This window comes from Nymphaea colorata, chromosome 6 (genome assembly GCF_008831285.2).
Source record: "Nymphaea colorata isolate Beijing-Zhang1983 chromosome 6, ASM883128v2, whole genome shotgun sequence".
Classification (NCBI taxonomy): Eukaryota; Viridiplantae; Streptophyta; class Magnoliopsida; order Nymphaeales; family Nymphaeaceae; genus Nymphaea; species Nymphaea colorata.
The window spans coordinates 2,703,570-2,833,595 of NC_045143.1; the positions used below are offsets into that span (position 1 = coordinate 2,703,570).

The 130,026-nt window shown below is 38.4% G+C and overlaps 14 protein-coding genes across 22 annotated transcripts; 6 read left to right on the plus strand and 8 right to left on the minus strand.

Moving 5' to 3' along the window:
- The first annotated feature begins 5,514 nt into the window (after positions 1 to 5,514).
- Positions 5,515 to 14,821, plus strand: LOC116256048 (heat shock 70 kDa protein 14-like). The gene is made up of 10 exons (XM_031632193.2): positions 5,515 to 5,670; positions 8,044 to 9,299; positions 9,971 to 10,198; positions 10,299 to 10,394; positions 10,473 to 10,712; positions 12,429 to 12,623; positions 12,778 to 12,924; positions 13,042 to 13,191; positions 13,868 to 13,998; positions 14,289 to 14,821. Exons 2-10 carry the CDS (start codon positions 8,130 to 8,132, stop codon positions 14,482 to 14,484), a joined length of 2,553 nt encoding a protein of 850 aa, XP_031488053.1. The 5' UTR covers positions 5,515 to 5,670; positions 8,044 to 8,129; the 3' UTR covers positions 14,485 to 14,821.
- A 537-nt stretch (positions 14,822 to 15,358) lies between these two features.
- LOC116256250 (multiprotein-bridging factor 1c) lies at positions 15,359 to 16,380 on the minus strand. The gene has a single exon (XM_031632556.2). It carries the CDS (start codon positions 16,082 to 16,084, stop codon positions 15,641 to 15,643), a length of 444 nt encoding a protein of 147 aa, XP_031488416.1. The 5' UTR covers positions 16,085 to 16,380; the 3' UTR covers positions 15,359 to 15,640.
- A 2,135-nt stretch (positions 16,381 to 18,515) lies between these two features.
- Positions 18,516 to 19,430, minus strand: LOC116256787 (heavy metal-associated isoprenylated plant protein 42-like). The gene is made up of 3 exons (XM_031633272.1): positions 19,389 to 19,430; positions 19,201 to 19,279; positions 18,516 to 19,004 (listed from the first exon to the last, which is right to left on the minus strand). Exons 1-3 carry the CDS (start codon positions 19,389 to 19,391, stop codon positions 18,613 to 18,615), a joined length of 474 nt encoding a protein of 157 aa, XP_031489132.1. The 5' UTR covers positions 19,392 to 19,430; the 3' UTR covers positions 18,516 to 18,612.
- A 15,837-nt stretch (positions 19,431 to 35,267) lies between these two features.
- On the minus strand, positions 35,268 to 36,210 carry LOC116255894 (heavy metal-associated isoprenylated plant protein 6-like). Its single transcript, XM_031631981.2, has 3 exons — positions 36,085 to 36,210; positions 35,865 to 35,943; positions 35,268 to 35,644 (listed from the first exon to the last, which is right to left on the minus strand). Exons 1-3 carry the CDS (start codon positions 36,085 to 36,087, stop codon positions 35,268 to 35,270), a joined length of 459 nt encoding a protein of 152 aa, XP_031487841.1. The 5' UTR covers positions 36,088 to 36,210.
- An 8,293-nt stretch (positions 36,211 to 44,503) lies between these two features.
- Positions 44,504 to 50,582, plus strand: LOC116256333 (protein PHOSPHATE STARVATION RESPONSE 1-like). Of its 3 annotated transcripts, none has more exons than XM_031632675.2 (8): positions 44,504 to 44,687; positions 47,035 to 47,850; positions 47,983 to 48,178; positions 48,257 to 48,333; positions 48,431 to 48,470; positions 48,701 to 48,755; positions 49,332 to 49,401; positions 49,778 to 50,582. In XM_031632675.2, exons 2-8 carry the CDS (start codon positions 47,221 to 47,223, stop codon positions 50,123 to 50,125), a joined length of 1,416 nt encoding a protein of 471 aa, XP_031488535.1. In that variant the 5' UTR covers positions 44,504 to 44,687; positions 47,035 to 47,220; the 3' UTR covers positions 50,126 to 50,582. The 3 variants fall into 3 exon arrangements, with proteins under 3 accessions (XP_031488535.1, XP_031488534.1, XP_031488536.1); XM_031632674.2 differs by having other exon boundaries at positions 47,044 to 47,850; XM_031632676.2 differs by having other exon boundaries at positions 44,505 to 44,687; positions 47,044 to 47,850; positions 47,986 to 48,178.
- Positions 50,583 to 52,635: 2,053 nt separating this feature from the next.
- LOC116256110 (uncharacterized) lies at positions 52,636 to 54,640 on the plus strand. Its single transcript, XM_031632317.2, has one exon. It carries the CDS (start codon positions 52,997 to 52,999, stop codon positions 53,909 to 53,911), a length of 915 nt encoding a protein of 304 aa, XP_031488177.1. The 5' UTR covers positions 52,636 to 52,996; the 3' UTR covers positions 53,912 to 54,640.
- Positions 54,641 to 54,779: 139 nt separating this feature from the next.
- LOC116256108 (trihelix transcription factor ENAP2) lies at positions 54,780 to 58,558 on the minus strand. The gene is made up of 3 exons (XM_031632316.2): positions 58,483 to 58,558; positions 57,065 to 58,270; positions 54,780 to 55,132 (listed from the first exon to the last, which is right to left on the minus strand). Exon 2 carries the CDS (start codon positions 58,261 to 58,263, stop codon positions 57,076 to 57,078), a length of 1,188 nt encoding a protein of 395 aa, XP_031488176.1. The 5' UTR covers positions 58,264 to 58,270; positions 58,483 to 58,558; the 3' UTR covers positions 54,780 to 55,132; positions 57,065 to 57,075.
- A 1,144-nt stretch (positions 58,559 to 59,702) lies between these two features.
- Positions 59,703 to 68,332, minus strand: LOC116256526 (DNA-repair protein XRCC1). Of its 5 annotated transcripts, none has more exons than XM_031632911.2 (9): positions 68,198 to 68,332; positions 66,337 to 66,474; positions 66,087 to 66,229; positions 65,762 to 65,950; positions 64,963 to 65,050; positions 64,441 to 64,526; positions 62,449 to 62,553; positions 61,117 to 61,203; positions 59,703 to 60,381 (listed from the first exon to the last, which is right to left on the minus strand). In XM_031632911.2, exons 2-9 carry the CDS (start codon positions 66,434 to 66,436, stop codon positions 60,025 to 60,027), a joined length of 1,155 nt encoding a protein of 384 aa, XP_031488771.1. In that variant the 5' UTR covers positions 66,437 to 66,474; positions 68,198 to 68,332; the 3' UTR covers positions 59,703 to 60,024. The 5 variants fall into 5 exon arrangements, with proteins under 5 accessions (XP_031488771.1, XP_031488769.1, XP_031488772.1 ...); XM_031632909.2 differs by having other exon boundaries at positions 68,173 to 68,329; XM_031632912.2 differs by having other exon boundaries at positions 68,038 to 68,314.
- Positions 68,333 to 69,929: 1,597 nt separating this feature from the next.
- On the plus strand, positions 69,930 to 73,322 carry LOC116255525 (pentatricopeptide repeat-containing protein At2g13600-like). Of its 2 annotated transcripts, XM_031631380.2 has the most exons (2): positions 69,930 to 70,872; positions 70,987 to 73,322. In XM_031631380.2, the coding sequence occupies exons 1-2, from the start codon at positions 70,281 to 70,283 to the stop codon at positions 72,933 to 72,935; spliced, it is 2,541 nt and encodes an 846-aa protein (XP_031487240.1). In that variant the 5' UTR covers positions 69,930 to 70,280; the 3' UTR covers positions 72,936 to 73,322. The 2 variants fall into 2 exon arrangements, with proteins under 2 accessions (XP_031487240.1, XP_031487239.1); XM_031631379.2 differs by having other exon boundaries at positions 69,930 to 73,322.
- A 594-nt stretch (positions 73,323 to 73,916) lies between these two features.
- On the minus strand, positions 73,917 to 76,567 carry LOC116256488 (uncharacterized). Of its 2 annotated transcripts, none has more exons than XM_031632863.2 (3): positions 76,403 to 76,567; positions 75,150 to 75,672; positions 73,917 to 74,370 (listed from the first exon to the last, which is right to left on the minus strand). In XM_031632863.2, the coding sequence occupies exons 2-3, from the start codon at positions 75,561 to 75,563 to the stop codon at positions 74,344 to 74,346; spliced, it is 441 nt and encodes a 146-aa protein (XP_031488723.1). In that variant the 5' UTR covers positions 75,564 to 75,672; positions 76,403 to 76,567; the 3' UTR covers positions 73,917 to 74,343. The 2 variants fall into 2 exon arrangements, with proteins under 2 accessions (XP_031488723.1, XP_031488724.1); XM_031632864.2 differs by lacking the exon at positions 76,403 to 76,567 and adding an exon at positions 76,049 to 76,379.
- A 2,004-nt stretch (positions 76,568 to 78,571) lies between these two features.
- Positions 78,572 to 108,047, minus strand: LOC116255494 (protein TIC236, chloroplastic). The gene is made up of 23 exons (XM_031631338.2): positions 105,273 to 108,047; positions 104,872 to 105,070; positions 104,711 to 104,770; positions 102,837 to 102,941; positions 101,707 to 101,847; positions 99,235 to 99,297; positions 97,751 to 97,978; positions 97,558 to 97,641; positions 96,333 to 96,490; positions 95,639 to 96,173; positions 94,214 to 94,384; positions 94,012 to 94,071; positions 90,276 to 90,398; positions 89,062 to 89,337; positions 87,208 to 87,273; positions 86,964 to 87,095; positions 84,807 to 85,631; positions 84,234 to 84,514; positions 83,847 to 84,097; positions 83,172 to 83,410; positions 82,881 to 83,072; positions 79,685 to 79,957; positions 78,572 to 78,934 (listed from the first exon to the last, which is right to left on the minus strand). Exons 1-23 carry the CDS (start codon positions 107,447 to 107,449, stop codon positions 78,788 to 78,790), a joined length of 6,786 nt encoding a protein of 2,261 aa, XP_031487198.1. The 5' UTR covers positions 107,450 to 108,047; the 3' UTR covers positions 78,572 to 78,787.
- A 2,677-nt stretch (positions 108,048 to 110,724) lies between these two features.
- LOC116255639 (xylan O-acetyltransferase 1-like) lies at positions 110,725 to 115,014 on the plus strand. The gene is given in 6 exon segments (XM_031631513.2): positions 110,725 to 111,456; positions 111,596 to 111,627; positions 111,630 to 111,766; positions 112,723 to 112,922; positions 113,026 to 113,184; positions 114,439 to 115,014. Coding segments are annotated over 6 exon segments (1,575 nt in total). The 5' UTR covers positions 110,725 to 110,758; the 3' UTR covers positions 114,788 to 115,014.
- Positions 115,015 to 118,804: 3,790 nt separating this feature from the next.
- Positions 118,805 to 122,090, plus strand: LOC116256239 (DNA-directed RNA polymerases II, IV and V subunit 11). The gene is made up of 5 exons (XM_031632538.2): positions 118,805 to 118,964; positions 119,070 to 119,159; positions 119,274 to 119,352; positions 119,484 to 119,579; positions 121,706 to 122,090. Exons 1-5 carry the CDS (start codon positions 118,912 to 118,914, stop codon positions 121,739 to 121,741), a joined length of 354 nt encoding a protein of 117 aa, XP_031488398.1. The 5' UTR covers positions 118,805 to 118,911; the 3' UTR covers positions 121,742 to 122,090.
- A 1,951-nt stretch (positions 122,091 to 124,041) lies between these two features.
- On the minus strand, positions 124,042 to 128,372 carry LOC116256215 (uncharacterized). Its single transcript, XM_031632507.2, has 3 exons — positions 127,113 to 128,372; positions 125,112 to 125,361; positions 124,042 to 124,638 (listed from the first exon to the last, which is right to left on the minus strand). Exons 1-3 carry the CDS (start codon positions 127,416 to 127,418, stop codon positions 124,250 to 124,252), a joined length of 945 nt encoding a protein of 314 aa, XP_031488367.1. The 5' UTR covers positions 127,419 to 128,372; the 3' UTR covers positions 124,042 to 124,249.
- Between the last annotated feature and the right edge of the window lie 1,654 nt (positions 128,373 to 130,026).

Genomic DNA, 130,026 nt, shown 5'->3' on the forward strand with positions numbered 1-130,026 from the left:
AAAATTAAAAAAAAAGCTGTTTTATGGAGATTTTCTGCACGGTGGGTGTTGTCTTTCCTTCCAGATTGACGAAGTCCACTTCCCCCAGTCGACCTCTTTTGTACGTGAACGTAGTCTCTCATGAGTGAAACTAAAGACATGCCATATGAAGTACCCCAAGTTTGCTACTTTGAGTTATGCTTCTCGGGGCTAATTTACTTTAAATTCAGATTCAGACACAAATAAAGCAACAGTCTAATGCAATATTCAAAATCCAATTTCTAAATCTAAACGAGACCAAATTTCATTATATCATCCTAACTAGGGAAAAAGCTTAGAAGAATGACAAAGATGAGAACGGTGGTGGAGAGCAGCTTTATATAAGACTTCTCATTTTTCATAGAACTTGTCTAAATTCACTATTGAAAAATGAATTGGTCCGCAGCCCCTAAAATCATGTATTGTGAACTAAAAAAGACCGATGTTTAGCTAGGTCCATCCACACATGGTGTCTACACCACAGACCTAAGTCGGTGCCCCGCAAGTATTCAACGAGAAATTGGTTAGTGCCCCTCAACCAAAAAGTTGTGGCTTCGCCACTGTGACACAGCCACTACTTTTGACATCATCTTTGCTGCTGAATTAATCTTTCGCTTTATTTGTTTTTCATCTTGCATTTTTGAAAAATTATATCATACTAGTTAACATGAAAAGACTGCCCGGTTTAAGCATCTTTTAGGCTTGAAGATACCGAAAGATGTTTATAGAAAACAAGTAGATTCTAAATAAAATAATGTGGAACCACTTTATTGACATATATTCCAATTTAACTTCAAAAGCAAGTTTTTGCTTCCATGGATATTGAATCAGAAAGGCTTGTTCACATGCTCTTTGAAAGTATGGTTCCTCCACACACTTATTATTTTGACAATAAACCTGAGGAGCTTAACTTGAACTTGGAAATGAGGAAACCAACAATCAATATGAGTTCAGTTCGCACATATTCTCTGATACTCCATTTGCTGCTTCTCACCACAATCGCCGACCGTTGGCACAGACCGACTTTCTAAAGAACTTGTAGGTCCAACTTTTTGCCCCTTTCAATTTAAGCCATGCATTCAGAGTGAAGCATGCATTGCCCGTCAGATTGGAAGAGGGAGAAATTTCATCTTATAAATTTTTACAGAAAAGTTTATCATGGTAAATTTACCACATTAAATTCTTCCATGACATCAAACGGGCCCTTAAGGAATAGTTTTTTAAAAAAACTCTACCTTGAGGGACTATGTTTTGCCATCGCATATTTGGATTAGAGTTTTCTCTTGCGTTGGATCTTATAGCTAAGTCTGAGTTTGAATGTAAAGCATGGAAAATTGATTGGATCGGAATGAACGTGATTAAGATCGGATGATATAGAGTTGGATCTTTTGTCATCTTCGGACCAACCCATAGGAGCATGGTCTGGAGACGGAAGAGTCGGTTCTAAATAGGAAACAGTGTCGTGAAAATTTGATCGTTCGAAATTTCGATCCAAATCAATTTTACTCCACACAGTGTTTGATCTTCTTTTAATTGCTTGACAAGGATGAGTTACACTACTACACATAAATTATTTTTCTGTACAATTATGCCAAGACAAAAATAATTGAAAAAAGAAAATGAGCAATGTGCCTAGCGATGAATTTGATCTGTTTGGCCTTTCGTATAGACAGAATCAAACTTGGTCGCAACACAATATATGCATTATCACAAATCGACAGTCGACACCATGCGTGCATTCTATTCTTATGCACCATACAAATGAAAATACCTTTTTTCTTTTCAAAATTATATAAATACTACTTTATACGTTTATGTTCTATATATACATATATATATATAGATATATATACCTTTTTTCTTTTCAAAATTATATAAATACTACTTTATACGTTTATGTTCTATATATATATATATATATATATATATATATATATATATATATATATATATATATATAGACAGAAACACGCATTCAACTTCAAAAAAAAATAGCAACAATTAAAAAAGAGAGCAGCAATGTGGTTTCCATTTCTTTCATTTACACCCGAATTAGGGACGACAGAGCTAGTAGTAGGAACTGTTTTTTGCATTCAGATGGCCCAAATATGCTAACAAGCAGCTGCCGAAGAAAATTTTGTGCTACGACTGGATTTACCAACATAGTCTTCATAGATAAAGTTTAGTGAAATAGTGCTTTTACCAACAAAAAATATATAACTTAGGCAATTTTATAAAATGCTATAGTGATGTTATATATGACAAGAATTGTTTATGTTTACGGTAAGAAGACCTATCTCGTAACCCAAATGTCTGAGTACTACATGTTACCTTCATATATAACAGAAAAAATACGTTAAACTCTAAACAACAATTGTTTAAAGTATAAAGTTTTTTACTCTTCCAATAGATACAACATGCTAGTTGCCAACAAAAACGTAACTTTGAAGAAAATTCAGAAATATATAGGGGCCATCTGGATTATTGCTAAAAGTTGACCCTTAAAAGGAAGCCTCATTTGTCAAAGCTATTTGGACCCAATGACAACTGTGTGCAAGTTCAGTATTGAAAGAAGTTTATCAATATCATAAAAAGTGATTGATTTGAATGATTGGAATGTCAATGAATGGATTCAAATTAGATATATTACCCTTTTTTTATATTCACATATTTTGATTCAAATCCATATTTTAATAGAAACAAAGAAAAGTCATATTTGAATCTGAATCCAAAATCTGATTTCACCTGAATTCAATATTTACATGTACATTTGGATCTGAATCCAAATTTTAAATCTAATCTGGTCGATTGTGGGTCAAAATGTATGAGCAATGGATATAAGACATCTATTGAAAATTAAATCCGATACGATTCTGACTGGATATTCATATATATTTGAATATAAATCTGATGACATTTCATTTCTTAAATTTGAATCCCATCTGATTTCTTAGCCCAATATTAAACTTTTTTCTATGAATGACTATTTTGGAACGGTTGGTTGAGTAATTTATGTATATCGATATATTGGCCTGCTGATTTTACTTCGTTTTCTTCTCCATGGTCAATAACTCGGACACCCCCATGACCCGAATGGGTCTATAATGGATCGGACCCGCCAAACTGAGAACCGAACTCGGATCTTACAGTGTTATAAACTCGGAGATCTGAATAGTAACCCGGATCAAACTGCAATCGTGAGTGAAATTTAGTAGGGTTGTCTCATCGTGTTTTGATACGGGCCGAAGATGGATCGTAACCGATCCGTTTGCTAACCTTGGCAGAAGTTTCGAGATGGACTGGAGGTGTGGAGAGAAGCCGCCCCGGATCTGGTTGGGCCCATGGCGTAGACCTTTCCACGTCCTACAATTGAAGATTCAATATTAGATAAAATGCGAAACCAGAACCCACACCAACCCTGTTCCACTTGAAGACCACACAAAATGCCCACATTTCAGACTTATATTGCATGTTTATCCTTTCCCTTCTCCTTGAACGGCCAATCGAATCCCACAGAAAGCGCGCCTACACACACACACACGAAGTTATGTATCCAAAATCCAAATATGTCTGCTTCTCACGTTTTCGAAGTCTCTTTTCATACATCTATCTACATAGATGTAAATTGCATGGTCATATACATAAGTATAAAGAATCTTGTAAGTTTGATTCCAAGATCTAATTTCATCAACTGACAAAGGCCAAAATTGCTAATATTTTAAAAGCCTTTGAAATTTAAATGATCCGGTTTGGTCTTTTTGAGTGATGCAAATTTTAAAGATTGACATTTATTTATGCTGTTGATTTTATATATAAAAAAAACAAACATAGAAACGCTTAAAAGTAGAATGCACTAACATACAACATAAATTGAGGGATAAAATAGAATGTTATATGTTATATGACTTAAAGAAAAAAAAAAATCGCTACAAAAAACCACACTTGTTGCCCGTCCAAGGAGTATGGGTGGGCCAAGGCCCTCCCCAGGCTGTTTGATATAACTTATGGTTGACGTCTTACTTTGACACACTCAGACGACTGCCTTTCCAGCCATGACAACGATTTGTTAGGGTTTAATACATATATAATATTAACGACATGCTTTTTAGCATAGTAGCTTCCATATTAGGGTTTTAAACAAGGCAATTTTTTTGACGTGTGATCATGTGGCCCTAAGCAGCTGCTCCCACATTAACTTATTTATTTATTTGGGAAAGATCAGCGAAAGTAGTATGTATGTTTTATTCCAAAACAATGTTTAAATAAATGAAACGACATATAAATGTCTATATTTTTAATAAACATAAGATACTAAAAGATCGGACATCCAACATAAGTGGTTCGAAAAAATTAGATATGGAAAAAAAATTAATACCCAATTTAAAAGTAGAAAATGGTTCAGATTTAAAAATGACATCCAATTAAATTTTTATTATGGTTGGATTTAGTTTTAAACAAATATGTTACTTCCAACGGCCCTTACATTTTGAAAAATAGATCAGATTTGACCGAAAACTTAGATTTGAATTCAAATGTGAATGTAAAAATCAGATACGGATCAGATTCATATTATGAAATTGGGTTTTCGATTGGTATGACTTTTCTTCGTTTGTCTTTGAATCCGAAGTCGAACTTGAACTTGTGAATATCCGAAATAAAGTTGATTAAATAAAGTTTTTACGGGTCGTTTAGCAATGGGAACTGTCGTATGAATCTATTCTCAATCTTTGAGACAGATACATAGATTGCTACGGTTTCCATTGCCAAACAACATCTTACAGTTGTGCTCTTGAGTCACCTAATTTATTAAATTGCATGCTGTAATCAGCAAAAAGATCAATACTACAAATAAATGTGGTTGTTTTTTGTAGCCGAGCCGAGACATGTCAATGCACATCAATGTAAGTATCTTTCTAGTAACTTGGCATTCGAGGTGTTCTTTACTTTGTTAATGGATTCTACAAGTTATTCAACTGAATTTTAGAACAGTTTAGAAACTGTTCGGCAATAGTAATAAGATGTTGATGTTTTATGCATCTGTTTAAACAAATTGAAGCAGATTTATGAAACAATTTTTAAAATGTTTGGTAAATCTGCCCCAAATAAATTGTGCATCCTGTTACTGTTTCCAAACAGTTCCTCTTTTACTTAGATTAAAATTACGATATGCTCCCAGGCAAATCCCAACACTATTTCTTCCGGATCAAATCCAAAGGTCACTACTGTAAATGGTAGTGGCGATGGGTTCCAGATCCAAATCCAAATATTAGGTCTGAATCCAAATATGATGATGGTACCGGACTCGATAATGTCAGGTCTGGTCGGCGGCATGGACGTTGAAGTAATTTTTGTACAACAGAAGACTATTATTGTCATTTCAGAGGAGGTACCGGAAAGTATCATGCCAACACGAAGGCTGCGAAGAAGACTTTTCTAGATCTCTCTTCATTTTTCCATCGCTCCCGCAACTTCCGGATATTTTGATTTCCTGGTTTTTTCTCTTTCCGGTCTTTCCTTTTTAAGGCGTTTTCTCTCTCCAGAATAGAGGGTTCTAGAAGCCAGCTTCCCCTTCATTTCATCAACCCCCCGCCCCCCTCCCCCTCTCGCTTTCTCTCTCTCGAGGATTCGCCAGCGACGGACTCTGCCGCGAAGGTAATGGAACCCTAATTTCCTTCTCCATGGTGCGGGAAGCCCTAGTTCTAACGCTTGTCCTCGATTCCGTTGTTTTCCGATCTCCTGTTATGTTTTTTGGCGAATCTCTGATTGTCCGGCTACATTTTCTCCGGGAAACCGCAAACGTTTGGGGGATTTTTTTCTGCTTGTGAGATTATTATTTGTTTCCGGACTGGCTTTCCTTCATGTCCTTATGTTGGTTCCTTACTGACGCGGAGGCGGCACTTTCGGATTTGAGTGTTCCGGATCTATCATTTGAGAACTTTCGGTCCGTCGGAGGTGTCGTGAGGATGGGAGACCCTGGAGTCCTTAGTTTGGAAGTGTGATTTTTCGATCTGTTTCTGATGTCCTAATCTGGGCCTTGTAATTCAAAGATCCATTCACTCATGTTCTTTTTGTGAATCTCTCTTTTATTGGGTTCTGATGATTAGCTGAGATTGCGTCCTGGGCAACTTCATTTTTCTGCGATTGTGAGTGTGGACATTTTTTGTTGATTCCACCCGAGTGTGGAAGTTTTGGGCTTTTGATGCCCCTCTTTTCATGCATTTATCTGATCATCAGTCCCCTTTCCTCTCCTGGTTCCCGGACATTGTTCGTTTCACTCGTAAAATATTATTTTTGTACGTCAGATTTGTCTATTTTTAACCCTATTTGAGACGTGATCATTTAGCTACTTCCTCGTTCGGGATATTTTCCCGCTTGTCTAAACCTTTAGAGTTTAACGTCGCATTTGAAGAGGCCTCCTATTGGCTCTTCTCTTCATTCTGGCACATCTATTTCTGGACTTATTGTTCGTGGTCCTCTTGTAGGTGTGGTTTATCTTTTTAGTTCTTCTAGATGTAATTTTCCATTTAGACTAATGGAAACGTTATCTTCGGCAAAATGTGTAAAATTTGAAATTCATTTGCACTTCATTGTTTTGCGTCATATATTTTTTAGATTTCAGGCACTTCTAATCAATAATCTAGATTCCTCATGTTAAGTTTTTCCATTTCACGCATGTCGGGTGTTACTCTTTGCTATTTGGATTTTGGCACCAGTTTGAAACTTGGAATTTATCATACGTACCTTTTATGTTGAATTTGGAGTGAAGCTACTTAAGGTTATATATGGTTTATTTGAAATGCTGTTTTGGTGCTCAATATTGAAAATCTCTTCTGCTAGTTCTGTTGTGCTATGGATACCTTTGGATAACTGAATCTTGTCTCAATTACGGTATATCTGTATTTTCATTTCTATATGTAGAAAAATAATATCGCTTTCGCAAGAGCAATTATGCATGTGGGGAATGCTACCATTCTCAATCAAAAACTGTCAAGATCAACTTAGAGAAACCTTGTTTTCTTAGTATTAAACATTACTCTACATCCCATTTCTTTCACCATGTGTAGTTATTCTTTCACACGAATGGAGGTTGGAAATAATAATTGCCTCCTATACTAGGGAACAGATCCAGGTCTGGCCCATTATTGGTGAGCCAGGAACTCAAGCTGATATATCAGTTTGGTTTCATTAGATTTATGCTTGCCTCATGAGTGGCTTGAGCGAGGCAGTGATATGCAGGATTAACATTATTGATTGCACGTGAAATGCCTGTTGTTTGAAGTGCAGTATTCACGTAGCAGAAGGCCAATTAAAAAAAAAAAAAACTTTATGTGGGCATTTTCACCCACAGCAATTTTCTTATCATTTGAAAAATTATTGGCTTGGGGCTTTTACATCTGCTTCATTTTTTTTCCCTTTGATCTCTTTCAAACATATATGACTAGATAGTTTCATCCCATATAGGAATTTCAAATTATGATGATTCTACAAATTGGTCTTTTTTTTTGTTATTTTTTGTCTTACCTTTTTGTTTCGATGTGGAATGCTCCTTAGTTTGCTTCTCCATGCAATTTATTTGCTCGGAAAGGGATTGTTGTGTTTGTGTCAAATTGAGCAGCTTGGTCATCTGAGCAAGATTATCTTCTGTTGAATTGCCCACCACTGTCAAGCGTGACTGTTTCTCTCCTTCTCTTTTCATGTGAATGTGGTGACACTTGGGTTCTGTTCCAAACATTGGGAAATCATGTTTTATGGCTTTTTTTTCTTCTTCCTCATTCTTTGCTGGATGTTCATCACATCTTCTAAGATTTTGGTATTAGTAATTTAGTTGAACAAATAAATGTAGAAAAATATACTGAATTCATTGATTGATTATAATTGTAATTGTCAATTTATCTATAACTCGAACTCGAAACAAGAACTGATTAGTCTCCTGCATTTGACCGTTCTCCGAACAAACAAATAGAGCTATTAATCTGTTACCCTTTTCCTATCTAATTTTTTTTCTTTGCTGCTTTGTTTTTGCAGACACTATAGTTCTGGAAATTGGAAACTCCTTGATCAAATATATAACGGCCTTCTCTTTATCCTGCTGTGTTTGATTTGTGGTAAAAATGAGTGTTGTTGGTTTTGACCTTGGAAATGAGAGTTGTATTGTTGCTGTGGCACGGCAGCGTGGGATTGATGTTGTACTCAATGATGAATCTAAAAGAGAGACGCCTGCTGTCATCTCATTTGGTGAGAAGCAGAGGTTCATTGGTACAGCAGGAGCTGCTTCTTCAACGATGAACCCCAAAAACTCTGTTAGCCAGATCAAGCGTCTTATAGGTCGGAAGTTTTCTGACCCTGAACTCCAGCGTGACATGAAGGCTTTCCCTTTCAATATGACAGAAGGTCCTGATGGTTTCCCACTTGTACATGTACGCTACCTTGGAGAAAATAAGACTTTTACACCTATCCAACTTCTTGCAATGGTCCTTTCAAACCTTAAGGGAATTGCACAGAATAATCTCAATGCAGCTGTTGTTGATTGTTGCATCGGGATTCCAGTCTATTTTACTGACTTGCAGCGTAGAGCAGTTCTTGATGCTGCTACAGTTGCTGGCCTGCACCCTCTGCGGCTTATCCATGAAACAACTGCGACAGCCTTAGCATATGGAATTTACAAGACAGATTTGCCTGAATCTGACCAAGTGAATGTTGCATTTGTTGATATTGGGCATGCAAGCATGCAGGTCTGTATTGCTGGATTTAAAAAGGGCCAGCTAAAAATTCTTGCCCATTCTTTTGATCGGTCACTAGGTGGACGTGATTTTGATGAAGTTTTGTTTCAACATTTTGCATCAAAATTTAAAGATGAGTATAAGATTGATGTCTTCTCAAATGTACGAGCTTGTATGCGGCTCCGGATAGCATGCGAGAAGCTGAAAAAAATGTTAAGTGCCAATGCAGAGGCACCATTGGGCATAGAATGCTTGATGGATGAGAAGGATGTCAGGGGATTCATGAAGAGGGATGAGTTTGAGCAGATAAGCATTCCAATTCTTGAGAGGGTGAAGGGTCCCTTAGAGAGAGCTGTACATGATGCTGGGCTCACAGTTGAAAACATTCATTCTGTTGAAGTTGTTGGTTCAGGTTCACGAGTACCTGCTATTATCCGAATTCTGACCGAGTTTTTTGGGAAGGAGCCTCGGAGGACAATGAATGCTAGTGAGTGTGTTGCGCGTGGGTGTGCTCTTCAATGTGCCATGCTCAGCCCTACTTTTAAAGTGAGAGAGTTTCAGGTAACTCCCTCTCTTGCTCTTTATATACATATAATTGCGTGCATGCAATTTTCTGTAGATATAATCTGGTTCCTTTTCTAGTATTTCTTATCATTCTTTTTAAGTTCAATCCTTCAGATATGATCTACAGATCACCTTAGTGGAGATCAACTTGTGAATTTGCCTGAATCAATACATGAGATTCTTTTGATCATCTGAAAATTAATTGCTGAAAATGCAGCTTAATTGAATTTAGGGTGCTGGACATCTTCACTGTATTGTGTCAGAACAGCTTTGCCAGTACAATACTTATTAGGCATTGCACAGTCCAAGCACTAAAGGGATACTTATTACATCCATATAATGTTTGTTCTGATGTTAATATTGTACTGTGTAAAAATACACTGGTTATATTGATATTGTTGAGGAATGGCTTTCAGTTTTTGTTGATGTGGTTAAAGGAAAGCTTTCAAAACGTTTGTTTGTGCGATTTTTTCTGTCTTTCTTGCATGGCATTGTTCTCAAGATTTACCAAAGTATGACGCGTTCAATTTATGGCAGTCGTGCATCTTTCAGTTTCAGATGACTGTACAAAATGGATTGGATAAAGTTTTGTACCCTGTGAAAAAATGGCAGGAGTTTTGTGATACGCAATGAATCTTCTCAACTTTACATGTTCCTCTGCTCTGCAGGTGAATGAGAGCTTCCCATTTTCCATTGCTTTGTCTTGGAAAGGTGCTGCACCTGATTCGGAAAATGGTGCCATCGAGCAACAGCAATCAACAGTTGTCTTCCCGAAGGGAAATCCTATTCCCAGCGTGAAGGCATTGACGTTTTATAGGCATAGCACATTTGATGTAGATGTTGTTTATGCTGATGTTAGTGAGGTTCAGTCACCAGCAAAGATCAGCACTTACACGGTTTGATATTTTTACTCTTTCATCGTCGTAGGTTTTTCGTTTTTTATGGTGTCTCAGCATGATTCTCATGATGTCTTTACCTTTTTCTTTTAATGCTTAGATTGGTCCTTTCCAATCTGCCAAAGGAGAACGTGCCAAGTTAAAACTGAAAGTTCGTCTGAATTTGCATGGGATAGCATCTGTTGAGTCAGCAACTGTAAGTTTTTTTCTGTCATTTGGCATGCTATTACAGGCTTAGCTTTCAAATGTTGTAACATGAACATGACTGTTACAGATGTTGGAAGAAGAAGAAGTGGAGGTGCCTGTGTCACCTGTGAAAGAACCTCCTAAGGAAATGAAAGAACCTTCTAAGATGGAGATGGATGAAACTCCGAGCGATGCTGCCCCTGCTGCTGGTGGTGATAGTGATGTGAGTATGCAGGATGCAAAAGCCTGCAGTGATGCTTCTGCTGCAGATGTTGATAATGGTGCACCAGAGACTGAAAAACCTGTGCAGATGGAAACAGATGCGAAGGTTTGAAAACTTGGAAACTTGTCGTGCTCTTCAAGCTATGTTTTCTGCTTTTCATTTTGTCCTTTTGGAAAAAGCATCGTGACTTCCATGTGGTTTGGCAAATCAATCCTTTTCTCCTTGTATCTTTGCATATTTAATTTTGTAGTTACTTGGCTGTTGTGTCCTCTTTCTTTGTGAGAAAACATTTTCACACATATTCTGTTTTTGATCCAGTGAAACTGAGCAGTTTGCCTAAAAAAGCTAGCAAGCCGTATCCCTTTTCTGGGGTGCTTTGATTACCTGCTGCTTCATGCTTCTTTGAATTGAGTCACTTTTCATGCTTATATGAAGTTGTATATGTCCAGTAATAGCTTTCTTTGCCTGCCTATACATTCGCTTATCTCTCCATGGTCTTCCAGCTGTTTGACTGCTCTAGATGCCTGGTTATGGAGTCAGATACAAAGCTGGCAAGTTAATTGTGGAAGCTTGACAAAGTTGGTGGTCTTGCTTCTAAACATCATTGCCAAATTTGTTATATTAGTCCCATCATTTGCATTTTTAACTTGATCATCTTTGTTGTGCTTATCTCTCTCCTATAACTTACCTGAGAATATTCATTAATTGATAGTTGATGCTTGTAAATTCAATCTTAGATGTGTGTCCTTGGTCTTCCATAAAGCTTGGTTATCGTCTGCCATCTTAATCTTGGCATTCAATGTGATGTTGTACAGCTGTACAGCTGCCTTATCTCACCTTTGGCTTCCAGCGGATAAATTGCTGAAGATGCCTAGTCATGGAGGCAAACATAAAACTGGCTGTCAAACGTGGAAGCATGATGTTGTTTTGGTGGTCTTGCTTCTAAAGATCTCTGCTACATGCTGGTGTTATATGTTTTTTGCTATTTGTCATATTATTTGCATTTTCAACTTGGTACTCTTTGTCTGGTGCCTTCCACGCTGATACCTCTCCTGTAACTAAGTTAGCTGAGATTCACCACTGGTTTGTAGTTGATACATGTAAATTCCATCTTAAATGTAAGTCATTAGTTTTCCATAAAGCGTGCTTATCATCCTGCCATCTTAATCTTGGCACTCAGTGTGCTTCTGTCCAACTGCCTTATCTCACCTTTGGCTTCCAGCGGATAAATCGCTGCAGATGTCTAGTCATGGAGGCAAACATAAAACTGGCAGTAAAACGTGGAAGCACATGACATTAGTTTGGCTGACTTGCTTCTAAAGATTGCTGCAAAATTTTCTTGTGAAGTAATTAGGTTCTGAGATTCACCACTGGTTGGTTGTTGATACATGTAAATTCCATCTTAAATGTCAGTCATTAGCTTTCCATAAAGCTTGCTTTCTTATCATCCTGCCATCTTAATCTTGGCATTCAGTGTGCTTCTGTGCAACTGCCTTATCTCACCTTTGGCTTCCAGCGGATAAATCGCTGCAGATGTCTAGTCATGGAGGCAAACATAAATCTGACAGTAAAACGTGGAAGCATGACATTATTTTGGTAGTCTTGCTTCCAAAGATTGCTGCTAAATTTTCTTGTGATGTGCATTGTTGATTTCATTTTTTTGGCATCAGTTATGGTGGCTAGATTCATTCATCTGTGGAAATACATATATTGTAAATTCGTAATTGTCTGCTGTTTAAGAGCATTCCACTATTTAAGAGCATGTGCTTGATGTGATGATTTATCTGTGTGATATCATTGACAAATGATTTTTCTGGGCAGGTTGAAACAGTTAAAAAGAAAGTTAAGAAGACTAATGTCCCTGTGTCGGAGGTGGTTTACGGTGCATTGGCAGCAGTAGATGTGCAGAAGGCTGTGGAAAAGGAATTTGAAATGGCTCTGCAAGATAGGGTAATGGAGGAGACTAAAGAGAAGAAGAATGCAGTGGAGGCATATGTGTATGATATGAGAAATAAGGTATGGAATTGCCTTTTCTTGATCTTGGGATGCTATTAATTCTCATCAGACATGTATACGGTGCAGATAACTTTATTGTTGTCATCTACCTTTGGTCATTCTATATTGTGGTGTGGGTTGGTTTTTGTTACTAATTAGAGATTTCTTCTGGCAGCTTCATGATAAGTATCAAGAATTTGTAACTGATTCGGAAAGGGAAGAATTCTCTGTGAAGCTTCAGGAGGTGGAAGATTGGTTGTACGAGGATGGAGAGGATGAAACAAAAGGTGTTTATATTGCTAAACTGGAGGAACTGAAAAAGGTACATTTTAGCTTTTAGACTTGGGTCCTATGATCCATGGCAACTGCCCTGGGTTTCTTATGTTTTAGAGGTTAGCCTTCATTGTCGGGTTGGTAGTAAAACCGAGATTGGTTGCAGCAAGGTGACCCCATCGAGGAACGTCATAAGGAGAGTATGGAGCGAGGGCCTATTATTGACCAGCTTGTTTATTGCGTCAATAGCTACCGTGAAGCTGCACTTTCAAAAGATCCCAAGTTCGACCATATAGACATCAATGATAAGCAGAAGGTATTTGCATTTTTGTTATTGTTGCTTTTGTATGAGATGATCTATTGAGTCTATGGTGGTCTTTCCTTGTGTCAAAGTTTTTCTACTACTTCAATTAAAATGATCCTTTGACTATTTAAATTTCTTCACATAGACATCAACAACGATTAGGAGAGAAGGTGCTTTGCTTTTTGTTGTTACTGTATAAGTATGATATGATTTTCCGAGTCTTGGCTGGTTTTGTTTACTTTGTTTGAAGGACTAAAGTGGTCCTTCTAATTCTTATGGACCTAAATGCTTGTCGGAAGAACCTGATTAAGATGGCAACTTGGCTGTGGTGTCCCTGGTGCTCGGGACAGTTGGAGTTGGATTCAAGTAGGATCTTTCAAAAATTCGTTTCACATCGGGTGTGGATGGATTTATTTTGAAGATACACATGCATTGCAAGAATGCTTGCTACTGGGGAAAGGGGATTTGTAACATTTTTCTTTGTTATATTACTTTTTGGCCCGTTACATCGTTCACTGCAAATTGTCCATTAAGGGCTCAAAATATTTTTCTGCTTGTTTCATAAGTGATGAGATAAAAGCCTAGGGTTTGCTTGGAACTTGCTTCAGTGTCGGTCTTGTTCTAAGGGTTGCTGATAAGCTTTTGTTATGCTGTCTATTTGACGCTTACGTGATGGATATTGTTATAGGTTATCACCGAATGCAGTGAGGCAGAAACGTGGTTGAAAGGGAAAAAAGAGCAGCAGGATGCTTTACCAAAGTATGCCCCTCCTGTACTTTTGTCTGCTGATGTAAAAAGAAAGGCTGAGACGTTGGACAGGTAAGCTGTTAGATGCCCTTGCGTTGTTTCGACATACTTTTGTTTGGTTACGCTTTTAATTTCTCAAAGCTTCGACTTTAAATGCTTGTTAATCAAGTTGTTTGAAACCCATGTTGAGTGTTGCACTGTGAAACACAACCATAGATACATGGGTTGTTATATTCCTTCCAGAGAACAAGAAATTTTCCATTTTGTGGCTGTATAAACACTAGATGCTCATTAGTTTGGATACTGTTGGTGTTCTTCGGGTAATTTGTTTCTAACCGTTTCCATCTCCATTGCTGCAATAGATTCTGTAGGCCGATTATGACGAAGCCTAAGCCAGCACCTCCTAAGCCTCATACTCCTGAGACTCCGCCACCACCACCGCAACCTGAACAGCCGCAGCAGCAGCCTACTGCGTCTTCTGAGACCCAACGGCCAGAGGGAGAAGGGCAGGCGCCACCAGAGCCCATGGAGACAGACAAGGCGGACAACCCTCAGTAATTTGGTCTTCTTTCGGGGGTTCGGATGGAGGAGTGTGTCTACGTGATATGAAATGTCTCCGGCTGTTTGTTTCATCGTGACAACTCTTTAGCTCTTCTCTTTCTTGTTCTGTAATTTTCTTGCTTTCAATATGTCAAATTAGGGCTTGTGTCCTGTCTGTCCCACTCCTTTTTAGTGGTTTCCTTACTGTTGAAGGCTATAAGTTCCAGTTTTGAAGATTAAAAGAGGAAGTACGGAAAAAGTATATATCACAAGAAAACGATTAGGTGGCATCTCCCGTGTTTGGTGCCCCCTCCTGTTCTTATTTGAATGATTTTGGTGAAAGATTTTTGTAGAATGTTTCTGCTTCTTCCTTTGCCTCCTGTTGCGCAGTTCACGTGCGACATTGTGTAGTAAGTGGTGGTTGTATTCTTACATCTTGTCGCCTGGTCCCAAACCATCAAACGTTACCAGGTTGTGGTTAACCCAGATGACCCTGGACGTTGGATTACGAGCTGTTCAGTTCGTTAGACTCGCTTGGCACCTCTATTATCAAAATGGTTCTAACAAGGCATTTGAGAGAGCAATTGTAAGGAGTTCACAACTCAAAACAGTCTTGATGGCCAAGGCAACTTTCGAGGAGGGTCGTCCTTTGACCCAACAAGTTCCCGTTTGCATCTCTTTGACACTCATCGTTTGCCTACTTGCGCCCCAAGAGAATGAAAGCCAGAGCATCAGGTTGCTTGAACCTTCGGCAAAGAAAAGGCAAAGGCGAGGGTCCCAAGAATTCCGTGAATTTCTCGTTCAGTAAGGCCGGATAAAACTCATTCGACGGACCGAGGGGATGAGAACCCAGAAGATGCACCAGAGAAAGAAAAAGAGGGAACCCACAACATGTCCATGCACCCTTTAGTGGATCTTATTATCCGTCAAAGATACAAAGTGTGAGACTACAACAACCTACTAGAGCAAAGCCATCTTGTTAAGTTAAGTCATCACTTTTCATAAGCACGCTAATATAGCCCATAAAACTCATAAACCCCTACAGCAAATTTACATAACCATCAGTAACGATAAGATGGAAGGGGCTCCACTCTTTATCAATTTTAGAGACCACAATCTAGGACCAACAAGAATGAACTTTCTTAAATCGCCGCCATAGCCCACAGGATCGAACTCACTTGTGCTTGCCGCGGAGCTTGACGCCGAGGACTCTCTCCATCTTGGCGAGCACGGCCTGGTTGGGGATGGCCTTGCCGCTCTCGTACTCATTCACCACCTGTGCCCGCTCGTTGATCTGCTTGGCCAGCTCCGCCTGGCTCATCTTCTTCTCCACCCTCGCCTTTTGGATCGCCAGCCGTAAGTCCGCCGGCACCCTCTCGAACGCCGCGGGCTCTTCCGCCTCGTCGAGCTTCCGGGCGTTCACGACCGGCTGCGCGGAGGCCGAACCCTTCTTGTTCGAGCCGCCATCGAACTTCTTCACCGCCTGGACCTGTGCGCCGGCCCGCAGGGCCGCGTTCACCGCCTTCGGGTCGCGCAGGTCGCCGGATTTTGGCTTCGTCTTGTGCAGCACCACCGGCTCCCAGTCCTGGGAGATGTTACCGGCGTACCTGCTCGGCATCGTCACAGACTACAGACGCAAATTCGCTCCGAGCCAAAAATAGAAAAACAGATGGGGAGTTTCTTCAAAATTAAACCAAGAACAAGACAGGAGTCCGGACAGCACGACAAGTAAACGGAAAAAGACGGAACTGAAACGGAAGGCTCTGGGAAGAAAAAGCCGAGAAGAAAGAAAGGTGGTAACTCGGAAATTTCAAGAAAGAAGGCCTGGGGGGTCGCAACTCGCCGGAGGGAAAATTTGATGAGAGAGAGAGAGGGGGGACGAAGAAGAGGAGGTGAGCGCAGGAGTTTTAAAATGAGGCCAAATCGTCCTCAAAAGGGTCAAGGATCTCTAGAACGTTCTCGGTTGCTCTTCATTAAACCAATTTAGGATGTGGTTTTGGAATCCGGGATAAGGGAAATGGGTGGGACGATAATCTGACGGCGCGTCGGATTCGGGTTGCAAAACGAATCCGATTATCGGATCCCCTGTTAATAATTCAATGGCGGTTCAGTTTAGATTTGACGACAGTGATGGAGAGAGTTGGGGCCGGGCTGCGCTCCGACCTTGACGTCCATGTTATCGGAAAGGAAAAAAACTGTGGGCCGAAGAGACCGGCGAATCTCCGATTGAGCAGACTGTGATTAAAGTAAAATATTAATAACTAAAAGAATAGTTCTTCTAAATGCCAATCCAATTCAAATAGTAAATATTGTTAGCTCATTAAAAACCTGGAACCCCCAGGATTTTCAGGCCAAAACCTCGTTCCGGTGGCCATTTATTTTGAAGATCTCTTAACATTTCCTTTTTTTCATGCACTTTTTTTACTTCGCAGTCAATAAGAATGGAAGGCTTGTAATTTTGACCCTTGCTATCAAAGGTATTATTTATATGATCGAAGTTATTATTTTTTGCACTTTGTCACGTAAGTTCAATTAATTATCAGTTGAACCTATTTTTTTACAACCACCTCAAAAACCAGGTTTTTGTCATCCAAACAAAAAATTCAGAAATTCAAAACCAAGTTTGGTCTTGTCATCCAAACAACCAAATCAGGTTTTCCAAAACTCATTAAAAAACCAGGTTTCCGTAAAACTTTAGTTTTTTTTTTTAAACCTGTCATCCAAATAACCCCTTGATTTTGATTAAACTTATAGTTACACCAGGCGCCAAAAGAACACACACAAAAAAAAAAAAACACTTGAATGAACCGTGCTACAACATGAACGCCCAAGGATCAGCATAAATATATATAATATGTCTTAGACGGTACAAGAACGACCTTAGCCGTTCAACTTCTCTGATTTACAAAATCTCGTACGTACATCAAGAAATGACTATTCTAATCTCAATTCTTAGATTTTTAAGCCATAAGAACCTCGCGTGGTTTGAATTATTTTAATGGAAAAAAGAGGAACTCCCTCACATCTCGTTTATTTTCTTAATTAGTGTATCTTGTGCTTGCAGCTCAAGTAAAACCGGTGATGATTAGAACGAAGAAGAAGAATGAAAGTGATCAAAACATTGAAGAAGGAGAAAATGAAAACTAATTTTGAAAGGAGAAAATGTGACAAATGAATATAAAAAGGTGGGTGGTGGGCATTGCCTCTGGATGTACTGCTGCCATCACTGATGACGACGACACAACTCAGTATTTTGAACGCAAGAGGAACTGATGAGAGTATGAAAAGTTGAGAGAATAAGAGGAGCATTTCATTTTACTGTCTAACAAACAGGCTTTGCTTTTCTTTTCATGATAGATAAAAAATGTTCAGAGAAAGAGCTGAAAACAGACCATGTACTTTTAAAGAAACAAAAGGTTGAGTAAAAGCATCCGCATTTTGTTGGGCGTTCAAAACCAGCTGACTGAAAACACTTACTCAATAAAAAAGAGAAACAAGAAAATACACAAGTATGAAATTGAAAAAAACAGAAAAACTAGTCACCATTTCGGAAAGATCAAAATACATTAAAAAAGTTAATTTTCACAGCCACGTGGTGGTCATGGAGAAGCCGACGAGCCATCGACTCGTTATAAAATTCATATACAAGTGGGTCCCGTCACGGGTGGATGACATCTTAGTTACTTTTATTTATCAACATGGAGAAACCTGGGGCCAACCATATCTAGCAAAGGAAAATATTACAATTTAAATAATTGAAATCAAATCTGGTCAAACAGTGTTGGGTTAGTTGTTGATGGATTTCATCAATCTACACCTACTTTTCGTTGCCCCGTTACATATCAATCTTCTTTTTTTTAAGTACAAACAGCGCACAGCGGATTTCAAGGCCAAGATTCCAAAAAATATCTTTATCTTGAGCAATTCAATCAGTGGATTTCTCATTTTCCTCTGGCATGACATGATCATATGAGCTTTGAACAACATGAAGCCTTCAAACAAACCAATTAAACACAATTTTAACCGAAAAATTATATTAATATGGTTGGGTTTATGAAAATACAGGCTAAAACTGGGCTAGCACACATGAGAAGCTGTTTGAGGTGGTACGTCCGATCCATCTTCCATTCCCCTGAACTCTGCGTGTCATTTGTAAATCACATCCTTGCGGTAGCTGATCGCTCCACCGAACCCATACGCGGTGAGATTCAGAACGTAGGTCATCGCCTCCGACGCGATTCCGTCCTTCTCTTCCGCAGATGGAATTTCGGGATAGTAATTTATTGCGGCTTCCTTATATATCGGTTCTTCGTCGACGGGGGCCGCCACTGGTGCTACCTTCTTCTTCGTCTTCCTACTGTGCTTATCGCGCATGCTACCATCTTCGTCATTGACGACCCCAGAGTTGTTCGCAGGCTTCGACAATATTCGGGCTGTGTCTTTCACTTCCTGAACTGCACGGAGCAGGGTGGTGGGCTCGACCTTCCCCGTCACCACCACCACGTTTATTTCTGGGTACATCTCAACGGATTCAACTCCTGCAGTGCAGTAACAAATAACAATTTATCAATTTCATTGGGACGGGAGTTTGATACGTGCATGACCGCATCGACCCCCTCCCTCCCTCCCTCTCTCTCTCTCTCACACAGAAGTTGGACATGGCGAGTTCCATTTCTTATATCAATCTGGAATGCAGAAACTCTGTGTAAGAGTGCGCTAGGTTTTGTTAATTACCTCTGATACGTTCTAAGTTTCTTCTCACTTTTTGCTGGCAGGACTTGCAACAGCCGATGTTAGCTTCAATCTCGCACTTCTGCAACAAAACAAAAGCGGATGGCCGACGTGAGAATCGCAGTACCGGCTTATTAAGAAAACCAATACAGAAATCTAATCTATTAAAGAAGGGAAAGAAGGAGGATTACCATGGTTGGAGCAGATGATGATGTAAGGGAGCAGTAGCAGGAGAGAATTATGAGGTGCAGTTGGGATCTCTGAGTGAGTATTAATAAGCTAAAGGAGTGCTCGAGTACGGAGAAGAAGCGGAAGGTGGTGGTCTGTTGAAGAGAAATCGATAGGAACGTTCTTCTAGCTTCTATCTCACACTTCCGCAACAACTTCCGCAACAACAAAATTAAAAATTAAGAGTGTGTTTGGATGCGATCATGCAAAGTTTTGGAGGCAAAACTCTCTTTTGCCTCCGAAACTCTTTCTTTCTTTAGACTGTTTGGGTGGCATGCAAACAAAGTTTTAAGAAAAAAAAAATTATTTTCTGAAAACGCTGTTTTTTACAAGGGACTGAGGTTATTCATCCAGAGCCAATTTTTGGCTTTTCATCTTCACCCAAGCATGAAAAGCATGTTTTTCAAAAATTCATTGAAAAAACGTTTTTATAAAGCCAAGACCCCTGAAAAATCATTTTTTCAATGGGTCCATCAAATGATACCTCAAGCTTTTCATGGATATATATACATATATATAAGTACATAAAATTTTTGTTGAAGAGGTTGACGAGATCCCTTGGCCTCCAAGAATTCGAACTAGAAAGGCAGTGTAGTTTAGTTTATGTTTGGTGAGAAAAAACTGGTAGAAGCAGTGTGGTACTGCTTCTCCTTATCGTACTGAAAAATTGAGGGAACGGATGGCTAATGCATGCATCAGCCAAGATTATTTTACGTAGCGTTTAGTTGATATATTGGTCGGTACTACGTGGCTGTGTCGCCAACGAAGCAGGTGACGAAACACTGTGGTTTTGTTTGACAGGATCCGATGCAAATTTAAGATCTCCTTAAAAACCGAGTTTGATGGCTTTTTTATTTTCTCTCTCCCCGCCGTGACCTCATGGTTGTCGATCCTTCTCTTTTTTCTAATGAACAGTGACAACGGCAATGACGACGGTGATGGTAAGGCCGACGACCATCCGGCTGAAACCCTCAACGGGCAACGAGGGTTTCCCCGGCAATTTTGTTTTAATATTCTTCCCCCTCTCTCTCTCTCTCTTTCTCTTTGACAATGGCAGTACCTCGACGGCCAGAGAACCCCTCGACAGCCCTCTGGCCCTCTTTCTATCTATGGGGCCTTGACAGCCAGCTGAGGGTCTGAAACCCTCGACGGCCATCGTCGCCGTCTTCTCTCTCCGTAGGAGGTAGCAGCTGGTTCTCTCTCAACATGTTTCCCGTGAATTTTTTCTTGCACGGATCTGTGTGATGGATGGGAAGGGGCCAGATCCCAAAACCATAGATTTCTTCTCTCTCAAGAACTGGAAATCCATCATTTTGAGATCCGAAAATTCAACAAAAATGAATTTCTAACAATTTTGTTTTCACTAGACAACGTAGGACCAAAAAAATGTTTTTAAAAAAACCATTGTTGAAAATCAAGTTTAGTATGGTATTAAAGATTGTAAGAGATTTTTAATGAAAGGTCATAGGTTAAATGATTGATTATACAAGTTCCTATCTTTTTTAAGATTAAACTGGAAGTTGCTAAGAGGCTAATTAGGATCCACCAGCCGATGGTTACAATTGACATATTTATTTGCTATTATTTTTTGAAATCCAGCCTTGGGTCTCAAATCGGAGGCTGGCCTATATGATTATGACAAACATGTGATTGATAATGTCAGCATGATAATCTTGGAATATCTGTTTTGAAAAGATAGGTTAATTTCAAGTTGCAATATTGTTCTTGAGAAATAACCTTTCTTGGAGTATATGTGTGTGCCTTTGTACGGGAACATATGCCATGAAATTATGTATGAATAGCTTGAGGCTGCAAGTAAGAAATGCAGTGGTGGGATTATTAAAGACAAATATATGATAAGAGGCAATTAGTGTAAAGGAATTGTAGAAAATACAGGTGGAAGCATGTAGGAAATAGCATGGGACAACCGATGCATTTAATGGAAGGCATGGTGGTTGGGGTACAAAGGGTTCTTCCATTGCAAGAAATTGCGAGGATATCTACCCAGTGGTAGAGCGGAGTATGAAGTACTTATTCTTCCTATTATTATAATAAATTTTCTAAGTTGTGATGAGGAGGCTCATGGGTTTCATCACTATAGCTGACTAATTTATTTGTGAAAGGACGTTTAGCTGCTCTATTTTGTAGAGCCCCTAATCTCTAAAGAGTGAATCCACTAAAAGGGTTCTCGAGAAGAACAACAAAGGAAAAGGATGAAATTAATGATGTGAAAATACATGGGCAAAATGCTCATAACATCACTAAGCATGCTGCCTCTAAGAGCGTAATACAGCTGCTGGTCTGCTTAAATGGTGTTATGTTAACACCTTAGTAGTTTTAGTAGTTTGACTCCTGCAGTTGCTACTTCTCTGTGCTACCTAGAATGGTGATATGCATAGCATTCAAGTTAAGGAGTGTATTGTAAGACCACTCAAATCTCGAAGCAGCTCTGGACTCCACGGGCAGGGCAGCCTCTGATTTGGGTGGTGGGATTCCCTCCCATCCACCCAAACATATCTCTTTGATGAAACTATGCCAACTTAACTTATGGAGTTGCACAAGCCCATAATTTTCATAAAGATTTGGGATTGGATTTTAATACTGCAAAATTAATTATCATGTATGATACCATCAGTGGCAGACTAAAAAAATACTTGAATGAGAGATACATGATACCACTATATAATATTTTTTTTTCTAATAAAAACGTATTTACATATTTTAAAGATCACAAGGATGGATAGAAGTGAAGAGTCAAGGATGAATGTGCAAGGAACTGCATGAATTAAAAATAGCACAACTACGAACCACGGAAGACGAAATACATGGGGGCTGATGTATGACACGTCACATTGAAAAAATGTTATTGTGATGGTTTAAAAATTACATGGAACAGCCACCACATCAAACTTATGCTAGTGATTATTTATGCTTGTGGCTCGAGTCGCCCTTAATCAAAGTATCCTACATTCGATAGTGCAACAAATGCTCAGGCCGAACATTTAATGGGCTCCGCCCGATGAGTACCAAGCATGCAAAACTCTAGAAAACATATAATTGCATGCTGGGAGGACATTTTATATATATATATATATATATATATATATATATATATATATAAAGAAAAGGTGAACGTCGGATAATATAAAGATCTTGATTCAAAAAAATCTGACTCAGATAACTATGTGGAACCAGAATATGGCCCTGTTTCGTCGTTCCCAAGCAACATTACCAAGTTACCATTGGTTTAAGTAACCATATAAAAATAGGTTAGTTAGGCCCTTATATTGGCCCGGCGCATGGCTTCCACTCTTAATTGTTGTTTATACTAGGCAAAAAAGCTTTCATTGTTTGAAAACTTTACTTTCTTAAGAAGGTTGCTGTTCGAATATGCTATAATCACGCATCCTTCACATTTAAGTGACCCCAAGTCTCTCAGATCCTCAGCTGTTAGAATATATTGTTTTGAAAATGACAGTGATTTTGCTATATGAATAGAAGACCGATGTCGTTCCCAGAGTCTTTTTAAGCCAAGGGATGACGACAGGGCTGCTGGTTCGGCCCCTATTTGGCTACTTCCCTGCAAATGCATTACCTCTATTCGACAATGGAATACAATGGACCTCTTTTCTAAAATTAAGATTAAAAAAATCAGTTTACATTTCGTGAAAATATCTCATTCTCTCTTTGTCCCACTATTGCTTGGGAGTTAAGTTACAACCATGGCTTCAGACTACATATCCACGAAGGAACCATGGAAGAAACTAAGGGGTAGGGGTGGGCACCAGGCCAGGCCACCGGCAGGGGCCTGGTAGCAGGCCCAGATCGGCCCGACGGGGCTGGATCCAGTCCGATTACATTTAAAATATATTTTATTATTATTAATAGTATATTTTATTATTAAAAATATTTTTTATATTCAAAAAAGTTTATTTTATATTTTAAAAAATATTTTCATATAACCTGGGTCGGGCTGGTCCATACCAGAGGCCCAACTTTTCGATATCAGGCCGGGCCGGCCCCATGCCCACCCCTAGGGGACAAGGAACTTGATTTAATTAGTGTAATATAAGAGTAGCTTAAGGTACCCTCTTTGAAACATCCATGTTGAAAATATACTCCATAAAGTATTATAGCCTATCTATAGATTAACCCACTGATCGCCCATGCTTTGATTCAGCCCGATGGCATAAGAGTACGTACTGTACAAATGGTATAGTTTTTAGTTTAAAAAAAAAGTTAAAACAAAGGAAGCTTACGACATGCCTTACGACATTCTATAAGTTAAATGTTTTTCGTTTAATTTTTCATTTGAAAACATGCATTAAGACATTCATGCACACATTAAAAGTTTAGACCCACCTCAAATCTGATCTAATGGAACATCCTTGGCATTAGCTTAATACAAACATGCATTAAGACATTCATGCCAGTATTTTCTTTAACCTAAAGTTGAGAAGGAGTATATCTCAAGTTGTTCTAACTTAACCCATGCATTATTAAATCAAATGATAATTAGGTAAAAGATATGAGACTCTCAAGACCCTGCAACAGACGCTTATCAAAAGTGAACTTTTACTTCTCTTGTCTCTAGTGGCTGTCCTTGACATAACTAGACAATCAACCTTCTCTGTATTTGCATTAATACAGAATAATCAGAAACAAGATGCTTTGCTTTTTGAAAATGTCGCATGAACGGAGGTCACATGATGTATAATACTTAAAGGTGGGCACCAGGCTGGGCTGCGGCGGGGGCCCGGTACAGGCTTGGTCTGGGCTCCAAAAACCTGGCCTGGGCCCCGCCTCGGCCTCGGTCCGCTCGACGGGGCCCGACCCGGGCCATTAATATTAAACAAAAAATATTATTAAAAAAAATAATTTATTATTATTATTAAATATATTTTATATTTAAAAAAATTATTTTATAATTAAAAATTATTATTTTTAATTACAAAGGCCCAGCGAGCCAGCCGGACGCCCACCCCTAATAACACGTATGTTGGAACGAGGCTCTCTCTCTTTCTCACGATATCAAGAGAAAACAAAGAAGAAGAAGAAGATAACATAAAGAAGAAGAAAACATACAAGGATTTTTATATGGTTCGGAAACCAAATTTCTCTTACCATTACCACATAGTGTTTTCACAACTCAGATTCGAGAATACAGGATATATCTGCCCCCTTCAAACATGAGAATTAGGGCAGCAAAACGGTAAAATTATAATAATGCCTTTACAGAGGGCGATAACAGGGAACAGTTGCATACTTTAACAAAAACTGAAGAGCACCGACCAGAAGAACTGCATTACTCACTGCCATCAATATCTAACCAAGGATGCACAAACCTGGAGAGGGAGACCCTACCCTTCACAGCTCAGCTACTTGTTTCTGTAGATCATTCCGCAGCGGTAGAAGAAACCAACACCACCGAGCTCAGCTGCCCAAAGATTCAGGCCATAGTTCTTCGACTCCGCTGTGACCTCGCCCCCGCCATCCTATGCTTTTGGGGGTTTATATACTGTGATTACTTTCTCCGGTTCTTCTTCTTTCAGTGGAATTACTGCATGTCCTGATTGCTTCCTCAACCACCGCATGTTTCCCGTTAATTGCATGGATATGTGAGCTGCCTGATCGATCAGAAGGATGTCTGATCCCATGAGGTTTTGTGTGCCTGAATGATTAATTATCAAAATATCCTTCATTCACATTGAAAAAAAAAATGTTTTTTGTACAAGTAAAAATGAAAATAAAAAAATTTAAAAGATTGGAAATGCATGATTCTGAGATCCGAAAATTAAACAAAATGAATTTCTAACAAAATTTTATTTTCACTAGACAACCGTATTTGACAGAGTACATAAAAATGTTTTTAAAAAACAATTGTTGGTGTGACACTTAGTTTAGTTGGGTACTAAATATTGTAAGGGATTTTTGATAAAAGATAGATTGTAACACCATACTTATATTTTCAGAGCTTAACCAAGTATTGAAGATTGTAAGAGTCCTTCTATTATAAAGGACATTGTTCCAATTTTTTTTTTAAGATTAAAATGAAAAGTTGCTAAGAGGCTAATTAAGATCCACTAGCCAATGGTAACACTTGGTATATTTATTTATTATTATTTTTTTGAAATCCAGCCTCGGCTCTCAAATCTCAGGCTATCAAACACGGCCTATATGATTATATATGATTATGACAAGCATGTGATTGATAATGTGGCGCTATGTTCCTCGAAATACAAACGTGATGGTCACGGAATATATGTTTTGAAAAGATACGTTAATTTCAAGTTGCAATATTGTTCTTGACAAATAACCTTTCTTGCAGGATATCTGTGTGCCTTTGTGCGGGAATATATGTCATGAAATTTTATATGAATAGTATGAGGCTGCAAGTAAGAAATGAAAGGAATATGGAACCATGTCAACTTAACTTATGGAGTTGCACAAGCCCATGATTTTCATAAAGATTTGGGATTGGATTTTAATACTGCAAAGTTAATTATCATGTATGATACCATCAGTGGCAGACTAAAAAATACTTGAAAGAGAGATACATGATACCACTATATAATATTTTTTTTCTAATAAAAACGTATTTACATATTTTAAAGATCACAAGGATGGATAGAAATGAAGAGTCAAGGATGAATGTGCAAGGAATTGCAGGAATTAAAAATAGCACAACTATGAATCAAGGAGGACTAAGTCTTGACTGTCTTTCCCCGAACAGTAGTGAACTGTGAGTGTGAAGGAAGGCCTTTCTGTGTGTCATTTTCCTTCTTAATTTGGCAGTCTCTTCTTTTGGCGGATGCCATTTATCAGTGGCAGAAATATACGGGGGGCCATGTGTGGCCCATCTATATATATATATATATATATATATATATGAACTTCGGATAAAATAAAGATCGAGATTCATAAAAATCTGACTGAAATAACTATGTGTACCCATTTTCGTCGTTCCCAAGCAACCTGACCTTTGGTTTAAGTGACCATATAAAAATAGATTAGGTAGTCCTTTATATTGCCCCGGCGCGTGGCTATCACTCTTGCTTGTTCTTATATTTGAGTTGTCCATATTTAACCAGGCAGCCCACCCAACGGTCAGTTGAAGAAGCAGCATCTTGTCATTGCAAGTCATGACAGTCGATTCGGAGTTGTGTTCGGATGAAGCCACCCCGAATGTCCTGGACCCGGTTAGGAGTGGAGTTAGATTTTTTTTTTTAATTTTTTAAAATTTATATATAATTAAAAAAAAATTGAAGTGAAGCTAAGGCGGCCCATGGAGTGATGATCCATGATGGATTCAACCCAATGAGCGAAAAACCCTGGCTGTTCTGTTTCTTGGTTTTTCTTTTTAAGCAAGTTCAAATTTGAAATGAAGGCTCGGGAATTAGCTTAAGATAATTGGGTGCAATTGAAAAGACTGATCACAAGATCACACGGCCATCGGAACAGGAGAATGAGGGCGACGTTTCACCTTTTCCGTGTACCTCAAGAAACGGATTGGAGAAGAGATGCGTGCAGGAGAAGCAACTTAATCACAAACTTTCTTGACCTTGAAATTTTAGGTCTTCGGTTCAATGTTATTAAAATAAAGGTCAAGAACCCAATCGTGGGCGAGGCTGGCTATTTGCAGTTGTAAATTGGAAAGTAAATGGTAAAATATGTAAAAATTAATTACAACAAAAAAATTCTAAGATATGTTTACCGTGCAAGCACCACCACTGAGTTGGCCCAATCATTTTGCCGTGGATTCTAGACGAATATGCCGATTCAGATGTATTAATTGGACTGATTCTGATATTACTGTTTTGGTTTATCAAATTAGAGATTTAATTAACTTAGTGAGGAATGGATCGTTGGTTGGTACATCTGCAAATATATGCTAATAAGGGTGGGCACTACCGGCCCGGGTTTGGGCTCGAAAAACCCGGCCTGTGCTCGATGGGCGGGCTCGGATCAGTCCGATCAGGGTTTGATCCAGTTCGATAACTTAAAAAAATATTTTTTATTAATAATATATATTTTTTATTAAAAATATATTTTACATTAAAAATTATTTTATATTAAAAAAATTATTATAACTGAGTTGGGGCTGGGCCGAGCTGAGCCCCAGGCCGGGTTTCTGATATTGGGCCCGAGCCCGAGCTGGGCCCAAGCCCGAGCTGGGCCCAAGTTTCAGAACATCGTCCCACCCCTACATGCAAATATCTTTTCCATGGTTTTGACATCTCGGTCTTTTAGGTCGTAGAAAATCCACAAGTTATCTTGGTTGTTCTAAAGCACTCTGACTAATTGATCTTGTTTGGCCAAAAGGTGATCAAATGTTGAAGATATAAATGGATCAAATGAAAAAAAAATACTAAAATTAAGGATTGCGAGAAACAAAAGAAACCAAATTCACCATTTCATGAGGAGGAGTGTGATCTCTTCTCCTTTCTCACATCCAAGTAAAAAAAAAAAAATCATTGTTGTTTATACTAGGCAAAAAAGCTTTCATTGTTTGAAAATTTTGCTTTCTTAAGAAGGTTACTGTTCAAATATGATCTAATCGCGCATCCTTCACATTTAAGTCACCCCAAGTCTCTCATATCCTCAGCAGTTACAATATATTCTTCTGAAAAAGACAGTGATTTCGCTATATGAAAAAAGGCTGAAGTCGTTCGCAGAGTCTTTTTAAGCCAAAGGGATGACGACAGGGCTGCCGGTTAGGCCTCTGCTTGCAGCTTCCCTGCAAAAGCATGGCCTCTATTCGACAAAGGAATACGATAGACCTATGTTTGAAAATTAGATTAAAAAAACTTAGCCTACATTTCGTTGAAACCTCTCTTTCCCTCTTTGTCCCACTATTGCTTGGGAGTTAAGCTACAACCATGGAAGAAACTTAGGGGACAAGGAAAGTGATTTAATTACAGTAATATAAGAGCAGTTTAAGGTACCCTCTTTGAAACATCCATGTTGCAAATATACTCAATAAAGTATTATAGCCTATCTATAGATTAGCCCACTCATGGCCCATGGCATAAGAGTACGTGCTGTACAAATGATCCAGTTTTTAGTTAAAAAGAAGTTAAACAAAGGAAGCTTACGACATTCTTATCAGTTAAATGTCTTTCGTTTAAATTTTTCATTTGAAAACATGCATTAGGACATCCATCCACGCATTATAAGTTTAGACCTACCTCAAATCTGATCTAATGGAACATCCTTGGCATTAGCTCACTCTTCCCCTATTCTCTATCTGATCTTAAGCCAGTATTTTCTTTAACGTAAAGTTGAGAAGGAGTATTTCTTAAGTTGTTCTAACTTAACCCATGCATTATTAAATCAAATGATAATTAGGTAAAAGATATGAGACTCTCAAGATCCTGCACCAGACTCTTATCAGATAAAAGTGAACTTTTACTTCACTTGTTTTTAGTGGCTGTCCTTGGACATAACTAGACAATCAACCTTCTCTAGAAAAACTCAGAATCAAGAATACAAGAGATAGCTGCCACCTTCAAACATGAGAATTAGGGCAGCAAAACGGAAAATTTATAATAAGCCTTTACAGAGGACGATAACAAGGAACCCTTCGATACTTCAACAAAAACTGAACAGCACCAACCAGAAGAACTGCATGACTCCCTTAATTATTAACACCACAAGAAACACATCGCCGCCTTCAATATCTAACCAAGAATGCATAAACCTGGAGAGGGAGGCGCTACCCTTCACAGTTCAGCTACTTGTTTCTGTAGATCTTTCTCCAGCGGTAGAAGAAGCCAACACCACCAAGCCCAGCTGCCCAAAGATTCAGGCCATACTTCTTCGACTCCGCGGCGACCTCGCCCCTGCCATCCGATCGTTTTGGGGGTTTATATACTGTGATTGCTTTCTCCGGTTCTTCTTCTTTCAGTGGAACTACTGCATGTCCTGATTGCTTCTTTTTCTTCTTATTATCTTCTTTGTTGTCGCGATCGTGTTCATCACCCCCGGCGGACAAGTTCTTCGCAGGGAATGACCCGTCCCTCGTCAGGATTCGGGCTTTCTTTTTCACTTTCTGAACTTGACGGAGGAGGACGCCGGGATCTACGTTTCCCGTCACCACCACCTTCCTCATTTCTGGGTACAAATCCAAGGATTCAACACCTGCAATATACAAGTTTATCAATTTGAACGCAACGTCATTCCTCAATCCGATGACATGCTTAATTAGTATAGTATACGAATCTGCCCGGCCGTCCATTTCAATGCAAGAAACAAGATGGGTGCTATCTTTTATTATCATCAACGTCCTTCAAGTACTTTTCCACGTCTTTCGGGCATTGGCCACAGCAGCCGATGTTAGCTTCAATCTCGCACTTCTATGACAAGTTAGAAGAAGAAAATGGTACATGTGAATTGCAGTATACAGGCATAGTAGAAGAACCAACAGAGGAAACTAGCTACCCGGAGATGAAGGAGAAGAACAGGGGAGGAGGGGCGGAAGCACACCATTTTTCAATAAGAAGACGCAGAACGAGGTATGACAGATCGATGCCTGAAACGGTGGGAATTTCTCCCCGACTATCTTCGCCCAAGGAATGTCGACTTGTTGAAGGACAATAGAGAGGGATTTAGTGTTGTCCTGTTACAGCAGGGAACAATTTGCTTTTAAAGGAGAACATGAATTTCCATGGGATTTCACTGAAATTGGCGCTAACTTTACTTAGTTTGTATGATCCTCCGGAGAGAGGACTCATGAAATCTTCAGAGATTTTGGAAAGAACGACGTGTATTTCTTAGAGAATTTCGAAGAAAGTCGCGTATTTCTTGGAGGGTTGCTCTCACTCTCACTCCCACACACTCACACCCACAGAAGGAAGAATCCACACTGTATCTTAATGTCGTTTCTGCACTTCGACTAAGAACACGGCGACCCCGCTTTTCCTTAAATCAATTTCCTTTATAGGAAAAAAAAATTAACAGTATTCAAAAACTTGAGTCTAATCGCATGCAATTCGGAATCGATTACGAAAACCAAAATGAACATTTATAGATTCAATCTAGATATGATCCCCTGCTGGTTAAAGCCTAATTTTCGAAAAGCTTGGTGCCTTTTAAACTTTCAGATCGTCCTTTGAAAAGAGCTGCTAATTCTTATAAAAAGAAGGTTTTAACTGTTTTTCTTGTTAATCCGACTGCAGAGTCTTTAACAGGGGCCAAGAAAAAATGATAAATGGGCTGGTTACTGGTTAGGCCCCAGTTCGGCTTCCACGAAATTGGAATATGTTTGACTCATTTCTAAAAGAAAGATAAAAAAATTAGCATCCACATATTGAAAAGTCATCCATCCCTCTTCCTCCCGCCTATTCCATTTTTGGGAGTTAAAAGCTATAAAACCAGAGCCTGCCGCGTCCGGGTACTCAAGAAGTTTCCTAGTAACAGAGTCGGCCTAATATTATATATAATTATATTTATTTTTTTTTTTTTCTAGCCACAGGCTGGCCTAATAAACTTTCGCGCCCAGTTTGACTCGGCCATTATACTTATTGTATGTATATATTTTTTTGTTATAAATATCATGTTTATATATTAAATTTTTATAATATATGATCTTTTATAAAAATTTTATAAAAATCAAGCTGGGTCGAGCCAGAAGTAGAGGTGGGCGCCGGGCTGGGCCATCGGCAGGGGCCCGATGGGCTGGCCGACCTGACCCGGTTTGTTAATATTTAAATTTTTTATTATTAATAAAATATATTTTATTATTTTTTATTTTATAATTAAAAAACATTTTTTAATTATAACCGAGCCAAACCCGAGCCCAAAAATTTTCAGAAATTTCGGTGAAAACTTCACATAGTTGCTTGGTCGGTGCTATGCTTGACTGTTGTACCATTATCTACCTTGTATATCTTTTCTTGTATACTGTCATTCGATCTAAGCCTACCATAAGAAACGGTCCAACTCCAAAGCCTGCTTCTCAGTTCAAATGCCCAAAAGAAGATCTATTTGTTTCTTCTGTAGGATGGCTACAATTTGCTTGTTTTTGTTCATTTGGTGCCTTCTGTTTTGATGTTATTTTGAAAGAGCAAGGTGGAAAGGTTGGTTGATGCCAAAGGCTCAAGTAAGCCTCTCGTTTGCCCATCTTGCATTACGGCCACAACAGGAAAATGCTTTTCAAAAGCAAGAACATAAAACATATGAATGGTTAAGGCAATAACTATGCATGTGGTGTATGTGCTTTGCACATTGCTTGTTTTTGGGTCTTGATTTACTGTTTTACTATTTTGCCGAGTCAATGTGGCTTGATTTACTATTTTGCTAGATATTTCTGCTCATATTCAAGTCTTTGTGGTTTTCGGTTTTTGTATCAAAACCATGAAGGTATCCAGCTGGTGCTTGTATTGATTTATTTTACTTTTTTCATTCTTCACTCATCAACTTCTATGAGAGATGTGCTTGAAAGTTTAATATGATAAAAATATGCTTTATTCTCCATCGAAAGCTAGCATATAAAACGACTTTCAGTTGGTCTTTTCTTTTATTGTCATCTTAGAATTTCAGGTCAATTATTTTGGTCTAAGACAAACCTTGTGTTTTTATGAACAGGTCTAAGACTGGTTAAGCTCTTTGTAAACAAGAAAAACCTGGGTTTCAGGTTCTAGACTCAATTGTATTGTCTCTAGACAATCTTAAACTAAGATGTCACGCAAGGCTTGGTAGCTTAGTATGGAGATCACTTTCATAATTCACAAATGCATCTTGAAATAGAAAAGATGCATTGAAAATTTGCTGTTTGTGGAATGCGGAAATGAATTTTGTGTCTTAACAAGTTGCATAAGCTAATGCAGAGCAGGCCAGCGAAAACTAGGTATTGGTATTGTGAACGCCCTATGATAGTAACCATCTTAATTTGATGTCGTTAGCATGATATTATCTTTCAAGAAGTTATATAGTATATTATATGGTGTTTCTTGCTTGTATAGGTTGAAAATAGAGAACTTTGATATCATGGTGATGGCTTGAATCCCAGCTTTCACTGATCCTTACTGTCAAAGGAATCAACCATAGAACGTACAGTAGTGCACATGATAACGTTGAGGGTGAATACCTTCAGTTACATGTTTTCAATGTTGATGGATGGCAAATTTCTTGTAGTGCTTGGAGCACAATGCCTCAATTTCTACATGAAAAACTTGATCAATGGAATCATCCCATCTAAATAAGATCCCCAACAGGTTAAAGTTTTTCTCCGTTGTAAAACGTGGTGCTCTTTTAACTTGAAGATTGTTCTTCGAAAGAAGCTGCTCATATTATTGTGATACATTCTTTTTCATAAGACTGCAGAGTTTTATCTAGAGTAAAGTGATAATGATGAGGTTTATCTCGAGTAAAGTGATAATGATGAGGTTACTGGTCAGTGACAGAATAAAAAAAATTGGTTGGAAGAACACTCGTTTAAAAATTTTCATATCTGTTATTATATATATATATATATATATATATATATATATATATATATATATATATATATATATATATATATATATATATATATATATATATATATATATATAATGATAAATGTAGTCTAAAGATGCCCATTTTAAAATAATGAAATTTTAAGAAACCGGTGTGCAGTACTGTGAGTGGCATAACTTGAATTTGGGGTGTGTTATGTCGTCCATCGTTAGCTGGACTAGTGGCTGGCTACGTTTCTATAGTGGGGTCCTACGTGCAAATTGAAGGATGTGGTGATCGGGTCACCTTGTATTCATGTAGCTCTGGTCCCCTGAAGGCAAATGAAAGGAGAGGACCAGAGCTACATGAATACAAGGTGACCCGATCACCATATCCTTCAGTTTCTTGCCGGAGAGTATGACCGATCCTCAAACTCACCGGGATAATGATACGTTTAATGGTCAGGCCCCCATCTTAACAAAAGCATGGTGATATCCAGAAATTGGTATAGGTTAGTTGTGTCATGAAGGTTAGATTTAAAAACTTAGCCGGCAGTTGAAAATTTCTCCGTCCCACTCTGCATTCCGCTAAATGCACATGAACCTTCAGAGGATTTGCAAGGAATTTCCGCTCTCACTCCCACACACACGCAGAAGGAAGAATCAAGGTTGTTTCGTGATTTGGTTTCGGTTTCTGCACGTCTTTCTCTTTACGAAGAACATGGTGGCCCCTTTTTTCCTTACTTTTCAGAAATTTCGATGAAAACTTCGCCGGGATTGCTTAGTCGGTACTTTGCTTTTGGCTGTTGTATAGCCACCTGATGAAGGTGGGAGTGCAGTTTCTGGAGCAGAAGGCCCTTAACTTCTTCTACCGAAAAATCTTAACAATATACAAAAACTTGACTCTGATCACATGCACTTCTGAATCGTTTATGCAAACCAAATTAAACTTTTTCAGACATCTAGATATGATCCCCAGCTGGTTAAAGCCTAATTTCCAGAAGCGTGGTGCCTTTTAAACTTTCAGAGCGTCCTTTGAAAAGAGCTGCTAATTCTTTTAAAAAGAAGTTCTAACTAAGTTCTAACTGTTTTTCTTGTTAATGTGATTGCAGAGTCTCTTACAGAAGCCAAGCGAAAATGATCAATGGGGTGGTTACTGGTTGGGCCCCCATTCGACTTCCAGGAAATTGAAATATGTTTGACTTACTTTTAAATTTAGATTAAAAAATTCACATACAAATATTGTAAAGTTCTCCATCCTCTTCCTCCCGCTATTTCTTAGGGTTTATCACGATACCGCTGGGCATGAAGCCGGGTACTCCAGAAGCTTCCTAAGTACCTGCCCTCGCATGCGCAGGGCCTAAATCTTGGCCCAGCTTGATTCAGCCTAATAATATATACAACTATATTTATTATAGTTTTAGTTATAAATATCTTATATCTCAAATATTTATATTTGGTGATCTTCTATTCAAATCAAAGTTTCACCCAAGTGACGGGTGCAAGCGGCAAGATGAATCAAAGCCAACTTAATTTGGATTCGGCTAGGCCGGCTCGATGCCCAGCCCTAGCAACGCACATTTGTAACCTACATGAGGGTGCATAAGGTGGTGCAACAGCAAGCTGGTCGGTCTAGGTGAGGCTGGAGGCACATTGAATAGGTTGCGCTATTTGAAGCCAGGAGTTTGGTTCAGCGCGCCCCATTCCAAGACCAACTGAGTTGTTGCCTTAGAGTAAATGAAGAAGATAGTGTGAAAGGATAACAGATCGTTGCGCATCATACATGCGAACCAAAATTATAAGCAGTGTATTTCAATTTTTTTTTGCCAAAATGAAATTCTTCAATTTTTTTAATGATTCACAATTGATTTAGCTGTTTTTTAAGATGGATAAAATAGAATGAAGCAAACTCCCCATTTCAAGAATCTGTAATCAGAAAAAACATTTAATGGCATTTCTTTTAAATATAAACAAACATAGCCCTGAGAATCATAACATAATTGATTGAACAGGCGACGCATAGAAGGCATTTGTAAACAATGGGAATACAACACTTTAAATTGCCGAAATAAACTCTTAACAGCAGCCTGAGTGTATTAAGAATGAACTTTTGCTTCAGTGTGGATGAAAAGAATATATTTCACCTTTTGTTTGTTCCCATTAATACCGGAAAACAAGATAAAGCATGTCTGGTCTAGAGCCCCACCTTTACTGATGTTTTTCATGAAACGTGTAAACCTTTCCCTTTATTGACGTCATAAAGATGAATGTTTACTGACTCATAACCTCGCCATCATAAACTTAGATGACATGACATATACACCTGAACACCAGTAGTAACATCTGTTCTCCCCACAAAAAAACTACACAATCTTCCCTTGAAACCATGTGAGCGTGAGAGAGCTACTACTTTTTGTAAGTCTTGTTGCATTTGTAGTAGACGCCTGCACCAAACCCATATGCGTAGAGATTTAAACCATAGGTCTTCGTCTCCGAGGCAACCTTGTCCTTGCCATCCGATGGCTTTGGGGGTTTATATATTACTATGGCTTTCTTAGATGCTGCTTCTTTCATGGGAATTACTGCATCTACTGGTATGATCTTTTTCTTTCTGTTGTCATATGCATCAACCAGGGCTGACAAGTTCTTCGCAGACGCGTCCTTTGTCAGCATTCGGGCTTCCTTTTTCACTTTCTTGACGGCAGCGAGGACGATGGTGGGATCAACGTCTCCAGTCACCACCACCTTGCTTTCTTCAGGGTACAAATCCACAGATTCAACTCCTGCAGTACAAGTTTACCAATTCGAAAATGAGAGTTGAATCAGGATCATTCCTCAAACAATTCCTGCTTTAATTATATTGGTGGTAGCTTTATACGTGCACGAAGCACAATATCCCACTCTTTCACTCTCTCTACGACAGGTTTTGCATCTATATGTATCAATCTGCCCGTCGATTTCCGATGGAAAGAACAGTTTTAAGTGGGTGCCAAATTTTGTTACCTTGAACGCGTTTCAGGTACTTTTCCACTCTTTCCCGGCAGCCGTCGCAGCAGTCGATGTTGGCTTCAATCACCCACTTCTGCGGCAAGTTAAAAGAAGACGACGATATATATATATGAGAATTTCAGCACAGGCGTAGCTAGCTATTAGAAAAACCAACAGAGAATGCTCGCGTCCTGGAGATGAAGAAGAAGAAGAGAGGAAAGGAGAGGATGTGTACCATTTTTTCAGAAGTCGATGTAGTACCAGAGAAGATCGTCCGATGAGGGGGTGACTTGGTGGAGGTTGTCAGTTATTATTATCGCTCCAAGGAACGTCGAATTTTTGAAGGAGAAGATAGAGATCAGGTTCAGCCTGAATAGAACGGTACAGGGATCCTTTTCTTTACTTTAATTTAAACGAGAAGATGAATTTCCATGGCATTTCACTGAAAAATGACGCTTGTTTCCTCTCTAGAGAAAAACTGAGCATTCTATTAAACGCGGTATAACGTGGGACTCACACGGAATATAGATCATTTTCTAATAAAAAAAAACGCCATCTTAAATCATGACCACGGCTTTAGCGGACTGAGAGATTAAGCCATGGAAGAAACTTAGGTGACATGAAAAATAATTTAATTGCTGAGATATAGTAGTGTTGCTGCCCGGCTTTGAAACACCCATGTTGATGAAAATACATTCATTACCTAAACTGTTAAGGCCTATCTCTAGATTAATAATTTTCTTGGCTCACTTCACTGGCAGGAAATTTTAAAAGAAAAACATTGTTACCGAAATCTCAGCTTACTTAAAGTGAATTAGTGTCAAATCGATTGATTTGGTGGTCGATTCTAGAGTCTTATCTTTGTTATTTAAAATGAATTCTTTAGTATTTATTTGGCTCTGATCTCTCTTAACTTCCTCGGTGGCAAGATTCTTTTGGCCGGTCGAATTCCTCAACCATCATCTCTCTTCGATGGGTAGGAAGTTCCTCTCTTTAAGAAAACAAAAACTCACAATGGATCACCCAGAGGTCCTAATATATTAGGAAAGGAAATCCCTATGATTTTTGAATAAGGGAGAATATCAAGCCGGGCATTTAATGGGCATGAAGTTGATGGTTGAACCTACCCAGTAAGTAAGCAGACTCGGCTTGGGCTCGGATTGGGCTGTCAACAAGAATTTTAGGCCCACCTGAATCTAACTTTGTCAAGCCTTGGACCAGCCCTGCCCAGCCTGATCCCTTGACCGTCCATTAATTTGGTTGTCATTAAGCAACATAATTAGCTTTGGTATCTCTGTTTTACTGACCGTATAAACCTAGATACGTTAATTAGGTGTAGACCATGTTGGTCTATGGCATTGAACCCATCGAGTTGAACCGTACGTAAGACGTTGAAATTCATATTGGTCCAGAATATATTTTAACAATCAGGAAATTAATCCACCTAAACTGAGAGGAGATAGGGAACCAGCATCTTGTTTCAAGTCATGGCAGTCACGTTTCCTAAATCGGATTAAGGACTCTTAATCGGATAGATGAAGCAAGATTCGATACATTTAGGGCCCTAATTATTTTATACTATACCAAAAAAAAAAATCAACTGTGATATGAAGGAAAATTGAAGTTCAGGCGTCCCACTCATGTCCCAATATCCGGTTCAGCCGGACGGCGTAAAAATTTATAAGGTTGGTCAGTTTTAGTTTTCTTAAGATGGATGGAGCAAAAGGGAGCAAAGTCCCCATTTCAGGAAAAGTATAATCTCTTCCTTCTCTAATAAAGAAAAAGCATTTCATGATTTTTCTACTAAACATAAAAAAGTATGGTCCAAACATAAAAAAGTATGGTCCAAAGGGGCGTAATATAACAAGTTGGGCAAGTAAGTCATTGTTCCATTTCCATGGGTACTACTCATAATGAGAATATAAAAGATATATTATCTGTTTGATTTCCATGGGTACTACTCATAATGAGTTTTGGGCATTTTTTTGGGCCGTAAATTATCAACCTCTTATTCACTCAAAAACACAAACAGTATTCAACTTGTTTTCAAAACTTTGCATTCTTAAGAGGTTAGTCCATAATGTTTTGTGTGAATTAGTAAGTATACACCCTTGGCCTTGAGGTTACTTTTTTCGCTATCTCTATCTGATCTTAATTAAACCAGATTTTTCATTCATGTAAAGCAATTGAAAAGGTTTAAATTTGCCTGAGGACACTCCTCAACTATCAAAAAATGAACTTTTACTTCAGTTATTTCTACCTTTCTAATGACTGTCTTTGGATGAAACTAGATATTAAACAGTTTCTTTTATTTGCATCAATACGCTACTTTGGAAAAAGTCGCCTGATCTTGCCCAAATCAACTTGCTTACAATCCAAGCTGCGAGATGATTCATGACATATGAACACCAAGGGGACAATAGCAACACTGGTTCCCCGAACATCGAACACCACTGACGATAAAAACTGCAGATTGAATCAGCTTCTCTTCAAACCACATGAATGCATGAACCTAGGGAGACCATGTGAGCGATAGACAGAGAAAGAGTCCCGTCCCTTCTCAGCTACTACTTCTTGTAAGTCTTATCGTTGCTGTAGTAGATGCCTGCAGCAAACCCATATGCGGAGAGATTCGCACCATATGTGTTCCTCTCCGATGCGATATCGGCTCCGCCCTTTGATGGTCCTGTGGATTTATCTACTGTAATGGCTTTATCAGATGCTTCTTCTTTCACGGGAATCACTTCATTTCCTGATTTCTTCGCCTTACTGTTATTGCTGTCGCCGCCGTATTCATCATCGGTGGCCGCCAAGTTCTTGGCGGGCGCGTCCATTAATGCCAGCAGTCGGGCTTTCTTTCTCACCTTCTGAACTTCACGGAGGAGGATGCTAGGATCTACCTTTCCCGTCACCACCACCTTGCTTTCTTCAAGGTACAAATCCACAGATTCAACTCCTGCAGTACGAGTTTTTCTAGTCAGTAAATTCGAAGCTCTTGCTTTCTCTCTCTGTGTGATGACAGGTTTAGTTTTGTATATCAATCCTTTAGTTCATTTCAACGCAAAATCAGTTTAAGAGGCTGCCATATTTGATTACCTTTAATACTCGTCAAGATCCGTTTTACCTTGTCACGGCAGCCGCCACAGCAGTCGATGTTAGCTGCAATCTCACACTTCTGCGCCAAGTAAGAAGAAGAAATTCGCATATAAGAACTGCAGCTACAGGCCTAGTTGCAGAATCAAATGAAAAGTCTAACTAGCTACGCGGATCGATGAAGATGAAGAAGAAGAAGAAGAGAGGAGAGAGGAGAGGGAGGATCTACCTGCACCATTTTCGGTAGAAGAGAGTCCAATTGGAAGGAAAGGAGGGAGATCGGGTTTGGCCTGAAGGGAACTGCAGATCAAGAAGCCTTTTCTTGTAAACAAAAAGCTGACGAATGTCGACGGGATTCGCTGCAAAATGACGCTTATTTTAGATTAATTCATGATCCTCCGGGAACAAAACTAGGCGTTCTGTGTTAAATATTGGAAAAGGAGACGAATTTCAGGGAATTTTTAAATAAGTTTCTCTCTCAAAGAAGAACCAGCATACGCTACAATTACAAATAAATAAATAAATCAGAAATTTGGATTAAAGGTTCACGTCTTCGCTTGATTTGTGTGTTGCTAGCAGCAATTAATTTTTGTATAGCCGAATGTCGTTAATTTCTGGACAACAAGGCCCTTAAATAATTTTTCTTTCTTTTTTTTTTTTCTATTACTTGTGAAAGACCACGCGTCTGAGTGAGTTCTTTGTTAGCCTTAGGCATAAGACAGTATGGATACGTCCTATTTTATAAGGGATTGTTTGGTAATGGAACATCTTAAATCTACCAAAAAATTATTCACATTTTTAAATATCATATAACTAGTATTTCATGAAATTACCTCGATTTTTTAGGCAGATTTATAAAAACCGTATATAGTGAAAAGTAAGTTCTTCGCATGTATAGAAGCCTACGTGTAGAAATGGTGCCTACTTTAGGAATTTGATACAGCACAACCCAAAAGAATAGCATCTACAAAAATCAAACCTAGGAGATGGGCTTTCACCGCACCTCTATGCGACCAATGGTAGAGCCACATGTGGGCACCTGCCCCACAAAAATCCTCTATTTTCATAAAAGTGCTTTAAATGATTTGCTCATTTACATACAACAGTGCCCTTAAAACTATAATAATTTTCAATTAGAGCCACCCAGCCCAAAATCTTTGGCTATGACACTGCCCAATTACACTACGCCCCTTAATCTCTATATGCCAAATTTGACAAACCAAAATAAACAATTAAACTTTTGCAGATATCATATAGTTTTGATCCCTGCTGGTTAAAGTCTAATATATATATGTTTTTAATGTGGTGCATTTAAACTTTCAGATTGTCCTTTGAGAAGAGCTGCACTAATTTTCGTATAAGATAAGCTTGCTGATATATATTCTATTCAGTATGACTGCAGTCTTTAACTCGAGCCAACCGATAATCAACCCCTATGTCATTATTCTCAACAAAAGAATGGTCCCTATCCGAAATATGTTAGACATCTTTCTAATATTAGTTTTAGCCTATAGTTGAAAATTTCAACGTCCCTCTTTGTTCCACTATTGCTTGGGAGTTAAGTCATAGGCAGCGCGTGAGCCAGCTCAAAGATGGGGCCATGGAGGAAACTTGAGAGAAATGGAAAGCAATGTAATTAGTATAATAGTTTGGGTGCTCTTCCTTGAAACATCCAGGTTGAAAATGCATTACGTAAGCCATTGATTGTTATTAGAATCAGCCTATTGCAAACTCATTTGATTCAGCTAAGCTTTAGCAAATGTGGGTACGGGGTATTTTTTTCCGAACAATCTGTATATATACACATACGCACACACATACACACACCATTTGTTTTTTAAGGAACTCGTGAAAATACAAATACTCCCCGGATTGAACTTATTGGAATGGGCCACGTGTCTTGAAGCGGGCCCAGGTATGGGACCTAACAACTAACACTTCCATCAAGCCTTGGAAGATTTTTTTTTAAAATATTTTGTTGTTAATTTCAGAATTTGTACTAATTTCTGAATTTAATGATATTAGAGTAAGTTTTAGTTTACGAAACTTCAGGTCAAATAAAATAAAAATATGATTAGTAGGAAACTCGAACGGCAACACATTCTTCAAGCAACCCACCATTTTGAAAAAAGAGGTTTGAAGATCCCTTCATTCCCTCTGCTTTCTTTCGGGATCTTTAGCTCCACCCAGCAACCCCACTCTTTTGTATCATAGTCCATAAGATTTGAAGTGGAAACGTCCTCCACCACTACCAGCTATGTTGTATCCCTTAAAACAACGCCGCCATTGAAACTTTTCTAAGAAAATTAAAAGATAAAGACAAGAACCCATTTGGCATGTGGGGGGGATAGGTAACTTTTAAATGTTTTCGTCCCCGGGTTCTTAATTGGTGCATCTAATGAGAAGAAAATAAATCTCTGAAAATTGGCTTCCTTATAGAACGAGAAAATGTCTTTTACTGGGGAAAGGAAAACTTTTCATGTTTAAGTGTTGTTAAAATTAAACATATCTTCACTTTTGTCACTCACACTCCCCTCCTCCTTCTTCTTCTTCTTCTCTCTCTCTCTCTCTTTCTACTGTTTATTTTGTTATTCTTCACCAAGACGGAGGGTTGCCTTCATATTACCTTATAAAAACATTTTTCTACAAACAAATTTCCATGCTAAGAGCTGTTGATTTTTTATTGCTGGAAGCAGGGGCGGAGGGAGGTGGGGGCCGCCTTGGCCATGGCCTGGGTGAGTGCACAATTTTTTTCTTTATATTGAAAAAATTAAATTTTTTTAGTTTGGGCCGACCCGTCGTTCCTTTAGGCACTACCCGTCGCTCCTCTTGGCCCGACCACCAGATCGTTTGGCCCGCCCCTGAAAAAAATTCTGGCTTCACCCCTGGCTGAAAGAACACGTATAAACATAAAAAATGACTGATTCTGTGTATAAAGCAAACGTAGCACCATAGTTTGCAAGGTTCTATTATGAAATGAAATGAAATTAACGAAGGTATTCTGAATTTGGATACCCAAAAAAAAAAAAAAGTTCCTGCAAACAAATTCTTTGGTGGTGTTTTTTCTCTCAAATAATACATCCAAACTTGGAAAACGACTAAATTTCTATGTGCTTCTATGCAAATCAACCACAAAATCTCAGTTTACCAATTTATACGTAAATGTGTGTGTTTATGCATGCACGTGAACATCAGTAGGGCGTCCATTTCGATACTATTCTTGTTTAAATACATTTAACTTTGAAATTTTGATAGGATATGATGCATTAGTGCTGGTTTGATTGTATTTAAGAGATACAAAACTATAGGATTTGATAGAATGACGATAAAGGCCTTTGCCTTTTACTACTAACTACTGATGTGCCATGCGATCCAGGTGGACACCACCAATTAAGTCGCGTCCTGCTTTTCCAAAAAAGTTTCAGCGCCCACAGCCCAACGATGGAGACTCGGTGCTCAATGAATCGGATCGGTTTCACATTGATGCACAACGAAGTTTGGGAAGAAATCTTGCCACATGCATTTCTGAGTTGACTGCTAGTTAGGTTGTGAATTGTATTGTTCAAATGTGCAACTTAGCCCCACTACGACATGTAAGTGCAGATAGCCTTAAATAATTTTGGAGCAAAAGTTACATAGTCTGTAAAATAACACGACTCCTTGACTGACTAAAGTAGCCCATATAATCAATATTTATGACGATTATTTGAATATAAAAGGGAAGTTGTTAATCAAATTTTTGAAATTGAATGACAACTTGTTTCGCTAATTTTTTAACTTGAACTTGCATTTCTAACTTGGCTCTAATGGCACAGGTCATGTCTACTTTTGTCTTGTTTAGTTTGTAATAAATTAGGCCTTCAATCTCTCATAAATGGTAAGTGCATTTGAATCACATGAATGAAGAATTTGTATGTATCTCTCTCATTTTCGGATGAGTGAGGAAGACCCACTATCTGGCAGAGAGTTGAAGCTCCAACTTAACTCATTGTCCCTTTGAAGCACATAACCTGCTTTCAATGTCTTGAGATGCGATTCTTGGTGTTTTTCAAGTTACACATCGGTGACTTTTCTTTTATAGCACAAGATGTTGATGCCCTTAACAGTTGAAATAGAGACTATTAGTCCCCGCCCCAAAACCATTTGCACCAACTCATTCAAAGACATTTTTCTCTCATTTAAAACCTCCAATTAAAGAAGGACAATGATTCAATATCCTTGACCTCCAATTAAAGAAAGTCAAGGATTCAATATGCGTGAAGTGATACCTACCAAAGAAAGGACCACACATAAATTAGAACTTATCCCTACTTATCCCACTCTTGTTCTGGCCCATTCTTAAATTAGAACTTTATCCACTGAACTTAAATCTAATATCAGCCTATATCCAAATCCATCTCAACCCGGGTTTGAGGACCCATAGTTGTTGTCTTTGGACCGAGTCGTCCACGGTCTGGATCGTTGTTGAGGAGTCCGAGTCGTTTCAGCTCTGTCCCGACACACTCATGCCGAACCTGGCGCTGCCTCTCCATGTTTTTGAGGTTGGCGGGACCCACTGAGTGAATATAATCCTCTCATATTTAATATATTACGGCCTATCTTTTGCAAATCGACCAACAAAGCGGGTGCATGACATTTAGTTGATGTCATTTAGTTGATGAGTGTCTCCTTTCCCACCTAAGTCTCAAACCATATATAGGCCTTAGAAAGAAAAAAGAGCTTTTGTCTGTTCATACTATCTACCCTCACTCCACTTTAATAAAAGCTCTACTCGTGAAACTATTGCAATCAATGAAGGTTGGTCGTTTCGTTTTCTTCTATCGACATCAAGAATGTAGGTATTCAAGAACTCCTTTCAAGATCAAGCACGTTCACTTGAATGGCCTGTTAAAACTTGTGATTTCCGAATAAAGCTGGATGTAATCCGAGTAACTTAGCTTTTATAGACCAAGATGGTATTCCACTATCATAATGCATCACGATCATGACAGTGGAATGCCATTGTGGTGGTTAACAATATCCCGTAGTGTTTGACATATGTAAAGCAGAAAGTCAAACTTTTTGAATTTTTAATTGTATCCATTGAGTTATCGTTTATTAGTACAAAAAATTGTTTTGTTCAACCATCAAAATGAATCATACTCTTAATCTATAGCTTCAGCCAGATCTGATCTGACGTATCCTTTCCTCAATTATTCTTCAACATTCGCCCTTAAATTTTGTTGGTCTTCAAACTTCCAGTGTCTTCTTTGACAAAATTTGTTAAATTAAAGATCATCTTCGTTGACAAAATTTCTTGAACTAAAGGTAAGCAGAGCAGAGGTACACTAAAAACCCATCTCAAGAGGCTCCACTTACATTTGGACAGTGAAATTTTCTACTAAAAAGATGGAACCGCTATTTGAAAAAAAATTTCATCGTAAGTTCATTTTATAAAGATCGAACCGCTATTTAAAAAATTTTCCAATGTAGGTGCGTTCTATAATTCTGATGTCAAGTGGGTGCATTTGAAAAGTAAGTACACATTGGCATTCATTTGTTTATTTTTTGTATTTCTTTTAATATCTTTTCTGCTTGGCGCTGAGATGGGATTCCGAGTAGACCGTGGCGGAATATTTATCCTTTCCCCCCTTAATATGTTTTATATTTTTTCGCGATCACAAATGTAATCGGGAGAAATCTTCAACGTCGCTTCGTCTTTCTTCTCCTTGATTCAGTTTGGGGCGCGACCCACAATCTATTTCGGTATATCTCGCTATATCTTTTTGCTTCCTCTGGCAGTTGATTACTTATGCATGGTTGCAAAGCGGACTCTTGTCTGTTTCATAGCTTTCTCTTGTTGTATTTGTGATTTTTGTACAGGTGCTTATTAGTTTGGAGTTGTTTCATGATTGGTCTTAGAAGCGTCCAATGGTTGTGCTGCTGATTTCATAAGGGAATCGGCGAACTAAGTTGTTGTTCAGTTAAATTACATAGGGTCTTTTAATTATGTTTTTGTTGGTGGTATGGAAAACGAGTGGAAGTTTGTTGGTTGTTCGCGTTTTCGATCGCTGAGAATCGTCTTCGCTTGAGAAAGGGATATATGCTGTTTTTATGGTGCAAAATTTTTGTATTGAAGATAGTTGGGTCTGATTGATGGACATGTTTCTGCACATTTTGTGCGAAATTTAACTCTTTATCTTTTTTTATTTTGAATCATGTTTCGATCTTTTATATGAGTAATCTAGTGATTTTTCTGTGACTGTATTTGTTAATTTGTAAGTTTTATGATGGTTTTTTACGATGATTGAGTTATCCCTTCTCCTGCAAATTGACTGGTGTTTTCTAGCATATTTAGTTCTCTTGTATATTGATCGGGTTTGATTTTTTGCTTGTTGTATATCTACTATTTATTTGAAGTGCTAGTCCTTGTATTTAGCTGCCTTGTACTGTTGATGTCCATAGTTTGATGACCATGGCTGACTTGTACATCGGTTCTGTAACACCTGCCCTTTCTATTTTGAAGTCTATCTTCCACGGACTGAAGATTGTTCACTTTGTTGTCCTTTGCTCATCTTTTGTGTAATTATGGATTATTGGTACCATTCGCTACTTTCCTAATTGAGAAGATGATTGTATGTTATTTTTTGGATCCTTCTTACATGGTGATGGTCATATGCTACAGCTTGCTTTCTTGCTTCAACTTAGCATCAATTTTTTCCTTTTAGGTATGTCCAGTGCAGTATTTGTTTCAGACTTTTGGTTGTCCATTCTTGTGATAGCTTTTTATTTTGTTATGTTGTGTAATCAAATTAGAGTTCCGATTGGATTATGTCAATGAGATTATTGCCATCATCATTTTTCTTTTGTATGTAGGGTCTAATATAACCTAATTAAGCACATACCCTGTTTGCAAGAGCATATGCCTTGCGTATGGTACATATTTGGCTATATTTTGCAATTTTTCAATCAAGATATGCCATATGCTTCTTTCACAAAATATGATGTTATGTGTGCATGTGTACCACTGTCAATAATACATAACATCTAGTTTAAAGTGCTAAACTACCACAATTTGTGCAATCTCTGTGTTACTTTCTGTAGAGCTGATCCTATGGGCCAACCTGTTCTACATGCTTAGTATAGAGAAAATGGCTGTTGGATCATGAGATTCTGTCGTGGGCGATCAGCATCCCACTATGTGCCAAAATTTAACAATCCAAAAGAGAAGATTGTTTAATACATCAAGCAAAGGTTCTCAAATAGCTATGCTGTTTCAGCATGTCAAAAAGTTCTTGGGAAAATATCCCTTTTGGAGGAATTGTAGAAGGTGCTCTCTTTAGAAAATTTAACAAGTTTCAAGATCAATGTATGCTCATTTTTCTGGTATCCTGTTACTGAGCATGTTAAAAACTTTTCGCAATTTAGTTTTATATATCATGTTGAACTTATTATAGAAAAATATTGTGGAAAATTTGGTTTTTAAGTCTTACCACCAACAAAATGAAAGAAAATAAGGTTTCTTGGTAAAGTGATGTGAGATTAGATGTGAACAAAAGCAGAATAAGATTATGTATGAGTAGAACTGTTGTGAACTTATAATCGCAAGGCATGAGTGCTTAGCAGCTGATTCATTTTTCTAGAATTGCAGCCTTTTCTTAATCGTGGTTCATCATATTTCCAGTGCAAGTGTATGAACCCTTTATTTTCTCTCTTTTTCTTTTGGTTCCTGAAAAATGATGGATTTCCTTTGTGATTATGTTTTTTTATCCTTTGTTCCTCGCTAAATGTGGAGTTTCACACTCTTTATTGCTGAACTTCTATAGGCTCTCAATTCTGATAATAAAGTTCACCAACACTTTTGCCCTATTATGAGATTTTCTCTATATTGAAATTTTGTTTGTCAAGTCGTTCTAATGTATTTGTAGTCCATACGAATGTAAATGTTCCCTTTGCCACACTGTAGATATTAATATATATACTCATTTAAGTTTCTCTAACTATTGTTCTCAACATCCCAAAAATGTGCTTGCTTGTTTTTATGAAGAAATGATGTAATATTTAGCTGAGCTATAATTTCAACATTTAATTTCCATTGAAATTTGAGTGCTAGCTTGTGCAGATTCTGAGGAGATCTAGGTGTTCATGATTTTTTATTTGGAGCCCTTCACACTTTAACAATGGAAAGTTTGGTGATCATATTGGAAAATTATGATATTTGGGAAGGTATTGTGAATGAATGTGATTAAAAGAGTGAAGAACTTTAGACATGACATCTACCCACTTTTAATGGGAACGAATGGAAACTCGGCCAGTTTTTCCTATTCAGAGTTCAGAAGCAAAACAGATGAGTGATATGGCTTCATCTGTAGGAAGATCGTCTGTGTCACTGTTGTCTACACGCCTTGAAGAACAGTATTCAAAATTGGCAGATTTTCAACAAGTTTCATTTGAAAATGAACCTTGGAGGAACCCCATAGCACAGGATGAAGCATCTACCATGTCAAGCAGTGGCATTATTGGAAGTACGTTTTCAACAAAGTCAGGCTTGACTAGTGATGCACAGTATACTGATTCTTCTCCACAATGGCATCCCAGAAGTGATCTACTTTTGCCTCAGGTGTCAAATAATGAAACATCTTTTGGCCAGCCGCTTAGTTCATGCTCCGCATTGTTTCAAAGTGGTTCACCCAGAAATTTTACAAGAGAAAGCAACAATGCAATGTGGCCAGAAGAATCATTCTTTCTTGATTTTTGTGATCCAGTTGGTGGTCAAGATGGACAGGTTCAAGGTGATGTTACAACTGTCCCTCAAGGGCAGGCTGGTCATAGTGAGCTTGCAGAATGGGCCAATCAGTTTATGACGAATGATTCTTTAGGAGTCAATGGTTGGAATCAATTGATTGTTGAACCTGATCCAGAGCCAAAGGTAGGCATCTTCTAATTTGTGATTTTAGAAGATTTTGTTGTGCATTGTTTTGCTACAAACCAAGGCTTGTTCTTTCAAGTTTCATTTATAGTACGATTAATTAAAAACTCATGTTTGATGTTGGCTGTGTAGCAGGAAGGTAAAGCACCTTCCACATTCACAGTTAGCCAACCTAAAATCAATCAACAGGTTCCAAGTCTTTCAGGAGAGGCTCATACAGCAAGCCCATCAATTGCAAATGGGAACCAGAACAAGCCTCGCATGCGCTGGACCCCAGAACTCCATGAACGCTTTATTGATGCTGTGAACTGTCTTGGGGGCAGTGAAAGTGGGTAACTCTTTGAAGACGCTGGACCTAATTGCTTGACGTGAGTCTTTTAGCTGACGATAGATCATATACTTGCAGAGGCAACCCCAAAAGCTGTTTTGAATCATATGAATGTTGAGGGCTTGACCATTTACCATGTTAAAAGTCACTTACAGGTCTTTTCTTGTTGATACCTTTTGTTTGGATAGAAAGATACTGAAATGTTTGCGAAATGTTTGTGTCTTTAACCACATATATCTTATTCAACTGCAGAAATATCGAACAGCTAGGTACAGGCCAGAAACTTCTGAAGGCAAGTTACTGAGGGTGGATTTTTTTTTTTGTCCAGGAACTAGTTTGCTACGTTGGTTATCGTTCATCTTTTTGAAAGCATTGAAATGTCTCTGTTTTTTAAGCATGTGTTATTTGAGCTCAACCCAGCTTGTTTAATCTTTCTGTTCCATCCACTTTTTGTTTTCGATGATATTTTGAAATGCATTTACAGTTGCCTTGACCTTAGTAATCATATGGCAAGTTATGCAGTAAATGTGGAGAAAAGGACAAGACTCGAGGAAGTGTCATCTCTAGACCTGAAAACGTAAGTTCCTTAAGTTGTCTGGAAGGCCTACATGCATACTAGGTTTCTTAGTTTGGCAGTTTATTTAGTTTTGTCTTTTTTTTTTTTTGTATTTTTTGTTGATTGGATTAGGAAACACAAAAATTTGCAACCATGGACTTTTGTTTTCGTATGGGTTTCTAGCTCTAATGTCCATATCCACGCACAATCAGCATTCTGTTTGCACTTGGTCGTTTTGTTCAGAAATACTGACTTTACCACAGAGGTCTGCCTTCTGCATGTTTCTATGAGTCATCTCTCTCTCTCTCTCTCTCTCTCTCTCTCTCTCTCTCTCTCTATATATATATATATATATATATATATATATATATATATATATATATATAAACTCACTGTGAAAACTAGGGCCAGGTTAACTTGAACATGCAAATGTGGACTATAGACTACTAGCTCCAGTAGGGAGGATGACACATCAAGCAAGAAGCATGCAGTTGTTTATAGAGAAAGTACATAATGGGGTGTTGTTGACACATGCAAACTTCTTATATATTAAAAGCTTGTTCTGGTGCTAATTCTTGTAGTGTCATTGTTGGACAGGAGCATTGAGATTACTGAAGCGTTGCGACTACAGATGGAGGTCCAGAAGCGTTTGCATGAACAACTGGAGGTATGAATATAATTAGCAGGATTTAGTCAAAACAAATATAATTATGTTTTCTAGGATGAACATTCTGCGAGAATTGTTTTCCAAAACAGCAAAATTGTATCCAACTTCTAGACATACTTGTAGTCCCTATATCTATATGTTGCCAAAGGTTTTTCTGGATCATTCTTCCCATTTAAAGAAATAATGAACTTCATGAAAGACAAGCATTTGATGTTCTGTATTCATAGAAATCATCACAAAATGGGAAAAATATTTATTCACTATACATTTGAATACTAATATAAATTGATTGGTGGATAGCTAGTAGAATTTCTTCTTTCACATGAAAAGCTACTTTCTATTGCCATATCCATACTTTAATTCAATCCTGCTGCAGATTCAGAGAAACCTACAGTTGCGAATTGAAGAACAGGGCCGGTATCTCCAGTTGATGATTGAAAAACAATGCATGTCTGCGGACAAGTTGAAAATGCATTCTTCGTTGGATGATGAGACCACTGCTGGTCCCTCTGACATAGCCAAGTCTTCCATAAAAAATGTTCCAACGGAAAAAGATCCAACGGGGAAAGAAATACATATTGTTTCTGAAAAGGCAGAAGACGATGCTCAAAATTCTAGCATTAGACAGATGATGCCTGAAATGGGTCTGCCAAATTGCAGTGGGGAAATGACTGATTGGCAGGACCCACCACCCACCAAGCGCTCAAAGGCATCCTTGAACTAATTATGTCGATTTGCACATCAGTTGCTCTGCTGGGGCTCATCCGTGAAATCGAGCATATGCATGCCAAGGCTCGGAAGCTTCCTCAAGTGAGATGGTTGGGCAAACAAGCTTAGTTACAGATTGGTGAAGCAACATCTGGCAATAATAGTTTCTTGATAGCATGTTTTCTTCCAAAAAAAAATAAAAAAATAAAAAGGGAAGAAGCTTACTGACATACAGAAGAATGTTGATCTTGTTCCTGGAACGAGGTTATGTATCCAACACATCTTGTTCATGGTGATTTTATGTATCAATGTGGAATGCTGAGGCTGTGTTGTGGCAGAGAGCCATTAACAGCTCAAATAAGTTGGCAAGGGCTTCCAAGCAGCCAATAATGGTTGGCCATGTTACCTTAGTTTACTGTAGTTCCAGCTATATGTTCCACTCATGTTAAATAAAATCTCTCTCTCTTTCTCTCTCTCTCGCTCGCTCAGATACAGATCACAGTCATGATATTTGCCCAAACAGGTTCATAATATATGTGGGTTTTAGAGAGTTGAAAGGAAACTGATGGATAGGTTTTCTACGGAAGCAAGGGCCGTAAACTAAGTTGTATATAGATGCCATAAGAAATAACCTGCGGTAAGTAATGAAGGCTGCAAGGAGCTGCCTATTAACCTCTCAAGTGGTAAGATTTTTTCACCTACATATTCCAGAACGGTACTTTTCTTTGGTGCACAATAAATAAGATTTCTTTTTTTCTTTATTGAGCAAGCTCAATGTCTAATGGGGCTTTTTGTTTCGTCTCCCTATGGCTAAGGCAGAAAAATAAATAAATAAAGCCGTCTTATCGATGCTATGTAGGCTAATCACCTTTTCTATATCGTCAACACCTGATAGGATAGGCTCATGGTGATAGAAGTTCAAAATTCAATGTCCTTTTGTAGTACATTCGAAAGAAAGGTGGCTCAATTCCAGCAATTTGAATTAGAAAACATAAAAACAATCTTTCATGGAAAACATTTTTAAAATAAAATATAACCCAATGCAGTATTTCATTTTTAGATTATGATGGAAGCCTTCGACCCAGGGGCAGAGAAAAGCGGGAGGGGCTTCGGCCTCCTCTAGATAGTGTCTATCTCAAAATTCACATTGTTAAATAGTTATGTCATTTTCCGTCTTTAGTTTAAAAGTTCACTTCTAATTCTTATGATTCCAACCTGCATGTGTTAATTGGGGCGTCCAATTAACCATTGAATAGGATAATATGAAAGGATTAAATAGATGGCAGTCCAATCAGAATCCAATCAAGTCTGGTACTCCCAAAAATTGGGATAACAAACATTTCTTCTGAAAAATAAGCTTTCCGCCGTCAGACCTTACAAATATAATAATAATCGTTTTATTTAGTGGTAAACATCTTTTAGATGATGTGACAAGAATATGAGTCGTAAGATCTTGAAAAATGAACAGCCCACAATGTGACAATTTTGGAGACTTGAAACAACGTAACGTCAAGCCACGCTAAATGTATAGGTAAGTTTCTCAGTCTCTCTCTCTCTCTCTCTCTCACACACACACACACACATTTGGGTTGACGTTGGCTGGCCTGAGTTAGCTCTCATGACATATGAGCTTGCCAGCCGTTCGCTGGCGGCTGCCCCAACAATTTACTGTCCGTTACTTAGTGCAACAACAAAATGACCTCACTTTGTCTTTTTGCACCCTCGGGCTGAAGGAGTAACGCCCTCACTTTTGTTTTCACAACAAAAACAGGATTAGTCGGGTACTTTATGGATCATTTAGAATCAAAAACACTCTTTGCACTAAGGATTGTACAGATTCATGAAACGATAAAACTAGTGTTACATGAATCTGCTTCAATCAATGAATAGATCCATGAAACACTCACGTAGCATTGAAGGTACGAAACAATTTATAAGGCAATGCTTATTGTTTAAGTATCAAAGCACCACCATACTTAACTAAATGAAATTTCAGTTTTCTTTTCAAGTGGGTTTCCTTCTCACGCTAGAGAGAATGAAGATTTTACACAAAGCATGGTTTTTATTGGTTGTTTCTTTTTTAACTTGTGGAATTAAGAAGTCTGACCTCTATAACTGTAACTTTCAAAATGCGAAGACCTTGAGATCAACTCCAGATGGTCGGTAATCAGGCACGCTCTGAAAGATGTGATCCATCTCGGCCAGTAGAAGGAATAATTTCCATTGTGGCTCACATCATTTGCAGCATCAACGGCATAAAGAACTTAAATTTGATGAGCATAAACTCCAACTCCCTTCGTGCACCCAACACAATGATGAGCTATTTCTCTAGCCAAACTGATAATAGTTTGCCGATGTGACTAGGGGCTCTCTCTCTCTCTCTCTCTCTCTATATATATATATATATATATATATATATATATATATATATATATATATATCACGCGCACAGACATGAAATTTCTGATTTTAGTGAATCAAAGGCTCAGTTTGCTTATAATTTTTCATTTCTTTTTACCAGAAATAATATTTGAAGACTACATCATTGAAAGAGTATTGATACGTCAAAATCTGTGTTACCCCGTTTCAGAATGTTTGTTTGTACTTACAAAATTGCGTGTCCCTGTGACGAACCTTGATGCAGGAAAGTAAGAACTACTTTCCAAAACAATGTAGGACACTAATGTCGCTTCAAAACTGTCCCACAAGCACTCAATACCAAATATTGTTTATTACCAACTCTCCTCCTCTTCTCAACACAAGGAATATGTTAGCCCTACAGGCAATTATGAAAAATAGATCTGAAGCAACCTAAGGACAAGTTACGAACCTATAAGTTGCTAAGACAAATTGCAGATCCTCAAACTTCCACACACCCTGTTGCATAATGACCAGCAGAACCCGCTTTCACGAACCCATTCCTTTCATGAATACGTTTCAAATATTCAGAAAGAGCATCAGATTTTTCCTTCTTCAACCTACCTTGTTCAACTCCGCAGCGGTCTTCCTTTTCTCGCCATATGCCATCCTCTTCTTTGCATCTCGTTTCCTAGATCACTACGTTCAAGCCGTGGTGTCTTTCTCCACTTCTGAAGCAACCCATTACAGCTTACTGCATCGTGATATTTATCTTCCCAAAAAAACGTTCTTGTTGGTCATAAGCTCCATCTTTACAGCAGTCATCTGCCTGCCATCTTCTCTCACTTTCTCCCTCCTAGCAAAGGCTGCCGCCATCAAAGCCGTAGCATCCACTTACAGTGGACCAAACACGCATGCACAGAGGCAAGCAGCAAGTGGAAGATGGACTACCTGGTTTAAACTGCTTCAAATGCATTTGAGGGAGTTGATGACTTACACTGCATTGACATTCGTATTCTGCATCTGCATGGTAATGTTAACAACGTTTTGTTTTGCACCAATGCATTCCAGGACAGGGATCACCTGGCTGATGATAGGAGTCACTGGGGTTCCATATTGCATCACCTTGGCTAATATAACGATCTTGTATAACTTGGCAAACGTGTTCACAGTTCTGGAGGTTGACTGCTCTGGCTATCTGGCCTTTGTTAAGGCCAAGAATCTGCTACAAGGTAGGAGGCACACAGCTCTTATGATGGCTTTGGTCAGTAAAATTATCTTAAAGGTTGTTGAGAGCATATTCGAGTGTAGGCTGCATAGAGGAATAGGGATATGTGAATTTCTCCTGCTAGTATCGATGTATTCTTCAGTTCTTGCCATGGAGACCACAATGAATGCTGTGTTTTATTTTAGCTGTAAACCCCAGCCTTCAGAGCTTATTTGACACGAACATGACTGAAGTCACAGTACAATGCTCTCTCTCTCTCTCTCAAAACAAACAAAGGACAGCATGAAACTCTGTACTAAATTTCTGCATTCTTCACGAGCCAGAAACATGAAAACAGGTAACAGAAAATAAAGGAAACTCCTGCTGTAAGATCATTCAAGCAGAGTTTGCTATCTCAACCATACAGCAGTCCAGTAGAACCACCAGTCTTTCCTTTTCCTTTTTGACTTTCCAATTGTCAGTTTTCTGTGAGTGCGGTCTGCTTGATTCACTAGTCATGGCTTTTAAATCATAACTGATGTATGACAGTTTAAGCACCATTTTTCAGAGATTTCACAGTTTACACTCATACAATGCAGAAATCCAAATGGAAGAATTGATCCTGAAACCTTATGATACCAAATAATTCTACAACGCTAAGATGATCAAGTGGAGCTGACAAAAATGCTTTCCCACTGGTAGCTTTTGTAGTCATGTAGACCAATGCTAATCCTGCTGATTTGTGGAATGGAATTTTCTTTCAGATAAGCCAACAACCTCAACCACAGACCATACATTGGCAGGCCTCTGAACGCTGAAAATACTTTTCCCTCCTGCCCATGTCCCAGCTTCAACCTTATAACTGGGGATGCATCTGTTGATTTCAAAGTAGGAATCTTCCATCAACTTGTATATCATTCCCAATTTGCCCCTACCAGGGGCAAAAACTTCCAAGTACTCTGGACCAGAAAAATGAGAATGAGTTACCAAGGCTTCATCTCGTGTGTGATACTTTTTCAGGACGGAAAGGTAAGAAGCTGCTGAACTATAGACAGCTTCCCATACTGAAGAAAAAGGATTTCCTATCCAGCAAGAAAAACAGCTCTGAGTAACAAGAATAGCTAAGTTACAAGGTGAAATTGCAGGCCCAAGGGGCATAAATCAACCAAAAAAAGTTTGTCGTGACAGAGAAACAACATATGCTATGATAATTCACCAACCACTTAAACAACAGCATGCCACCCAAGCATCACCTCAATATGATGTGAAAGACCAGGCCAATGCCAACAGCATCAAAGTTATACACAATTATGAGTTTTGGGACTTGCATAAGAGGTACTGTAGAACAATGGCAGCTGAATTAATTGAGTCAGCAAATTAAACACTCAGCTTCCCAATTTCCACACCTAGAACTTCAACTTCAGCCTGAGAAATTCTCGATGCCTTAATTCAAACTTCCTGCAAAACAAAATATTATGTTGTCATTTTCCTTCCTTTTTATTTAAAAGCCAATGTCAAGGATGACCCTAGAACAGGTTTTCCATGATTGGTCGTAGTGTCAGAATACAAGTGTAGAAAGAGGAGAAAGCTTTCCACAGTTTGAAGAAAAACTGAATCAAAGCATAGGTACATAGTCAACTTGATTTAAGCTAAGAGGAAGAATTGGTATCTCATCCAGTCCGTAACTATTGGCTTCAAACTAAAAGCTAAAATATATTGCAAAGGGGTCATATTTCTAGTCCCAGCATACACTCTAATGCAACCAGAAATTGGTAATGGCTGACTGAGGGTGAACCAAAATCAGGCCACCGGATGGAAGAAACCTGAGTTGAAAGAACCACTAAATAAATTAATAATGGATGATTGACGAGCTTTGACCTTTCAAGACTGTACTTCATATTTCATCACAATTCATTCATGACATGAGAAATAACGATAGCCTCAAATATTTGTCTCCATCAATAATGCAGCTTGATTTATATAAAGATCATTTTCAAGACGCCAATATATTTGCAGAAGCAAATGGCAGAGAATAAAGTACCAAAGGCAATTGCATGAAGTTGACATTAGTCTATCGTGATTGCTCAATCTTGCATGAGCATTCCTTTTCTTATGTGGAAAAAAATCACTGAACAGGGTCAAGAGAATACCTAAAATACCTAAAACAGCCATATGCATGCAACTTAGTAGATTAAATTTGAAAGTGGGCGTTTGTGCATCATGGTCTGAGAAATATAGTGAAAAGGTATTTAACTTGATATACTATTACAAAAGCTATGCAAAAATCTATACATAGATGCTTTTACGGAACGACACATTTCAATGATTACTTGCAACTTAGAGTATCTTTACAGAGACAGGATTCGCTTTACAGGCATTTAGTTCATCCCATCAATGTTTCATAAATTCAGCCCTTCATCATTAGAAGACCTCCTCAAATGGCACAAGAAAATATCTGCCGTGGGGATGCAGACGCTACCATGGCAGAGAAACTCATGAAATTAAGAGAGACAGATATGCTGTCGACAGTGTAATCATGACATCCAATTTATTGGGCTCCAATGGTCATATTAAGGAACCCTAGAGAAGCTGAGTTTGCATACAAGCAACCTGTTTCTGACATACTTCGGCATAAATCCCTTTGAAAATACTTGAGAAAAAAGGGAAATAGATAACACTAACAGCACAAACCACCAAAGATGATTCTGTCAAATGAACAGACAGTGAAGTACACTTCAACTCTCCAGACTTGGGCATTATCCACCAAGGATTTAGGAAAAGTAAGGCAGTAAAAAAGATATTGCAGTAAAAAAAGATATTGTAAGCACATTCAGGAACATGAAGTTGGTTCAAGCTTCCGCACGCTTTAGGAAAAGGCACTGAGGAGAGGCTTAGGTTGACAAATTGCTATACCAGCTATAGATTAGATAACACAGACTACAGATTGGGTATTTAAAGATTTGGGCTCCTGTGTCATCAGCGGTGCAATTTAAGCACCAGATATGCCAGACACCAGTCCTTACTAAGGAATAGTCAGGCACATTCATATAAACATGTATTTACAAGCAGCCATTAGTTTATTCCAAATAATAACACCAGGAATGTTACGAGAGGAACTCGTAGCATCTGCAAAAGTCACAAAACTGATTAGTGATTAACTAATAGATGCTTAGAACAGCAGCAGTTCTACAGATACATGTCGGAATTCACTACAATTGACAATCTTGATTCAAATCCAATAATCGAACAAAATTCAACGAAACAATTTCTTTCGCTCCACAAACTAATACGGCATGAATGTAAAGATTGAGCACCATCATCACCGATATAGATAAACAAGTGAATTTCTTTGCTTTCAATGATTGCGAGAAAGACATACATAAGACATACATTTCTTAGCTTCACCCACTTGCATGAGTGACAGAGGTGTCAGCATCCTTATCGTTTTTCTGTATCCTCGAAATCTCTGCCTGCGCCCTCTCCAAAATTTGCCTCCTTTGCGTCTCCAGTTCCCTCTGAAACTCCATCCTCATTTTCTCCAACTCGATCATCTGCTGCCTCTTGCTGTTCTCAATCTTCTCGTAGATCTCTCCAAACCTTTGTATAGACTCAGCCAGCATACGGAAGGACATGGCATCGTCGTTCAAGCCGTCTTCTTCCGCCCTTGCTCTGGCAGGGGGTGGCCTCGCCTTCTTTGGCGGCGGGCAATCGGAGTCGTCATCCTCATCCTCTGCGTCGTCATTCTCCGATCCCGACTCTGAGCTATCTCCTAACTCGTCAATTCCGTTTGCCTGATCCATATAACCCCTAGAATTCGCGAAAACATACTCGCCGGAGTCGATCCCGCAAGCGAGAGGCTGTCGCGCTGGCTGCGGAGGAGGCGGAGGCGTGGGCGACGAGCCCATAAGCGAATCCATCCGCTCGAAGTAGACCCACCGGCTGCTACCACCGCCGGACTCGACGAGCTTCGACTTCTCCCTCTTGTACTTCTTCTTCAGCGTATCGAGGCGATTCCGACACTGCCCGTCTGTAAGGCGGATCTTGGCGACCGCCGACACCTTCTCGGCGACGTCATGCCACTCGTCGGAGCGAAGACTCTTCCTGCCGAGCTGCACGAACCGTTCGCCCCAAATGTCAAGCAGAGCGTTGGTTGCTGCCTCGGTCCAATCGGCCGGCCCCGGACGCGGAAACGAAGGGGGCGGTGGCTGCAACCGCTTCGGCCGGGGCGCGAACTCGTAATTGTGCTTCTCCGGCCGCTGGGCGTGCTCCCTACCACCGCGTGGCACCTCTTCCTCGTTTTCCTCATCCTCATCCTCATCCATCCTGGGGTTCTGCTGCCGCTTCCGGTGGCGCTGGGGGTCGTCGTCTTCCTCGCCATCTTCGTCGTCGTCGTCATCTTCGTCATCGTTGTAGCCCGCGCGGTTATTGGCAGTTGGGTTGCGGACAGGGAGCTTGGGGCGGTGCGAGGACGAAGAACGATGGTGGTTGAGGCCAAGCGGGTTAGGTGGGTAGCGAGCATCATCCTCCGTATCATCCATTCCCTCTTGCACTTCCTCCCCCTCCTCCTCCTCCTCTATCCCGTTTCTCATAATGATCCTGTTTCCTTCTCCAGTGAAGATAAAGAAGCAAAAACAGCACAAAGGTAGGAGAACAGAGAAGAATCAGATAAAGAAGAAAAAACAGCACAAAGGTAGGAGAACAGAGAAGAATCCTCTCCCGTCTTCCTCTGCTCTGCGAGTGAAGAAGTGTTGGTTGGATGAAAAGCTTCGCAGATAAAAGGAAGGGGGAAAGGAAGACGAGGGAGTTACCAGAGAACGGGAAGGGAAGCCCTTCGGATCAGCACGTGCGACCAAAGGGATACCTCTTTTCGTGCTAAACGCTGAAAGGGAGCTTGGGGATTGAATGGATATGGCCTCTTGTAAACGGGTCAGACTTCACCCCACCTAATTGGATCTGACCTCCTCGGACCGACGGGATCTGATCGGCTAATCTGGATTTGGATGTCACTTAGCTTTGAAATCACTCCCAAATCTCAGGGGCCATACTTGCTTTCGAACTCAGATAAGAATTGGACCCATATTTTACTAAACAACCACGTTTAATTGGACCAAATCCAATCCGGCCCCTATCGTTCTCCTTAGGAAATGGATCTCCTAAGTCGTCGAACAAAAATGATCGAGTTTTCTTGTTCTATTATTTAATCTTAATTAGTATTCAAGTGGCCTTCCAATGCTAATATGCAGATCTTGAGACTGGCATCGCTTTTATGTGTTTCGGGTTTTGGACGCATTCGAGTGGACCCGATCCCGCAATCATTTCCAGCGCTACAGCGACGGGACCTATGTGCGTTATTGGAGGGTTTATTTTCCGTCACAAAGTTCCGAAGAGAATCTTTTACGCCTGATTTCCAAAATCTCTGAAAACCAATCTTCGAAAACATTAAACGCCATTAATAGTTAGTTGATAGTTAGTTGATCTGTCTTGGTTTTTCCAAGGTATTCAAATTGGATGAAGTCATGATTCTATTGTTGGAGCTTTCCCATGGCATTGTCTTCCTAAAGCTTGACGCTTCCGTTCACCCCTATTAGTAATTTATGGACAAAAGAATAACAAGGACATGCACGATGCAGGTCAGGTTACCTTATATTTTTTCCTAGCATGGCGACGAATTCATAAAAGAAAGGGACAATAAAAGATAACAATAACGAGTTTACGATTTTATCAGCATTATGCCTGACAGGGAAATGCGTAAAATCAATCCTATTTTGAAACTCGATTCTCAAATCCTTTTTCCTCCTTAAGATATACTGATCTAAATATAAACAGGATGATTATGAAACCAAAACGAAAAACAAAAAAGTTAAGAGAAAAAGAAAAGTTGAAAAGGCAGTGGGTTGAACTCATTCCCCTTGCCTATCAATAGAGGAAAAAGAAAAAGCAGTACTACCCATTATCGAGCTTTACAGAACATTTAATACCCCTGAACCTGAAGTATTTTTAGGGGTGTACTGGATAAAGCAAGCTTCACTAGCAGTACAGTACCATTTCAATTCTTAGATTAAATGGGCAAACTTGCAAGAGCAAAGAAGTAGGAGCTCCCAAGCTCCGGCATTTTTACAGAAATATCTCACCTGCCTTATGATTGAGAACATTTTGCTTTAAAAATAAGGCTGTCAAATGCCCCATAAGAAGCATAGATAGATGATTACAAGAGAGAAAAGAACCAAACAAAAGGATTTGTCTAAACTGAAAGAAGCAAAACGCTTGGGAGGTGGAAGACCTCTTTATACCATGATGTCCTCTGCAATTGTAAATCATCAAACGGTTTCATTTCCACGTAGCTTTAGTCCTCATAAGTTTTTTGAGTGCTTAGCAAGGATTTTGTCATGGACTACCTTAAGCTCTTCTTCGTTCAATTCAACTGTTGCATCACTATCGGAGCCTTCATCATCCGTCATAATCTCTGTTTTCTCTGAGTCATAATCCTCATTGCCATCAATCTGGACATCTTTCTTCAGCTTCTTTCTTGCAGGCTCGCTCTTCTCTACCCTCTCAAATTCCTTCTCGTATATGTGCTTACAGGTGAGAGCATGTTCATAAAGCTCTTGCCTTAACACTGCATCAGTTCCAACTTTCTCCTTGCATTTTTGTAGCTCCCGTACAACTCGAGGAACAAATTTCCAATCTCCAACAACATGATCAACCTCCTAGAAAATAGTCAACCAAAAAAGAATATGACACAAAAACCGGGAAAAAGAATAACAAAAAAGTTTGTCCTGAAAGTCAACGGTGGGTATGTTACATTAACAAAGTTGGAGTTTTATAGCGTGAAGTAAGACAGACAGCCTACAGGCAATCAGCTGAATGACATGGCTCTGCATTCAAGTGCCATACAGATTTTGGGGGATAACCAGCCTAAATAACCTTGCTCATGAAACCCCCTTCTCTGCCGGAGGTACACCCAGAATCCGTCTGAAGTCTGAATTGGCTTGAATTCCTCGATTAGTATCAAAAGGCAATTACACAGTTAATTATGAACAGGCCAAAAACAACCCTTTTATATGTAAACCAAATATCCACTGACCTTCTGTCCAGTCCTTGTTTTTTAAATATAATTTTTGGGTATCTCTACCTTTTGTGAAATCCCTTCTCAACTCTTTGGCAGCATTTAACATAGATCAATCAAAACTAATTTTATTATAAACCAATTTAGAATAATCCTTTTTTAAAAAGATTTGGTACCAGCACATAATCCGACAACTCTCCCACAATTCCTCCAGTAAACAATATCAAGCTTCCAATCCAAATCCCACACACACGAAAGAGCAGTCTCATTAGGAGGGACATAAGGTTCCACCTGACCAGAAAATAAATTTTACAGAATTTGACATGGAAACTGGAAAGCAATTTTTTTTTTTATGCAAAAGGACAAAAATGGATACCTGGTTTTCCTTGAAAGCATCTATAACATCCTGAAGACAAGCAATAATTCCACCTGCCGCAATCTTCTCTACTTCACTTGCCTCTGGCTGCAGTTAGGAAAAGGATGAAGGAGAATAAAAACACTTTCTCATAAAACAACATTAGCCAAAAGGAAAGAAGAAGCTGTTGCATGTTAACTAGCAGGATAGAGTCAAAGGTAAAGTGATACTGGCATAAGCCACAGAACCAAGATTGGAAATAAAAGTGCCCAACTGCACATGCCAAGAACAGGAGTGAACCTAGAGGCCAGAGCTGCTTTTGGTAAAAGGGCTACTAAATAGATGAATCAAATATGGTAGCATAAGCAAGCTGGAGGACTTTGTGAATGTATAAAAAGATATTACTTAAGTGCTAACTAATGTAAAGCATCATAATGGCATTTTGCAGTTGGTAGAAGCTAAAAAACTTGAGCTTGTTATGTTGTAACTTCAAACAGTGGCAGAGCGAGTGGCATGTAAATTTTTGTTTTCCAAAAGGCCAGCCATGGCAGCACGCCCCCATACACCACCCCCCCCCTTCCCCCGGCTCTTGCCCCTTACATTTCAACTGAACAGTGGCTGGGCCTGGGAAAAGAAACTAGCTATAAGTTAAAATGCAACAAACCAATGCCCATTTCCCATATTTGACCACAGCATGCAGATACTTGTCATCAACAAACTAAAACCACAAATTTAGGAATGTGAAGCCCATTGGCTTTTTACTCTTTGCAAGGGGAAATAAAATTCAGAACATTGGTTAGTCCTGGAGCTAAATGTAACAAACACAGGTATGAGAACACTAAGCAATACTAACATCTTCTATTATTATTATTATTATTATTATTATTATTATTATCATTATCATTATCAACAATTTTTTAGACAATAAGCCAATAGCCGACCTACAAGTATAGCTTATGTCCATCAACAAGGCTTCATGAGACATATGATGATGTTTCTGAAGAGATAGATTAGAGAAAAGCTCATGAACCATAGTGAGCTTCCTAACCAAAATATCTTGAGTAACAAGAAGAGCTCTGTCCAACTGAATAGGGGCCCAGACCTAAGATCAGAACTTCAAGTTGAAGCTCACAAGTTTAATACTTTGTTGTGGCTCTTGGTATGATGTAGTTAACCCTACCCACACACAGAGAGAGAGAGAGAGAAGAGGGTGGAGAGAGATCTGATTAACTAGAAGACATGGGAGCAGCAAGATCTAGATAGTGACTGAACTGCAGAAGATTTATATAAAACAATAGAAGATAGCAGGGTAGCACACTACTAACAGGCTCTAAATTATGCCCCACAACTCACTGTCTCTTCTTGATTTTGCAGCCATGATATAGTATCCTTCAGATCTTCAAAAGCCAATTCCTTCACTTTTGAGGAAGCAATGAAATCCTTTCTAGAAGTTTCACCCTGCATAATTTCCAGAAAATACAGGAAGACAAATCAAGAGAGGAAAAAAGGAAGAAAAAACTGCATTTGATCTTTAAGTCAAGATGAACCAAAATAAGTGCAAATAAAAAAATCAACCTGGCTGTGTGCATTTGCATGTGTGTGTGAATGTGTATCTATAGGCGACTTGGTGTAGAAAAGTGCATAATTAGTTGAAAGAACCATGTGATAATCCTTTTTGGTGACAAAGAACATTATTAACAGATTCAGAGTCAAGACTTCGTACATATTCTCTTACCAAGGACAATGACAGAATACTGTTCAGAGTTATATGTCTGGAAGTTAGTTAAAAGTGCTAAGTCATAAAAGATTCAGCACGCTGCTCTCCCTAGTAGAAGCTCCATAAGAACCCAAACTTTTAGAATAGCAAAGTACTGAAAGAATGAAAGGGGTTCAGGGTTCAGGCAGGGTCTCATAGTGCCTGATTATTTTAGTTTGAGGGTTTAGGTATTCCTTGCAGAGCGTATTCAATAAGGAAATTCAATTATTGACAAGATTGATACTGCACCACTTATGACCCTTATTTGTTGGCTCGTGTGACGTTGCGCATCGTTTTCTTTTCAGTTATCAATAACATGCATTTGGTCTTCAAAAGTTTGTGGTGAATATTAAGGAGATCTTCAGAATATAGTAAATGTACCAAAAATGATCTTCAGAAATATAAAACATTTGACTAATGGTGATGTTTCTGACCCTTCACCTGCTTCAAAATTTCAAACCTACAATTCCAGTTTACAGCTTACCAAATTATTAGGTACCCGTATGAAGTTTTTTAAAGTTTTCTTCTTTGTTCGGTACTTCCTTTCATTGTTAACCAAATCATTTGTGACAAGAAGAACAGAAAGAAACAGATGAAAGTACTTTCAAGTGCAGGTGGAAAAGGAAACACAAGGAAGTTACAAGTCCCTGACCTGATGACTGACTGCCAACATCACAGGAATAGTTTTGATAGCTTACAGATAGAACAATAAATCTGTTTCATTTAATCCCACACTCTCATAGTATCAGATGCATGTTATCACGAGAGTTCCGTAACCACTGGGCATACGATCAGTAGTATACATATCACTTTCGAGATATGAAAGTCACCTCAAGATCCAATTCTTCGTAATGCAAGGCAAGTAACTTGGGCAGTCAGAGTAGATGTTGACTTAATGGTGCTATAAATCTTGTTTGAGCCCTTCATGAGGAATGCAACCACTAAGTGCATCAACTTAAGAGTTTACGTAAATTAATCCCCATAAATTCATAAATATTGTCTGAGCCTTCTGCAAGTCCTATAGAACTGTCTCAGTCTAACCTAAGTTGACTTACATAGTCATTGAGGAGTTAATCACTCAAGAATTACCTGACACATTTCCCTAAACGAGTCATAATTAAATTAGACACGAAGCTGACATAGGACGTGCCATGTTTTGTATCTTGTATACCAATTTACCATACTATGATGAAAGGTTATTTCTTGAATATAAGGAAAATTGTTACTATATTAAAGCAGCTTTTCCTTATCCTATTAGAAAACTAGCTGGCTATTTGAGATAGCTTTGATTGCTTCATCTATTTCAGATTATGCAAGTACATCATGAATTCTAGCGTTGTCTTCAACAACATTTTGGCAAAAAGACTTGTCCACCACTGCATCACAAATTTCAAGGTTTAGCTGCAGAGGAATCCCTGATTTATCACAAATTCCTTGCACTGAACGTCACATTTGATGATTACCTTCCTGCCCAAACCGTGAAATTTTAAAAGATTCTTCCATAGCCAATAGCTTGTGAAAGCAGATTGATTAAAGGAAAAAGATAACAATATGAAGTCATATGAGTAATTATTAATTAACAAAGTTACCTTAGATATGGGAGAAGCTGCAACTTCTGTTGTAGGTGTCCTTTGCACTGTTTCAGATGCAGCATGAGATGCTGAGTTTTCTAAATCTGGCAAAAGAAATTCCAGATCAAAGATCACTGGCAGAGAATAAATAACTCCCAAGTCCCAACTGATAAAATAACAAAGAAAATAAATTTTTACTGCACAATACGTTGTATATGTTTGTTACAGAAAGCTGAAAGTTGCAATCTTGACAATCAAACCTTTGATTTGTGGAGCACAAAAACACCACCAAAATCCTGAGGCATGAACTAACCAGTTATTGGCTGGGTAAATGACAACTCTCCTATAAACCACATTAAGAACACTGAGTTTTGCCATTGGATAGCTGTTAATACCAAGTCCAGTTGACCAGATGGTGATCTTATATACCAATGTCCACCACATACCATGCATTAGCAAGTAGGACTAGGAGATACCTAATGGAAAAGAAAAGAGAAAACAACAATATTTCCCTAAAATGGAACAAATGCAGCAACTTACAAGTTTTCCTCCAAGGTTTTCCAGCATTCATCAGGTAACTATCAATCTCAACAAGCTTCTTCTGATTGTAGCAATCCACAACCCAATCCTGATAAAGAAATAAAGAAAAAGAGTGTTCAAACAAAACAATTGCATTAGCATGCTAAAAGAAGCATTGATTTCATGAAAATATCGACAGAATTTCTTCAATTATTGACCATGTATATTATGCAATTTTTGGCCGCATTGCATTGCCAAGGAACGCAACTATGAAAAGTAAAAGCCAGCATCAAACGATTCGATGTGCATTATTGTAAGTTGAGCTCCAGGAACAGACAGCTAAGTGCTGTTTGCATGCCCATGGAAAACAAAACTACACAAGCTGCCAGATTGTCAGTTGATGAACCAGGTAGTTATTAGGTGACATTATATACCAAACACTGAGCCATGACATCACTATCATCAGTAAACTACAGCCTACAGGTACTCGACCTTCAATGACCAATGCATGATTGGGATGCAAAGGCAATACTTAACACGGCTACACTACCTCCTATTGAACAGGCAGACCAGAAGAACAGAGTAAATTACCAATCTTGTATATGCATTATTGGTCAGATTTCAACAAGATAAAAGGAAGATTTTAGCTATAAAAATTGAAATGACTCATCACTAGTCCATATTTTTAACCTAACGGAAAGATATAGCTATAAAATTGAAATGAATCAAGACTAGTTTCAAAATGAAATGACTCAGCACTAGTTTTTTATTTGAAAGGAATTAATCATGTAAACAATTAGAAGAACTATAAGATGGAAACCTTTGAGACAATTGTTCCACAATCATTTGCCACTTGTCTGAACTTTGGAGTATTCGGAAATGCACAAACAAGCAGTGTACACGTAGAATCCCAGTCAGGTCTGTATTCAGCACCCATTTCCAGTGCTTGGGAACGTAACATACTGCGTTCTGGATTAACAAATCCAGACAGTACAAAGACTGCACCTTTCTGCCAATTCATACAAAAACTCCTCCTTAGTCAAAGACAATTCCAAAAGTAACTCCATTCCTGAAAAGATACAATCCAAGAAAAGAAAGGTGTAGAGAAAATAATGGAAAAAAACAACTCCCAGTCCTTTGATTACCAAAAGTTTTGAAAAGCATGAAGCATCGATCTTAGTTGCAGTTTCCCCTTGTGCAGCAGATTTCTTGTTGAACTTGGAAACATTAGATGATGACTTACCACCTTTCACTGATGAAATGTTGGTCACCTCATCCTGAGCAGGATCTACAAAATGGATCTTGTTAATCTCTTTTAGCTAGACATAACCAATCGCTTGTGCACCATGCATCTGCGGGTGATCAATTTGTCAACATGTCGTTTTATGGACTTACCGGTCTTATCTTTAGAGCCCATCCATGAAGGAAGGTTCCTCCTTGCATTTCTCTCATTCCCATTTCCATGACCTACTTTCTCATTAGCCATGATCAACATAACAGGCTGTGGAATAACAGGCTGTGGAACAATATTATCTGTAAATGGGAGTGTAGTATTACCATATTAGATTCATAAAGCAGTTAAAGCATAAAAGTATGTCAAGTCCATAACTCCCCTAAAAATAAACTAAGATGCCCATCCGTCAAGAAAAACTGGAAACCCACTAAAATCATAAAATATTTCCTCATGGCTTTTATATGTAAGAACCATGCTACCTGCATAAAGTAAAAGAAGAAGTATAAATGATGACTAACAAAACAAAACAGCTCGAGTCAACCCTAACAATAGAGAATAGGTTCTTCTTTCTAACTTTTGACCAATGGCCGCTTTATATGATTCATTCAACTGAGGAAACTTGTTTTTCTCATACTAACCAAGAAGCTAAGGCTTTTCCTTCTCAATTCTTGATGATTTTAAGTCTATGCACTAAAGATGAGATCCTTCCTGCTTCTACCGCAATATATGATTGGTGGAAGGAAGATGTCGCTGGTTTTCTGTTTTCGGATGTGCAAGAAATTTGGACTTATTATAACTTCTAAAGAGGTTTGTTAATCTCAACTAGCTATTCTTTTTTAAGTTACCATACAGAAACTGTTTGGAAGAGCCATTTTTTGGGGACTTAGCAGTTTCGTAACTTTTAGCTATACTTGATACTTATTTCATATTTGCATCAAAGTGCTTTTAGAAAAGTATTATATACAGCAACCTTTTCAACACCATGGTTAACATACCTGACTATGGAACCATCATAAGTCTTCCACCAATTCGTGATACTGCTTACATGATTTGCAAAGGAGAACTAGGGCCAGATCGGACACCCTTAATGCTAAGAAGTAAGAACTAAGTTATCAACTGGTTAATGCATAAAACAACAAGGTGCCTTGGTAGAAAATGGACGCTCTCATTCATGCGTCAATACTTTGAGACAACAGACGCACTTCCACGAGAAACATTGATCGCCTCACCAGAATGTTTCCAGTTGAAGATTCAACCATTTATGAGACGCACAATCATGCAATAAAATATATTATCATAGCGAGTTGCTCGTCTTTCTTTCTTCTAGTTCAGTTATACAACATTCCAAGAGAAACTAACGCAAGGTATAAGTATCATCATTTGCAGTTAAACAATCATCTCCCTCTACTTTTGGGACTTAGCTAGCACGTTCCACGGGCAGAACCCAATATTATCCTTCCAATGGAGCTCCGAGTAAGACCATCAAGATGCATGAAAGCATTCAAGAAGTAAAGGAGAAGGTGAATGATCAATAGCTATGATTTCCCGGTGTCGGCATGAAAGATAATAGAGATGCTAATGCATAGCTATTGATCATTCACTTTCTCCTTTGCTTATTAAACAACCCCAAATTCATGAAATTGATGAAGATAAAGAGATGATAACAATTCGGGAATCAATGTCTAACCACGAAGCAATAAAGTGAAAGGAAAAAAGTGCATTCGCACCTACACAAAATAAAGAATGCATAACAACAGTGGACAAAACGAGGACTACCCAGCAGCGAAAATCATAATTTTAGTAGAAAAATTATGGAAGCAACAACCGGGCGTGCGACCATGTCCTAAAAGTTCGAGGCACACCGATTGATTGCCTTAACAGAAACCATTTCTTGAGCAGACGCGTGTTGGTATTTTGAACGAGGACACCATCTTTGTCAAGGAGAAGCGATTAACCATCAGACTCAATTAATTTCAGTAGGAACAGCAAAACATCACCAGGATTTGGGCATGCCGCACATACTGTTTCAGCGACGTCGAAGCCCCTACCGTGGACATGGAAACCTGCTCATTTTGATGTCATTACTGGTTCGACGGTCTCAACACGGTTGGGTCGATTATGTTTAAACCAGTAACGGAGGCTGTGCCTGTAGGTTAGCCACTCTTTCATAGTTCTAAAAACTTGAAAAATGTATATATAAATCTAAAAATTTTAGTTTATTAAATATAAACAATTTATTCAAATTTTGAAACTATACTTTAGCCCCAAAAGCTTTTTTCTCATTGATGGCTTGGAAAAGGCATCTGAAAGACTCAAATGGCTTTTTAACGTAAGAAAATATCAGGTTCGTCCAACCCTTTTTCTCTCTCATTTCAAGGCATGGTTATCTGAGTTGCTTGTCTAAGTCTTGTGCTTCAAGGGTATACTTCATCGCAAATGAATAATATCTTGCTCATCGAACACCCCTTTAAAGGAGTCCTCTATTGCAGTTAAAAGGGAGATACAGTTGCTGTTGTTCACTTGTAGAATGCCTCGTCTATCGAGCAATCTAACGGTGCATTTGCCGGAATCAGTTATCCTGGGTAATTATTCATCGAGGCTGACTTGCGTCCAAGACAACTTTATCTTGGGTACAAGGATAATCCATTGTTTGACTGCTTGGAGTAAACCATCCAGGATCTGTATTCAATGCTTGGTTAACAAGTGAAAGTTCTTTGATTGTCTGGTTCAATGGTTCTATGGAGTAGAATTGGATTCTCTGCAGTGGCGGTACCACATATAAGTAGGGGCCGCATGTCTCCTATATCTTCTCAAAACCCATTATATAAACATATAAATTTATTAGTGCTCTTCAGGGCCCATGTGTCATGGCTTAGAAATTACCAAAATGCCCCCTCTTCCTATAAGGATAAAACTGGAAGCCAAAATTTTTTTCCTTCATAAAATGACCAAAATTTCCATCTGGTAAAATGTGAGAACATGTCTTCTCATATTAGCATCATAACATGGAAATTCTCCTCGTTTTCCCATGTTTTAAACTAAAAAATATGAAGAAAAAACTATATTAGCTAATGTTTTTACAAAATAATTGATTTTTAATTGAAGATCTTACACCTGTAGGAACCAGTTGGTCTAAGCCTATCATCTTTGGTAGTAGTTCCGTTCATCCTGCCTTCATGACTTCAAAGTTCAAATGAGCTATTTACAAGCAGGGCAGCTTTGAACGGCGAGGATCTTGACTTGTTTTCCAGCCTCGATCTACTTATATGTTCTCTTGCTTGAAGCATTCTTTTTCCCGTGATATGACGGTAAACTTCACAAAATGGTGGAATTCTCCCCACGTTTTAGATGGCTGTGTGTCACGTATCCCAGTTATATATATGAACTAGTATCGAACTAGTTGTATTTTCATTAATACAACCCAAGTGAACTTACTTAACTAAAAAAGTCTTCAAAAGCAGTCTTATTTTTAATCATTAGAGCCATTTTATAAAATTGTGTCAATTGCAAGCAAATGCTAAACAAAGCTCGTTGTTTTCACTTACTTGAATGCAAATTACGCTAAATACAATTGTCACCATTTTGAGAACGGAGATTTCACTGTTGTGGAATGCCTTTTAACACACAAGTCGCCCTCTTTTGAGAACATAATGATATTTTTCACTAAGTTGACTGCATGATTTACTTCGGTGTTAATTAAGCCTTCATGTGTATAATTTTTTTGCGAGAATATGGTGACAGCAGGCAGTCCAATTTCACGCTCGCATTTTAAGGCAAACTCGTTCTTTCACCCTTTAAGTGAACAAACGGGAACGAAATTTGTGAGTTGCTATAAGGTTGCATATTAATGTTCCATAAGTTGCAGATTACGTAAAAAATCCATTTTGCAGAACTCCGTTTTTGAATTATTGCAGAAGCTACAAAATCTATCTAGTGAAAACGCAGCTCCTGCTGGAAGCAGCAGCATGGTGTTGCCTAAGAAGGATGAAGGAAGCAGAACAGGTCTGGATTGCGTTAGAGGAATGCCTCTTTCCTTCCTTCCCACATATTTTGCTTCATGATATTGTCTTTGTTGTGGGCGGTGCTCTTGCATGGTCGTTGTTAGATGGTGTGGCCTTCGCCGGTGCTACGATGCCTAAATGCTTACATGGTCGCCTCTCAACGTCTCTCCGATGTTATGAAAGCTTGCATCAAGCTCGGAACTGCCTCTCATGGCGAAAGCATCCATGCCCACCTCGTTACGTCCGGATTTCTACCAGGTTCCGTCTTTCTGTCCAACCACCTGATCGATATGTACGGGAAATTTCGGCTTCCAGACAGTGCACGCCGGGTTTTTGAAGAAATCCCTCAAAGGAACGCTTTCTCCTGGAACATTTTGATGATGGGTTTTGCTGACTGCGGAAGGATCACAGATGCACTCCAGCTGTTCGGCGAAATGCCTGAACTGGAGCGAGATGAAGTTTCCTGGAACACCATCATCGCAGGATGCGTTCAGAATGGTCGAGGTGAGGAAGGACTAAAACTATTCATCCGTATGCTTCGTGATTCTGAGCATATTCCTAATTCGTTTACCTTAGTCAGCGTCCTAAATTCTTGTTCGAGTCTGTGTTGGATCGGCCTTGGTTCGCAAATTCATTCTTTTTCCCTTAAACTGGACGCTTTGGTTGATGACCATTCGATCCAGTGTGCGCTTGTAAGTATGTACATAAAACTTTGTGATATTAAGAGTGCGCAAACAGTTTTCGGAAGAATGATTCGTTTTGATATATTAACATGGAACTCCATGATGGTGGGGTTGTCCAAACTGTCAGGTGTGGATCCTGCTCTGCAATTGTTTAATAGAATGCCGGAGAGAGATGTTGTCTCGTGGAATACAATCATTTCCATTATGTCTCAGCATGGTCATGGAATTGAGTGTCTCAATTTGTTCCAGGAGATGTCCAAACAGGGTTGGAGGCCAAATGGCATAACATATGCAAGTGCCCTCAGTGCTTGTGCAAGCTTGTCTGACTTAGATTGGGGCAAGCATTTGCATGCTCGAATTTTACGTGGTGAACTTCACATTGATGTTTATATAGGGAGCGCTCTTGTAGACATGTATTGCAAGTGTGGCTTATTAGACTGTGCAAAACGATTATTTGATTTGTTGCCTGAGCGTAATGAAGTATCGTGGACCTCCATGATGGCAGGCTTGGTGCAACATGAGCTGGAAGAAGAGGCTCTTGTGCTCTTCAAAAATATGATAGCATCGCAAGATTTTTCCGCAGATCATTATGCTCTTGCTACTGTATTGGGGAACTGCTCTAGTAAAAAGAATATGAATCTTGGAGTTCAGGTCCATGCCTATGCAATCAAGAATGGCTTTGGACTTGCTGTTCCTGTTGCTAATGCCCTTGTTAGTCTATACGTGAAATGTGAAAATGTTGAAGCTGCAAATCTTCTTTTTGAAACAATGCCTATAAGGGACATAATATCATGGACAACGATGGTAACAGCATATTCTCAGATGGGTCATATTTCGAGAGCTCGTAATTTGTTTGATGCCATGCGTGAACGGAATATAGTATCCTGGAATTCGATGATGGCTGCATACATACGACATGGGTATGGAGAACAGGGACTGAAACTATATATTGTTATGCTGAGGGAAGAAGAGAGAATAAGGCCAGATTGGATAACCTTTTCCATTTTGCTAAATGCTTGTGCTGATCTCGCCACTCTGAAGCATGGAAGCCAGATTTTTAACCATATTACAAAGCTTGGGCTGGATGCTAATGTTTCAGTAGCCAATGGGCTAATTGCTATGTACTCAAAATGTGGTAGAATTAAAGAAGCCAGTACTGTCTTTGATTTGATCGTTGATAAGGATTTGGTTTCTTGGAATTCCTTGATGACAGGATATGCACAGCATGGACAAGGGAAGAGGGTTATTGAGATCTTTGAGAAGATGTTGCAAGCTGGCATAAAACCTGATCATATCAGTTATGTTGCTGTTCTCTCTGGTTGCAGTCATGCAGGGCTATTATCAGAAGGTCAATTGTATTTCGATTCTATGAGCAAGCTCCACGGACTTTCTCCAATTCCTGAGCATTATACCTGCTTGATAGACATGCTTGGTCGAGCTGGATACCTTGAAGACGCTGAGAAGGTTGTTGATCAAATGGACTTTCAACCTAATGCTGACATATGGGGAGCACTGCTTAGTGCATGCAGGATCTATGGCAATACCGAACTTGCTGAACGTGCAGCAAGTGAACTGTTCAAGTTGGACCCGAAGGACTCTGGGAGCTATGTGTTGCTAGCAAATATGTATCTAGATGGTGACAATCTGGGCGAAGCTTCCAGGGTCAGGAAGTTAATGCATGAAAGAGGAGTGAGAAAGCATCCCGGTTGTAGCTGGATTGAGGTTGATAATAGGATCCATTCATTTACAGTTAGCAACCTGAACCATCCACAAATGGATGGTATATTGAAGACATTGGATGACTTGATTACGAGGATTGAAGTACTGGGCTACGTAAGAAACAATAACTTTAGGTCTCTGAGTCACCACAGTGAGAAGTTGGCAGTTGCTTTTGGACTACTCAGCGTTCCTGCTGGAAGGCCCATAGAGGTAATGAAGAATCTTCGTGTCTGCAGGGATTGTCATCTGGTCATCAAATTAGTATCTGCTGTTACGGGAAGGGAACTGGTTGTTAGAGATGCCAGCCGCTTCCATCACTTCAAAGACGGGATCTGCTCGTGTGATGATTACTGGTAGCAACTGTAAATTGATCTGTAAATAAGTTTTGGACATTCATTAGGTCTCTGAAGCATCGTCTAAACCATTCTTGGTTGGGCCTCCAAGCACAGTTTGCTCCTAGGGATGGCAAAAATAGTCTGCCGTGCGGGCGCGGGTTCCGAAGTTTTGCATGCATATTGAACAGAAAAATAGGATGCTGCTTGGCTTGAAGGACTCACGTGTACTGCATGAGTTGTTGCTTGTCATTCTAATCAGGTGGGTGACTACCCAACCCCAGATGACCATACCAACAAAAGGGTTAAAATCTGTATGCCACGACCGCGAGTTACTGTTTCAATTTGGACATTCAATTCTTTTGTTTTCACTCTTATGAAAAAGGAAATACTGTATTTCAGTTTTGTATCATCCTTCTAACGCCCATTTTTTCACCCCCTTTGTGAAAGATACATTGATAACAGGTAAAGTCAGAAGTTAGAACAATAAAAAAGATGAAGGAATATAATATGGAGCGAAAATAAATGATATAAGAACTGAGTTTTCTCGCTTCAAATGAAATGATCTTCTGACAAATGAAAAATAAGTTTCTCCAGCCCCAAGGGACGTAGCACAATCAGATGGTAAGGTGGTTCACACTGGGGGATCCGAGGTTTGTATCCCCGTGGTCACTGATGTATTACTCTTTTGGGCTGATGATAAGTGTGAGAAACAAATTTCTCTAAAATACCGCCTCCTTGAGAGAAGCATCAAGTTGCCGGTTTTCGAGACATTTTTTTTGGAGAAATTTCCCTTTAATACAAAGTTTTTCGTAACTATGATGCTGTTAGTAGGGTAAGTTGCTTTAATTAATAAAATATCCATTTGCCTTATTAAATTATTCACGTTATCTGCAGATAAGTGACAACAAGAAGGCAATTATGTATGAAATGACGAAGAAAAGTCAAACACTAATTACTTGCTCAATCAACATCAATCGAACAAGCCAAGAAAACAAACGCATAATGTTACACCACCCTCTACCAGCTTCCACTAGCTTCCACTAGGAGTTGACATAAAGCTATGTGAACAACTACCGAAATTCACTAGGAGATCTTACCAATTCAGTTGAGAGATTCATGAGCACACGCGCAAAGCATCTGTTTCCATTCTGATTTTGAAATGTCTCTCACTGAACGGCATCATCAGATTTTCCAACAAGTGGATTTTTTTTCAGCAACATGATTCTTCTAAATGACTACACGAAGCACTTCATACTTCACATGAAGACGAGCTCAACTCCTCGGAGAAACTAGAACAATATGGAAGAATCTCTAGTGTTACATTTTCATCTCATCTCACATTGCCCTTCTGCTACGGCACCAAGACACAACAGCGAATGTCCTGAGGTACCTGGATCTGTCGATGAGCACGGTTTGTTGCCATCCGCAGGTCAAGACATCGACTTGTCACCAACACCCTGAAAGAACAAGTACATGACCAACTAAGTTGGCAATAATAATCAATGCACATTGATTATTAATAACTTGAGATGCATGCATGCGCGAAACATAACATTGTGACAAGCTTCTGCTGACGCTCAAACAAAGATGTCTTCAGGTTGCACGTGCAGGTTTCTCTGTTATCCTGCGACCGACGAGGTCATAAGGGCGCAAAAACAGATACTCTTGCTCTCATGCATCTGTAGCGATTTCTGCCAAAACTATTTGATGCAATCGGTGGTGCCAGAGACAAAAAAGGATACATATCGTGGACATACTATGTGGGATGTGGTCATCCTACACATTTCGAATTTCAGACTAGCGCATTTCAAATTGCAGAGTGGTGGAGGCTAAAAAAAAGCTTGCCACTCCTCAAATTCATGACTTCACCTTTTTACGGTTTGATTTCATTTGGTACCTTGTAGGGGTTAGACAATTTATGCATATACTGTAGAATCGATTCCTCTCTCTTTGTGTGTGTGTATGTGTGTCAATATATATTGTAACATGGAAGGAAAATGTGCAACTTTTCTGCATAGATCAGTTGTTTAGTACGATCAGGCTTTAAACTGGTTACTGATTAGCATATCCATTACAAGATTGGAGCCAGAATAGTCAGATCTATTACTATAGGAGTATCAAAACAAGGAACAATGCTACGGTTTCTATCGGCAGAGGAGATAAATCTTGTGATTTGTGAATGTCATCTTTGAACGTAGCATATATGTGGAAGCAGATTTTTACTTCATTGATTTACCTCTAGGTGTGCCAACATCTCCTTTGCTGCCTCTATGTCTCCATCGTTTGCAGCATAAATATCAAGTACGGATTCTTCCGAGTATCCGGGAAACATGAGTGACAAGGACCTCAAGTCTGAAGCTACAATGTCATTCGGGCTAATCTGAGCCTGTTCATCACTTCCACTTGGAAATGGGTCTCCCATGAACTCTCGAATTTCACCCGTCACCTGTGAGAGATGATCTAATTCAAATGATTCGCTAAACACATTGGCATTGGTGGGAGCATCGCTACACCGGGAACGTGCAACCCCTTTTGCTTCTTGGTCTGCAGGATCACTGTCCAGGTTAATGCTCTTCTCTTGTGAAGGTGTTAAATTACTAGGTACGAAAACTGGAGCATTAGGATTCAGATAGAATTTCTTGGATTCCATTGTAGTGGGTCTGAACTTGGCAGGGCTCAAAAAAAAATATTTAACGACTAGCTCTTGTCATCTGCACCCGTTCTGTCTTAAATAACCACGCCTCCAGCCATCACAAACACTGAATCAAAAGGCCACTTTGTGTCAATCTTGCTATTTGGATAAAAGAAGATAAGAAATAGACAAAAGAACTGATCTAAGGATCTAGCTTTTTAACGTAAACACACCGCAAATAATGAAATTGTTGGTCTTTCCTCAACAAGAGTGAACAGATGTTACGAGCACAAACTAGATAAACATGTCACAGGATGAAACTGGAGCAACCAGATTAATCAACAAAAACACAGGACTGGATCTCCACATAACTATATATGCATCTGACACAGTAAAGCCGTGATAATTGGTACATCTTTATACTAGTCAGCTACCGCACATCCGCAAACTGATAAATGGATATTGACATTATAGTGTGGTAATATCGCAAGAAAAATCGAAACCTCTAGTCGCCGCATGTATATCCGCCAATAAAACTCCCATTGATTGAAATGTGCATACAGTTTGATTGCCCAACCTAGTTGAGGCTCCAAGTAGAAAGAAACATGATAAATTGCAGTTTTTCCGCAATAAATTAGATCCACCTAGCCCTTGAATATGTACTGGTTTCCACAGCAATTAAGAGATGAAGTAAACTATTACTTGAATAATCTAAAGACATTAAGTGTCACCAATCGAAAACTATCGAGAACTCGAAATCAACTCAAAAAAGTAATTGAACACAATAAAGATAGGTAGCACAAATAAGAGAACAATCAAACGTAAAAGGCAACACTCATGTCAGAATCTAAGGCTACCTTCAGAAAGGCAGTACTCGAGTCAGAGAGATCATATCGCCATCAAACCCCCAGAATGACGGTCACTAACAGATAATCAAACTAGATCTTGGCAGTCAAAAGTGGGCCCTGATACCTATCTTTTCCCCACTGAAATTTCCGTAGAAATCGCCTGGAGAGATTTTGGCAAAGGTGAATGAGAGAAAGCAATGAGATGGGCTCCTTCCCTTGTATTATAGAAGGGTTTTTATTTCCCACCGACTTTAATAACTGCCTCCTTTTCATCAGTGGATGGTTAAACTGGTACGAATGAAGTTAATGTCACGTTAAGTTCATGCATATTTTCCCTTTTCCTCCTTTTTGTGTCATAGACTTCTATGGTGAACCAATCAGGAGGAGTTCGAACTCCACAAATATGCATTCTTTGCTATCAGAGCTCAAAACAGAAGACGGTTCGATGGCGCCAGTGATCATGGAATCTCTTTCCATTTTTTCTGTCTTATTTAGTTGCCGACCCTTTTAACCTCGACATTAAAGTTAAGACCATTTTTTTTAATTTCTTTATACATGCTGCAATTCCACTAATGAATGTCAAAATGCAAGTTTATTATCATTGTTGTATGTTGATTGAAGTTCAAACCTCAACGTGAAGTCCACACTTTATCCTAATGCCTTTGCTTAACACTCTGCCAAGCACCATTGCCTTTTTCCTTTCTCCATTCATGAGGAGAGTATGTTTTGCGATACATCAGGGAGAAAGAGGGTGTCAATCAAATGAGGTTCCGTCTTATCACCATTTTCTCCATCTTACGAGGTTAAAACGTTGTCTTGAGATACCAAATGGGAGAGAAAGCCTCGGTAGAAAGAGTTTCAGGATTTTGCATCACGTGATACAGTGGCTAAGATCTAATATCTATTGAATGACAGAACTAGCTTCTCGAATTAAGGTCTATATTCAAAATACTGATCTTTTTGAATTCAATGAGCAGTAAAAACTAAAAAGGAATAGCTTTCACTTTCAATTGATGAACTTAAAACTCACATTCTCGTTTTATACTTGTCCTTTTCCTCAACTGTACCTTTCATTATCGTTCATTTATATGCTGCTTTATTTGGGCAAAAACGTTCCCGAATCACCGGGTTAATAGTTAATCGTCAAAAGATACTTCGAGCTACATAAAATAAAAGGTGCGGTCAAATGGGTCTTACGGGTTTTATGTTCTTAGTTGTTAGTAGACACAATACATTACGCATGTCCAGTGGTTAGAATGTTTTTTGGCGATGTTGCTTTTTTCTTATTATTACATTGATTTTACTATTTCTGTATCAACTGAATCCAAAACATTTACCAAGTCTGAAAATTCCATTCAGTCCTTCAGACAGGGTTGGTAAATGTATTGAACAACTCAATGATCGACATGGTTTGATTGACTAAAAGTAAGTCGCTTTTCTGTTTTTTCTGTATGTTGATTTTCTGTTTTTTTCTGTCAGTAAAGTTGCAAATCGGTACAGCAAGATGTACTAGAAGTCGGGTCAGAAGCAGATTCCATACATTAGAAATTGGCAAAATTCTCAAACCAGATCGGAACCACTTGCAACCTTATATTTTAGCATGAGCTAATTTTGAATCTAAGATGTTTTTTAGCTTGGCTTAGATAACATGTACCGCGTACAGCGTGGTGGCGGTTGGGATTTATCCAGAGTTCATTTAACCACAAGAAGCATGCTCACTAAGTGGTTTAACCCTTGCCTGTTTCTGTTAATAATAACTAGTTACGAAAGAAAAAGTATATAGCGTGCAAAATGTATACTTGGAGAGGAGGAGCTCACAACAAAGTCATTTGCCCAAGGGTAGCAACTCATTCTCAGGGGCAATGGCGTTTAATTGCTTCGTGGCTTGACAATGGAAGCATGGAGAAGGCCAGCTCCACAGATAAGTTGTCATTGCTTGAAGAAACAGCAACGCAATTTTTACTTGTCTGGCCCTAAAATCTCAATGCCTTGAGTTAAATTAAAAACCCAGAGCTTGATCTTCAATAATTGACATTATCTGGGGTTGGGTATTACTGCACCACATTGTCAAGCATCTAATAGTCAGGCTGTTTATGATTCCACGTCTTAGCAGTGAGCAATGCCACCAAAGATAAAAAGATGGGCGTGTTAGAAACCCCATTCAGAAAAGAAAAGATGTTTCCTGTAAAAATGCACTTTCTCTAACCCATTGATTATACCATATTTACAGCAATATAATATATACAGACTCTGCAACATAGATGCAGATAAATAACATCATATACAAAACCAAAATTACAAGAACGCATTTTTTTCACTTTTTATTTCTCTCTCCAGAAAACAATTTTCTTTTGTACAACTGAACTACCTAAAAGAAATCATATTTTTTGCACACTAATCTTGCGATGTGGCCGAATACTCGCACAACAAGCGCCAGGATGGAGATGACTGGAAAAGGATTCGCAACCTACTTGTCAACTGATAAAGAAGAGTCCACTGCATTGCCATTTCTGAGTCCTTCATTTGCCTGACGACTGACGCCTGAAAAACGAAAAAGGGAAGTTATCTGAAAGGTCATCGGGAACCCTGTGAATAGAGAAAACTTAGGTCGCTCAATCTGACATGGCATAAATTAAGAACAGAAGATGCTGTCCAGTTAAATAATAGTGCTAACTTGGGTGCACCGGATGCAGCATCAACTGACAGTACAGGAGAAGTGAAACACCCACAGTGAATGTGTAAAATCGATTTCTGAAAAGGTGCTTCCATGCGGATAAGCAACGATATATTCTTAAAAGCGTGTAAGCTACTGAACTGTGTAACAATGAAAAATAAATAAATAAATAAATAAAGGAACCCTACATGAATTCAGACATTTAAGTAGGTTTTAAACTACAGTCACCCTTAATGCTTCTATCAAGTTCACCAAAGGACTTGACAAATTGGAAAACTATAAACTGGTACTGTGACTAGGACAAAGGCGAATATCAATGCTTCATCAGCTGAAAGTTTAACCAATGAATCACAACAATTGCTTTTCAGAATGCACAGATGCCAATTTGTTCACACATTCTTCCTGAACGGTGGTCACCTTTGACAAGTATGCAGTTCCTGTCTCTTTACAGTCATGTTCTCCAATGTTCAAATGTTGAATGACATTTGTGCAGTAGAAGCCAGGGAGTTTTGTCAATTTACAACCACCAATTTTGTAAATTCACACTTTTTATTTTTTCAGTCAAATCAAGGTTTATTTGCAGAACAAATTCAATCATATTACAAATTATCAGATACCTGAAGGCGTTTGCCAAGCTGAACTTCCACCTCAGTTCCAAATGAAATGCTGTTGGCCAGAGACTTAAGTGGGTCAATTGTAGGATCCAGTGAAAGCAAGCTTGGAATTTGGGGTGCATAAACTAGCCTCCACCTAGCTTGGCCAAATTCACCTTTCCCTTCGATCCTTGGCATTAAGGTTTCTAATGTCGCAGCTGCCAACTTCTTGAAGGCAAGCTGGCCATCACCTTCCAACAATGACTCTGCTAATTGACTCTCAAAGACTCTGGCGGCCTGCAAAAGGTAGTTCAGACTTCAGATACAAAATTTATTCCAAATTTTCTCATCATACAGTGTAAATCTTCGAAGGCAGGAAAAGCAAAAAAAAAAAAAGAAAAAAAAAAGAAACATTGAAATGCAGTTGCATCTTAGATTCATGTCCAATCAGACAGATGACCAGAACAAAAAAACATATTACTTTTCAAACAACAATCAGACCAAGAACAGGTAGAAAACCAAATATTTTTTATCATCAAGCAGAAACAGTTCACACAAATACACAGAGCCACAACAAGGGAGCAAGAGAGATGCTGCCTTGACTTATCCCTCAGATATTCAGCAACCTGAACTTATTGTGCAAGCCAGTCATAAAGTGACAATAGAAATCATTACCATGATAGATAGACAAGTTGAGATGTCCATATCATTTGACATACTTAACATGCAATGTTACTGAGATAGCTTTCAAGCTGCACACCATGTATCAAAAAGCAGTTCAACAAAACTACCAACTTGGATTTGAAACCATCACCAATTTACAGAGCAAAAGCATCAGGTCAACTAGGTAAGGCTTCCCAACTCAAATTCCTCATTAGCTGTGACATCTATGCCAGTAGCACAATAAAATAATCCAGTAGCTACAAAACCAGCATAACAACACCAAGAAGGTAATTGTCATACAATAAAAGCAGACCAGTTAAAACTACAAAACCAGTAAAACTACAAGAAGGTATTTGACGGACTAGCATAGGCACATGTAGGGCTGCCTAAAACAGGTGTCAAAAGTGCCAACTATTTGGAACCTTGAGTCATATTAACATACAATAGTAACAATATTAGCATTTTGAAATGATGTGGCAGAATAGAACAGTATTTTATGAAGTGAAATCCTGTAAGTGGAATACATGTGCTAAGTTGCCAACTATCTTGACACTTGATTAATGGTAAACACCATTAGCATTCTGAAATTTTGTGGCAAAAGTAAGGGAACATGTGACCAATGAATGTATCTGTTTTCAATTATTCAGTTAGAATTTATGCATTTCTCCTGACATTCACCAGTTCAAAAAAAAAAAGCGTGAAACACTTTGCCTTAAAATCCTCAAGCAGCAACCATCTGATTCGTGATATCATGGCAGCATGAAATATGACTAACTTGCCCTTGTTCAACTACATGGCAGGCAAAAAGGATTACTTCAATCATTTTGCCAAAAAATTCACAGCTATACAATGTTGAAGGGCAGGCAAATTAAGTTGTTGAATTAATTGGAGTGCTGGGAGGAAAGAGTAAGAGGTTACCACAGCAGTCCTTTTATATAATAAGAACTTCCAACTCTAGTTGATTATAGAAGTTACTTTTGAATTCAATTAAAATGAATGATTTTTCCAATTGGTCAAGACTTACCGACTGAGACATCGTTAGAGCACTTACGTGTCTTGAACTTATACTGAATGCTGTCAATGTGAATGAAAGGATAGAAAAGAAAACTTTTTTGGTCACGCAAAAACTCCGTGGCGGTGGTCATGAATGGGTTATAAGCTCCGACAGCTGGTATTAACTCACAAATTGAGCATCACACATCATGCTCGAAGTCCATGAGAATGGTCATGAACAGTATAAGGTCTATCAGCTAGCGGTCATCCATGTATGGAGCATCACACGTCTTAAGTGCATGGCTTCGTAGTTCGTTCTAGAGACCTTTAAAAGATCCAAGCCATGGCTATCCAATTGGATTAGATTTAGATTGGATCAATTTGATGTGATTTATTTATTTGATTCCTTATCATTTTCATTTATTAAGTTGAATTTGGACCATCTATCTCAATGTTGGATCCAATACCCAAATAGTTAGGAAATATTATTTAAAGGGGAAAAGTAGTTCTTGAGGAATTGAAGTGAATAGGAATTTGTTTGCCCTAATTTTCCTTGGCCAATTTCCCTTGATAGATTCAATTTGCATGTCATTCGTCTTTCTACAGAGATTAGAGCGACGACCTCTAATCACTGTGTCAAGATCCCACCCACTTCATGAAATAATTGCAAGAAGGAACTTATCTCCCTTCAAATGATTATTTAATTCAACTATCTTAGTCATCAAAACCCCGACTAGTCAAATAGTTAGTCTGACTAGTCGATTGAGTCAATTATCGACCGACCTTTTCTTCAAACCAATGACTAATGGGTCAAACTAGTCAATTGGTCAGCATAGTTGTTGGTCAACTGAGTAATCCCTGGTCTATATCTGCATTCCCTTTTTATACATATATGTTTCTTGATTTATTTCCATATATTTATTTATTTATTTATAGTCAATTGACTTAGGCCAATTCAGACACGACTTCTGATTTTTAAAATTCAGCTGACTATATTGAACACTCGTAATCACAAGCAAAGAAGTCAACATAGAATGTAGATTCACGCATCACATGACTATGGGCAAGTCAAAGGTGGGCCCTAAGAATTTCAATATCACACTGGCCACACATATCAGTCATGAACTTATCTTCAAAGTTGAAAGGATGAAAGGACCACAATGGTCGAAAGAGCTAGGTGACCCTAGGTGGTAGACCTTCAAAGGGACTAGGCAGCACCAAGGCAGGCCAAAGCCAATAAATGTAAAAGCAAAAAGATGAGTAAGAAGAAGAAGAAAATGAATAAAGAAAAGTCAAAGTAGAAGAGAAAAAACAGAGGCGGAAAAAAAAAACCTTACATATGTTATACTTGGGCACCTAGGTGGCAAGCCTAGTCAAAAAGGTGGGCCACCTAGGGCCTAGGCACGCCTAGGTATGCTTTAGAGAGCAAACAAAAGGACTTTGTTAACCAGATCAACAATTATGGATTAAGAGACACACACATTGCAGAGCTGCCAACCTAACAACAAAAGGAAAAAATGGAGAAAAAAAGGAAAGAACACTTTTTTCTAAGTTTAGGTAGTACCTCAGTTGGTGAGAGAACATCCTGTTCCACAGAACGAGTAGAGGTAACAACCAAATTGTCTTGCCAATTGCTGGCCCTGCTTTGGATTCTCAATTGCCATTCGGATCCAACCAATGCAAGATCAAGTGTCGGATCCAATCCTTGGTCAGGCTCAAATTTTGCTATATTTTGATGCTCCCGCTTAAGCCTCACCTGTGAAACCACGCTCATTAACACAACTAGAACAAAAAATGCAAAGACAATCTGGTAAATAAGGAGGAACTTTAACCAAGATCAAGAAACTGTGCTCACCTGGGTAGCAACTAAGTTTACCTCACCATTTTCAAAAGTCAAAACCCCTCTAGGCTTTATCCACTTGGGATCAGCCAAACCATTCAGCTCAAGTTCCCCACTGGCTGCAAAGTTAAGAATCAAAGGGTACACGATCTTTAGTTCTGGTCCAAGATGAACCTTTAAGTCACTTAAGTGAACATTCAGTCTTGGCTTTGTTTTCACAGACTCCTTCTTCTGTCCAACTTCATCTGATTTCTCTGTCCAAAAAGCCAATTAATTTTCTTAATATTATCTACACAAAACATCAAAAACTTGCATAATATTGCAAAGGCATATCAAATTCATTTGATTACTTTCAATAGGTCAATAATTTATTTTCATTTGCTTAGTCTCACCAACCAAGTGGGTGATTCTGCTGCTGTAGTGACCAATAAAAGGGCCATGTTGGCTGGTTTCTTTAATATGGTTGACTTGTTATGCAGTACGTATTTTTTTATCATCTGAAGCACATGCTTGTTAAGCAAGAACAACTATACGTTGTCTAAGAAACAAAAATGCAGTATTGCCTATGTAAAGCTTGACCATTATTTTCCTATGGTATTACATATAATAGGAACTCCAGTCTAAATTCCAAATGTTTACTCTTATCTGTGCACTTTCATGAGAATATACTTGTTGTACCCTAGTTATTACCTGCTGGCTGTGGAACTTTTGAGGGACCAGTTGATAAAGAACCAAAAAAGCGTGAAACATGTCCAGAAGAAGCCAACCGACTGTAAATGCTGCTAGCAAGACTTGAACGATTTGCTGTTAATCTATTGACGGTTGCACCTGCTCCTTTGTCATGGGGCAAATATGCTTCCCCATGACTTAGTTTAATCATGCCAGAAACATCAGGCTGCAGTATGGAACCTGTAACCTGGATCTGACTATCAACCTGGCCACTGTTAATAAAAAAAGACTTATTGTAAGAATAGCAACTATATGAGAAATTAGAAGCAACAGCTAACTGAAGCTACACTAAAGTTTTTTTTTCTACAAGATTGAAGAATATATACACAAGAAAGGAATGCAAGTCACCTGAAAACATTTTTTGCTCGCACTTCCAGGACTTCACATTTCAAATCAATTTTATCACCAGGAAACAATTCACTGGCTTTCAGGGGCAAATTCCCTTTCACCACTAACCTTCCTTTTCTGCCTACCCTGCTCTCCAGAACATTGATGGATAGACGATTAGATTTGAAATTAACTGTACCTCCAAAATTAGACAGTGGCTTAGGTAGGACAGGTGACGATACTGATGCCCTATGAAATGAAGCGGTCCCATCCAATACCGGTTGTTCAATCGTGCCCCTCACCTGAAATAAAAAAAAGGGTACCCATCAGTCAATGTTTACACTTTACACATCCTGAAAGATGGCGATATGGTAGTAAACTTTCAGAAAATGTAGCGCCTCTATATTTTTTAGATTTTTCAGCTCTTGTTTTATGACGAAAACTAACTGTAATAGAACCAAAACAACAGATGAATGTGGCCAAAAATGATATCTAAAGTCATTATTGCCGTGTATCAAATAAAAGAAAAATCTAGAAACATGCATTTAGATATGAAATCAAGATCGAAGTTCTGATGACTCGAGCATTATCTACCTGTAAATCAATGTCAGCACTACCGTGAAGCCAATCCGCATATGGAAATAGAGCTGTAATTAGCATCATGCCACCATCTTTTATATCTGCATCAATTTTTACCTCACTAACATCTGAAATGTTCCAGTTTAGCCCTTTAAAGTGTTCTGTCAAATAAGCCTCTCGCCCTTCTTCATTCCTTTCCCAGGTAACCTTTTTGTCACCAACCGTTTCAGAATTATCCTTTACCTTCTCTTGCATCCAGGTGGGGAACCATTTTGTTCTCATGCTTTCCTTGTCTATTTCATCTTCTATCAGTGAATCATTCTCAAAAAGGGTTATTGGAATACTGCCTTGAACATGCACATGGCCACTTTGGATGACAGGCTCAACATTAGCACTGAAAAGAAAACGGCTAGTTGAGGTCAAAGAAGCAACGACTTCAGCACGTCCAAGATCAATGCCACCAACCGCACCATCTAGGAGTCTTACTTGAATGTCACACTCAGGTTTAGCAAGACTTCCTCTAAGATCTCCTTCCATATGTAGTATGCCCTTAATTGGTGCCAGGATTGCTCTACAAGAATGTATTGCATCTGTTGCTGAAGACTCAATAACCTGAAGCAAAGCAGGAACAAGGCTAACAGGGAAGTTCAAAACAGCAAAATGAAGATTTGTTTTTGGACCCAATATATTCCCATCTGCATGTAGAGTCGCATTATCCTTCTGTATGAATATTTTCTCAAGACGCAGACCATCATTGTTATTATATGCACCAACAGCGAGAACTCGCTGAGTTTTGTAGGCTCCCCATTCCCAATCCTCCCCATGGAAATCAAAGTCTGCCTGTTCAGAAAAATATGCAAGTTGATTAGCAGCAGCTAACAGATAGTGGAAAAAGAAAAAAAGAAGGCATTTTTTTCCTCTGTTTGCCTCAACTGTTGACAGCAGTTTATCATTAGTTGAAAGGTAATAGAAGACACAGCCAAGGCATTTTTCTTTCCACTGCTTGCCTCATCTATTGAACTCCAGGCATCTACTGAAAAAGTGGCTTGGAAGTTTTAATTTTTAATATACTTTGGTGACCAAATAAAAGAAAGGTTCAAGTTCAATGCCCCTTTACATTGTGATTTTCAAGTAATATACCTCTCACAGATCACAGTGGTAATGCATGCAGTACAAAAAAATGAATAAGTATTTGTGACAATAGCTTTTCCTAATTATTCCTTTAAGAGGAAAGGAAAATCTTCTCTAAATTTAAGAGCTCATGCACTCTGAAAGCTCCCAAACTTCAAAAAGCAATGTTCATCAAGAGATTCCTGAAAGCCAAGAGACTTCGATACAAAAGCACATGCACTTCAAAAACAATTCCTGAAGTGCATGCTCATCAAGAGTTTCATGAAAACTAGACACAGACAGACAGACAGACAGACAGAGAAGGTGGGTGAACCAGACTGATGCTGAGTTTTTCGAATGATAGACCTAGATGCTTGAAACTCCAGAAAAGAATTCCCTCTAGCAGTTGCCCCTTCTTTTCTAATGCAAATACATTTCCTGAAATTTCTTCACAATAGGTAACAACGAGTTATCCATGTGAACTACAAGTCCCTTTTTTTCCCAGTATGAAAGTAAGAACCGTGCATCAGCCTAGTTCTTTGATGGCATTATGATGTGGCAACTTTTGTGTACAAAAGATCCAATAATTGAAAATGCATTCCATCATCTTCATGTACAGGAACAATGAAATGCCCTCAACAAGCAAGTAAAAGGGTTCCATTTTAGACCCCAAGAATGCCCCATAACTGAATTAGATGTGTAGCTGTGTCACATGGATGGATGTAGCAAGGCTCTTTATTTTGGCAAAATATCAAAATACTGGAGAGTAGCATCAAAAAACGTAACAGCCACAGCAATGTTGCACCCTTGCTGCAACTGCACCCAGGTCTTGGGTATCTCACAAATTGTCGGTTTCTATTTATATTGCTTGCAGTAAGTTAATACTGAATTGAGATAGAGAAAATTTTGTGTTTAAGGGTTTCAGAATGAACAAAATAAGGAAACATGTGCCAAAATAAGGAAGCACTTGCAGCCAAGTTTGCATAGTGTTCTAGGCTTCTGATGATATCGTAGACATGAACAAACAAGAAAAATGTGCACAAAGGTATCTGAAGTTCGTACCATGGTATCCCCATTGCCTCCACCACTAGCATCAAGTGACCCACGCCAACGTCCTCTGAGTTCAGATAAACCTGGAAGAGAAATATCTTCAAGACTAACATCATCCGAAGAAATATGCCGGAGATGTAAAGCCTGCAGGAAAAGAGAGTTGTTGTCAATAATAAGATGAAACGAGCTTCCACTTTCCTTTTACAGTTAATTGTTGCTTTGCTTATATAATACTTTGCCATGCTAATTGGCATACCTCTAGTTGGTCATTCAGGCTTTCTGCATAGAATCCAGCAGCTTGCAGACTTTGCATAAAAAAATCCTGAGAAAAATTACAGAAAAGATTTGGAATAGTTCATTAGACAACTATTTTGCAGCAAGTCACACAAAAAGGAAAAATCTGGAAGTGGGAGTAAGTTGATTAGACAAAGATAAAGCATCAAAGAATTCCTTCTAATCAACTTTCCATTGCTGTATGGACAATAACCAGATAATAGGAAGATAACTACCACCAAAGAGCAATCCTGACAAGTTCAAGAATTTTTTACTCCATGAAATTTTCACAGACCTCCATAATGGCCCATGAAGATGCATCCTCTTTCAAACCTTTACATTGGGCAGGTATGCAATATTGCTCAACAGATGTATAACCAATATGTCATAAAATTTGAGGTTCAAAACAGCAACTATGGCATACTAGCATCTTTAACACACTTAAGAGTCAACAAAGAGTATGTAATATGCTCCCTGTATTGAAGAGGTCCTTACTTGACCAATATATAGCATCTTTAACACACTTAAGAGTCAACAAAGAGTATGTAATATGCTCCCTGTATTGAAAAGGTCCTTACTTGACCAATATAGTTTAATATCTTGTATCTTTAACTTGTACATCTGTGAGCAAATGTGTGTGGGTGTGCCTAAATATGAAAATCATAGATCTACATTGGTTAAGGTGTGCAGTCACGTGCCCCACCTTTATCCAGTAAACAATGCCTCCCATTTAACATGATTCCACAGATAAGTTCAGAACGAATTGTTGCCTAAAAATTTTTCCATGTAAAATGACAATCACCATCTCATAAATGTTGGTCTTGATCTCATACCGGAAACCCCAAGAAAAATCGCAAAGGCCCGTATCAGGCCATATTGGCCATTAGAAAAATAACTTCTACTCATCTATACATAAAATCTTTTTAGTACCATTTCACTCAAATATTAGCCAATATGAGGCTGAATTCACCATACAGGCCAGTATGGCCCAAGTCAGCCCCATATTGGACAATATTTAGAGGAGGGCCCTCATCATCCCCTACCTCGTTGCTGTGTCAGGGGCCAATACAATGTGTATCACGTGATGTGGGCCGATACACACAAGTACTGCTAAAACTAATCATGTAAACTGAATCAATACTGATAACACTAATTTTAAACTGCATTTGGTATATATTGCAGGATGGCTGGAGCACTTGCAACTTGAAAGTTGTTCAGTTACATAACTAAAACCTGCTTTTACTTAAGAGACCATCTGAATGACATATTAATGGTGGCCATTTTAAACAATCTATCATTTGTCTGATGGAGCACAGTGGTCAGACACACACACACACACACACACAAAACACACATAGAGAGAGAGAAAGGTGGGTGGCAGGGTGGAATGTCAAAGAATACTGTAGGCAAAGATCTTCATTGCACAAGCTGAACCTGAAACTTTGCCAGGGTCTACAGCTTCTGAAGATCCAGTGAAACCCTTGTTTTTACCAAACTGCAGCAAACTTGGTGCAGCTATGTGCTACTAGAATGGATTTCTGACTGAGACTAATAAGGAATCATGAAGTTGCTGAATCTCGATCATTTCTGGTTCAATGTTTCTGAGTTAATTGACAATCCAACATAAATTGCCGAATTGCAATGTTTCTAAGATAATTGACAAATCCAGCATAAATTGCCAAACTGCATGTAAACTAATACCTTGATTGTTGCAGTTGAATTTAGGGCTCAACATTTCCTTAAAATTAAAAATGTCATGTTTGATCAATCATATTGTAATATAAGAAAACCAACACATACTAGTCGCTGTATCTAGCTTATTTGTCATAAAACATACCTTTGATCTTGATCGAACTGCAGGATCACTACTTCGGGAAAGAAGACGAGCAAGAGGAAGAATTTCAGCAACTTCAGCATGAGGAACCTCCAGCCTAATTCGCCACCTCCCCAGCGAAGATATCACTCTACCTAACTGCCCTGCCATGGCACGTTTCATCAAACCATCTGCCTCCCTTTCAGCAGGGTAACGATCACGAGTACCAGGCAAAACATACTCCCCCTGAAGCTCATACTTGCTGCTCAGTTGCTCCAAGACAGTCTTTTCAATAGTTATCTGAATGATGGCACAGAATTTCAACCTTAAAGCTCACACTAAATCATTTTTGACATAATGACAGCTACCATCTAAAAACAGAACCAGTCCCCAAAAAAAAAAAAGTTGAAAGGAAGCCAATTCACTGCATAAAAATGACTTGCCCGTGAAAGCATACAGTGAAAGCTAACAATTTCAACAGCCGCATACCAACTGTGCACAAAGTCTTAGCACACCATTCTTGTCAAAAAACAAAACCCAGGGTTCAAGCTAAAGCTCGAGCTCAATTCTGATGGACTAAGCAGAGCTTGAGTAAGATTCAATTCAAGCTCAAGTCCAGCACAAGCTTGACTTGGCTGAAGTTCACTCGTAAGCATCCAGAGTTTGGAAGCTGAAAGTTATTAAAGATCTTGAAACCCTTAGAGTTTGGGAATTGAAACTATGAACTTCGAATCACGTTGATGGATTACAATATTCTTCTATGCAGTGGGTTGCCGACAACTTGGTATGACATATGAGTTTTGTGGCTAATTTATGCAGTTACGGTGCTTACGCTTATAGCTAGTTTTGATTGTTACCAGTTACATGTTACTTGTTAGTTATTCATTTGTTTCTTAAATTGTTATTTGTTATGCAATTAGCATGCTGCTTGTTTAATTAGCAAATTCTAACTCATTTAGTTGTTTACTTTTACATATTCTATGTATTCATTTTACTTTTCATTTATTTTATTTTATCTATTTTTTAGGTTTCTTCTTTTTGGAGAATACCCAAGAGAAACCTTGCTGATAGAAACCTGAGAAATATATTTGTGACTACACTTCATATTAATAACATGACAGTGCCATAAGATACTTGAGGAATACTCGGCCTACTATTCATAGACACGTGCCCTTTAGTGATTTAGTGTCTACATGATCTACATAAATTATCTATCAGAATAAAGATAAAGTACTTACAACATCACCGCTCCATCTGGCAGACACATCAAGAGCTTCACCTTGTACACCACTAAATTTTGGATGAATTACAGACAAGGACCCATGACCTCTTCTCTTCTGAAAATTTAGTTGAAGCTCAGCCTGAAGCAAACATGACATACGAAACTAGTGATATCTCTATTAATGATGGAACAGAAAGCAGTTCCTTATGAAACTTCTAGAGTAAACAAGAAGAAACAAGCTAAATTCTAATTTAAGCAGATGGAAATTTTCTTATAAAAGTCAAGCATTTTTCCTTTCTTGTTTCCTGGCTAACAAAATATCTGATTTAATTTTGAAGGTAACTGACAACAAACAAGCAACACAGCAGGATTAGGCAAACCACACAATGAGAAATAATAGCTCTTAGTTTCAAACCTTCCACTAGCTATTGCCCAACTTGGGGATCACAAAGATAAATAAGCAAATGGATAAACCAAACTAAATGAGATAGTGAAACATGTAGCTAATAAAATATAAGCTGCACATCAAGCACACACACACACTCTAGATTTCCTTCATCCAGTTAGATTTTAAGTTCTATACATTGCTGTCCATAACCTATTACCTTCACATTAGTATAGTCATCTTTTTTTTCTCCTTTTGCAAAAAAAAATATGTGCCTGGAACATAATCTAACCAATCCATTTCAAAGGCCTTACAGTGCCAATCTCTCATCTGCAAGCAGCCTAGCATTCATTACTTATAAGTTATAACATTTCAAGAGCTGAAGCAACTATCCTGGTGACAAGTTCACTATCTCATTTCATGAACCATAAAACCCAAAAACTAAGATTTCTTTCCTTCTTAATCAATGAAAACTAGTGTAATAACATGATAAATTACCATGACACGGTGGACAATTCGAGCTTTTTTATATGTGAACTCGTGAAGACAGTTACAACTATGGTGACTTAGGATCTTTCTGTTACAGTTATACATACACACAAATTTGCTGTATTAAATCTCTTGTGGTTTCTTTTTCCTTTTTTCATATGGTTCTGTGTGCATTTTCCCCTAGTTGCTGGGTAGCCATATAGCTAGCTTAAGTGACAATTCAAACATATTCCTTCTTGACCAAGGAAAAATGCTGTGATGGTATCAAAAATTGCTGCCTTACCATTGATACACCCAAGTGTTTTACACGTACACAGGGTTACAACTTACAACTATAGGTAATTGTGATCTTTATGTGATGGTTAACATACAAGCACACGCGTATGTATATCTACATTCAATTTTTCTTTCTTTTTATCCAGCTTTGTATGCATTTGCAATGACTCACATTGGATTATCTAGTTGCTCGTGCAACAGCTAGTTTAACCAGTCATTGGAACTTACTCCTTTGCCATGAGAACTGCTAAAATGGCATCACAAGTTACTCTCTTACCATTTATATGTTTGAGTTTTTCACGTGGGAACAATAACTTGGGCCTTATGAATTATGATCTTTATGTTACACAGTGTGTGTGGTGTTTACCAAATCATTTTAGAATTCAGTTTTTCTTGGAAATTTTTTAGAAAAAAAATTACAAAAATGCCTAATTTTGGGCAAATAACACCCGCTCAATTTTAGAAACTAAAAAATAGGCATCTAAAGACAGAGAGATTCCCAAAGAGCTGCCTATCGATAGAAAACATTAATTTGTTAATATAAAATGACAAAAGTACCTCTCATTAAGACAAATTATCTTTTTGTGCCCAAGGGTGAGTGGTTCTTTACAAGAGGTATTTTTGTTATTTTATATAAAAAAACTAGTGTGTTAATTTTTATGTCAGTAGAGGCTCTTTGAGGGTTTCTCTCAAGCCTATCTATCTCATGGTCAGTTTACATTAATCAAGAGATTCAAGACATTGAACCAACAATTAAATAGTCGAACAGCTAGTTTAACTTAATGTTGTAAAAGGCATATCGTAATGTGCACTGGTCAGGCCAACCTATATGTCATGTCGTAAAGTATTGTAAATGTAGCGTAGCTTGTCGTAAAATTAATTTTTTAATTCAAAAGAATTAGAAAAAGAAAAATTCAACAAAAAAAAGGAAAAATGTATTCCGTGTAAAAAACTCATCAACGTTCATGATTCATCATTCATAAGCCATAAAATATCAAAAAAATATTCAAAAATGAGAAATAATTGATTCAGGATAACATAGTAAGCATCCATCACAAGTTCAAAGTGTTTTAGATTATATCACAAGTTCACAAATCACAACATATAATTGTTCACTGCAAAGTCCCAAATATCACGATTACCATCAATCAAGGATAACTGTCTTCATCTTCATCCTCATTTTCTTTGTGATTTGTTTCAATGCCTTCAAATAGAATGTTATCACCAATAGATGGTTGATTTTTCTAGAAAACTAGCAATGTCTCCCCCTCCCACAGTTCTTAAAGATGTTTCAAAAGTGGAAAGAATGAGCTGTTCTAAAAAGAAGCATGAATTGTTTTGTCCTACATGGGTGTATCGCCTCTATCGCACGATAAACCCCCCCCCCCCCCCTATCACACGACACATGCGATACGCCTATGATACACAGGCATATCGTGTATTGCAGGTGTATCAAATATGTTTTTCACATCTATACTATACTGATACGGATAACCCTGGTTTAACTATCCAATAGCCCCCAAGATTGCACCAATAGCTAGCACACGGCATACAGTATGTATATAAATTGGGTATGCTCCCCTTGTTCATGTTAGGTCTCTTCTTGGTAAAAATTTCTATACTTTTTGAGTGATTGCTCTTCTTGCTCTTTTGAAAATATTATATATTCTTTATGAAATTGATTATCAGTGTGAAATTGTATAATTCTCTCGGGCATGCACTTAATTACACGTTCTGAGGACATATATGAAAGCTACTATTTTAGCACAACGAAGACAATAGAACCTTTGCAGAGAAACTACTAGCTAGTTCAAGAACACATGAGATTTCAAGTTTCCCTCTCCTGTCAGATTATTATTGGAGCACTTCCTACACAAGAGGTAATAAGAGACAAGAACACACACACACAAAGACACAATATCCCCGAGTGACTTGAAAAAGCATCCAAATTGTATAAGGTTTGGAGATTCACAAATACGCACACAAAAAGAGACTGAGGGCGTTTTGTAAGCATACTATAATCACCTAAAAAACCCAAACAGGATAAACTTTTCACCAAAAGTACATCTGAAAAGAGGAGTGAAAACCAGTCTTTAGAAGGTCCTACAAAAATCACCTCATAAACCAAAAAAAAAAAATCAAGTGCCAAACTAAATCGTAGAAAATTTCATCGTCACAAGATACTAAGAGTACAAGGAGAAATTATTAAAATGCAACAAAAATAATAATTAATTAAACAAATGTTATTTGAATTAAAGAAATAAACAAATAAAGGATAAGAGAAGTTAGAGAACTAAAAAATATTGCAGAAATCACAACTCATATTTTTAAAAATGTCAACCATTTGCAAGCCTGATAAAATTCTTAGCATATGACAAGGTTTAAAAATGCAGTTAATCTCTTTGACCACATCAATTAGCTAGGAAATTAAGGTTCAAATTTCTTATTCCACGGATGCACCATATATATCCGCTACAAAAATAAGACCAAATAATGGACATAAGAATTTAACAAAAAAATCCCACAGTTCTCTTTAAAAAAAAAAAGAAAAAATCTTGCATACAGACCAACTACATCAGTTTCAAGGAAAAGATTGCCTTACCTTTTGTATAGTTCCTCGGAGTGAGGCTACTTCCAATTCATCGAGTGGTAAATTTCGTACCTATTTATAGCACCAACTTTAGTTATACAAAGTAAAGGAACAAAGCTGCTGATGCTACCTTTCATGAAGCAAATTAATCTGATAATTGAAATTTATAGTTAATTTGCTGATATTAAAATAATGAATTAGAAAAGAAAAATACCTCCAGATCTGCAGAATAATGTGGCCGATAGCAAACATTAGCCCGAAGCTGCCCCTTCTGTAAAGAGGTTGATATCATTGTCCCTTTTGACAGATCATTATGTTTAGTCCGCAAAAAAGGCCCAACAATTTCCACCATCAAATTTTCATCTGGTCTCCCAGAGACATCCAGCTGGACACCAAACAAATATGAGACTCATTTAGAGCAAATATATGAACGGACCATATCTTAAAAGCAAACATTGTATAACAGTCACACATCCAGAATTAAGAATGCAAAAGTTCCATTGTCATACACCCAGTCCCCACAAGGGCAGTTTATAATTAACAAAATTTCAGTTTCATGTTGTCCAAGTAAATAATATAAAAAACAATTATTTTCTATTGAGGATCAAATCAAAACACTTCAAGCAGCCCTAATTTTATTTATATAACATATTCACCTAATTTTCATACTTAGATCGGAAGGCAAAGACATTCAAGTAACTGACTGCAGGCCTTGCCTTTCAGATGTGAAGACATACCAACGGCAAGCTCAGAAGCACAGAGGACTTCATTGACCTTCAAAAAATATGAAAAGCAAACTCGACTAGCATGGTTTTCATTGGTCTGCAGCTAGGTGCATTGTAAGTATAACTTCATTGGGGTAAGTCAAAACTAGAAGAAAAGCTAGGGTTTGCAGAAATTCCAAGAAGCTCAAACCAGATCCCTACAAGTACATGGTGTGTTATCCACATTCTTCTGAAATTAACAAAGCAGATCAAAAAGGTAACTGACATTCTTAGGAGATTTTCCTAGCATGCAGCAGTATACGTGACAAGACATCATATGTTCCATAAATGAAGGCAATACATCTAATCCAATCCAAGCAAATGTTCTGCAGTGCCCGACTTGCATATCACAGTCCAAATTGCCAAAGCCAGTCATCAGATATAGGTCTTTGAAGACTAATTTGGACTAGTCAGTCCGACTCAGTCCAAGTTGATTGACTGCAAATAAACAAATACATATACTTATGTGGAAATAGATACAGAAACATATATATATATATATATATATATATATATATATATATATATATATATATATATATATATATATATATATATATATATATACACACACACAAAGAATGCACACATATATTTATAAATTATGGTTTTGTTATGCTGAGTAATTGATGAGTCTAACGAACGCTAATTTGAAACACAGGTTGGTCAATAACCGACTAGTTGGAATTTTGACAACTATCAATACAGTCTAATTCAGGAAAACGAAAAATTGATAGTCCATACATAAGAAAAATTAAATGGTAGGCAACTATCAAACAACTGCACTGAAGTATAAATTATTAAAACTGATAAAAATGGTTAATGCAGTTAGGAAGGACAAAATTAATATTGACTGTCAAGTTGTCATCTGCAACCTTCATATTGTCCTGCGAGACATTCACAGATCCCACTAAATGGGGTGCTATCATCAATTGATTTAACCTGATTCCAGACAACAATACATCCCCAATGAGAACCGATGGTCCCTGTTCTGCAACAACATGGGTGCCATTCATATTCCTCTTACTGCCTAAAGCCCCTTTTCCATCAACAGCATTGGGAGATCTCGTTACAAGCCCCTGAAGCTTTATCCTTCCAGTTGCTTTTACATGCAATGGTTTTGGTGTACCAAATAAATCTGAAGAGACCAAATTAACAATGTCAAATCCACGCAAACGAAGATCTAGTTCAACTCCATCAATAACTGGAGGCACTGGATTCTTTAAATCCTCAGGTCTCCTCTGGTCAACCAAAAGCTCATTAGGATATGATGTTAGAAGTTTTAAATAGATCTCAAAAGCAGCTGACGAAGAGCTAACTGTGATGTGCTCATGGGCAATTATAATGTCACCACGAGCATCATTAAATGACTCTTCAGCATTTGGTGCAGCCCACTTAATATCAAATCTCCTGAAAATCAAACCACAAATAAAGATAAATTCAACATGGATGGAGAAGCTACTACATGAAGAGCAACTTTTGACACCTTTGGAGATAAAATGAACCTAAAGAAGATTCTACAAAGAGTTCCAGATCCTTTTATAATCTTGGAAGGCAGTATAGACTTACGGTTTCAAAAGAGAACCAGAAAGTTTTGTTTCCCCATTTATGTATCCAATCTTAACTGGCAGTGGCTGCACTTCAGCAGGTAAATACCTGCAAATGACGTCATCAAATGACAAACTTCCAGACCAATTAACATCCAGTGCTGAATCATCATCCTCTCCCTGTCATTCTAAAAAAAATCAGTATCCAAAAATAATAGCTTGGAAAAAACACAGATCAGCCCATGCAAAAAACAAGATAATCATTTCAAAATGCCATATTGACTAGTTTGATTCTTGTTCTTCAGACCAGCTGTCAATACAAAATCAAATCATTAGGCTAAGTGCAGTAATAATGCACTGAGCATGAATAAGCATGAAAGGAGCCACTGGTATTCAACACTCAGTTGATACGATAAGTATGAAAACAACCAGAAGCTACAATTTAATAACTGCCAACATCAATTTTATTTATGAAATATCATATTTATGCAGTTGTTCCTGGAAAAGGTAAAACTTCAAAAGATGAAAATGTTTTCTGGCTATTACATAGCATAACACAATTTTTTCAAAAAGAAAAAATATATATATACATCAATTTATTTCCTTTCTGTAAGATTTAAAAATATATATATACATCAATTTATTTCCTTTCTGTAAGATTTAAACGATGTGACTCACTTGATTAAATGTTCTCCACTAGCATATAGCATTGATAACATTATCTGGATATACTATTATCCAGAATTTTCCTATAAGGCCTCTCCAGGGGCTATTTTGGAACTGTAGAATATCCTCTTAACACCCTAAGAACTTCCCATGCTATTATCAATGATAGGAACGGTGACTATGACACCAAAACGCAGCCACAAAAGCAAAACCAGCAACCTGGTTTAAGTGGCGTTATATGCCACTTGAACCTAATGAAGGCAAGAAGGAGAGATAAGTTAAAAGGAAAGAAAAACTGAGGTTCCTCTTAAATAGAAGAACCAGGTCAGATTGCATGGTTGTATTTTATTGAGCCAATCAACAATTCAGAAATAGATCATGCATGGGATAAATTGGAATGAAGAACAGCAAATGTGGCTGGATAAAATAATATTGGCAGTTCCAGAAAGTAAAAAAGCAAGGAAATGATTGTGGAAAGACAGATAAGACAAATTGGTTCTTAGATTTGTAACTTAATATGCCAAAATCACCTTCAACAAATCTTACATTAGATGGTAGTATATGAACTCCAGAAATTTTACCTCAGGACAAATCCATGCATTTCCTGCACCACGAATTTCACCACCATCCAGAAGACTCACTCTAATACCATACAAGTCGGCAACCTGGACAAAGATCCATTATTAACAGGAAAAATAAGTGAATTAATGTCTTGATAGTTTGGAAGAGAATTTACATATGTGCCAAACGAAACAGCAGAGAGGAGAAACTTACACTGTTGTCCATGTTGTAAGTGAAATTCGCAGAAACATAAGAAAATGGAATACGATCAAAAGCTGCAATGGCTCCAGCTTCTTTGTTCTTCAACATTGCTTCATATGCCAATGATGAAGGGACTCTTGCAATATGTCCTGTTCTTCTGGAAACCATTCCACTGCCAATTATCACAGGGGCATCCAAAGGGCCTTGGCAGTTGAAAACAGCTGTTACTGAGCCAGCCAACTGGATGAAGCAATGAAAGATTTAATAACTTCTAGCCCATGAAATAGGCATACAAAGTATAACACATCAAAAGTGAGTCAATCCTATGATAGAATCATTTTATAAGAAAAAATGTTGTTTTGCAGTCAATGTTAGATCAAGCTTTTTATTTTTCTATCCTCATACATCATCAATGCTTTCAGACTTCCAGAGTCAACAATAATGTACAACATTGTCTATCGTGCAGTGGGAAAAAAAAAGAAAAACATTTTCAACTACTCAGCAGATTGACAATGTTTTGCATGGCGCATGTTGCCTTGTACTATTTAACCAAAATCACTATGGGCTATTCAAGCTCGAATCTCTCAAAAGGGGGAATATTTCAGTATCCCATTCTTTGAAAATATCATGACGCTGTGACAAGATTTTCACAAGATGAAACTAAGCCATCTCATTATATGCTAATTTTGAAAATTTTAATGTTTATCTTAATCAACAGAGCCAACCCAGGAAAAATGGTTCTGTTGGCCTGATCAGAGGGAAATCATTTCACAAGAACCTCTGCAGTTTTTCCTACAGTTCGAGAGAAGCCCCGCTATTCACAAATGGATGCTGAATAATGTTAACATGCCTTTTGTGTTCCATGAGTAAACAAACACGTGCAAAATGTAGAAGGTGACATAGAAGCTGATAGGAACAAAGCAGCAGAACTCCAGGTTCTCTGAACTTACCAGGATGGATGACAATCATAAATAACCATTATGGCTAAGACATTCACAAAACACCAACTTCAACCTTCACTATAGTCATTGGCACCAAGAGTTTTTCACTTTTCACGATGAATGTGGATGGATTTGCCAAAAAATTTTATCAATCTGATTATGTTGAGACCGGAAGTCTATCCTTCACCATGAATGAGAATGTTCTTGATCCCATTACGAAGCAAATAGGAATAGTAAAAATAAACAAGAAACAGAAAGCATGGAGAATGTACTGCTGTAAAATACTCTTGGAAATAAAAAGTTAAAAACAGATCCTTTTGCATTGGTTTCCATGTCACTCAATCATTATTCTTAACAACCCACATTGAAAATATCATATCACAGCTAGGCTGGAATAATTCACCATAATTCACTTTTTACCTTCTACAAGTTACAGACTTAACTCCAAATGAAGATACAACCTAGTGTATTTTTATGTGCGGGACAATTTTAACTTGAAAATCACTAAAATGCAACAAAGAAAAAAATTAACAGTAAAAGAAAGTTTAGACATACAGGAAACAACAAGGGTCTCATCTTAAAAGTCTTCATCAGTGCATTCACTTCAACTGAAGGCACCTGGAAAAGGAAGCATTGTTACATAAACAGCAATATAGACCAATAGCTGTCATTACTTCAGGCTCAAAGGCATTTTTGATAAATGATAAATATCTATGTACTAATCATGTAAATCCAAGGAGAAAACATGCGAGAGGATGCCCAACAAAGCAAAAGACCATCAGCAGGAGTCAATTTCGATATGCAAATGAAGAAATAGAGGTGATAACCACTTTTCTTTTCCACTGACCAACTTAGGAATTTCTCGCTAATACAATTCTCCATCTTAACAAGAAATGGCTTTATAAACCTACTACCACCATCATAGTTCATACATTTTAAAAGATGCCCCTATCATTATAATTATGTACATGTTTACAGCAAACAAGATCAGGGCAATCAAGCTAACATGCTTTTGGTTATTGACATGGTTTTTATCATAGTTACAAATAACGTCTCGGAGTTTTAAACCCTGAGGTTTTTGTCATGTATAATACGGTGAGCTTGAAAAAAGCGGAAAAAAAAAGGGAAAATACAGTAAATTTTTAAAAATTTTAAAAATTTAAAAATGGGGGAAAATAAAATAAGTGACAAACTAATAACACAAACATTAAAAGATAAGTAGATTTGCAACAAACAAAAAATAGAAAATGAAAAAAAAAACAGCTTGGCATTAAAAAACTGAAAAAATGAAAAAAGTGAAAAAAACGTGTCAAAAACGTGTTTTTTCGTTTTTAACGTTATTTTTTCAAAAAAATGCCCTTTTTAAAAGTTTTAAACGGCCATTTGATTTATCGTGTTTTTTTCGAAAAAAACGTGTTTCCTGTGACTATGGACTATGACTTCTGATCATGCAATGTGCAAGCCAAAGCATGCTTTGCATAGATTTTCATGTCAAATAATGCAAGGTAATATCATGCAAGTTTTTATTATAGAATGATTCCTTCCATGTGCTAGGCAAAGTTTACTTCCCATGACCCATGAGGTCCTTACCTAGTTACCCTGGAAAACAGATGAGAACAAAATCCATATTTCCTATGCCTATTTCGAGATACAATAAAACATCATGATGTCCTTTCACAAAGAGGATAGACAATCTATTGCTAGTATTTTCTGGGGCAATGCGATGTATGTTGAGAAGGAACAGCAGATTTTCAACAAAATCTAGTAAGAAGGAGTACATTCAAAGTGCTAAACAAACATAGGCTAACTTTTATAGGCCTTGTAACTGAAATTATCCAACAAGAAGTGATGGAAAAAACAAGGGACCAATGGCCTAGCCATGCTTGATATGGTAGGAAAATGAAACCTAGTGAATTTTCAACAGCAGCTTCAAAACTTTCCCTGTAAGGAGAGAGAAAGAACCTTGTACAATTTATTGTATAATTGTTAATTGAAAGTAAATAAAGTCCTTTAGGGCAATTTTTCAGAATATGCAAGTAAAAATGCTACTCCAATGAACAAATATTTTTCTAAAATAGTGAGATGCTTGAAAAAGGTCACCAACCTTTTGAACGGCCCCATATCGTACGATACGTAACGTATCGTTTGCAAAATACGATACGATACGCCCCCTGTATCGTAAATAAGAGTGTATCGTGCGGCCCCCCGTATCGTACGATACGGGCTTATTTCAAAAAAGGAGGGCACAAATCCCCTTTTTTCGAGTTTTCTTTATAAAAACCCACCCCTTCTTCATTTCTAACCTAGATATTGTGCCGCCGTGGAGAGAAATCATCGATTTTCAAAATGAAATCATCGATTAAACCATGGATTTGTGCGTGGGTGGCTGATTCCCATTGGGAGGAAAGAGGTTTTTTAAAATCGTGAAGACAAAGATGAAGAAGATGGAGATGAGGATGAGAATGAATATGATGAAGATTATGAATGAAAGTCAAGAGTGTTTTCATTTTATATGTATTGACATTGAACATTTTCACAATTTCATTATCATCTTGTGATATAATACATAACATCTAAAACTTGTTTTTTGATGTGGTATCTCATAGACTTATGGACCTTAATACCTTATGACTTATGAATCTATGGTTACAAAATTATGATATACGTTATGTGATTGTTGACTTATTGTGCTTTCTAGGTTGATATTGTTATGAATTTTGGTGTTTACGAATGACGAACCGTAACTTTATAACAATAATAAGTCTGTCATTCTGTAAAACATGTTTTTCATGAAGAACATATTATTCCTGTTTTTTACTGATTTTTTATAAATTCTTCGAATTTTTTTCCTATTTTTTCTGATTTATTAAAAAAATTATGATACGGTTACGATACATTACGATACAGCGTATCTTAAAGTCGGAACGATACAGCTTACGATACGCTTTTTACAACATTGGTTGAAACATTTCAGAGAATTGGTCTTTAATAAGAAAGCAATCAAGATAAATAGCATAAAAAGCATACCTGGCACATCAAATGAAATTCCCCATCTTCTGGATTTACACCAAAATCGCCAGTTACCTCTAAAGGAGCATCACCAAACCACCCACTTGTATTGTGCAAAAATATTCTTTGACCACGAAAGCACAAACTTGCATTTATATCCTGTATAAGAAAGATCATCATATTGCTGCATACAAAATTCCCCCACAAACTTCTACATAACTAGAGGAGCAAAATAAGAAAGCAAGATGTCACAATGGTGACAAGGAATCGCTTAAAAGAACGTCAAAAAGAAAAGTGCCATTGCCTATAATAACTCAAGGAAGAAGACTTAAAAGAATCAAAGGTTTAAAATTGAAAACTTTATGACCGTGCAAGAGAGCAAAATGTCAAAGCATAAGGTCACTTCATATAGGAAAAATTTGCACCAAATTTTGGAAGGGGATCTAATTAGTTCTGTTTATCCATGGAAAACTTGATACACATGTAAATTGTGGAAGAATGAAGTGTTTGCTTTACAGCCAAAATCCTTTTGTATCATTAGTGACGTGAAAAAAAGTTGTCTTGGTGTGCAATTTCAAAAGTTCCTTCAAGAGCAAGATTTTCCAAAAATCCCTTCTGAGTCCTATTTTTGGCTCCAGAGGGAATTAAAATCACATTATTTCAAATACCATTTAGATCATACATATACCATGATTTTCCAACATCCATGAGAAGATTCAATGCTATATGCCGTTGCAAGATGATGGCTCTTTATGAGCAAGAATAAGCCCCTAGTGGTATGAACTCCAATCTCAAAGGAACCTAAAGTCAAAGATGAACATACTTACAACATGAACAATGGAATTTAACCGTCACATGCTGACATCATGCATCAGGATGACTAAAGGAATCAATGTGAACCTTAGTAACAGTTCTATCAAAGTAAAAACAGTTTTAAGCAGCAATTCCAAAAACAGCAGTAAAAAATGAAAAACTTCTAACCATTTAGCCATTAGCCTACCACATAGGCGTATGTCTATTTCTAACTCATTTCAGTTTCACTTTCACCTATATCTGGAACCAAGTGACTAGAACTGATGAGAAGCTCATGCCAGGAACAATTGATATAGATGCAGGTATCCTATAAATTGGAAGGTTTAGAATAATACTGAGAAACATGCTGGTGCATCAAGTAACTGGAACTCCAAACCGTCCACATCAAGCTGGCCGTGAAGATTAGGGAAAGTGTCGCCGTCACCCATACATACATGAACCTGCAAGACGGAATATTCAAAAAACCAAAAAGTTGCTCGTGAGATTATAGGTTTGTGAAAAGGAGCTTTAAGACAAAAGTACAAATTTGTAAGTGCCATTGAAAGAAAAAAGATGTCATGCCCATTGAATATCTCTTACATTCCACAAAGAAAATCACAGTAAAATCAAGTCACCAATGCGAGCCTCAGAAAGAGTCGTTCAGTCCATTAAAGAGAAGTTGATACAGTACAAAGGGACCGCAAGACAATACATACATAATTGAATTGCTACTGGATGAAAAAATACATAAACCATAATAATCTAAGACAAGCACAACCCACAAAAAAAACATAGGGAATGAAAAATTCTTGCATCAAAATTCAGAAGAAAAAGTATATGAGAAAGAAATCCAAGGAAAGAACCCAAAGGGAAAGAAATCCAAGGAAAGAACCCAAAGGGACAGCAAAACCGGGGAGGGCTTTTGTCAATAGAAATTATAGAATAGACCACTAGTCATGGGTTGAAACATCATTGTGGCCCCATCTCGGACAAAGCCCCACCATGATGGAAAAATGAAGATTCTTGTGGAGCAGAAGGGCTTTCACCTCTTGGCACAGGAAATGTAAAAATAAACAAAAACTGAAAAGGCAAAAAAATTGCAATTTTAGAAAAAAAAAATCTCAAAGAAAACATGTTTTTGTCATGTCCCCCACCCCCACCCCTTAAAAAATGTATATACAATTAGCTTTCTCATATGCTTTTAAAGTTTAAACATGTTATTAAATATTATGAATTTTGATCAAAATTTTTGTAAGAAAATTAATATATAACTAAGCTAATTTCACATTTTTCTACTATTTTTGTTTTTGAATTTCTGAGATTTTCCCGAGAAAAACGAACTTCCCAACTAATAATAAGGCCTGAAAAAGACTTTGTGAATAAAAACCAGAAAAGGATAACTGTGATATGCCCTTCACCTCAAAGTTTTACATTGTTGGCGAGGAGACTATAAAGGTATGGTAGGTTACACCAACATGGCCAGGACTCCACCATATCAAGAGTGGTTTCTCATTATTAGAGGAAAAAAAATGCAGGGGGGCAAAGATTTTAAAAATGGTGAAAATTAATGATATGGTGAAGGAAAGCAAAAAGGATGAAAATCCAAAGAATCTTGCTCCAAATATGACAAACAACAAACATTGTTAGTATACAGTATACATATCTTAAAAAACACAGAAAAGCCGATGATAACCTTTTTTTGGAATAAGCGGACTAATTTTTACATTCTAGGCATCTGATAATCTTTTAACTGGAAAACAAAGGTGAGCTCGAGGATCTAGAAGCACACGTTAGAAATGCAACCAACTCGTACATCACAAAACGATTTTTCCCAATAGGATACCCGCTTCAATAAATCACAGAAAAAAAAAATCTCAGTCCAAAGTTGTTTAAAACCCACCCATACAGTAACTCCTGCACTCAGCACAGACTAACAGATCTAGAAACAAACAAGATGCTAACCTTGGATAATCACTCTTTGCCTTTAACTTTGTCCATAGAAGTACTAAAATTTTCAGAATATTAATGATTTTTTGTTTTAATCTATACATCACAGAGAAAGATCACCTTCCAAACCAAATTCAGAAGATGAGATGTTGTGCATCAAGAAATAAAACGAAAATGACTCCCAATCCTTCTAACAGAAACAGTAAGAAACACCATAATATGTAAACTGTCTATGAAATAGCATGATCAACAAAAGCAATTAGACAGCAATGAAGACAAGCACCTCACCACTAGCTCTGCCTTTTGAAAATATGATTGGGATGTCCAGAATCCTCTCAAACAGCTGAAGAGAAGAGGAAAAATGACGGACAGATCAAACATAATAATGTATGTGGCGTAAAGAGAAAATAAGCACTATGGCTATAAAATAAATGGAAGTGCTACCGGTGCGAAGAAGTCTGAAATCTTTATGTTGGCATGCCATTTCTGTTCAATAATGTCAACAAAGACATCGGCAGAAAGCCAGCCTCCCCCTTTGGATGGTATGCCAGTTCGCCACTCTTTACAATACCCACTTAGCTGCACATGCACACGTCCATAATGATTTTGTAATTGGACATGCCCATTGACATTTTCCATCTCCCTATCAAGAGTACAGATAAGCCTTATGCACCACATAGAACGCATAAACATGTTGATAATAAACAAGTTTCCCAGCTTTCGTGGCCAGGATCATAATGTGTTTCAACAAAACAAGGTCGTAGAAATGTATGAAGTTAACAAACTACATAATTAGTCCAACGCTTCCATTCTGGAGATTAAAAAACAAACAGGAGATCTACTACCTTGGTTCCCGGTCGCCATATCCTAATAACATCAGTGTTCCTCCAGAGAAGTATACAGAATCAACTGTGACTGGAAGCAACTTGTCAACACCAGTAATCGCTATTTCTTCATCTTCATCCACCATTTCAACAAAGTCAGCAGCAAGACTCTCGGCTTTTGCACTCAGATAAGGCTTGACTCTCTGAGCATGACTAGCCAGAAATTCAGAAATATGAATAAGGGCACTTTCCAGCCATGAAACCAACTTGAATTTATGGGCTAATTCAGACATATATATTGATCGATTCATTTCTATATATGAAACTAAATTTGCTAAGACCAATTTCGACCCTTGAGAAAGATCGACTGGCACTTTATGGTTTTCACTGCCTTTTGCCCCACTTAAAGCGTCCTGAATCGACTCTTCCATGATATTATTGCCGGTTCCAAAATACACACCATTTGCATCTAAACGTGCAGGTCCTAACCTGTCGCTCTTAGGACTCTGCATCACAGTTTCCCCTGACCGACTGTTCCTGTTCTTTTGGACATCCATTCCAGCAGAATCACGGATTGATGCTGTTGATTCACCCATACAATGTTTATCTACCTCGGCTGTTTTTCTACTTAATAATAAACCAGATTCTTGACAATTCACTTCGCTATATGGCGTCTCTACTTCTCCCGTGTTCTGAAAGATTCCTCTCGAAGTTCCTAATGGTGTCTCCTTGCACTTACCATTTTCACCATGCACACCAACCAACAGGTTTGAACCATTCTCATCCGAGCTAAACTGATTACTGTCACTACCATTTGATGCCAGAGTTTCTTTAATACCCTCTTGATCTTTCTCCAGTATTTTTGCATTGGGACCGCCACCATGAAAGCCCTCATTCGAGGCATACGCCAAAGCTTCATCATAAGCAGCTTCACTTCCGTCATCAGTTCTCCGAAAATAGGCAAGTGCAGCAGCAGCACTACGCTCTAGCAATTTACTTTGGACTGCAACGTAGTCAGCCAAGGCCTTTTTTCTCCTAACTTTCCTCCTCTTGAACCTTCGACCAAGTGGGTCATACAGAATTTGGGACCAAAATCCGCGGCCAGATGCAGAATTGCCCACTCTAAATGGTTTCTCAAGACCTGCATGCTTGGTTTCATAGCCAAGACCAGTATCCACGCAATGGTGGTCTCTCCATGGCGTCCGCTCATCCGAGCAAAAGAAAGAGCCGGAAGTAGTAGGTTCCAGGAAAGAAGGTCCAGCATTCCTCTCTTCCTCAGCTGACGATCCAAATCTCTGACGAGTAACAATGTAACCCATCTCTGCGGCCTTCCTCGCAGAGGCGTTCCTCTCTCTAGCCCAATCGGCAGCTGCTTCTTCCCTGGCTGCCCTTCTGATCCTCGTTCGACGATCTATTCCCTCCTCGTCAGACGTGACTCTCTTCCAATCCTTCTCTGAAGATGGCGGAATCCCCAACCAGGAGAAGTCCTCTTTCTGAGCAACTAGCAATGTGGGCTGCAACAAGACTGCATCGATCACAATTCTACCCATCCTAAGGCTAGCAAATGGGCGCAGTCGCACTTTCACCAGCGGCACGTCGGCGCAGGAGCACTCTTCCCTGTGAGGACCGATTGAGCAAGACTGCAAGCTAATGCTCAGTGGAGAAACCTGGCGAACTTTGCCGAGATCGAATTCCCTCTGCAGGTGATCGCTTAACGACGCAGCGACAGCAGGCAAGAGACGGTCCTCGACAAATTCCCTCGCCTTCATCTGCCCCAACCAAATCAAAATCCCGACCCCGGACACAACAGCCATGAAGACCGTACACCGCACGAAAAGCAACCCCTCCCGGCATAGCCTGTTGAATCCCCTAGTGAAACGACCCTGTCCGACATATTCCTCGCTCGCGCACTTCGATCTCAACCTACCCCACGCTTCCGAACCCTTGGAATCGAAAATCCCATTTTGGCCATTCGCAAATATCGCCACCTGATTCTTCGGCAAAGAGCTCCGGAACGCGCCATTACCGAAAGCCAAGAAGGGGGCGCGTCTTTCACATCGCACTTCACGATTCCTCCGATTAACCGACGACTTCAGGTAAGCTCCACGATCAAAGTTCCTCAAGTGGGTGCACGAGATTAACCCTCCGTTTCGATCAGGAAACCCTAGAAACGGGCTGCCGAGCCTCTCAACACTCATCCTATCGCTCCACCAATCATCCGAACCACCATTACGGGACCAAGGATTCAAAACCCCTAGTCCCCCAACTCAACTAGATGCCCAGGAAAACGGCCCCCTGCTTCCATAATCCCCATGAAACCAGTTTATACTCGATTGAAACCCAATGAGATTCCTCCAACAACGCAATGATAGGAAGAATTTGTGCAGTGTCGAGAAGGAAGAGAGACGGAGTCACACGCTACAGTTGCCACGGAAGAGAGAGAAGAGGAGAACGAAGATGTGGATGTGGAGGGAAAAACTTAGGAATTTGCCATCGTTCAACCTCGTCCTTCGGATTTTTTAGGAAATAGCAAAGCCTCACGAAACGGATCTCACCAGAGGGGACCACACTGAGTACGGTGCGCTCTCTCTCTCTCTCTGTCTCTCTCTCTCCTTCTTTCTCTGTCTCTCTCTGTCCGCCCGTGGCGGGAAACTCGTTTGAGAAAAGAGGCGCGTCTTCGTTGCCGTTGCCTCTCCTTTTAGTAATCTGAGCTCCGGTCGACCTTCTTCTGTCGTTCTCCGGATCAATCTCAGTATCTCCTGCGATTAATTTTCAGTTCGCCTTGTAAATGGTCAGGGAATTATTCAAATCTCCACCTTTTGATACCACCAGGGAAGGGCCTTCTTTTTTTTTTTTCCTACACGTCTCCTGAGCTAGAGCTGCGCGTAATTATAAAGAATAGCGCTTATTAAACGGCTCTTAAAAATAATGTATATATATTGATGTGACAAAACTTATGAGTATATTCTATCCCACCTAAGATCCTGACACAACGCAGGGCTATAATGTCTTCGAGTCTCTTTTCTAAACATTATGTTATTAACTTCCTCTTCACATAAAAAGGCGATGTTTGTATCAAATATCAAACAAATCATAAGTAAACAGGTGTTCTTATAGTTGCCAAAAGATAGGCTCCTGCTCTTTCTTTCCTTCTTTTTTTTGCCACAGATGCTTCTGGATATTCCTTCCTTCTTTTATCTTTGATTGTATAAGTTGAGCTGCCTCTAGACATTCCTTCTTTTTTCTTTGGTTACATGAGTTTTTTTTTTTTTTCTGGCCTGATGTAAGACAGATGCCTCTAGATAATCCTTCTTTCATCTTTGATTGCATAAGTTGAGGTAACTTGTGAGCGAACTCTAATTTATGCCATCGAAACATTCTCTCGCACCAAATTCTTTACTTGTTCCAAATTAAATAATAAATTTAAAAGGGAACAAAAGTTCAAAAGCAAACCTAAGTTTTGATAGTGTTTGCATGATGCACTCAAACACATTTGTTTTGAAAGGCATGTTTTGTAAAAGGCCGGTATTTAACCAGGTTCTGAATTCTGGTTTGTATGTTTGGGTTACATTATTAAAGAAAAAAAGGTTTCACTTCTTTGAAATTGTATTCGGTTTGAAGGGAATCAATACAGAAAAAAAAATCCACTAAGGTGGATCACATGGAGCTAGTGGAGAGGATGCCTATGACAAGCAAACAAACCAGGCCGTGTTTGAAAAGATGGCATTTCACTGTAGAGGTTGAACTTTAACTCGATCTTCACGAAAAGTTTTAGCAATAAACAAGCATGGAACAATTGTGCCAGAAGATTTTTTACTGTCCCGGAACTTTAGTACTGGCATTGAAGTTTCACCTAAGTAGGTGAAACCATAATGTCAGGCAAAATTTTGTTGCCTATGCCATTTCACCTGTTAGCGCACTTGCATGCAATCTCAATAGTTGTTAGAAACATATTGAATATTAGTTTCACGTACAAACAAGTATGAAACTAAAATGTCTGAAACAAAATGTGTGATATAATATTGAAGGATATTCAATGCAATTTATTCATACGTCACTTAATGGGTATATGACATGAGCTCAAATGTGAAGCAGCTAACTTATAACAACAATAAAATTGAGTTGTTACTTCCTAATTAACCTTATCATGAACACAATAATATTCAAATCTAAGCATAAATGGAATCTTACATGGCAAAACATCACAGCATCTCGTCCTTATACCATGAGCATGATGCATAGGAGAGAAACTTATGTGCGGCAGACACATCGTGTGCAATGAACGAGAAAAGGATATTTTGATAATTTATTAAAAAGAAATGTTCTCTATAGTTTTTTTTACTTCTTTACTCAATAAAAGCACAGGTTTGCCTAAACAATAAATGCATGATTTCTTTAGAGAAAATGAAAAAAGAAAATAAATGAAGCACTCTTTTTTTCTTCTTCCCCTTCAAAAAGCACCTGAAAACTTACGCTCCCTCCAAACGTGAACCCCGCTCTCATTTTAGCTATGTTTACAGCCAATTAAATTTTAACAAAAGTAAATTTTAGAGACTTAGTCTAGGCCCTCAGTTTAACTATGTTTAACAAAGTGCTTATTGTATGAGGAAATGTAGAAGTATGAAGGCCAGCCCTCGTTTAACTATTTTTTAACAAAGTGTTGCCTGTATGAGGAAATATAGAAATATGAAGCTGTCTTTTGAGTTTACATGAAAAAACAGGTGGCTACTTGAATGGATATTTTGAGAAAAACATAAAAAAACAGCTACCGACAACTCCTACTCGAGGTATTGTGTAAAGTTAAAACAATACTTTAACTTTTCCATTAATTTTCAAACGTAAGATATTGTGTGCAGGTATTAAAACTCGGAGGCCACTTTCACGTCACATTATTTTTATGTGCAGCTGAGATTTTTTAAGGGCGCCAGTTTAGATACATACTGTCTTGTATCGAATGCATGTTAGTTTTATTTTTATAATATTTAATTTATTAAAGTTATAAATTAAAGAACAAATCCAGTATGTGGAGATATATAACAATTCGATGTGCCATGTGAAGATTACTATTACTAGACTGATACATGAGACATAACATATATTACTTTTACGAAACTCCTCTTTAGTTTGGTCTTGCTGAAATTTGGAACAAGAGCATAAAAAAAAATTCTCCTTCAAGCGTAAGTTTATTCCTTTCACGGGATTGTGCAGAGCACGGACTAATATTAGTATCAAAAGTTTTCCTTTCCTACCTTCCGTTTGGTGGACATGAAATCTTCTATTCTACGTACTCTTGCAATTTGTTCCTCTAATGATTTTTTTCAGTCGGTGAGTAAATTAGACGGCAGGAAAAAACAGAGCGGAAAGCAGCTCGCAGGTCAAATCATCTTTCTCCCTCTCCAAGAATTCGACAGCCACACCAAACCCATCAACTAATTCTTCTTCCCCCTCAAGTATATTATTGCGGCCTATTGCGTTCTTCCAATTCGGCTGCTGGACGGATTATATCCATGCATCTGTCAAGAAGGAAAGGCAGTTTCTCCAGCGCCGACGGAGTAGCCATGAAGCATATCCCGCGCAGGAGCAACAACCTGTCCGTGTTCGTGGTCGTCGGCTCCGTCCTCCTCTTTGCGTTTTTCATGTACAACGAAGACGTCAAATCGATCGCTGAATTCCCATTCTCGAGGCAGAAAGCTCGGCAAGAGAACGATGCAGCGCAGACATCAAACGACTTGCAGGAGCAGCCGACATTGGAAGTTCAGCCAAAGGCTAATGGGGAAGCCCCTCCCAGCAAGATGATTTTGATGCCTCGATCCGATGGGGAGGCTAACAGACCCGTGGGGAAGAAATTTGATAGAGAAAACGGAGATGGGGAGCGGGAAGATAACAGAGACGTCGACGCTGACGATGGAAAAATGCAGGAAATCAAGAAGATGACGAAGGAGGAGGAGGGTGAGGAAGGGGAGGAAGAGGAGAAGGAGAAGGAAAGGAAGGAAGCAGTACCAGAGGAAGAAGACATAATTTACGATATACCAAAAGATTGCGATCTCTTCGATGGGGAGTGGGTGTTTGACAACGTAAGCTACCCTTTGTACAGAGAGAGCGATTGTGAGTTCATGACAGAACAAGTGACTTGCGTCAGAAATGGAAGGAAAGACACTCTGTATCAAAATTGGAGATGGCAGCCTCGCAAATGCTCAATGCCAAAGTACCTCTCCCTCTCTCTAACTTCATCTTTTTCAAAGTATAGTTTTCTGATTAATCTGCTTTACATGACACCATGTTGAATGTTCTGATAACTATCTAAACTCTCTCGATCTGATCTCTCTCTCGACGTTATTAATCAGGTTCAGCGCGAAACTGTTACTGGAGAAGCTGAGGGGAAGAGGCTCATGTTTGTGGGAGATTCGATCAATAGAAATCAATGGGAATCAATGGTTTGCCTTGTCCAATCCGTCATACCCCCCGGCAAGAAGAGCTTGACCAAAAATGGATCCCTGAACGTGTTCAGAGCAGAGGTAACGTTCACTTTTTATTGTTTATTGTTCATGGTGAGACCACTCAAGGGTGGTTGACCTGCCCCAACTATTTTAACTTCTCGTACCCATTTGTGTAGTTGCTTATGCATGTTCCTGATGATTAAAAGACACAAACAAAGAAGCGAACTTTCGTACAGCAGATGATTTAAACTTCTAAACGACATGATATTTGAAAATATATTGTTATTATACATAAAAGGTAACTACTCTCTCTCTTTTCTTTCATTATATATATATATATATATATATATATGCAAAATTCTTCATCAGCCAGTTAAAAGGATTCATGATGATACTACCTAATCTAAATATCATTATGGAAGAAGTTGATATTTTGAATGATAATAACATCAAATCCAAGAGAGTGCATTCCACCTTTAATGATTTGAGGGGGACATGCTATCGACTTTTGACCCGACCAACTATGTTATGCCTCTTGAAGCGAAACACAAACAATTGATTTTTTTTTTTCATATTAAATCCTCAAACGAGGTTTATGGACTCATATGGTTACTAATTTGTACCTATTTTTACTTTTGTATTGAAATTATAATATGGGTATGAATAATTGTGTAGTTACAAAAAAAAATCTTCAAGAATTGGTGCTGAGAATGCTGGTCGCTTGGTCATCATTCAAGCTCCAATGGATCGGTCAAACTACTTTTCAAACTAATTAACTTACATCGGCATCAACATTTCTAACTTTTGAATGATTAAAGCTTCCCTCACTGAATGCACGGTACTGTTGGCATTCAATTAGAAGAACGACCTACTTCATAGTCATAGAGTCAATTAGAGGTTGTTGTAACCGATTTAATGCAAAAAAGAATCCTCTAAACTAAGTTGCTTTGGCACTATTCAGTACATTACTGGGCATAGCTCGTTATTATATATATGTATTATCTGATCATTATGCCGCTGATCTTGTTATCCAGGAATATAACGCAACAGTGGAGTTCTACTGGGCGCCTTTCTTGGTGGAATCCAACTCCGACGACCCAAAGATGCACAGCATATTGAATCGGATTATAATGCCTGAATCGATCGCCAAACACGCAGAAAATTGGAGGGGAGTTGACGTTTTGATCTTCAATACATATATCTGGTGGATGAACACATTCAAGATGAAAGTTCTGTAAGTTATTATGCTTTTGGATTGAAGTTCATGAGGAAGGGAATTGCTGAGGGTGACTCATATTTGATTCCTCTTATTGATCTCTTCTCGCCGGAAATGGCAGGCGGGGGTCGTTCCAGAATGGCTCTACGGAATACGACGAGATCGAAAGGCCGGTGGCGTATGAAAGGGTGCTGAGGACTTGGTCAAAGTGGGTGGATGCCAATATCGACGAGAGAAGAACCAAAGTCTTCTTTTGCACCATGTCTCCTCTCCACATTAAGTAAGTTAGTAAGTTAGTGGAGCTCTCTTTTTCTTTTCTTATCATAAAGTTGGTACTGTCTGGCCTACCAAATAAAATCTTTGAAAATATTTTTACGTAGGTTATTATAGGTTGTTATGGATGTTAATATATCTTATTTGAATTGGATATATGATTGAATATATCTAAAAAATCGAATATGAAAAAAAAAATTAATATCTGATTAAAAAATTGGATCAGATTTGGATTTAATAAATGACATCTAATCTGATTTGGATTCAAATTCTGATTTTGATATATGATCAGATTCAGGTACAAATTTGGATTGGATTCCTTTTGAGAAAAATATCTTTATTATATTTTGAAAATTGGTAAAATTCGGTTCAAATTTTGGATTCAAATTCAGATATAAATATAAAAATCAAATTCAGATTGTAAAATTAGATTCATATATGACTTTTCTTTATTCGTATCTCAATCCAAATATGTGAATATCTGAAATAACATATATGATTAAGGATGTATCCGATCGAAATTCGATTCGTTGACATCCCTAGAAACCATTGTAATTTTTCAAATTTTCAATTTTTTATAATGCACAAAATATTATTTTTAAAAAATTTAAAGGGCCGTTCGGACGACACCGTGGTCCAAACAAATTTTGGAAAGGTTTTATGAAAACTAAAGTTTTCGAATGAGTTGGAAAAATTTTGTTTATTTATTTGGGTCGTACACCCAAAATTTGTTTATTTGTTTGGGTGGTACACCAAAAATCTAGTTTTCTATGAATTTTAACCTAATGGGGATCGACTTTTCTAGCCTATTTTACAAGACTAAGTTTGAGTATGTAAATACTCCAAAAACCTAGTTTTGGAGTGTCATTCAAATTCTCTCCAACATATAACATTTTATTTTTCAAAAACTTAAAGCGCCGGTTCTCTTTGCCCATGTCCATAAGCACTTCTTTGATTTATTATTGTAAATATACGTTGCCAATTAAAACAACTTGTTCCATTGTTGCTAAACCAAATAAAATATGCTAAAAAAGTGTTGGAGGCCTAAGCGCTCAATTTTTACTCCGATGGTTTCATAAATTTGTTTTAAAAAATGAAACAAATTCATAAAATATTGTATTACAATGTTTTACAAAATACACTAACTTTAGAACAAATGTGAAACTAATTTTGTCGCCAAAACATAACATATTCTTGAAAACTAATTTGTAGAGAAGCATCCGGCAACTTTTCCCATTAATAATAACGTTGCATGTTGCAGGAGCATGGACTGGTTCAACCCGAACGGAATCAAGTGTGCGTTGGAGACCACGCCGATCCCGAAGAACATCTCATACTTGGAGGTGGGAACAGACCGGCGACTCTTAGTGGTGGCGACGAATGTGACCTCCTCGATGAAGGTTCCGGTGTTCTTTGTGAACTTGACGACCCTGTCCGAGTACCGAAAAGACGCACATACATCCGTTTACACGATCCGGCAAGGCAAGCTTTTGACGGCTGAGCAAAAGGCCGACCCCGAGACTTACGCTGACTGTATCCATTGGTGCTTGCCGGGGCTGCCCGATACTTGGAACGAGTTCATATACGCTAAGCTCATCTCCCGTTCATAGGAACTACCCAACCACATAATTGGTTTTTTTTTCTTTTTTTTTTTGTTTTCTATATTTTTTTAGTCTTTGGTTTTGGGGATTTTGTAATATGGTTTGTCTCCTTTGGACTGCTACGGTAAAGGTAGCTAGCAAAGCAGGAGCTGTCTTTATTTTATCAGTCTGAGTGTCTCACCAGCTGTGTTTTTCATGTTTTATTCATTTGATTAATGACAAACTTTTAGCTCTCAGTGTTATTATTGAGAATGATAAGTGAAATGATCCTAAGCTTGTTTTCAATGCTTGGCTGTCTATTTTTCATATTCTAAAAACAATGAGAGAGAGACACAAGAGCAAATTCACTTGACCTCTAAAGGGCACCTTTAATCTTAAGATCAATACTCTTTAATGCCATCAAGCTAGCACATTCCAAAATTTGAAATTCCGACATGATTGAAACATGACATTCAACATGACTAGTTGCGTTACTCATCATGAAAGTGGTTAAACTATGTGATATGACCCATAAGAACAGAAAGATGAACCATTTTTTTCACAAGTAAATTTGTTTTTTATTCAAAATATAATGCACAAACACACACACACACACATATATATATATATATATATAGTTCAAAAAAGATGGCTTTCAACTAACAGCTATCTATCTTGATAATCAAGCCCATATAAAGTTTTCTAGAAAAATATATATAAAAAAACTAGATCCACCAATGTAAAGTTTTTTCACAATATATATATATATATATATATATATATATATATATATATACATATAAAATTAGATCCACCAAATCGACTAACCTACGTATAACATAAAAATAAATGGCAATAAGATGCAGTAAAAAGTTGAAAATAAAGAAAATACATTCCACAATTGATCATAGATTTATAGATGTTTGACGCCTAGCCGGTTCCTTTATAAATCAATTGCATTGTGTGAATCCTCATAAGCCACTTTATTCCTTCAATTTGAATTATTTGATGTAAATCTGATATGACATGTTTTTTAATGATGTGCCAAAACATCTATGGTAAAACTTATAATTCATGACGTTACGTTGGATCCTGAAATCCTTACTTCATCTTGTGTTTGCATTAAGAAAATGTCAAATTTAAGATCAGATAAAGGAGAGTCTGATCTTAAGTCCATGGATCTTAAATCCTGAAGATTTTAGATCAAGTGCAAACAAATGTCCACTAAGCACTTAATATGTCTCCAAAAACAACATGCAAACATGGACAACTCGAAAGTACATAGGCTAGAAGAAAATCTGGGTGAAGAAACAATTTAAATCCCCAACTAGATAAGTCTGTCCGACCAACCTCAACTAAGTCCACCAACGCGAACCAGGTGTGACTGCTAAACATGGTAGGTTGATCAAGACCGTCACTAGGTCTGAGCTAAGTTGAGTCTTCAGCCATTACCAACTCCATTAAGTGTTTAATTTTAATTAACAAACCATTAATCTCAACTTTATTAATTTCATTACCTAATATCGCACTTAGGCTAAACTAATTGGCATTTGAAGTTATTTTGCACCAAGTTGACTCGCATCGGCATAAGTTTAGAGGGGGATACAATTAAGAGTGGCACACTTGATTTGTCCAAACGAGTATGAAATTTGCAAAATTTGTTCAAGTCAAGGCATCTATGCAGCAGGACCTTGTTTTTAATTATAGTAACCCAACATCTCAGTCAATTTTTGAACAAAAAGGCAGTCTAATTCCATGTATTCTGATATGGAAATCCAAAAAACATAATTGGGCTTCTCCATGTAGTTTAGGTCAAATTAATAAGAGATAAAGTGCTTCATTGTTTCTACTTTATGTATGTACTACGTTTATGTTGTTTGTCGGATGAACAAAAACTTCTCTATTTGACAATAAGTGAAGCCCTTTAAGGGGTGTTTGGTAACCTCGGATTTGAGATCACAAAAATCTTAGATTCATGAATTTAATGACAGATCCATTCCCATTCAACCTCAAATCCAATGGTTTTGGGGCAAAACCAGGTTTTGACTCTCAAAACCTGGTTTTACATTGTCATCCAAATACCTCCGCAGTTTTTGTCATTGTTTTCTTTCAAATCTTATTGATGTCTGCCGAAAGTTTCACATATAGTGACATAATTAATGTCAAAATCCCATGAAATATTCCTGCTAGACACAGGTCATAATGAGAAAAATATGTCAAGCACAACATTTTTTTTTCAAATCACCTGCTTAACATTATTTATTGTGTTTGAGGAGAGCATACTATCAATGATACATTTACAGTTCCTTCTAGCTCCCATATATTTCTTTCTTTGCACGCCTCCTTATTTGCTTGCTTTGGAAGAAACGCCCTTACTTTCTTCGAGTCCATTAACCACCGACATCGAAAGCGGTCCTTCAACCATATCACCAACTTCAGGAAGGCATGCCCACTGCCTAATACTAAACATTTCGACCATATGCCTGTGGATGCCGTCACAAGTGTGCAGATTTTGCACCTACTGTGTTTATAGGGAAGATACCCGAAAGAAGCCGAAGCTCTTCTCTTTTTCCTCTAAATACTTTAGGATATGAGTGAAAAACAGTATATATGGTACACCCATCAACTAAAATGTTATGCATTTATCGTTTTCAGCTTAGAAAAATAGTACCCATGAGAATTGAACTAACGAACGAATTCTAGTCTAATCAGCTACACTACGCCCATCGAAGCCACCTTTTGTGTTGGTGAATGTAACTAACAATGCATTGTTACATTGTTGAATCAAATCATTAGTTAAGAGAATTTGGCTGATTTACACTGGATTAAAATGAAACATATGAAACAGATGAAGGAAAGGTAAATAATGATGAATAAAGTGCGACAATTGGAGAATGATAATTAGCAAACAACCAAAAAAGTGTGCAAGAATAGGAATATCTTATTATTCGAAGGTTGCACGACTAAGGGACCAGCTAGCATGATACTGTGCGCTATTATTTCTTAGTCAACAAGATTCCTGCTAATAACGCTCAACTTGCTCCAATATATTAAATGAGTCTGTAATAGAAATATGTCTGAATCAAGCAAGTTATACTTTATGGGCCTAACAAGGGATCGCATGTTATGGATTAGAAGTGACCAAAATTTTCCTGCGGTTTAAATTAAAAGACTTCTCAAAAAGGGCAAAACCCAAATGATAAACAGAACCTTGTTAGGCTATCTACACAACCAACCAACGGTAAACAGAACCTTGCACGAGTCATAGCTTTCAAGAAATTTTGGAAAAACCTTGTATAATTAAAAAGAAAAAAAGTGCCCCTATAGAAATTTTTGAACATTACAGTTCAGCCACATAAAAGTTTTTGAAAAATGTAGTTTGCCCCCTATAAAGAAAGTAAGTCCTTGGCTCCATCGTTGAGTAGGAATACAGATTGAGAGAGAAAAAGAGAGCTAATTGGCTTTTGGTTTTCTAGTGTTGCCAACTTTTGAAATGCAATTTTTCACAGATGAACTTGGCAATAATGTCCAAAAACATGAAAGAAAAAACCAATCTCCGATGCACAAACACATCTTTTGAGGATTTTATTATTTTAAAACCAACGATCCTATAGTGTTTTAAAGTTAAGGGCCCATAAAATTTAATTCGTGCATCGAACTCCATAGATGATTTTTAGAGTCATGAGTTTCTGTTGATTTCGAGTTCATTGTTCATTCTTTTGAATAAAGCGTGTGGGGCTGCCCTCAGCCACATTGTATGGGACTAAATTCTACGTTAGTAATAGGAAATGCATGGATCTAAAATCGAAGTCTATTATGAACTTTACGATGAATAATCGGATCCATTTTTCAAATTGCCTAATAGGTTATGGCCCTGTTTGAATTCTTGTTTGGGATCCATCGGATCTGGTCCAGTCTAGTTTGGCATCAGATTTTACCTTCAAACCGGGTTGCCTGCTTAGATAATCCAAAAAAGGCAAATCCCGATTCCCGAATCATGCCACGCATCGCCAGCGTCGGGTTCCGATCTAAATGAGATTCTCCTCTGGCTCTGATCCAAATCCGTGGTCATCCATCGCTAAACCTTTCTCCCCAGTACCCCTCTCTCTTTCTCCGGCTTTGGAGTCTCCGGCGAAGAACGACCAGTCAGCACCATGAATGCTCCAGACCGCTACGAGCGCTTCGTTGTGCCGGAGGGGACCAAGAAGTACCACCTCCATCTCTTTTTCTTTGTACCCTCGTTGCTTTTTCTTGTATTCTCCTTGTTCCTCTATTCCAATTTGTTCTCAATTGCCCTTTTTTGCGGCCGCAGAGTATCGTATGAGAGAGATACCAAGATCATCAACGCAGCATCTTTCACGATTGAGAGGGAGGATCACACGATCGGGAATATCCTCAGGATGTAAACCCCGTAAAACCCTAGTGTGTCCCTTCTTAGTATAATACCATTTTGTTTCGTTTGAAGTGGAAAAAAATTGTGGGCTTTGCTCTAAACTTTAGACATATGCGATTCCAGGCAGTTGCACAGAGACCCAAATGTCCTTTTTGCTGGATACAAGCTTCCACACCCACTGCAGTACAAGATCTTAGTCAGGGTTAGTAGGAAATATTGGTTGCTTTTGTGTTTTGATTCGAATTCCAGCTGGTTTTTGTTCTTTCATGGGCTATGGAGTTTTCATGGTATTTATTTGGTTCGTGCTTTGAAAATTTTGTGGGGATTTCGTAGATTCATACGTCAAGCCAGTCGTCACCGATGCAGGCGTACAACCAGGCCATTAATGATCTTGATAGGGAGCTTGATTACTTGAAGAATGCATTTCAGGTTTGGTGCCTTAAATCTTCGATGATTCCTTTCTCCAGTTATTCTTGCTCAGATGAATTTGCTTGGATTTTCCCCTTCGTTTCATTTATTTTATTTTACTGGGTAGTGAATTTACTACAGCATTGTAACGTTAGAAACTTCTTACTGATGCATGTTTATAAGTTTCCTCCGAATACAAACGAAATAGAGGACACGGTCATACAGGAGTTGCTTATGTCACCAACCAGAGCTTATGTGATCCATGGAAAATGGTGAACTTAAGAAGCAGCAACACTGTCGTTGTGAGATAGTTGATCCGTAAATGAATAAATTTGATAAAAAACCATGGGAGGTTCATATCAAGCAATATCATAAGAACCCAGAAGAAAAAAGTGGATCAGTACAAGGCCACATCGTTGACAACTGTGTGTAATGGTTGAATGTCAAATAACTCACATTGTTGTGATTACTTCAACTTCTAAAGTAGAACCTCCAAAATGCAAATGCTACTTTGAAAGGATTTTCTACTTCAAATACTATTTTTTCATTTCTTCCTAAAAATTCCCTTTGGTTATTCTACCACAGAGGATATATGTTAAGCGAGTGGCTCTAAGACACAGGATTCCTGTGGATGTTATCGTTTTTTACTTTGACGAGTTTACTTTGAGCAAATTAATTAATTGTTTATTAGCCTTTCCTGATCATGTGATTGATTTACTGACACAGTTTTATGAATCTTTCTTCACTTGACTGTTTTTCACAAATTTGTAATCTAGATTACATGCGTAGCCACTTCCCATGTTCTCTGCCGCAAGGCATTCACAAAATGATATAAACATAGAAGTGCTTTGGCATAGGATAGAAGAAAATGTTTCATCTCCTTCTCTCTTCCCTCCCACCAAGTGTTGTTCTCGTTCAAAATAATATTGCTTAGCTGGAGCATTATGAACCAGTTATTTCTAGCACCTGAAGAACCAAAGTTGGCATTATTGGATGTGGCAACTCTGTGAATATTTTGGATACACATGATAAATGGCCTTTTGCCTAATTGTAAACGTGGCTCATATGCAGTCTGGCGCAACAAAGATAACAGCGGAATTTCTTTACATGTCGGACTCGCTTTATTATTTCCCCCTAGTGAAGCCAAATAATGCATGTTTGAGTCTTAGGAAATGTCGTGCCTATAGGTGCAAAGATTCTTAGGAAGTGTCTTATACCTATGAGTGGAGGCCTCATAACCTAGCTGTAATGCAAGATATAGAGACATGCAGGAAGTTCAAAAGAATTGAGGTAACTAAGGTGAAAACGGCTACAAGGGTGAGAATAAAATTTTGTTATGTCAGCATGAACAGATCCATTTTAAACGAAAGCTTGTGTCATGGAATGAAGTCTAAAATGGTTCTTGGTACAATCTGAGACCACCACATGACTTGGTGACCACATAAGCACCTTTGGACTATATTATTGTTGTGATTGTGCTGAAAAATGAAGTGGTTGTAATAAGGGCTTAGAAATTGGCCACGACCATCTGGTGTCTTTAGTGTCTTGGAAGGCCACCTTTTCCAAGTTAGCATGTCTAAAGTTCAAGGGCGAACTTGTTTCAAGTGTTTGCTTTCTACTGTAGCACGAACGATCTCAATGCATCAACTGTGTTTTGGAGTTCAACTCCTGTTACACTTCTTTTTCTAGATTTCTCTTTTTTCTGACATAAAAACAGTTACAGATCAGCGGTCATTTATATGTTGATCATAAGGGTTACAGCAGTCTAAACCAGGGTTTTCCTGGATGAAATCTATATGGCTTTTGGTTTAATTTCTCTAACAGAATGTTAGTTCATCTATTGGACAACATGTGGATTATGTTTTTTTCTTCTGAGCCATGGGACCCTCTCCTATTTTTTTTGTTTGTTCATTGAAAAAGGAATATGTGGTCCCCTTTGATTATTTAGATTTTTGTGTCGAGTAACTGATCTAAGGCTCATCCAACTGGGATGAGTATCCTTTTGGTAGATACATCCTGTTGCAGGTAGGGCTTTCGTATACATCTGTATTCCGTCTTGAGCCTGATTCCATTTTTATGGCAAAGTTTGGCTCTGTGTAGATTCCTTTGAATTGTAAAATTTAATTCGTTTTGAATTTTACTTGCAGGATGAAGAACAAAGGCATCTGAGAAGCAGCTACTAGTAAATGTTTGGATGGTTTCTGAATCAGGTGCTTGATCTACGTAGAATCCAAACATGGTCAGCTAGAACTCGTCTCTGGAGCTCAATTAGGCATTTACTATCGACTGTCTGGAACTTGTATGGCACAAGAGCCTTTTGATTCATATACAAAACCAACCTCCATCTTTCTGGGGAGAAAAAGACGGCGCTTCATTTCTATGTGCAATATCATCGAGATTCGTGAGTCCTTGTCTTGTCCTAATAGGTTTCTCCACCATCTAGCACATCATTGATGACGTGAATGGAACTTGTACGAGTATCAAGACTCTCATTGAGGGGTTAAGATCATAATATAGATGTGATTCCTAATATAGATGTGATTTTGGGTCCCTTTATTCTCAAATTTATAAATAACGGGCATCCTGATAATGAGCTTATATTTGCAAATAAGAGAATATTTGCTAGTAATGAGGGTCGACAATCACCGATCAGGATCTCTTATATATCAATATAACTTGCTTAGTAGGAAACTGTGAACTCACAATCATATTTCTAATAGAGAAAAGACATGACGATTTGCCGATGTGTTCAAGTGGTGCATGTCATAAAGCCATCTAGCAACCGTACTTTTCAATTTGTTTCTCCCTTTTTTTTTTGGGAAATTTTTATTGCTTTGATTTTAAGCGTGGGTAGTTTTTTCCTTTTTCGAGTATAAGTGCAGCAAGTTTGTGTCAGCATAAACCTCCAAAAATGTTGATACATCTTCCCTTGCCTGGAAATCCCATTTCTGAGAAATGCATCTCCTTGTGGACTCTTCATCATTTGAAGGTCCTAAGTTGGATCTCCTAGCCAAGTGAATGGAGCTCTTAGTTAGCGTTATTATCATATAATATGGTTATGTCCTAGGTTGCCATTGGATCTTAGATTCATGATCGATTTTAGAACATCAGATCTGATGTTTTGAAATCTTAGGTTTTAAAAGCTCTTGTTTGATGCGTTCTCTCTGCCTTTTCACTTACTTCCCCTCTCTACCTTCATGTGTGGATCTGAAACTCACACTTGAAGTCTTGACCCCTCTCCCCTCTGATTTGAGATATATGGATTTCAGCATTCTCATGGATCTGAAATCTGTAGTTCGTAAATTGACAGTTTGATACTTTCAAATTTATGCAGCGAGTTTGACCTTAAATCTTAAATCCGAAGTTATCAACCACGCTAGCTGATGCTTTTGAAGGAAATTCAAAAAAGCTAGTTCATTCATCACGGGTGGGAGGTGTCCAATTTATTGATCACGTAAGACTCTCGCGTTTGCTTGCGTCTTATTTCTACTTTGATTTCTGTTGTCCTGAGTGATCGGCTCGACCTAACCTCAGTTTTCAGCTGATTCGGTATTTAAGAAGACTGTCCAACCTCAGCGCAAGTTGCTGATGCTATATGGTACTCGATTTAAGGAAAAAAAAAATTATATTAAAAAAATCAATTTTTTTTAGTTTATATTAAAAAAATCAATTTTTTTTAGTTTGCCTCCTCTTAACCCAATCTGACCCATGAACCGTTTGACCCGCTCCTGAAAAAAATCCTGGCACCGCCCCTAATTTTAGAAAAGATCTGCCAACACTTATCAACACACTGATGATAAAAGATTAACTGTAAATTAACTTAAAATTTTCACCTATTTTATGGGCCATCAATAGTTTGAGATATATTGTTCAGAGCCGTGTGGAGTAGCCACTAGAAGAGCCAGAAGTTTTGGCCCAGTGGGTAAACAACCAAATATATGAAATTATTTGCACAAAAATAAATAAAGTTACCCAACCAAATATATGAAATTATTTGCACAAAAATAAATAAAGTTTGTGAGGCTAATGTGGTGTGGCACCGCGCCAACATTATGAGCTCGAGCGATGCGCCAGGCAAGCCCAACCTCCAGGTTTAACCCTTAAGACGTGAATTAAGTATATCATAATTCACCTGGTACGTCATAATAACCCCCGTAAACTCTTTTTTTGGTACACCGAGGGTGGGCGTGCTTACATCCCAGCCCCACCCATTTGAGCAATGTGAATCAAGTCGAATTGGAAAGCTCAAAGTGAATTGCCATAAGCAATTTAGCGCCTTGAGTCGATGGCATTGGAGAACAATTACCATGCAAGCCCATCCTTTTGTGCCGTGTAACTATTATTTCGCGCCTCTTTGGCATGCGTTCGCGCCAAGTAGACTTAACATCGGCTTAGGATCAGAGGATTCAGAGCAGCTTAGCTTAGGTGCATTACATATCACCGGCTCCCATTTCTCACAAAATCGGGTTATGTACACAAGGAAAAAGATTAACCATTCCGATAGTCATATAGAAATCAATGTGCAAATGAACCAAGGAATACATGACTGAGATGACAAAAAAAAGGTGATCTACCTAAGAAGAAGAAAATAACAACAGGGTCGTCATTTTGAAGCCACAGCGTGCTGTTTTTATTTCTCACGTAGCAATGAACTAATTCCAGCCCGTGCAACACATCAAAACAAATGGGCTTTACCGCACAGGCTGTTGATTGTAATGAGACTTCTCCTTCTTCTTTGCAGCGGCAACCTTTGCACTCCTGGCAGCAGCCTCCACTGCAGCCGCTTTTGCAGCAGCGTCTAACTCTTTCCCAGACTTCTTTTTCTTCATAGAAGCCAATTTCTTTAGTCGCTCTTTTACATCGACCTGAGAAGCCTCCTCCTCAGCTTGCTCACCCTCTGGAGCCTCCTCCGACCCAGGAGCAGCAGCATCGTTTTGCTGGTCTTGTGCATCTTTCGCTTCCTTAGACTTCTCCTTCTTTGCCTTCTTCTTTTTTGCACTTTTACTCTCCCCAGTTGTAACACAAGCCTCTTTCCTTTCTGAAGTTCCATTCAGCTCATCAGGCATTTTCTCTTCACTCCCTGAAGCAGCAAGTCATTAAAAAAAATGAATACTAGCCTATCCATGGAAAAAAAAGAAAAAAAGAAAAAATATGGAACACTTCACGTGCATGTGCAACAAAGAAAATTGAATAAGGCTCCTCAATAGTTCAGGACGTTATTTTCTGAGATGACACGCATCAGACAAACTAAAAAACTTGCAAGTCCAAAGTGCAGATTAAAGAAAAATACATGGAACCCAAAAGCAACAAAACAAAAACATGAACAAAGTTCTATGATAGAGTGACCAACTCTGCAAGACTCGGCTCTAAACTAAAAAAATACAAGCTTAGAGGTCTCAAAAATGCAAACTAGAGGGCAGTTTCCAGAACAAGGGGAACCAACAGGAGAATACGACTTGTCTAAGCCATAATAATGAACTAATGAACAATGATCTGATCCTTGCTAGAAAGTCCAACAAACAAATGAGAGAGCCAAAACAATTTCCCTGTTACCTTGTGATTCATCCTGCTCAGTGGGTTTGTTAAGGCCTAGCTCAGCCAGAACAGCATCAAGTTCAGCCAGCTCCTTTTTCTTCAGCTCCTTCTTTGAGAGCTGCCTTTCGGTCTCTTTTGGTGCTACAGGACCTTGAACCTGTTTCCTTGCCTCTGGTTCGACTGGTGGAGGTGGCTCCTGTTCATTATCATGTTCATCATCATCAACATCATCACCTTCATCCAGCATATCATCTTCACTTTCACTTTCCTGTAAAAAGCAAAGGGAGACAAAAATAACAAAATGAAAATACAACTAAAAAAACTTCAAGTTCTTACTAAAAACACAGGTTCCTGTTGACAAGTTTTAGGAGAGAATAAAATATTACAATCAACAATCACCAATCTGCACCTACATAGGAGATGAAACAAAGATTAACCAAAATCCCCTATCAATTCTACATTGCTTTCCTTTTCAAATTTTCTTTCTTAATTGTAAATGATCACGAACCTACACGCAAGAAGTTCACTCGGTTCATGTCCAAGATGACTCCCCAAGTGCACTGCCCTGCAAAGGACACACTAGACAAGCTTCCACAACAAGAATCCAGGACAAGATGGTGCCCACCACCTTATCCGGCACAGAACCACTTGGGTAACCAAGATGAACTCCTAAATCTACTGCCACTTCACCGAACAACATCTCTCCTAGCAAGACAGGATTGGTGGTGCCATAGCTTGCGTTCTATGACTTCTGTCAACTCCCATACAACCAAGTTCAGGACATAAGAAAAAGAGGTACCTTATTCAACACATAGTTATGTTAGGAAAAAAATTCAAAATACAATACCTAGAAGGTGCTAAGCACTTATATGTTCTAGTTACTGAAACAATGTTCGATACAATGCCAAGCGATGTCATTATTTGATTGGGCATATTCATGCTAAGATGTAGGCTAGTTAATCCAGTTCTAAACCAATTGCTGAAAGAGAACTATGGCTTAAACTTAAAAGCTTTGTTCATCTTGTATAGCAAGAAAAATTTGGCCTCATGTTTTAAAGAACATCTAGATATTCCAACTTTATCAATTTAATTTTCCCAACCTTAAGCTTGCAGCCACTCGCTTGTCGCGGTTGGGGTGATGGAGGTGATTAGACCAAAGGAAAGCTCTTTTACCACTAACCAAATTTGCAAGTCCCTGGATGATGAAAACCTTCAAATCCCTATCGCCAAACATGGAGCATGCACAGGGTCGGACATTGCAGCAAGAGAGGACTAGCATGGGACAGAGATTGTGGAATCTTGTCCACCTGGTTAGTACCAGTTGAATGGATCCCTTGGGATCTCAGCCACAACAATTAGATATGAAGATTATGATAATAAATGTACAATATAAATACAACTACATGAAGCATTCAATTTAACGATAACATAACAATACTGTTCAAAACGATAAAATATTTGATTAACATGGAAGACAGTACAACTCTTCTTGATGTGCTTCGGCAAAGCATGATCTGGTTTATTACTGCGACTCATTGGAGGAGGGGAGACAGAAGAAAGAGAAGGGAGGCCAGAAAAGGAGAAGTGTTGCAAGTGGATAAGTGGAGCAACTATTTCCTTCGACAAAGCCATAAAAAATGTAGACAGACCACAAAATTCATCCCCCTCAAGACCACTTTGGCATCACGTGAGAAAAGACTTAGGAACTAGGAAGCATAAAAAACAATGGTGTTTAGTGTCGATAAACACGCTAAAAAGGAAATAACCAATCTGTAAATTGAATAAATTTAGAGTGTTTATAACTGAATTACAGAAAAAGGACGAGACTTCATATCCACTTACCTACAACCAAAACGACCACAAGACGGACAGCAACAGGTAAGAAACCCGCATCAAGAAGACCGAATAAAACAACGACGCAGGTGAGAGTTAATTATTTATACCAGAACCATCAACATTTGCAAGAAAGTACAACCAGAAGTAAAAGAACAATAAAAATGACGGTGATGACAATATTACCTCAACAACGTCTGATGAATCCTTTGGCTGCTGCTGTTGCTCTGACGAGCCCCAGACTGATTGGGGTGGAGCAGTCGTAGCATAATAATCGTCATCGTCGTCGACATCGGCCCACGATTTCACAGTTAGTGGAGCAGGAGCCCAGAAAACTTGGGCTTCTGATTCCTTCGCCTGACCCTTTGAACCCTTGCTCTTGGATTGCTTGTCAGATTTCTTCTTCCTGCGGAGGCTTTCAAGAGCGGCGAATCCGTTCGAGCTATTTATCCCCAAGGGCCCATCGTCCCTCCTGCTTGCCCCTCCAACCATTTCTAGCGGAAGCTACACCAGACCTCAGGCTCCCAACTACAACCCACGACTGGACAAATCGAGCAATTAGGTTCTATGAAACACAAGTAGGCAGTACACCCCGGTCTTAAGTATCTAGAGGTCCAAAGAAAGAAATGTTCAACGAAATCCCTTTAACTACAAATAACAGATACAGCTCAATCCCTCCAAAGTGCAGTTTTCGCAATCGATCAATCCCGAAAACTGATGTTTAGATCGTCTAATAATATAGCTTCTCAGGCAACAATGACGTTCTCAGTGCATCAACAAAAAACCTCTAAGCCAATCAAAGTTAACCAGCCAATCTCTTGGGCGGAGAAAGCTATGTCCGTCAATCCTATCACCCAAGATTTCTAGCTTCACCTACCTGAGGAACCAAATTTTCCGTATTTGATTCTCCCTCACCACCCAAAAAAAAAAAAAATAGAGAATACCTCCTCGTTTCTGCAAACAAAATCTCAAATTGAAACCAGAAGAAGAAGGCGAAACTAATAAAAACAGAAAATCCGAGACACCAAAGTTACACGCAACCCTCCCAAATTAGGGCTTCCCCCCTTCCGGAAGAAGCAAGCCTAAGCTCCGGATCGGTTGGACCGACAAACTAAAGCCAAAAACGAGAGGGCGTGGCTTCTCCAAATTTCCGCACCTCAGGACTAGGCCTACCGAGAGACGGCGAAAAAGAAATGGAATGAGACAATCGGCGAAACGAATTGCTCTATCCGACGAAAGTGGGAAAAGTCCACAAAGATGAGATTAGGGTTTCCAATGAAGAGGTCGATTAGGGTTTCGAATGGATGGAAGAACCGATAGCAAGAGGACGATGATAAACAGGAAGAAGAAGAAATCACAAAGGGTAGCCGAAAGCTGCAAACCCTAGGGGGCGATACCTCGTCCCTCTAAAGAGGACTAGAGATGTCGGCCCCAGGAGAGAACGGATAAAAATGGTATCGACGTTACGAATTCTGATGTACAGCCTCTGACGGGAACGGCAGGAATGCCGGACCGCGGATGGTGGGGCAGCGCCAACGGACGGTGTCAATATCTAGTGTTTGATGCTTGAATGCAACCATTGTCACCCTTATTTTCTTTGGTGTTCGCGCTGGATAGTGGATAGGGTTCGGATCAGGATGCAACTTGGGACGGTCAGGTCATGCCCCGCTCGGTGGATGAAGGCTTCCCTCGAGTGCCCTTGATAGTCATTAAGTATATAACTATTAATTATTCAATTTAATTAAGTTTTCAATAGAAACAAGTTATGGTTTTATGATACAACAAAAATATGTGCAAGTTTAAATTTTGTAATTAAACTGCTTGTTTCTTATGTAATTCAAATAGTTGAATGAAATAAAGTATGTTATGCATGTTTCACCAAAACTAGTGTGTACTTTTGAAAAAAAAATCATTTAGTTAATTATCGCCTACCCATTTTTCTTTTTTTCTTTTTAAATTGACAATAATTTGGCTAAACTACTCAGGAAAACCATGTTCTACGTCTTTAGCTAGAGGGTACCGAACAATGTGTTCCATGGAACTAGGGATTCACTCAAACAGCAAATTAATTAAGTTTGAATAATGCGGCATTGTAAAACCAATAGGCAAAAGGGAAACAGCTCGAGCTTACATTAGCGCAAAAATTTGAAGGCTTTCTCTTCTGGACTGTTCTAACTGGTCCTATTAGAAAAGAGCCTCGGCTAAATGCCAGCAACTTATCCAATTACCCTTTTCTAATCCAATGAGCATACATTATGAAATTGGATCCCCAACATATCATAATACGATTTGGATTCGATTGCGAATTTAAAATTCCAATTTAAATATGACATAAAATTTCTCTTCTTTTAGTTTTGAATCCCAGCATACAAACATCCCATAATTCGAATATCATGAAATATACATCTAATTTGGATCAAATCCGGGAAGAGGGATCACTCTCGCACACGCAGGATCCAAATCTACGAAGCCGCGTTTCTCTTTTTCCGCACGTAGCTACAGAACTTTTCGTTGTTCTCTTTATTGGCATAAAAAAAAATCGTGGAGGCCTGGAGGACAGGCACGTGTTGCGGAGGAACCGACACCATCGGACGATCTGGGAAGCGGAGACAGGGTAACGGGACAACTTGGTTGCGATTTGTCGCAATTTGTCCCGCGATCGGTGGAGGCCGTCCAGTTTTTGTTTCTGGGAACTTCGAAGACCATGTCCTGCCTGTTCCTGACGTCTCCACGACTGGGAAACAAAAACGTCACTTGATGAAGACCAGCTGTCTTTCTTATCGACAGGCGTCATGAGACGGCAAGCATTCTTGCTCTGCGGCAGCGGCGGTTCAAACGTCCTCGCAACCTCCCCCATGCAACCATCGACACGACACCACCAGGTTACTCCTTCGGAGAATCGCCCAATAATGTGAACCACATAGTTACTCTTAGTTTTCCATTAGAATACAAGATAACAATGTCAGGAAACAAATCATAAACGAGGTTGCTTATAACCAACATAATATTACACAACCAATATTCCCAAAATGACGGGCAAAGAGAACGTAAATGAACAAAAGTAACCATGTCAGCATGTTCTTCGTCCAACCATAGTAAT

What these genes read in the sequence shown, in the direction of transcription:
- LOC116256048 (XM_031632193.2), top strand. Translation starts at nt 8,130, where the DNA reads ATGAGTGTTGTTGGTTTTGACCTTGGAAATGAGAGTTGTATTGTTGCT. An exon ending in CAAAGATCAGCACTTACACG is followed by an intron (nt 10,199 to 10,298) that starts GTTTGATATTTT and finishes TTTAATGCTTAG; the next exon opens with ATTGGTCCTTTCCAATCTGC. An exon ending in ACATCAATGATAAGCAGAAG is followed by an intron (nt 13,192 to 13,867) that starts GTATTTGCATTT and finishes ATATTGTTATAG; the next exon opens with GTTATCACCGAATGCAGTGA.
- LOC116256250 (XM_031632556.2), bottom strand. Translation starts at nt 16,084, where the DNA reads ATGCCGAGCAGGTACGCCGGTAACATCTCCCAGGACTGGGAGCCGGTG.
- LOC116256787 (XM_031633272.1), bottom strand. An exon ending in AAACTTAGAACGTATCAGAG is followed by an intron (nt 19,005 to 19,200) that starts GTAATTAACAAA and finishes ACTGCACTGCAG; the next exon opens with GAGTTGAATCCGTTGAGATG.
- LOC116255894 (XM_031631981.2), bottom strand. An exon ending in GTACCTGAAACGCGTTCAAG is followed by an intron (nt 35,645 to 35,864) that starts GTAACAAAATTT and finishes CTTGTACTGCAG; the next exon opens with GAGTTGAATCTGTGGATTTG.
- LOC116256333 (XM_031632675.2), top strand. Translation starts at nt 47,221, where the DNA reads ATGGAAACTCGGCCAGTTTTTCCTATTCAGAGTTCAGAAGCAAAACAG. An exon ending in CAGGCCAGAAACTTCTGAAG is followed by an intron (nt 48,471 to 48,700) that starts GCAAGTTACTGA and finishes CAAGTTATGCAG; the next exon opens with TAAATGTGGAGAAAAGGACA. An exon ending in TCATCTCTAGACCTGAAAAC is followed by an intron (nt 48,756 to 49,331) that starts GTAAGTTCCTTA and finishes ATTGTTGGACAG; the next exon opens with GAGCATTGAGATTACTGAAG.
- LOC116256110 (XM_031632317.2), top strand. Translation starts at nt 52,997, where the DNA reads ATGACCAGCAGAACCCGCTTTCACGAACCCATTCCTTTCATGAATACG.
- LOC116256108 (XM_031632316.2), bottom strand. Translation starts at nt 58,263, where the DNA reads ATGAGAAACGGGATAGAGGAGGAGGAGGAGGGGGAGGAAGTGCAAGAG.
- LOC116256526 (XM_050078488.1), bottom strand. Translation starts at nt 67,924, where the DNA reads ATGCATTCTTTATTTTGTGTAG. An exon ending in GGGCTCTAAAGATAAGACCG is followed by an intron (nt 66,230 to 66,336) that starts GTAAGTCCATAA and finishes TCCATTTTGTAG; the next exon opens with ATCCTGCTCAGGATGAGGTG. An exon ending in ATGCTTTCAAGGAAAACCAG is followed by an intron (nt 60,382 to 61,116) that starts GTATCCATTTTT and finishes ACTATTTTCTAG; the next exon opens with GAGGTTGATCATGTTGTTGG.
- LOC116255525 (XM_031631379.2), top strand. Translation starts at nt 70,281, where the DNA reads ATGGTGTGGCCTTCGCCGGTGCTACGATGCCTAAATGCTTACATGGTC.
- LOC116256488 (XM_031632863.2), bottom strand. Translation starts at nt 75,563, where the DNA reads ATGGAATCCAAGAAATTCTATCTGAATCCTAATGCTCCAGTTTTCGTA. An exon ending in AGATGTTGGCACACCTAGAG is followed by an intron (nt 74,371 to 75,149) that starts GTAAATCAATGA and finishes TTGTTCTTTCAG; the next exon opens with GGTGTTGGTGACAAGTCGAT.
- LOC116255494 (XM_031631338.2), bottom strand. Translation starts at nt 107,449, where the DNA reads ATGAGTGTTGAGAGGCTCGGCAGCCCGTTTCTAGGGTTTCCTGATCGA. An exon ending in ATGCATGGATTTGTCCTGAG is followed by an intron (nt 96,491 to 97,557) that starts GTAAAATTTCTG and finishes TTAGAATGACAG; the next exon opens with GGAGAGGATGATGATTCAGC. An exon ending in ATGTTCTCTCACCAACTGAG is followed by an intron (nt 79,958 to 82,880) that starts GTACTACCTAAA and finishes TACCTTTTGCAG; the next exon opens with GCCGCCAGAGTCTTTGAGAG.
- LOC116256239 (XM_031632538.2), top strand. Translation starts at nt 118,912, where the DNA reads ATGAATGCTCCAGACCGCTACGAGCGCTTCGTTGTGCCGGAGGGGACC. An exon ending in ATCGGGAATATCCTCAGGAT is followed by an intron (nt 119,160 to 119,273) that starts GTAAACCCCGTA and finishes ATGCGATTCCAG; the next exon opens with GCAGTTGCACAGAGACCCAA. An exon ending in AGTACAAGATCTTAGTCAGG is followed by an intron (nt 119,353 to 119,483) that starts GTTAGTAGGAAA and finishes GGGATTTCGTAG; the next exon opens with ATTCATACGTCAAGCCAGTC.
- LOC116256215 (XM_031632507.2), bottom strand. Translation starts at nt 127,418, where the DNA reads ATGGTTGGAGGGGCAAGCAGGAGGGACGATGGGCCCTTGGGGATAAAT. An exon ending in ATTCATCAGACGTTGTTGAG is followed by an intron (nt 125,362 to 127,112) that starts GTAATATTGTCA and finishes TGCTTTTTACAG; the next exon opens with GAAAGTGAAAGTGAAGATGA. An exon ending in TGAGCAGGATGAATCACAAG is followed by an intron (nt 124,639 to 125,111) that starts GTAACAGGGAAA and finishes TTGCTGCTTCAG; the next exon opens with GGAGTGAAGAGAAAATGCCT.